The following is a 142,709-nucleotide window of genomic DNA, read 5'->3' as shown; positions in this document are numbered from 1 at the left end:
GATCGTCGAGGCTCTAGATACCAATTGTTGGCTTTTGATCCTAGATCAATTCACCCAGGAAGTATGCACACGAAGTGTAAAGCTAGCTAGATGTGCCTTGATTGATTCTCAAGCTGAACACACAAGCACGTACACGTAGACGTATACGTGAACTGGACCTGAGCTAGCTAGCTTGATCGAACGATCGTCTCGGTTGATTCTAGAATATCATCATATCTGCATACATAATATCTTCTATAAATTATTTACCAGTGTAGGCTCCTGTTGTTAGATGGTGAACTTACGTTATTTTATGCCAAGTAGTTAAATTTATGTGCACCTTCTCAAGTGTTTACTTGTTTATGCTTTTATAGTATGGCTTGGTAGACCGAGGCCCTGTTGTGGAAAAAGATCCTGATATGTTTGACCATGCCGCTTTTTTCTTAATCCGATGACCTATTAATGTGTTTTGAGCATGTGACAATTGTTTCCTCAAATATACCTGGTCTATCTTAGATTAGTAGTAATCCTTCTCTATGTTTCTGCAATTTCAGTTGATGTTTGGCTTTTGAAATTTCCTTTGCATATCCTGTATCTGCACACCCCGCTTGTGGTCTGCTGTAATGGTCTAATGAACAGCCATATCATGATGTGATTGCATATGCTCATGCATTTGTTTTCTTATCGATGTTGTCCTGATGAGTTGGCTGGCTTACATGTAGTCTGCTGTAAAGGTCTACTTGTTTCAGATAGCATTGCTTTCTGGAATACATCATTGGAACTTGGTAACCTTCCCTGCTTATAGTCAGCATGACACAAGAAGAACATACTTGTGTGTGAGTTCATGCACAACGAAATGAGCACCTTAGCTGATGTTAAATTTGCTCTGTGGAATCAACAACATGCCGTTGTATATACACCTATGAGAGTGCCCATCCTAGTTAGTGTGGCACTACTATGCTTCACAGTATAATTCATAAGTGTTTTTTTCGTTTTCAGGTGTTATTAATATGGTGAGTGACTGAAGGGGAAGCATGAGGAGAAGAGCCGTCCAAAGGGCGGATGGAGCATGTAACTTGTACAGAAAGAACAAATTTTCTTTTAGATGATTTGAGTGTATGCTGATGTGTGGAAGTCAATCATTTGGGTTCCCAATTAGCCTATTGTGTGTGTTCAATATTTTGTTGTGCATTGATAAAAAAATCAGTGTCTGAGTGCGCAAGTTGAATTTTGAAAGATTCGGGTTTGCTGTTGTGATTAAAAGTAGAAGATTTATATTCGTATAACAGAACAGTTCCTCAAGCTAGAGGCTTCTGTAACATGTAACATCTGAACTCTGTTGTTGCTAATAAGTTTTCCAGCCATTGTAAAAGGCCATGTTACACGGTGTTTTGGGTTTCAATTCAGGGAGGTGACACCTTGATGAAATAGTTTGCATGTTTGGATGGCCATATCTTAGTAAATTGTGGGTTTGATCTCCAAATGTGCTTGAACATAATCATTTGGCTCTATGTTACCTAAATAAGATAACAAAATATGCGTGCTCAAGTATATATTTTCAAAGATAAATTATCCTTCATTTTTTATCTTAAAGGGTTTGAATTAGTACCCTAAGTGGTTGCTAAAACCTACTTCTACTAACAAAAGTCAAATATTTTCAAAACAGTTGGGGTTTGACATGTCCTTTGCACTTGCTCAAACATAAAGTTACCGAAAAAATGCAAATATTTTTAACGGGTGTCCATGGTTTCAGAGCCCCATTTGGCTCAAAGATAAATTTAAATGTGTATGTATGTACATCTCATTATAGACAACAAGTCTTTATTTTGTTTAATTAAATAAAGGAGGTAAATTTGTTCCCATATATGCTTGCCCACAACTAAACCAACTAAAACATGGATTTTTTTTTCAATGCACACATGGATTCAACGGGTCCCTGCACCATTTGGCGCAACAGGTCAACTACATAGGTACATTTTCAGATACATATCCGTCCATCTGAGCAAACAGAAAAGTTTTTCTTTTTTGCGCACAGAAACAATAAAATGTTAATAGCTTAAAAAAACAAAGGCCTCCTTAAATGGTTCCTACATGCTATTAGATATCCATATATTTTTTAGCACCAAAGTATGTATTCTTTTGATTTTTTTTAATGCATGCAGGAATATGTGTTTCTTTTTATACATAAGCATCTAAATTCTTAGCGTGCTCTGCCCAGTCAAAAAGATTACTAAAAGGATACACATAATTTCAACATGACATGGTTATATATATATATATATATATATATATATATATATATATATATATATATATATATATATATATATATATATATCTCATTGCGAACATGGGTTTAGTGTGCCTCTGCGCCATTTGGCGCAACGGGTCCACTAGTATCCATAAAGGACACATACGCCACCCACCGCTGAAGAGAGCATAGTTAATAGTATAGCCAGTTGATGGTTATATGAAACTGTCATGTCATCTATAGCCATCATCTATATGCACTCATACAATAATGTTGGCTATTGCATTAGTATTTTTTTCATCTCCTCTATTTATTTCTTCACAATTATTGTATTTGCATATGAATGTGTATATAACTAGGCTCTTGCATGAGAGCTCACTTCCCTTACTTTTTCACATCTCTCCTCCATATAGGCAAAAGTGACATGTAAGCGGGCTGTAACACTCCAGTAGTTAAGCTATGGCAATCACACACTCATGGTGCCATTTCATTGCAATCAATCTTCTAAACCTCACTTTGATCCAAGCCAAGTTCAAATTCAAATTCCAAAGACAAGTCAAAATAAAATTTCTTCAAACAGGAAAATAAAATGTTCATTGGGTTTCAAATATTCTCTAACTAATTTTCAAGTTTAAACAAATACTATTTGAATAACTAAAATGCTCTTAACCTAATTAAATTTGGTCCAGCAGCTTGTATTTAAACCCATTTATTTTAAAAAAAATATCTACACTAGTCAAAATATTTGTTTTTGGAACTTATTGTGTTATCCCAACACACTACCTAGTATTTTGTGCCAAATACCATGTGTAACAAAGTTCGTTGGGAGTGATAGGAAAATGCAAAACCGTTAGAAATAGGAAAGCAGAAAAAGACTATGTTAAAAGGCTAACACAGTTGACCCAACCAACAGTGGCCCAGCCCACCTCCCCTCATCCCTTACCTCCCGCTACAGGGGCAGAGTGGTGTGTGGCGCACATCCTAGGCACCACGGCCGTGGATGTCGTCCACGTCGCCCCCCTGGACCTATAACCTTGTCCACCGAAACCCTAGCCCCCCTCTCGCCCGATCCCCTCCCTTTTTGTCGTCGCCCCCTCCTCTCTCGTTCGAAATCAAGCCCACAATCTCGCGCCATCACCGCTGCCTCGCCCTCGTTGACGCGTCCACCGACCTCCCCGGCGTGCGGGGGCACGCCCTGGAGGTTCGCAGAGTTCGTTCGCGTGTGTTCAGGGCACCGGAGCAAGGCGGGAAGCTGCGTGGACGGCGTCGTCGACCTCTTCTTCCTCGGTTCCTCCACCCGTCACCGCTCTCCGGTCCACCCCGGCCTTCCCCGAGCACGTCTACAGCTCCGCGGTGAGCCCCTCCTTCGGATCCCCCTTTTCCCGCCCCGTTCCATCGCCACTAGCCGCCGCCCCGCGCTACGGCCGCCATGTCCGGATCGCCGGAGCTCCGGTCGCCGCGCCCCCTGGCTGTCCTTGCCGCGCCCCGTGCGCTCCGGGCTGTGCGTTCCTGCGCCCGCTGCTGCTCGGGTCGCGCCCTGCTCCTTCCCTCGTGCTCCTCTGCTTGCTGCCGCCTACAGTGCCGCCCTCTGCTACTAGTCACTGCTGCTACCTGTTGCGCGCTCGTACAGCCGCCCCGGCCGTTCGCTGCGCGTTGCTCCATCGCTGGCCCCGCTGCTGCCCCGTCCGCTTCCCCCTCGCTACCTCTCGACGCGACCAGGGCACGGCCGCACCTCGCTGGTGCGCGCGTGTGCGTGCCTGGCCGTGGTGGCCTGCTGGGTCGATGCCCTGCGTGGCAGACCCTCCTGTTAATGCTAATCTCAGCCCAAAACCCCCTCCAATTAGCCTAGTTTAACCAATCTGATATTGCTAACAATAAATAACAGTGGCCCGCCACAGCTAAATACCCTTCTTTTTAATTAAACATTAGTCAATGACAAATGGGGCCCACGTTTACTGTTTATTGTTTGACCAGTCAATGTTGACTTGGTCAACTGGGTCTTTGGCCCCATCTGTCAATAAAATGTGCATAATGCTGGGTACACAACTGTGTACCCGTAGCATTTATTGCTTAATTTGGAATAAATTATTAAATTCCCAAATTTTTAGAATATTTAAAAAACTTTGAAAATTAATATAACATAAACCGTAACTCGGATGAAAATACTTTATACATGAAAGTTGTTCAGAACGACGAGACAAATCCAAATACGCAGTCCGTTCGTTCTCCACGTGTCCCTAGCATAGCGAACCTGCAACCTTCCTCCTCCGGTCCCTTTGTCCAAAAACGCGAAACACCGGGAATACTTTTCCGGATATTTCCCCCCTTCGCCGGTATCGCCTACTACTGCGTTAGGTTATCCCTAGCACCGCGTATTGCCATGTTATGCTTTTGTGTTGCTTTGATTGCTCTATTATCTATTTGTGTTCTCCCTTCATTACTTCTTTCCGGTAGACCTCGAAACCGCCGCCGATACCCCCGTGATCGACTACATCGACGACGACCCCTCCTTCTTACCAGAGCAACCAGGCAAGCCCCCCTTGTTCATCTCGATATCGCCTACTCTTTTCCTCTACTGCTTGCATTAGAGTAGTGTAGTTGTTACTGCTTTCGGATGAACCTATTCTGCTGCATATCATGTCCTTGTTATTTCTGTTGTTACCTTTACCTGCAATCCTAAATGCTTAGTATAGGATGCTAGTTTATCATCAGTGACCTCACACTCTTGTCCGTCTGCCATGCTATACTACTGGGCCGTGATCACTCGGGAGGTGATCACGGGTATATACTATAATACTACATACTTATGTTGATGTTTCAAAGATGGGGGCTAAAGGGGCAGGTGGTTCCATCCAGGTAGTGATGGGCCTGGGTTCCCGACAGCCCCCTAATGGTTACTTTGTGGCGGAGCGACAGGGCAGGTTGCGACCACCCAGGAGGCAGGTGAGCCTGGTCCTTGGTCGGCGTCCGCGGATACTTCTAATAACACGCTTAACGAGATCTGGATATTTGATCTGAGTCTAGCCACTGGCCTATACACACTAACCAACTACGCAGGAACAATTATGGGCACTCGATGTCGTGGTATCATGCGAAGCCTTCTTGACGTCAGCGACTGAGCGGCGCGCGCCGGATTAGACTGGAACGCCTGCTCTTGTATTAGGGAGGCTAGGTCTCCTTATCGGCCGCGTACACAACGTGCAGGTGTGCAATGGGCGATGGGCCCAGACCCCTGCGCGCATAGGATTTAGACCGACTTGTTGATCTTCTGAGGCCGGGTATGACCCAGGAAAGTGTGCCCAACCAGAGGGATCGAGCATGTTGAGTAATATGGTGCACCCCTGCAGGGAAGTTTATCTATTCGAATAGGCGTGTCCCTCGGTAAAAGGACGACCCGGAGTTGTATTCTAACCTTATGACAACTAAAACTGGATACTTAATAAAACACACCTCTTACAAGTCCAGATACAACCCGGTGATCGCTTTCCCACAGGACGACGAGGGGAGGATCGCCGAGTAGAATTATGCTATGCGGTGTTCCTTGAGGCTGCTCTTGCTACTGTCTTCTACATGCTTCAAGATAGAGGCTGCCAGAAACGTAGTCTTTGATAGGATTAGCTATCCCCCTCTTATTCTGGCATTCTGCAGTTCAATCCACAAATACTATCCATTCCATTGATACCAATGCCTATGTAGTGTAGATCCTTATTTGCGAGTACTTTGGATGAGTACTCACGGTTGCTTTGCTACTTCTTTTTCCCCTTTTCCCGGTTATTGCGATCATGTGATGAAGTCCAGGAGTCAGAGGATCCCGAGGATGATTCTACGTGGAGTTCGGCTTCGATGAGTTGTTAGGAGGTCCCAGGCAGGAGGCCTCGCCTTTTTGATTGCTGCTACTTTTGTGCTAGCCTTCTTAAGGCAAACTTGTTTAACTAATGTTTGTACTTCGATATTTTTTCTTCCGCTTACTCTTGTGTATTCGAGCTTATGTATTCGAGCCCTCGAGGCCCCTGGCTTGTAATATAAAGCTTGTATTATTTTAATTTGTGTCTAGAGTTGTGTTGTGATATCTTCCCGTGAGTCCCTGATCTTGATCGTACACATTTGCATGCATGATTAGTGTACGGTCAAACCGGGGGCGTCACAAGTTGGTATCAGAACCGACTGCCTGTAGGAATCCCCCTTCCACACTCCTTGGCCGAAGTCGAGTCTAGATATTGCAGAACATTTACTAACATGGCTGTGTGACTTACGGGTTCACGTCGCTATTGGATGGTATTAGGATCATTTACTCCTCGATCTTTACTTTGGAATTCTGATCTCTCGTCTATTTGGGTTAAATGATTTTTACTAATTATAACTCTAGGTTCTCGTTACTACTTCCTCCCGGAGAACCCCTCACTCCAGATGATTGCTCCGTGCATCAGAAGATTCCGAAGATACTCTCCGATGTTCTCTTCAGACTTTGTGCCTGTTGCTTTTGCAATTCCCTATCACCGATATACCCCTATGGATAAATACATACACCTGTCGTTCTTGCTTTTATTTCCAATCGATCTTGTTATTACAAGATACCTCGAAATTTTCTCTATTTTCCGAGAATACTTTGTGCCTACTGCCTTGCAGTTCCTTGCCACCTGAATACTCCCGTGGATAATTTATCGCACTTATCGAGTATCCGCTCATCCCCAGTTCATTCATGTATTTCTTAGAAGTCTTTGGAATACCATTCAATCTTCCGAAAATCCTCAACAGCCTATTGCTCTTGAAATTCTTGATTGCTTGCATTATGATTAATCCCATAAGTCTAGTAATCTTACTGTCATCCTTTGTCATTATCATTTTGAGTCTGTTGATTCAATAGTTGCGAATGCTCACAATCCTCAATCAGATCCTAAAATTCATCCCTTCGGCTTAGGCGTCATTTTAAACATGAGTGATACCTCTTGAGCACTGCGTTGGTTTTTCCCTTGAAGAGGAAAGGGTGATGCAGTAAAGCAACGTAAGTATTTTCCTCAGTTTTTGAGAACCAAGGTATCAATCCAGTAGGAGACCACGCGCAAGTCACCTCGTACCTACACAAACAAATAAGAACCTCGAAACCAACGCGATAAAGGGGTTGTCAATCCCTTCACAGCCACTTTCAAGAGTGAGATCTGATAGAGATAATAATAATAAGATAAATATTTTTGGTATTTTTATGATATAGATTGAAAGTAAAGATTGCAAAATAAAATAGATTGGAAACTTATATGGTGGAGAATAGACCCGGGGGGCATAGGTTTCACAAGTAGCTTCTCTCAAGATAGCATAAGTATTACGGTGGGTGAACAAATTACTGTCGAGCAATTGATAGAAAAGCGAATAATTATGAGAATATCTAGGTATGATCATGTATATAGGTATCACGTCCGTGACAAGTAGACCGACTCCTGCCTGCATCTACTACTATTACTCCACACATCGACCGCTATCCAGCATGCATCTAGAGTATTAAGTTCAAAAGAATAGAGTAATGCCTTAAGCAAGATGACATAATGTAGAGGGATAAACTCATGCAATATGATATAAACCCCATCTTTTTATTCTCGATGGCAACAATACAATACGTGTTGTTTCCCTTTCTGTCATTGGGATCGAGCACCGCAAGATTAAAATAGGGTTTCGACAGTGTCCTTCGTATACGAAAACCTTGAGAAGTTCTTTTCCTAATACATAATGCCACTGTTAAATCCTATTCTCTGATTTAGCTAACCATGCTCTGCTTTTCGAGCTGGTGATAATTACTCGTGAAGTTTGTGGTATATGTTTCTACGATGCCCCGATGGGTTGAACCTATAGGCCTTCTCTAAACCGGGTGAACCCGAAAGTTTTCACGAGTCATACTCTTCTGGTGCTTCGCCAGATAAAATTTCAACACTACAACTTCTTCGAAAACGAGAAGCGAATGAAAGGTTATGCATTGCAGAAGTGGGAGTCGACCTTAAACCTTTGTGTTCATGCCCACGGACACGATGTGGAACTTAACATGAAAGCTTCTTGCAAGGATATTTAATCATTTGAATAATTCTCCCGGTGTCGTAAATTGGATCCCTTGTAGTTATGGTTCCGACCATGCTAACCTTATTCAATATATCTGAAAGGAAACCATTCCATTGCCTCGTCCATTTTGACAAGATTAAAGTATCTGCAATCGCAAGTCAATGCTTCAATTCAGTTTCTATTCTGATCTGCCTTCAAGTATTACCCTCCGGTATCTCGAGGATACCATGGAACTACATAACTTCTGAAGAGTTCTTCATCAACTACTATTCCTCACCGATTCCAATTTTCCTGGGTTCCGAGTTGTTAGTCACTCAGGGACACCGATAATTAAATTGAGTCTGCATCGCTATTAAACAACTCTTAGTAATCTTCTTTACTTATGAGTTTGTACCCGATCACGTCATTCCTAGCCTGATTGGCTATATCATTATCGTGCTGATTTTATCTGTGCTACCTAATCCATATTCCTAGAGCATAACTTTCGACGATGAGCTAAGCTTACATCTATTTCCTCGTCTTATCGTTCCATCTCGAACAGCAAGCTTGATTCTGAGTTGGTGTCGTATCCGTGGGTCCAATAATCTTTCGCTGCATCAGTCCTTTGTTAATCATTTGCGAGATTTGGCTCTCCTGATGATGAAGCTCATATGTAGCATAAAAGGCAGACGATTGTAAAATCGAGCCGCCTTGTGAGAAACATTTCAAAGATATGATCAAACTGTAGGAAGAACACGCCCGCGGGGAGTGTGTCGACGTAGCACCTGGCCTTAGGCACACGAACTGCATAAAGCGGGTATCCTGGAGCCTTCGAGGCGAGAAGACTTTTCTCTGTCGACAGCACATGGTCGTGTAGTCTTCTGAGATCCCCTGATATGCCCTCTAGCGGTTTCAGCGGATTTATCCCCATATATTCGGCTTGTGCGTCTTTGGCTAGGTGTATCCATGACGCAAAGGCTGAGATTTTAAACTTTGTTTGATTGTATCTGCAGGTGCATAAATAAAGACTATCAATTAAAGAAGACTTGAGGCACATGCATTGGTGCTCTCTCTCGCTGACGTTCTCCCTTTGAGTAAAGGTACCAAAATGTCTCGCTCATATCTTTGCGTTGTTCTTCTCTAGGATCTAATTGAGGCAATCATCTTCTTCCATCTCTTTTTGTCTCATCTCACATTTTACACCAACAGACAGTTGGACCCAGGTGCGAGCATCTTTATTTTTCACCGCTCCCTCTCAACTGCGAACTACTCCCTTCGTCCCATAATGCAAGACGTTTTTAGCCACTAATGTAGTGTTAAAAAACATCTTACATTATGGGACAGATGGAGTACTCAGCAACCAGTACACATCCCATTGTCCTGTCATCCTTCTCCAGCACTCGGTTTCGCTTTGGCACCACTACACAGTACACACACCACTTTATTTCTTTCCGCATCGTGGCTTGTCCATATTCTTTGCGCCACCCCGCAAGCAAAGTGGATTTCCTTATGCTTCAATTGCCCATGTTGTTTCTCCACTTTGGCTCCAGGCCCTCTCTGGACACTACTCGCTTCCTCGCAAATACACATCGGAGCTCTCGCCGGCACATCTGGTGATGGGGTCTTCCCGGCTGGAGAGACAAGCCATCCCGGTAACTACTTTCTATCACGCTGACTTGTTTTATGGGCTGAACTGGAGAGTTAGTTATTAGGTTAATTCGTCTAGTATAAGCTGACATGTTTTCAGAATGTCTAGATAACCTATTTGAGTGTTTTACCAACGCGTTGTTTGTGCGCATCCCTTCTGGCCTCTAGATTGATCACCGAAGTAGCTAGCCTTCTCATTGTGCACTCCATCTTAAGCTGAAATGTATTGAAGGAAAGGAATGGAACTACATTTAGAAATCAAACTATTCTGCCATTGAAGCCACGACTGGTGCCATGAAAACATCCTTGCTGGGGATTTAGTTGTTAGCCAGTGGCCGGCTAATAACATACTCCCTCCGTTTCAAAATGCAGAGTACTAGGTTTTATTAGGACACACATTTTATCAATAACTACATTATTAGTATATATTTTATGACATAAAGTTGATGTTATCAGATTTGTATTCCAAAATACATGTTTGTAGTTATGATTTTGTATAACAAAAAGTTACATACTAATAGTGTACATGTGTAATTATTGGTCAAAAACCTGTCCTAAATAAACTTAATTTGCAATTTAGAGACTTTATATAACTATGCAGTCTAACACTCCTCCCACACATCCACATTCCCGCACCATCAGATTTTAGCTTTGACGACTTCTATCCGTCCCATCCATTTCTCTGCGTAGCTCTTGCAATAGAGGGACTTAGGGCCTAGGAGAGCATATTAGGTTTATTTACATAGTACAAGAAAGGATTCGTGCAGTTCAGTTTGTGGAAGAGTATGCAGCACTACTTGAGAAATGTATTCTACATATAAGATCTTAACCATCTTATACTCTTTTATTTCTCAGATATACCAAATAGTATATAGTCTGTAGAAGCGTACGCGTGCGGCCCCATGATGATAGGCAGCCACATCGATGGCGGCCAGAAGGTGAATCAGTTGAGGTACTATGAGCTTCTTTTTTTAATATGCAAGTATATAAACGAGTGTATATAAGTTCCAAAAAATATTCGAATTTCATGAAAATGAGTGATTAACGGTGTGGCAGGTCAAGTGAAAATGGCATATACTTTATGTGGCAAATTTCATGAAAATCAAGTGTCAGAACTCTTCAAAGATTCTCAAAAAAAAAAAAAACTCCGTACTATATATAGAGGCTGAAGATTTGTTTGTTTGGTGACTGACTATTCATGTACAAGTCCTGTTTCTCTTTCCAATGATCAACCTCAAAGTTTCCGATAACATAGCAATCTATAGGCCAAAAATAAATCATGCACCTTACAAATGGTGAGACATAATAAATGAATGCAAGTTCGCATTATAGGTCTAACTTATAGTGAATAACATAAAAAAAACTCGTTCTTGGCTGAGATTTTGCATATTGGCATTCAGTTATAAATCTGCAAACAATCTTCTTCCATAGATTGTTTTTTTTGGTTAAGATGTAGGAACGCGCGGTACGTGGACATTATGATTATGCAGTTGTCTCTATTTTGTAACTAAAATTAGAAGTAATAGCTAATCACTTAATTTATATCCCCTGTTTGTCTAGCTTACTTTGTGTAATTTCCTCGTGCAGCTTTGTAATATATTTCCTAATCTAATTAAGGCGGTGTTTAAAGAAAATTATATACGATAATGACATTGTGAATGTCTCACTCCTTATGCAGCTTGGCCTACGCGCAGAAGCTGTGGAACGAGTGGGAGCTGCAATGCATGGTCCTTGGCAGCTTCGCCTTGCAGGCTTTCCTCCTCTTCGCAGCGCACATCCGGAAGCGCAACACGTCCACCATGCTCCGCATCCTACTTTGGCTCGCGTACCTCATGGCAGACTACGTCGCCGTCTTCGTCCTCGGCCACCTCACCCTCCAAACAAACGATCCACGCCACCAGCTAGTGCTCCTGTGGGCACCGGTCCTGCTGCTCCACCTGGGCGGGCAGGACACCATCACCGCCTTATCCATGGAGGACAATGAACTGTGGAAACGCCACCTCCTGGGCCTCGTCACCCAGGTGGTTCTGGCCGTCTACGTCGTGGCCAAGTCATGGCGCGACAAGCGGCTCCTGGCTCCTGTGGTGCTGATGTTCGTCTCGGGGACTGTCAAGTATGCCGAGAGGACATGGGCGCTCAAGATGGCCACCGCGGAGGCGATCAAGGACAGCCGCATGGGTGATCTGTACAAGGCGCTGAGGAAATTCGAAGACCCTAAAGCGAGACAAGCACCACAAACCTCGTCGGAGATTGCCAAGTACAATCAAGAGATTGTTGGCCGGAACAAATGGTGGCTCCAACAAGAGTACGCCGACCTCGTGCAAGCAGCCGGCGACAGCCTGCCCAACTGCATCAATGTCTTGAATGACATCCCTGTGGCGCCATGGGTGTTACCTTCTATATTTAACATGATTGAGGAAATATATCGGCGCGACAATGGAGGATCAACACAAGCAGGCGGAGGAGGAAAGGACTGGTTCTCATCCAGGGCGTACAAGCTGTGTGAGCTCCAGCTCTCTCTCATCTACGACCGCCTCTACACAAAGGTCGGCCTTCGGTACAACCAGTCCAGGCCAATCATCAGCATTGGCCTTCAGCTCCTCACACTTGGCACCACTTCGACGGCCCTGGTGCTCTTTGCGACGGCGAGGAAGCAGGGCAGCGTGTACAGCCGTGTGGACATCGTCGTCTCCTACATCCTGCTGGCTGGTGCCGTGGCGCTGGAGTTGTTGTCCATGCTAATGGTCACCCTGTCCTACCGGTCATACTGCTTCCTGCGCGACAGATTCGGGGTGAACAGGTTCACACGAATGATATTCTGTGTGATCAGGTTCGTGCGACCATACCACAAGCCACTGTGGTCCAACAAATGGGCACAATACAACCTGATAGCCGGATGTATCAAGGAAAAGCAAGCCGGTGTCGTCGCAAGGATGATGCGCCGGATTGGCCTCGCGGGGGACTCCAAGCTCTGCGCCATCCCCGACGAGACCAAGGAGCTTATCTGCAACGAGCTGGATGACCAGGTCCGGTGCGAGCGGTTCAGCCATGACCGAGGCACGGCAATCCTATCGCTGAGAGGGCACCATGCAAGGTCTGAGCTGTACGAAAGCATCGACAAGGTGGACTTCCCCAGAAGCGTCCTCACGTGGCACCTCATCACGGACATCTGCTTCTTCCTCACCGGCGGCGACGCCGGCCTTGCCAACCGCCACATGAGGCTCTGCCGGGAGGTCTCCAACTACCTGATGGACCTTGTCATGGTGCGGCGCGTGATGACCAGCAGCGAAGGCCACGTCGCGCACCTCAAGGCCAGGGAGGAGGTGAAGCTGATGCTCGAGCATCACAGTGACAAGAAGGTCAAAGTGGACGACGTCGAGGCCGTCAGGAAGATGCTGGACGCCGGCGTGAGCCATGCCACCGCCGCGTCATCAGGGTACGTGCCGTTCGCGCGGAACTCGACGGACACCATGCGGCCTGTGCTGCCCCGCGCGTGGGCGCTCGCGCAGACGCTGCTCCACCCCGCCGGGAGATCATCAGGCGGAGCACAGTGGGAGCTGATCGCGTCGGTGCTCATGGAGATGCTGTTCCACCTCGCCCCCCGGTGCGAGGCCGGGTTCCACGCCAAGAACCTCAGCGCCGGCGGGGAGTACATCACCCATGTCAGGTTCCTGCTCCATAACCGAGGCTTCGGCTGGAACTTCGTCCTTGCGCGCACCTGACGTGCATTGTTCCCGTTCCGTCTTTCGAATAAGAGCTTCCAGTTCCACAGCTGAGCCAGCTCCAGCTCTAGCTCCATCTCACATCGCACCTGAGCCAGCTTCAGCTCTAAGTCATGGTTTTGCTAGGTGGTCTGAGCTCCCTGCACTGTTTTTGTTCATGATTTTTTTTCGAGAATGAATTTGTTCATGATTTTCTCAAACTAATTTAATTTGGCTGTTCTATTCTTCCTGTGGTGAATCCAACAGCTCGCATGCAGCTTGCGTCTCCTATGAGAGAAAGCTAAGTTCCATGCGCGTGTTTAGTCGAGATAGATGCAGCCAAGCCCTGATGTGTCGTGTGTACAAACTCTGCATTGATGCGTGGAACACACCCAACAAACGAAGGATACTAGTAGCAGCACGTGACATAATCAGCGAACCTGCAGTAGCAGGTGGAACTGAAGGCAGCACCGATCACTGATTGGATGCAAGACCGTAAGCGTCCAGACCTGTACTGCAGGCGAAGGCCCAGAGCGCACTGGAACAAACATCCTCCCAGCAACTCCTTTTTTTTCTTCTCTCCTCATCTACTACCACTATGAAAGAAAGAGAGGGCGGAGAACCAGATCATCCTATCCATCGAAACCTGCAATCTGATGGTCTACATCCCTCCAACATACTAAACGTGTTTTACGCTTTAATTACCCACCATGCCATCTACTACCACTATAAAAGAAAGAGAGGGGCAGATCCAAACAATCTAACCCATTCATTTACGAGATCTAATGGCTCCTAATTCTCCCGTGTTTAACGCTACAAGCCACGCATTAACCCAATAACTGATCCATCGATCGCTAATTAAGCCAGGCGTTCGAAAAAGAAAACAAAAACTGCCAACGCAGGCACGCACGCCCCCTCCTGCTCCTCCTCCTCCCGTCGGCCTCCACAGCACGGCCCACGCACGCGTGCGGTTCGCAGCCCCCGTCCTCCCGCGACCCGCGCGGTTCGCCGCCGCCCCACCGTACTCCGTGCCCCACGTGGTTCGCCGCCGCCCCGCCGCGCGCGGTTCGCCCCCGCCGCCGCCCCCGTTGCCGCGAGCGTGAGCAGACGAGCAGGCCCCCCGCTGGTCCTCCTCTGCTGCCCCCGCCTCAGATGCACACTTCTCTGGAAGTGCAGGCAGCCAGCAGCGAAGGCGATCTGCTAGGCGTTTCATCTCCAACCTCACGCAGTAGGCACTACCGCTCGATTCCATCATCAAGGTCAGCAACATCGTCGTCGTGCTTCAGTGAGTATCCATGGAGCTTCTCCACGGTGATGGTGTGGAAGGCGCGGATGCCCTGTCCGTTGGGCTCGGTTCGGGCGTCATTGACATGTAAGTAAACCGTCCTCCGGGACAGTTTGTTTTCCTACCCTTCAAGTGTTCCAGGAATTACCTCACAGGAAGGAGGTTATTTGTATTGCAGGTATGAGATGAGGAAACGTAGAAGGGAAGGTGATTTCTGCGGGAGGAGAAAGAGGCGATCCGGCTAACAAGTCGTATATTTGGGGTAGTGTGTACGATCTTCACAGTTTCAAATACGGCTATTCCTGGCACCGCTATCTCTTGCGTGAATGTCCTCTTGGTTTCAATGTCGGTGCCTACATCAATGTTCTACCATGATGTTATCAGGTATTGCCCATTGGCTGGTTATGAACTACTATATCTGTTAGTAAATAGATGGCATATTAGATAGCGGGAAGTCTAAGTTTGGCTCATGACATACAAAAGAGCATTCAGATTGTTTCCTTTAGAAAAGAGGCCATTCAAATTTGTTAGGTAAAACTGTATCATCATTTTTTTCATGAAAATAATAGTTTTCTAATACCAGAATTTTTTGTCGTAATATTACTAACTCTGGGATCCTCTTTGTGTATTTGATTGGTCTCTGGTTAGATTCTGGGAGGCAAAATTTTGGTCTCTGTTACATAGATAATTTACTACAGTGAATGTGTAGAGATTAGATGGTACTCACACAAGAACAAGTAGAAATACTTTCAATGCTCATTTGATCTACTTTTTTGCCTTATAATTAACATGTTTCCTTTTTCTGATATTTTTGTTCTTCAGTTTAAGCTCCTACCATGGTCAGTCATAAAGCATCAATATTTAGCTACAACATCTGTTGATGTTTGCAGCCAAACCAAGATTAAATTATGAACAACTGATATTTATAGCGAAGGTATGGTCAAAGATTGTATTCTTGATCCGAGGAACCAATGAGGGCGGATGGCTGAAAACTCTGGATTGAATCCATGTTTTTTTACTGGAGTTTTAATCCACTCGATGGATAAACTAAGTGCATACGTGTATATATTATATATGCATTCTTTTAAATGGTAATTTTGATATTTATTTTTCCAAACTAAGCTTGTATTTTTCTAGAAACGATAAAGTTCTTCATAAACCCGTTGAAACATTCTCCAGCAAAGCTCGTGAGGAGCATATGAGTTCCCTTTTAATACAGAGGCTCGAACTTATTGTATTCTGAATACATTTCCATCTATTCATTTTTCCCATGTAAACACGCAGTTGTGCACCATGCTGCATCATTCAACTATTCTTTACTAGTAAGCTTGCACGTGCAATGCACGTCTCAAGTGCAATCAAAACATTTGTTTAATACTCCTATTTACATAGGTTTCCACTTAATAGTGTTTGTTCTGGTAGAAGAAAACCAAATCTCATCTGCAAATGAAGAAATTGCAAATAGATTAAAGATGAATGTGTTATGTAACATTGTAGCTTATACCAATAAATCAATTATTAGCTATTTTGTGTTCTTATTATCCATGTGCTTCTACCCTTGATGCCTATTAGACTTCGGCCTAGATCCATGAATGCACTCACAAAGATTTTGTATTATAAATCCCCTACTCATTTTTTTATCTATATCCATGAACGTATTCATAGAGATCTTTATATTATAAGTTCTGTTGTCGAAATAGACAAATCTGTATGGCTCGGACTTATCTCCACAAACAGACATGTCTTGCAATTGCAATCTCCACCTGTAATTCATGTTGAACACTCTTATCTCTTCGTTTTTGTGTTTGGAGATTTTAGTTCATAAGCTAAGTTCAGTAGAAGGAGATATAACCATTTAGCTATAAATCAGTGCACTTCTCGACCCTTATAAATCAGTGAGCTTTGAAGCAGATGAGTTAGCTTGGAATTCCTACATTTGAGAGAGAGAAAAAATAGGAGTAAGACTGAGCTGAGGGGATGCTTCTTTTAAGTAACTGAGCAAGGCAGATGGTGAAGCATGTAGATACTGAATAAGACAGAGCAATATGGAATGTGGGCATTTTTGGAGGCAAGGGAAGCAATAGCATCAATCAGTGCAGACAATACAAATTGTTCGATGAACTTTGCCTCCTTTGACGTCTCTCCTACTTCAGTTTTAGCGAAGTGCTCACTTCCAGCAAGGTCAACCAACCACATGTGGCTTTTACTACTTTACCTAGTCACCAAATGCTCACTCCTGACAGTCACCAAGCCACAAGTTCCATAGTGAAGGTTTTTCTCTATTCAAGTTCACCCATATGCAAAGGTGCATACATTGAGTCATTGATCTCACGACGGCAAGATCTTAGCAAATACAACCTGTGAACAAAATAATTAGAATACGACCAATTAAATTAAAAACCCTCTAACAATAGAAGCATATCAAAAATATATTCAGCAAAGAATGCATATGCTTATTATCATACTGAATGACTCTCCTATTCAAAATTTTAATATCACTAGTAGAAAAAGGGCCTATAGTCCCGGTTTGTAAGGGCCTTTAGTCCCAGTTCCTGAACCGGGACTAAAGTGTCGGTAGTAATGCCCCGACCCTTTAGTCCCAGTTCAATCCAGAACCGGGACTGATGGGCCTCCACGTGGGCAGTGCGCAGAGCCCAGGCAGGAGACCCTTTGGTCCCGGTTGGTGGCACCAACCGGGACCAATAGGCATCCACGCGTCAGCATTTCTGTGGCTGGGGTTTTTGTTTTTTTTTGAAGGGGGGGGGGTTTGGGGGTTTTGGGGGGTTAATTTAGGTGTTTCATATATTGTGTTAGCTAGCTATAATTAATAGAGAGAAGTGTCCTCTCTTATGTCCGTGCTTGGTTGACGCTACGTATTATACATACGTATAGAGAGGACTAGACACGCTAGCTAGCTAGTAAGCAAACGAAGGAAACAGAAGATCGTCATGAACATATATGCATACAGAGAGAAGTGATATCGACCACCTCTCCTTCTCCGAGAGATTGGTCGAACAACAAGTTCTCGTATATCTATCCGACACTACCGGCTACATATATACAATAATTATCTCTTACAAATATAATCATACGGACTCATGGTTCACATAGTATTCTCCGTCTTCAGCGATCACGTGGTCAAGAAAGAATGCCGCCAATTCCTCTTGAATTGCTCGCATGCGAGCTGGTGCTAGGAGTTCATCCCGCTTCCGAAACATCTAATTTGAAGAAGGGGGTCAATACATATATATATGAATGAATGAGACTCAACACAGATGATGGTAATAAAATAAAATTGTGAATGTTGTTATTTACGTACTTCATATTGTTCGTCAGAGTACCCGCCCCGCTCACAGATCGTGTGGCGGATGGACTCGCAGACGTAGTATCCACAGAAATCATTCCCTTGTTCCTGCCACAACCACTTTACAAGAAGTAGAGGTCAATCAAACTGATAAGCAAGAATGCTAAATGGTATTGATGAAACTAGCGCTTGAATCACTAGCTAGGAGATGCGCGGAACATGCTACTATAGTACTTACTTTCGGGTGTCTAAATTCCAGCTCCTTTGGCAGTCCCGGAACTTTTCTGGTGAATTTTCTCCAAACCCTGCCGGACAAAGAAAACAATTACTTGATATCAGGAAATGAACAAAGTTGCTGATATGGTGGATAATGATCGATTTAACTTACTTCTTGAGGATTTCAGTCATGTCCGCATACTCCTGGGGATCTTTTCGTTTAGAGTCCAAGACAGTTGCTACTCCCCGCTCAAGCCTAATCTCTAGGAGAATATAGTGGTACCTGCGCACGCATGCATAACTCATCAATTACATTACTATAACCTGGACTAATATATAAGGGAAACCGAATACGCACAAGACAGTAACACTCACTTGAAGTTGTAAGGAAAGAGTATTATATCTTTGTTTTCATTTTTTTGAATGATCGTAGCAAGTTGGCCTCGGTATCTTCAGGACGATGTTCAGCCTCAGTTGCATCTATGAGATATGTGTTAACGAACCCAATATCACCGATTTGTCTTTTCTTCAATTCGGCGATCTTCAATCTGCATAATATAGTGAGGATAATTATAAATACATGCAATGAAAGAGATGAGCTATACAGAGAGACTTAATGATAGAAGTAGTAGTACTTACAGACAGTAGCAGGTGACCATTGTTTTATCGAGGGCCAATTGACTGAAAAACTGATAGAACTCCTCAAATGGAATAGGCAACAGTTCAATTCCAACGAGGTCATGTTCCGGTTTAACTCTCGCAGACAAAGTATTCCTCCCCTCAGACTCTCTGCAGATTTTCAAGTACCAATCATGTAATCTTCGCATCATCGTTGTTAAAGATTTTTCATCTTTGACGAGAGGCTTCCCGTACTCGTATCTGTGTATCTGCACCTCCATGGGATCATAATGTACATCGTCGGGCAGGTAATCGTCAATATTGCAATAACCGGGCACCATCCTCGGATCGACGATGTCGCTAGGCACCTTGAGCGGGGGGCACGATTGCTTCGCTTGTTCGCCGAGCTGGGCAATTTGTTTCCCAGCTGCTCGTCGTTCTTTCAGCCTTTGATCACTGACTGTACTTCCCGACCGCTCCGCTTCGGCCCATGTCTTTGCAATAATGCGCTCATAGTTGCCTTTCGGCGGAGACTTGGGTGGTTTTGCCAGGGCAGCCAGAGTGCGCTTCACTTTCACCGGATCTACCTTCTCCTCCGGAGGTGGATGTCTCTTTGCTTTCAACCCTTGAAACCAGTCATCCACTTCGGTTCGCGCGATCTTCGCGTTCTCCTCCGGGGTCCTCTCGTATGGTAACTTCTCTGGAGTCTTCAGAGAAGGACCGAATCTGTATGTCCTCCCGCCTCTGGTTGTACTGCTAGACGCCGACCGAGCAGACGGAGCAGTTGTCTTCTTTACTTGCTTAAGAGGCGGAGGAGAAGGACTACGACGCGCCGGAGCAGCTGGAGCGGCGGCAGGTCTCTTCCTCCCTTGCTGACGAGGCGGAGAAGGAGGAGGCTGGCTGCTCGGGCGCGTCGGCGCAGGCGGAGAAGGAGGCGGAGTGCCGCCACGCGCCGGAGAAGGAGCCGGCCGAGGGCCCTGATCGTCACTCGCCGGAGGAGGAGGCGGTGGAGGAGGCGGAGTGCCCTGACTTGCCGGAGGAGGAGGAGGAGGCGGAGGCGTCCAGTTCGGAAGGTTGATGAGCTCCTTCCGCCATAGGCATGGAGTCTTCAGAGCAGACCCCAGCCGAGTCTCCCCTTCACCGGTAGGGTGGTCAAGCTGGAGGTCCTCAAATCCCTCCGTTATTTCATCCACCATCACCCTAGCATATCCTTCTGGAATCGGCCGGCAGTGAAAAGTTGCGCCGGGTTCAGTAGGATAAACAGAGCCAACAGCCGCCTTGACCTTCAAATTCATCCATTGCGTCATAAGGTGGCAATTTTGAGACTCCGTTATAGCATCCACGGGATAGCTGGCAGGAGCCGTCAAGGCATGCTCCGGCTGAAGCAGCTCGGTGGAAGCCACGCTGCTTCTGCGCTGAGATGGCGGGGTAGCTTCGGGGGAAGCTTCGGCAGTACGTTTGCTGCGATTTGCTTCTCGTTCCTCTATCGCGTCTACCCTTGCTTGCAGCGCCTGCATTTGGGTCTGCTGCACTTTTTTCCTCCTCTCATGGGATTTGTAACCGCCTGCGTCCGGAAACCCAACCTTCCACGGAATGGAGCCTGGCGTGCCTCGTGTCCGTCCAGGGTGCTCAGGATTCCCGAGGGCCATTGTGAGCTCGTCGTTCTCTCTATCTGGAAAGAACTTCCCTTGCTGCACTGCTTCGATATACTGCTTAAGCTTCCTGACTGGTATGTCCATTTGATCGTTCGTCCAAATGCACTTCCCTGTTACAGGGTCCAAGGTTCCGCCAGCCCCGAAGGACCAAGTCCGGCAACGGTATGGCCAGCTAATTGTCTCTGGTTCGATCCCTTTAGCAACCAGATCATTCTTAGTCTTGGCCCACTTAGGCCGGGCTACGAGGTAGCCACCTGACCCCGTGCGATGGTGAAGCATCTTCTTCGCAACATTTTGCTTGTTTGTCGCCGACATCTTCTTACTCTTTTCCGATGTCTTGTGGGCCACAAATGCGGGCCAGTGATCTCTGATCTTCTCATATCTACCCTTGAATTCTGGTGTCTCTTTTTTATCGACAAACCTATTCAGCTCTTTCTTCCACCTCCTGAATAGATCTGCCTGTTGGGGAACATAGTAATTTCAAAAAATTTCCTACGCACACGCAAGATCATGGTGATGCATAGCAACGAGAGGGGAGAGTGTTGTCTACGTACCCACGCAAACCGACTGCGGAAGCATTGACGCAACGTAGAGTAAGAAGTCGTACGTCTTCCCGATCCGACCGATCCAAGCACCGTTACTCCGGCACCTCCGAGTTCTTAGCACACGTACAACTCGATGACGCTCCCCGGGCTCCGATCCAGCAAAGCTTCGGGGATGAGTTCCGTCAGCACAACGGCATGGTGATGATGATGATGTTCTACCGACGCAGGGCTTCGCCTAAGCACTCCAACGATATGATCGAGGTGGAATATGGTGGCGGGGGGCACCGCACACGGCTAAGGAACGATCACGTGGATCAACTTGTGTGTCTAGGGGTGCCCCCTGCCTCCGTATATAAAGGAGCCAAGGGGAGGGGGGCCGGCCGGCCAAGGAGGGCGCGCCAAGGGAGTCCTACTCCCTCTGGGAGTAGGATTCCTCCCCCCAATCCTAGTTGGAGTAGGATTCGCTGAGGGGGAAAGAGAGAGAGGGGGGCCGGCCACCTCTCCTTGTCCTAATAGGACTAGGGGAGGGTGGAGGCGCGCGGCCCATCTTGGGCTGCCCCTTATCCTTTCCACTAAAGCCCATTAAGGCCCATACAGCTCCCGGGGGGGTTCCGGTAACCTCCCGGTACTCCTGTAAAATACCGATTTCACCCGGAACACTTCCGATATCCAAACATAGGATTCCAATATATCAATCTTTATGTCTCGACCATTTCGAGACTCCTCGTCATGTCCGTGATCACATCCGGGACTCTGAACTAACTTCGGTACATCAAAATGCATAAACTCATAATAACTGTCATCGTAACGTTAAGCGTGCGGACCCTACGGTTCGAGAATAATGCAGACATGACTAAGACACATCTCCGGTCAATAACCAATAGCGGGACCTGGATGCCCATATTGGCTCCTACATATTCTACGAAGATCTTTATCGGTCAGACCGCATAACAACATATGTTGTTCCCTTTGTCATCGGTATGTTACTTGCCCGAGATTCGATCGTCGGTATCCAATACCTAGTTCAATCTCATTACCGGCAAGTCTCTTTACTCGTTCCGTAATACATCATCTCGCAACTAACTCATTGGCTGCAATGCTTGCAAGGCTTATGTGATGTGCATTACCGAGAGGGTCCAGAGATACCTCTCCGACAATCGGAGTGACAAATCCTAATCTCGAAATACGCCAACCCAACATCTACCTTTGGATACACCTGTAGAGCTCCTTTATACTCAACCAGTTACGTTGTGACGTTTGGTAGCACACAAAGTGTTCCTCCGGTAAACGGGAGTTGCATAATCTCATAGTCATAGGAACATGTATAAGTCATGAAGAAAGCAATAGCAACATACTAAACGATCGGGTGCTAAGGTAATGGAATGGGTCATGTCAATCAGATCATTCAACTAATGATGTGACCTCGTTAATCAAATAACAACACTTTGTTCATGGTTAGGAAACATAACCATCTTTGATTAATGAGCTAGTCAAGTAGAGGCATACTAGTGACACTAAGTTTGTCTATGTATTCACACATGTATTATGTTTCCGGTTAATACAATTCTAGCATGAATAATAAACATTTATCATGATATAAGGAAATAAATAATAACTTTATTATTGCCTCTAGGGCATATTTCTTTCAGTCTCCCACTTGCACTAGAGTCAATAATCTAGATTACACAGTAATGATTCTAACACCCATGGAGCCTTGGTGCTGATCATGTTTTGCTCGTGGAAGAGGCTTAGTCAATGGGTCTGCAACATTCAGATCCGTATGTATCTTGCAAATCTCTATGTCTCCCACCTGGACTAGATCCCGGATGGAATTGAAACGTCTCTTGATGTGCTTGGTCCTCTTGTGAAATCTGGATTCCTTTGCCAAGGCAATTGCACCAGTATTGTCACAAAAGATTTTCATTGGACCCGATGCACTAGGTATGACACCTAGATCGGATATGAACTCCTTCATCCAGACTCCTTCGTTCGCTGCTTCTGAAGCAGCTATGTACTCCGCTTCACATGTAGATCCCGCTACGACGCTTTGTTTAGAACTGCACCAACTGACAGCTCCACCGTTTAATGTAAACACGTATCCGGTTTGCGATTTAGAATCGTCCGGATCAGTGTCAAAGCTTGCATCAACGTAACCTTTTACTGTGAACTCTTTGTCACCTCCATATACGAGAAACATATCCTTAGTCCTTTTCAGGTATTTCAGGATGTTCTTGACCGCTGTCCAGTGATCCACTCCTGGATTACTTTGGTACCTCCCTGCCAAACTTATAGCAAGGCACACATCAGGTCTGGTACACAGCATTGCATACATGATAGAGCCTATGGCTGAAGCATAGGGAACATCTTTCATTTTCTCTCTATCTTCTGCAGTGGTCGGGCATTGAGTCTGACTCAACTTCACACCTTGTAACACAGGCAAGAACCCTTTCTTCGCTTGATCCATTTTGAACTCTTTCAAAATCTTGTCAAGGTATGTGCTTTGTGAAAGTCCAATTAAGCGTCTTGATCTATCTCTATAGATCTTTATGCCTAATATGTAAGCAGCTTCACCGAGGTCTTTTATTGAAAAACTCTTATTCAAGTATCCCTTTATGCTATCCAGAAATTCTATATCATTTCCAATCAGTAATATGTCATCCACATATAATATCAGAAATGCTACAGAGCTCCCACTCACTTTCTTGTAAATACAGGCTTCACCGAAAGTCTGTATAAAACCAAATGCTTTGATCACACTATCAAAGCGTTTATTTCAACTCCGAGAGGCTTGCACCAGTCCATAAATGGATCGCTGGAGCTTGCACACTTTGTTAGCTCCCTCTGGATCGACAAAACCTTCTGGTTGCATCATATACAACTCTTCTTCCAGAAATCCATTCAGGAATGCAGTTTTGACATCCATCTGCCAAATTTCATAATCATAAAATGCGGCAATTGCTAACATGATTCGGACAGACTTAAGCATCGCTACGGGTGAGAAGGTCTCATCGTAGTCAACCCCTTGAACTTGTCGAAAACCTTTTGCGACAAGTCGAGCTTTGTAAACAGTAACATTACCATCAGCGTCAGTCTTCTTCTTGAAGATCCATTTATTTTCAATTGCTTGCCGATCATCGGGCAAGTCAACCAAAGTCCATACTTTGTTCTCATACATGGATCCCATCTCAGATTTCATGGCTTCAAGCCATTTTGTGGAATCTGGGCTCACCATCGCTTCTTCATAGTTCGTAGGTTCATCATGATCTAGCAGCATGATTTCCAGAACGGGATTACCATACCACTCTGGTGTGGATCTCGCTCTGGTTGATCTACGAGGTTCAGTAGTATCTTGTCCTGAAGTTTCATGATCATCATCATTAGCTTCCTCAGTAATTGGTATAGGTGTCGCAGAAACAGTTTTCTGTGATGTACTACTTTCCAATAAGGGAGCAGGTACAGTTACCTCGTCAAGTTCTACTTTCCTCCCACTCACTTCTTTCAAGAGAAACTCCTTCTCTAGAAAGGATCCATTCTTAGCAACAAATAACTTGCCTTCGGATCTGTGATAGAAGGTGTACCCAACAGTCTCCTTTGGGTGTCCTATGAAGACACATTTCTCCGATTTGGGTTCGAGCTTATCAGGTTGAAGCTTTTTCACATAAGCATCGCAGCCCCAAACTTTAAGAAACGACAACTTTGGTTTCTTGCCAAACCACAGTTCATAAGGCGTCGTCTCAACGGATTTTGATGGTGCCCTATTTAACGTGAATGCGGCCGTCTCTAAAGCATAACCCCAAAACGATAGCGGTAAATCTGTAAGAGACATCATAGATCGCACCATATCTAGTAAAGTACGATTACGACGTTCGGACACACCATTACGCTGTGGTGTTCCGGGTGGCGTGAGTTGCGAAACTATTTCATAATTTTTCAAATGTACACCAAACTCGTAACTCAAATATTCTCCTCCACGATCAGATAGTAGAAACTTTATTTTGTTGTTACGATGATTTTCAACTTCACTCTGAAATTCTTTGAACTTTTCAAATGTTTCAGACTTATGTTTCATTAAGTAGATATACTCATATCTGCTTAAGTCATCTGTGAAGGTGAGAAAATAACGATATCCACCACGAGCCTCAATATTCATCGGACCACATACATCTGTATGTATGATCTCCAACAAATCTGTTGCTCTCTCCATAGTACCGGAGAACGGTGTTTTAGTCATCTTGCCCATGAGGCACGGTTCGCAAGTACCAAGTGATTCATAATCAAGTGGTTCCAAAAGTCCATCAGTATGGAGTTTCTTCATGCGCTTTATACCGATATGACCTAAACGGCAGTGCCACAAATAAGTTGCACTGTCATTATCAACTCTGCATCTTTTGGCTTCAACATTATGAATATGTGTGTTACTACTATCGAGATTCATCAAAAATAGACCACTCCTCAAAGGTGCATGACCATAAAAGATATTACTCATATAAATAGAACAACCATTATTCTCTGATTTAAATGAATAACCGTCTCGCATCAAACAAGATCCAGATATAATGTTCATGCTCAACGCTGGCACCAAATAACAATTATTTAGGTCTAATATTAATCCCGAAGATAGATGTAGAGGTAGCGTGCCGATCGCGATCACATCGACTTTGGAACCGTTTCCCACGCGCATCGTCACCTCGTCCTTCGCCAGTGTTCGCTTAATCCGTAGTCCCTGTTTCGAGTTGCAAATATTAGCAACAGAACCAGTATCAAATACCCAGGTGCTACTGCGAGCTCTAGTAAGGTACACAACAATAACATGTATATCACATATACCTTTGTTCACCTTGCCATCCTTCTTATCCGCCAAATACTTGGGGCAGTTCCGCTTCCAGTGACCATTCTGCTTGCAGTAGAAGCACTCAGTTTCAGGCTTAGGTCCAGACTTGGGTTTCTTCTCCCGAGCAGCAACTTGCTTGCCGTTCTTCTTGAAATTCCCCTTCTTCTTCCCTTTGCCCTTTTTCTTAAAACTAGTGGTCTTGTTAACCATCAACACTTGATGCTCCTTCTTGATTTCTACCTCCGCAGCTTTCAGCATTGCGAAGAGCTCGGGAATAGTCTTGTTCATCCCTTGCATATTATAGTTCATCATGAAGCTCTTGTAGCTTGGTGGCAGTGATTGGAGAATTCTGTCAATGACGCAATCATCTGGAAGATTAACTCCCATCTGAATCAAGTGATTATTATACCCAGACATTTTGAGTATATGCTCACTGACAGAATTGTTCTCCTCCATCTTGAAGATATAGAACTTATTGGAGACTTCATATCTCTCAATCCGGGCATTTGCTTGAAATATTAACTTCAACTCCTGGAACATCTCATATGCTCCATGACGTTCAAAACGTTGTTGAAGTCCCGATTCTAAGCCGTAAAGCATGGCACACTGAACTATCGAGTAGTCATCAGCTTTGCTCTGCCAGACGTTCATAACATCTGGTGTTGCTCCAGCAGCAGGCCTGGCACCCAGCGGTGCTTTCAGACGTAATTCTTCTGAGCAGCAATGAGGATAATCCTCAAGTTACGGACCCAGTCCGTGTAATTGCTACCATCATCTTTCAACTTTGCTTTCTCAAGGAACGCATTAAAATTCAACGGAACAACAGCACGAGCCATCTATCTACAATCAACATAAACAAGCAAGATACTATCAGGTACTAAGTTCATGATAAGTTTAAGTTCAATTAATCAAATTACTTAAGAACTCCCAGTTAGATAGATATCCCTCTAATCCTCTAAGTGATCACGTGATCCAAATCAACTAAACCATAACCGATCATCATGTGAGATGGAGTAGTTTTCAATGGTGAACATCGTTTTATGTTGATCATATCTACTATATGATTCACGCTCGACCTTTCGGTCTCCGTGTTCCGAGGCCATATCTGCATATGCTAGGCTTGTCAAGTTTAACCTGAGTATTCTGCGTGTGCAAAAACTGGCTTGCACCCGTTGTAGATGGACGTAGAGCTTATCACACCCGATCATCACGTGGTGTCTGGGTACGACGAACTTTGGCAATGGTGCATACTCAGGGAGAACACTTCTTGATAATTTAGTGAGAGATCATCTTATAATGCTACCGTCAATCAAAGCAAGATAAGATGCATAAAAAGATAAACATCACATGCAATCAATATAAGTGATATGATATGGCCATCATCATCTTGTGCTTGTGATCTCCATCTCCGAAGCACCGTCATGATCACCATTGTCACCGGCGCGACACCTTGATCTCCATCGTAGCATCGTTGTCGTCTCGCCAATCTTATGCTTCCACGACTATCGCTACCGCTTAGTGATAAAGTAAAGCATTACATCGCGATTGCATTGCATACAATAAAGCGACAACCATATGGCTCCTGCCAGTTGCCGATAACTTGGTTAAAAAACATGATCATCTCATACAATAAAATTCATCATCATGCCTTGACCATATCACATCACAACATGCCCTACAAAAACAAGTTAGACGTCCTCTAATTTCTGGTTGCAAGTTTTACGTGGCTGCTACGGGCTTAAGCAAGAACCAATCTTACCTATGCATCAAAACCACAACGATAGTTTGTCAAATAGACTCCGTTTTAACCTTCGCAAGGACCGGGCGTAGTCACACTCGGTTCAACTAAAGTTGGAGAGACAATCGCCTGCAAGCCACCTATGTGCAAAGCACGTCGGGGGAACCGGTCTCGCGTAAGCGTACGCGTAATGTTGGTCCGGGTCGTCTCGTCCAACAATACCGTCAAACCAAAGTATGACATGCTGGTAGGCAGTATGACTTATATCGCCCACAACTCACTTGTGTTCTACTCGTGCATATAACATCAAACCATAAAACCTGGCTCTGATACCACTGTTGGGGAACGTAGTAATTTCAAAAAAAATTCCTACACACACGCAAGATCATGGTGATGCATAGCAACGAGAGGGGAGAGTGTTGTCTACGTACCCACGCAGACCGACTGCGGAAGCGTTGACGCAACGTAGAGGAAGAAGTCGTACGTCTTCCCGATCCGACCGATCCAAGCACCGTTACTCCGGCACCTCTGAGTTCTTAGCACACGTACAACTCGATGACGCTCCCCGGGCTCCGATCCAGCAAAGCTTCGGGGATGAGTTCCGTCAGCACAACGGCGTGGTGATGATGATGATGTTCTACCGACGCAAGGCTTCGCCTAAGCACTCCAACGATATGATCGAGGTGGAATATGGTGGCAGGGGGCACCGCACACGGCTAAGGAACGATCACGTGGATCAACTTGTGTGTCTAGGGGTGCCCCCTGCCTCCGTATATAAAGGAGCCAAGGGGAGGGGGGCCGGCCGGCCAAGGAGGGCGCGCCAAGGGAGTCCTACTCCCTCTGGGAGTAGGATTCCTCCCCCCAATCCTAGTTGGAGTAGGATTCGCTGAGGGGGAAAGAGAGAGAGGGGGGCCGGCCACCTCTCCTTGTCCTAATAGGACTAGGGGAGGGTGGAGGCGCGCGGCCCATCTTGGGCTGCCCCTTATCCTTTCCACTAAAGCCCATTAAGGCCCATACAGCTCCCGGGGGGGTTCCGGTAACCTCCCGGTACTCCTGTAAAATACCGATTTCACCCGGAACACTTCCGATATCCAAACATAGGCTTCCAATATATCAATCTTTATGTCTCGACCATTTCGAGACTCCTCGTCATGTCCGTGATCACATCCGGGACTCCGAACTAACTTCGGTACATCAAAATGCATAAACTCATAATAACTGTCATCGTAACGTTAAGCGTGCGGACCCTACGGTTCGAGAATAATGCAGACATGACTAAGACACATCTCCGGTCAATAACCAATAGCGGGACCTGGATGCCCATATTGGCTCCTACATATTCTACGAAGATCTTTATCGGTCAGACCGCATAACAACATACGTTGTTCCCTTTGTCATCGGTATGTTACTTGCCTGAGATTCGATCGTCGGTATCCAATACCTAGTTCAATCTCGTTACCGGCAAGTCTCTTTACTCGTTCCGTAATACATCATCTCGCAACTAACTCATTGGCTGCAATGCTTGCAAGGCTTATGTGATGTGCATTACCGAGAGGGCCTAGAGATACCTCTCCGACAATCGGAGTGACAAATCCTAATCTCGAAATACGCCAACCCAACATCTACCTTTGGATACACCTGTAGAGCTCCTTTATAATCACCCAGTTACGTTGTGACGTTTGGTAGCACACAAAGTGTTCCTCCGGTAAACGGGAGTTGCATAATCTCATAGTCATAGGAACATGTATAAGTCATGAAGAAAGCAATAGCAACATACTAAACGATCGGGTGCTAAGCTAATGGAATGGGTCATGTCACTCAGATCATTCAACTAATGATGTGACCTCATTAATCAAATAACAACACTTTGTTCATGGTTAGGAAACATAACCATCTTTGATTAACGAGCTAGTCAAGTAGAGGCATACTAGTGACACTAAGTTTGTCTATGTATTCACGCATGTATTATGTTTCCGGTTAATACAATTATAGCATGAATAATAAACATTTATCATGATATAAGGAAATAAATAATAACTTTATTATTGCCTCTAGGGCATATTTCCTTCACTGCTATCCTCTTAAGAGCAAAAGACTTGATTAATTGCTCTTTAACTGGCTTCTCCGGATCATCCTCTGGGGGTAGGGTGAAATTTGACTTCAGCTCAGGGTCTTCTGTAGCCGGCTTAAACCATTGCTGGATGCTTATCGGGATCTTGTCCCTAACCAGAACCCCGCACTGAGCAACAAATGCGCTCTTTGTCCGGAGGGGTTCAATCGGTTGGCCGTCGGGCGCGATTGCTATGATCTCTAACTTTTCATCCGAGCTCAACTTTTTCTTCGGGCCTCGTCTCTTTACCGAAGTTGTGCTCGATCCGGAGGGCTAGAAAAAAGAACAAAGACTTAATTAATATGTGTACATACCAAAACAATGAATGCATTAATCAGCTAGTCAGCACAGGCTTAACTAATATATATACCTGGCCGGACTCGGTTCGGTCACCGGAGCCGTCATCACGGTCTCCTTGCACCGGCATTGGGTCACCGGAGCCGTCCTCATGTTCTTCTTCTTGCACCGGCATTAGGTCACCGTAGCCAGCTTGTTCACCCTCTCCTTCCAGACCATCGGTGTCGTTGAGAAACAACGAGATGGCATCACTTCCTTCTGCGATTATGTCCCTCAACAACGCTTCTTTTGCTTCGTCTCGGGCGGTGTCCATAGTTTCTACAAATATTTACAACATGGCAATTATTATTCAAACATGACAGATGGATATATTAGTGCCAAACGTAGAACTAGCTACCTAATCATAGCAAGCTACTGGGAGGGGGTATATATCGACAACGACGACACTACATCTATGTCCCTCGACGATCCTCGTTCCCGATAAAAAAAAGAGGAAGAAGAAGAAAAAAAAGAGGAGAAGAAAGAATAGAGGAGTTCTCCTCTATTCTTTCTTCTCCTCTTTTTTTTCTTCTTCCTCTTCTTTTTTTATCCTCTTCTTCCTCTCATGTTCGAGAGGATCGCCGAGGGGTCGGGAGGTTGCGTAGTGTCAAAGGATTCAACAAAACCATGTCTTCATCATTAGGCGAAAGTAACATGTGCATGATGGTACGAAGCTCTTCAAAGTTGTTCTAGAACGGAGTCCCAGATAGGATAATTCGCTTTTTGGTACAAAGTTCAGCAAGAGCCTTCCGAATATCGCTATTTGGAAGGCCTTTGCTGAATTCATACCAAAAGGCGGATTATTCTATCCGGGACTCCATTCCAGAACAACTTTGCAGAACTTCGTACCAAAATGCCCTGGTTACTTCCGGCTAATGATGAAGGCATGGATTTCTTCAATACTTTGACACTAGGAAACCTTTCTCGACCCCTCGGCGATCCTCGACCCCTCGACCCCTCGACGACCCTGGAACCCTCGACCCCTAGACGACCCTGCTGGAACCCTCGACCCTCGACCCTATAGAAACCTCGAACCCTCGACCCTGAAACCCTCGACCCTTGACCCCTTAACGACCCTCGACCCTCTACCCTAGTTCCCGACCCTCGACCCCTCGGCGATCCTCGACACCCTCGTTCCCGATAAAAATTAAGATGAAGAAGAAGAAGAAGAAGAAGAAAATAGAGGAGAAGAAGAAAGGAATAGCTAGAGGAGAAGATCGAAGAAAAAAAGAAGAAAAAAAAGAGGAGAAGAAGAAAGGAATAGTGGAGAAGAAGAGAAAATAGAATATATTCTATTTTCTCTTCTTCTCCACTATTCCTTTCTTCTTCTCCTCTTCTTTTTCTTCTTTTTTCTTCTTCTTATTTATTTCTCCTCTTCTTTTCCTCTCCTCTTCTTCTTTCTTTCCTCTTCTTATTTTCTTCTTTCCTATCCTTCTTTTTCTAAAATTGTAACTTTTCCATATATAAAACTTTTCTAAAATTGTAACTTTCTATATAAAACTTTCCTATCGGGAGGGGGATAAGATCGAAGAAAAAAAGAAGAAAAAAAAGGAGAAGAAGAGGACAGGAAGAAAAGGAAGAGGAGAAGAAGAAAGGAATAAAGGAGAAGAAGAAAAAATAGAAAAAATTTCTATTTTTTCTTCTTCTCCTCTATTCCTTTCTTCTTCTTCTCATTTCTATTTTTTCTTCTTCTCCTCTATTCCTTTCTTCTTCTCCTCTTCCTTTTCTTCCTGTCCTCTTCTTCTCCTTTTTCCTCTTCTTATTTTCCTTTTTCCTCTCCTAAATATATAAAACTTTTCTAAAAATGAAAGTAACCTAAAATGTACTAAATCAGAGAACATATATAGATAATCCTTTTCTAAATATTTAAACCTAACTTTTGCATATATGAACATATATACACAGAGAACATAAAAACATATATACATTTTTATAAAAAAGAAAAATACAAAATACAAACATATATATGAAAAAAAAATCTAAAAAGAAGCAACATACACAATACATATATGCATAATATACACAAAGAGGCAATATACACAAGCATATATAATATATAAAAAAAACAGGGGAGGGGCGCCGGCCGGACCAACGGGCAGGGCGACGGCGACGGTGACGGGCGGGCCGCGGCGACGGTGACGGGCGGGGCGGGGCGACGGCGACGGGCGGGGCGGGGCGACGACGACGGGCGGGGCAGGGCAGGGGCGACGGGGAGGGGGCCGGAGATGGCGCACACAGCGACGAGGAGGAGGCCGGCGATGGCGCAAGCAGCGACGGGGACAAGGCCTGCGGCGGCGCGGGGCGACGGCGACGGGGAGCGGGCGATGACGAGCTCGATCGGGGCGGCGACGACGACGATGAACGGCCTGGGGGCGTCGGGGGCGAATGGGAGCGGTTGGCGAAATTTTCACAAGTGCTACCTTATATACCCAGAGCAATGGTCCCGGTTCGTGGCACGAACCGTGACCAATGCCCCCCTTTGGTCCCAGTTGGTGCCATGAACCGGGACCAAAGGCCAATTTTCAGCAGCCCAAAGGGCGGGAAGCGGCGGCCTTTGGTCCCGGTTGGTGCCACCAACCGGGACTAAAGGGGGGCATTGGTCCCGGTTGGTGCCACGAACCGTGACCAATGCCCCCTTTAGTCCCGGTTGGTGCCACCAACCGGGACCAATGGCCTTGTGCTGCCCCGCGCCCAAAAGTTTAGTCCCACATCGCTAGCTGAAGGGCGCCGGCACTTGTTTATAAGCGCTGGTGTGCCTCCCCATTCGAGCTCCTCTCTAATGCAGGTTTTCGGGCCTAAACTTGCTACTGCCTGTGGGCCTATTGGGCCTTCTGCGGGCCTGAATCCTGGCCCATGTAAGGTTTCTAGTCGTATTCAGGCCGTGGAGGCCCAGTAGGTGGCATTTTTTTGGTTTTTTCTTTTTTATTTCTACATTTTTTTGGTTTTTTATTTTTTTATTTCTACTTAAAACTAAATACTTACAGTTTTTTAGTGATTTCCTTTTGCTTTTAGGTCACAAAAATTATAAACTTTCTGTTAGTGCCATTAGTTTTAAATTTTGAATAGTTTAAATTTGAATTTTTAAAAATTTGTGTGAATCACTAGTTTATGAATAACTTTACTATAAAAATAGAATTTTTTTTCTATTTATTTTTTATTTATACTTACAACTAAATACTTATAGTTTTTTAGTGATTTCTTTTTGATTTTAGGTCACAAAAATTATAAACTTTTTGTTAGTGTCATTAGTTTTAAAATTTTGAATAGTTTAAATTTGTATTTTTTAAAATTTGTGTGAATCACTAGTTTATGAATAACTTTACTATAAAAATAGATTTTTTTTTTCTTTTTTGCTATTTATTTTTTATTTATACTTACAATTAAATACTTATAGTTTGATTTTAGGTCACAAAAATTATATTCTTTTTGCTATTGAAGAATATTATAGTTTTATTTTAGTTGATCATAACATAATATTTTAATTGATTGTTTTTATTTTCATAAAAGTTTTGTAGTTCATTCTGTTTGCTATTAATTCATTCTTTAAGCTAAATGACTCTGAAATTGGAAAGCATTTAAAAATGAACTCTGAAAAGGTTGAAAGTTGGCATGGTATCATCATTTCACCCACATAGCATGTTCCAAAAAGTAGATAGGGTTACGACAAAAACTTGATGCACTTCGTGTACAAAATGGACAATCACTTTCGAAGTATCAAAGTTTCGGACAATAACTGCGCCACATCATTGGCTAGGATGAATGGTTCGTCTGTGTACCCAAGATTGTTTAGATCCACTGTTGTCATACCGTACTGTGGGTCTACCTGTACCCCGCCTCCTGACATATTGATCCATTTGCCTCAACACATAAAACCTTGAACCATAAGACATGAAAGCATTTCAAATGAACTCTGAAAAAGTTGAAAGTTGGGATGGTATCATAATTTCACCCACATAGTATGTGCATGTACAAAACGGACAATGGTAGCATGTTCGTCTGTTACAAATTTGGCATGGTATCATCATAATAGTTGCGGGAGAAAGTCTTCACTTTTTCTTCGCTTGTGTCATTTGCTTATTGCGCCATAACCATGGATAATCTTCATTGTTTATCAGGATGCTTGGGTCAGCCTTGACATTGAAGGGAGGAATTTCATGAAACTTTTCATAATCTTCAGACATGTCTGTCTTGCCGTCCACTCCCAGGATGTCCCTTTTTCCTGAAAGAACTATGTGGCGCTTTGGCTCATCGTATGATGTATTCGCTTCCTTATCTTTTCTTTTTCTCAGTTTGGTAGACATGTCCTTCACATAGATAACCTGTGCCACATCATTGGCTAGGACGAACAGTTCGTCAGTGTACCCAAGATTCTTCAGATCCACTGTTGTCATTCCGTACTGTGGGTCTACCTGTACCCCGCCGCCTAACAGATTGACCCATTTGCACTTAAACAAAGGGACCTTAAAATCAGGTCTGTAGTCAAGTTCCCATATGTCCACTATGTAACCATAATATGTATCCTTTCCGCTCTCGGTTGCTGCATCAAAGCGGACACCGCTGTTTTGGTTGGTGCTCTTTTGATCTTGGGCGATCGTGTAAAATGTATTCCCATTTATCTCGTATCCTTTGTAAGTCAATACAGTCAAAGATGGTCCCCTAGACAACAAGTACAACTCATCAAAAATAGTGTTGTCACCTCTGAGACGTGTTTCCAACCAACTGCTGAAAGTCCTGATGTGTTCACATGTAATCCAGTCGTCGCACTGCTCCGGGTGTTTAGAGCGCAGACTGTTCTTGTGTTCATCGACATACGGGGTCACCAAGGTAGAGTTCTGTAGAACTGTGTAGTGTGCTTGAGACCAAGAATATCCGTCCCTGCATATTATTGAGTCTCTTCCAAGAGTGCCTTTTCCAGTCAGTCTCCCCTCATACCGCGATTTAGGGAGACCTATCTTGTTAAGGCCAGGAATGAAGTCAACACAAAACCCGATAACATCCTCTGTTTGATGGCCCATGGAGATGCTTCCTTCTGGCCTAGCGCGGTTACGGACATATTTCTTTAGGACTCCCATGAACCTCTCAAAGGGGAACATATTGTGTAGAAATATGGGCCCCAGGATGACAATCTCGTCGACTAGATGAACTAGGACGTGCGTCATGATATTGAAGAAGGATGGTGGGAACACCAGCTCGAAACTGACAAGACATTGCGCCACATCACTCCTTAGCCTTGGTACGATTTCTGGATCGATCACCTTCTGAGAGATTGCATTGAGGAATGCACATAGCTTCACAATGGCTAATCGGACGTTTTCCGGTAGAATCCCCCTCATGCAACCGGAAGCAGTTGCGTCATAATCACGTGGCAGTCATGAGACTTTAGGTTCTGAAACTTTTTCTCTGGCATATTTATTATTCCCTTTATATTCGACGAGAAGCCAGTCGTGACCTTCATACTGAGCAGGCATTCAAAGAAGATTTCTTTCTCTTCTTTCGTAAGAGCGTAGCTGGCAGGACCTTTATACTGCTTCGGAGGCATGCTGTCTTTTTCGTGCAAACGTTGCAGGTCCTCCCGTGCCTCAGGTGTATCTTTTGTCTTCCCATACACGCCCAAGAAGCCTAGCAGGTTCACGCAAAGGTTCTTCGTCACGTGCATCACATCGATTGAGGAGCGGACCTCTAGGTCTTTCCAGTAGGGTAGGTCCCAAAATATAGATTTCTTCTTCCACATGGGTGCGTGTCCCTCAGCGTCATTCGGAACAGCTAGTCCACCGGGACCCTTTCCAAAGATTACGTAGTGTAAATCATTGACCATAGTAAGCACATGATCACCGGTGCGCATGGCGGGCTTCTTCCGGTGATCTGCCTCGCCTTTGAAATGCTTGCCTTTCTTTCGTCATTGATGGTTGGTCGGAAGAAATCGACGATGGCCCAGGTACACATTCTTCCTGCATTTGTCCAAGTTTATACTTTCAGTGTCATCTAAACAGTGCGTGCATGCGTGGTATCCTTTGTTTGTCTGTCCTGAAAGGTTACTGAGAGCGGGCCAATCGTTGATGGTCACGAACAGCAACGCCTTAAGGTTAAATTCCTCCTGTCTGTGCTCATCCCACGTACGTACACCGTTTCCATTCCAAAGCTGTAAAAGTTCTTCAACTAATGGCCTTATGTACACATCAATGTCGTTGCCGGGTTGCTTAGGGCCTTGGATGAGAACTGGCATCATAATGAACTTCCGCTTCATGCACATCCAAGGAGGAAGGTTATACATACATAGAGTCACGGGCCAGGTGCTGTGATTGCTGCTCTGCTCCCCGAAAGGATTAATGCCATCCGCGCTTAAAGCAAACCATACATTCCTTGGGTCCTTTGCAAACTCATCCCAGTACTTTCTCTCGATTTTTCTCCACTGTGACCCGTCAGCGGCTGCTCTCAACTTCCCATCTTTTTTTCGGTTCTCACTGTGCCATCGCATCAACTTGGCATGCTCTTCGTTTTCGAACAGACGTTTCAACCGTGGTATTATAGGAGCATACCACATCACCTTCACAGGAACCCTCTTCCTGGGGGGGCTCGCCGTCAACATCACCAGGGTCATCTCGTCTGATCTTATACCGCAATGCACCGCATACCGGGCATGCGTTCAGATCCTTGTATGCACCGCGGTAGAGGATGCAGTCATTAGGGCATGCATGTATCTTCTCCACCTCCAATCCTAGAGGGCATACGACCTTCTTTGCTGCGTATGTACTGTCGGGCAATTCGTTATCCTTTGGAAGCTTCTTCTTCAATATTTTCAGTAGGTTCTCAAATCCTTTGTCAGCCACAGCATTCTCTGCCTTCCACTGCAGCAATTCCAGTACGGTACCGAGCTTTGTGTTGCCATCTTCGCAATTGGGGTATAACCCTTTTTTGTGATCCTCTAACATGCGATCGAACTTCAGCTTCTCCTTTTGACTAATGCATTGCGTCCTTGCATCGACAATGATCCGGCGGAGATCATCATCATCGGGCACATCGTCTGGTTCCTCTTGATCTTCAGCAGCTTCACCCGTGGCAGCATCATTGGGCACATCGTCTGGTTCCTCTTGATCTCCACCAGCTCCCCTCGTTGCAGCATCACCGTATTTAGGGGGCACATAGTTGTCATCGTACTCTTCTTCTTCGCCGTCTTCCATCATAACCCCTATTTCTCCGTGGCTCGTCCAAACATTATAGTGTGGCATGAAACCCTTGTAAAGCAGGTGGGAGTGAAGGATTTTTCGGTTAGAGTAAGACCTCGTATTCCCACATTCAGTGCATGGACAACACATAAAACCATTCTGCTTGTTTGCCTCAGCCGCATCGAGAAACTCATGCACGCCCTTAATGTACTCGCGGGTGTGTCTGTCACCGTACATCCATTGCCGGTTCATCTGCGTGCATTATATATAATTAAGTGTCCAAATTAATAGAAGTTCATCATCACATTAAAACCAAAGTGCATACATAGTTCTCATCTAACAACATATAGCTCTCCAGAGCATCTAATTAATTAAACCATACATTGAAACTATGTAAAACATTTCAATGCGAAAACAAATGCGATCATAATCGCAACCAAGGTAACAATTGATCCAATGGCATAATGATACCAAGCCTCGGTATGAATGGCATATTTTCTAATCTTTCTAATCTTCAAGCGCATTGCATCCATCTTGATCTTGTGATCATCGACGACATCCGCAACATGCAACTCCAATATCATCTTCTCCTCCTCATTTTTTTTATTTTTTCCTTCAACAAATTGTTTTCTTCTTCAACTAAATTTAACCTCTCGACAATAGGGTCGGTTGGCATTTCTGATTCACATACATCCTAGATAAATAAAATCTATGTCACGTTGGTCGGCATAATTTTCATAAACAATAAATGAACCAATAGTTATAAAGATAATATACATACCACATCCGAATCATAGACAGGACGAGGGCCGACGGGGGCGGATACCAAAACCATCGCACTATATAAGATGCAATAATAAATGTAAGAAAATGATACAAGTATCTATCTAAACATACAAGTAAGAATATTTTTCCTTTCAGAAAGAAGATAAGAACAAGAGGCTCACCACGGTGGTGTCGGTGATGAGATCGGCGCGGGTGATCGACGGCGGTGAAGACGGGGACGGGGCGTGACGGACCGCTAGATCTAGACAAATCTCGAGGAAAATGGAGTTTGGAGGTCGAGCTTCGAGAGGAGAAAGCTTAAGTAGTGTGGCTCGGGCATTCCACCGAACACCTCATGTGCATAGGAGGTGAGCTAGAGCACCACAAAGCTCTCTCCCCCTCGGCCAGAAAAAACAGAGCACTGTGCTCTGCTCTTGCGCGAGGGGGTATATATAGGCACCTCATTGGTCCCGGTTGGTGGCATGAACCGGGACTAAAGGGGAGCCTTTGGTCCCAGTTCAAGCCATCAACCGGGACCAATGGTGGTGGGCCAGGAGCGAGGCCCATTGGTCCCGGTTCGTCCCACCAACCGGGACCAAAAGGTCCAGATGAACCGGGACCAATGGCCCACGTGGCCCGGCCGGCCCCATGGGCTCACGAACCGGGACCAATGCCCACATTGGTCCCGGTTCTAGACTGAACCGGGACTAATGGGCTGACCCGGCCTGAACCAAAGCCCAGTTTTCTACTAGTGTATGTCAGGGTGTCTAGAAGCAAATACAAATTGAAAAATTATCATGAATGTGATATCGATACAATTCAGTTTGTAAGAACCTTTTGAAAATCCAAATTTTGATGCTCCATGTTATTTTATAGGGAAGAAATTGCCTGAGATTTTGGGACAAAAGTTAGATCAAAGAGCGGTGCTGACGGCCAGCTCCCGTGAGCTGCTCAACCTAGGTTGTTTGCTCAAAGATGCAAATGCAGATAGAGGCTATAGAGAGAGATGGGGTGCAGAAGCAAGGCTATTGTGTGAATATAGTGTACATGTTAGACTGAGAAAATATTTTTCAAAATAGCCACTTACCAAATCACCATCTAATGTTGACAACAAGTAAGCATCTGCAGCAGCTATCCCTTCATGCATTTATCTATTTGTAAGGACAAAACATGGATTGGATCATGGGTTTTGCAAAGTGAAATTCTAGCAAATCTGCAATCAGTATATACATATAAGTAAGAAATCAATGAAATTAACACTTCTAAAACATAAGAATAATGGTAGACATATAGGAACACATTTTAACATCTCGTACAAGCCTGTTGATTTATAAAGGATGATTAGTCGAGTATGTGTTGTTCTAAACAGTTATATTGTGTAGAGTGGTATTTTTTTTACAGAAGAAATGGACAATGTACGCCCGCCTACTCCTCCCTGGGGATCTACCAGCTCCACCAGATGCTCTTGCGCTGGCTGGTAAGCACGTCCCTGCTCTCACTGATCATCCTCACAATCTTCCTCTGCACCCATATCATCGACACGAGCATGTTGCGCTGAGTGTTGTCTTTCTTCGGTTTGATCTCCTGCACAGGGAAAGAATACCACAACTGATCAGTGTACACCAGGCCAGCATTCAAAAACAAAATGAAATGTGTTTTGACAAAAAGAACTTATCCAACAACTCCAGTGCATGCTGGCATACATACCCTGAGCTTTTGAAGTCATGCTTATATGAAGCCTCCTCCCTCCTCCGTCCCCAATTTTGCCATGAGGCCAATGATCCATCAAGCCACCTCACTGTAATCAGAAGCAGTACTTTCAGTTGCAAGAGAAGAACTATCTACAACATAGGAAAGGAATAATTGAACTTTATCAAAATAATAACAAGGAAGGCAACAAACAAAAGATATGGTTAAAAGCCAAATATGTCCAAGTAGGCAGCTCTGTCCTCTATGAAAAAACAAGTCAGACCTGGATATGTCCAATTTTAATATATCTAAGAGCCAAACAGACAAAATGAAACATCATTTTTTTCCTTGTTACTGTCAACGCTGCATATTCGTACATTTTCCACCATCATGTAGGCATCACTAATACGTAACACATGAGAGAGGATGATCCTCGAATCCGATCTGATCACCAACTGTAAAAAATAAATGACCAGATAAGCATCGCATTCATACAATTAATCCATCAAACTTTAATTAGTACGTAGGAGACATGTGGTCACCACAATCTTAGCATATACATGCGTGGATAAGTTATAAAAAGTTTCTTGTTATGTTATGTTAAATCAAGGAAATCAGAAAGAAACATTTCTGGATGAAGTAATAAAGAATAGTTGAATGATGCAGCATGGTGCACAACTGCGTGTTTACATGGGAAAAATGAATAGATGGAAATGTATTCAGAATACAATAAGTTCGAGCCTCTGTATTAAAAGGGAACTCATATGCTCCTCACGAGCTTTGCTGGAGAATGTTTCAATGGGTTTATGAAGAACTTTATCATTTCTAGAAAAATACAAGCTTAGTTTGGAAAAATAAATATCAAAATTACCATTTAAAAGAATGCATATATAATATATACACGTATGCACTTAGTTTATCCATCGACTGGATTAAAACTCCAGTAAAAAAACATGGATTCAATCCAGAGTTTTCAGCCATCCGCCCTCATCGGTTCCTCATATCAAGAATACAATCTTTGACCATGCCTTCGCTATAAATATCAGTTGTTCATAATTTAATCTTGGTTTGGCTGCAAACATCAACAGATGTTGTAGCTAAATATTGATGCTTTATGACTGACCATGGTAGGAGCTTAAACTGAAGAACAAAAATATCAGAAAAAGGAAACATGTTAATTATAAGGCAAAAAAGTAGATCAAATGAGCATTGAAAGTATTTCTACTTGTTCTTGTGTGAGTACCATCTAATCTCTACACATTCACTGTAGTAAATTATCTATGTAACAGAGACCAAAATTTTGCCTCCCAGAATCTAACCAGAGACCAATCAAATACACAAAGAGGATCCCAGAGTTAGTAATATTACGACAAAAAATTCTGGTATTAGAAAAGTATTATTTTCATGAAAAAAATGATGATACAGTTTTACCTAACAAATTTGAATGACCTCTTTTCTAAAGGAAACAATCTGAATGCTCTTTTGTATGTCATGAGCCAAACTTAGACTGCCCGCTATCTAATATGCCATCTATTTACTAACAGATATAGTAGTTCATAACCAGCCAATGGGAAATACCTGATAACATCATGGTAGAACATTGATGTAGGCACTGACATTGAAACCAAGAGGACATTCACGCAAGAGATAGCGGTGCCAGGAATAGCCGTATTTGAAACTGTGAAGATCCTACACACTACCCCAAATATACGACTTGTTAGCCGGATCGCCTCTTTCTCCTCCCGCAGAAATCACCTTCCCTTCTACGTTTCCTCATCTCATACCTGCAATACAAATAACCTCCTCCCTGTGAGGTAATTCCTGGAACACTTGAAGGGTAGGAAAACAAACTGTCCCGGAGGACGGTTTACTTACATGTCAATGACGCCCGAACCGAGCCCAACGGACAGGGCATCCGCGCCTTCCACACCATCACCGTGGAGAAGCTCCATGGATACTCACTGAAGCACGACGACGATGTTGCTGACCTTGATGATGGAATCGAGCGGTAGTGCCTACTGCGTGAGGTTGGAGATGAAACGCCTAGCAGATCGCCTTCGCTGCTGGCTGCCTGCACTTCCAGAGAAGTGTGCATCTGAGGCGGGGGCAGCAGAGGAGGACCAGCGGGGGGGCTGCTCGTCTGCTCACGCTCGCGGCAACGGGGGCGGCGGCGGGGGCGAACCGCGCGCGGCGGGGCGGCGGCGAACCACGTGGGGCACGGAGTACGGTGGGGCGGCGGCGAACCGCGCGGGTCGCGGGAGGACGGGGGCTGCGAACCGCACGCGTGCGTGGGCCGTGCTGTGGAGGCCGACGGGAGGAGGAGGAGCAGGAGGGGGCATGCGTGCCTGCGTTGGCAGTTTTTGTTTTCTTTTTCGAACGCCTGGCTTAATTAGCGATCGAGGATCAGTTATTGGGTTAATGCGTGGCTTGTAGCGTTAAACACGGGAGAATTAGGAGCCATTAGATCTCGTAAATGAATGGGTTAGATTGTTTGGATCTGCCCCTCTCTTTCTTTTATAGTGGTAGTAGATGGCATGTTGGGTAATTAAAGCGTAAAACACGTTTAGTATGCTGGAGGGATGTAGACCATCAGATTGCAGGTTTCGATGGATAGGATGATCTGGTTCTCCGTCCTCTCTTTCTTTTATAGTGGTAGTAGATTACTTTATCCAGAAATGTTTCTTTCTGGTTTCCTTGATTTAACATAACATAACAAGAAACTTTTTATAACTTATCTGCGCATGTATATGCTAAGATTGTGGTGACCGCATGTCTCCTACGTACTAATTAAAGTTTGATGGATTAATTGTATGAATGCGATGCTTATCTGGTCATTTATTTTTTACAGTTGGTGATCAGATCGGATTCGAGGATCATCCTCTCTCATGTGTTACGTATTAGTGATGCCTACATGACGGTGGAAAATGTACGAATATGCAGCGTTGATAGTAACAAGGAAAAAATGATGTTTCATTTTGTCTGTTTGGCTCTTAGATATATTAAAATTGGATATATCCAGGTCTGACTTGTTTTTTCATAGAGGACAGAGCTGCCTACTTGGACATATTTGGCTTTTAACCATATCTTTTGTTTGTTGCCTTCCTTGTTATTATTTTGATAAAGTTCAATTCTTCCTTTCCTATGTTGTAGATACTTCTTCTCTTGCAACTAAAAGTACTGCTTCTGATTACAGTGAGGCGGCTTGATGGATCATTGGCCTCATGGCAAAATTGGGGACAGAGGAGGGAGGAGGCTTCATATAAGCATGACTTCAAAAGCTCAGGGTATGTATGCCAGCATGCACTGGAGTTGTTGGATAAGTTCTTTTTGTCAAAACACATTTCATTTTGTTTTTTGAATGTTGGCTTGGTGTACACTGATCAGTTGTGGTATTCTTTCCCTGTGCAGGAGATCAAACCGAAGAAAGACAATACTCAGCGCAACATGCTCGTGTCGATGATATGGGTGCAGAGGAAGATTGTGAGGATGATCAGTGAGAGCAGGGACATGCTTACCAGCCAGCGCAAGAGCATCTGGTGGAGCTGGTAGATCCCCAGGGAGGAGTAGGCGGACGTACATTGTCCTTTTCTTCTGTAAAAAAATACCACTCAACACAATATAACTGTTTAGAACAACACATACTCGACTAATCATCCTTTATAAATCAACAGGCTTGTACGAGATGTTAAAATGTGTTCCTATATGTCTACCATTATTCTTATGTTTTAGAAGTGTTAATTTCATTGATTTCTTACTTATATGTATATACTGATTGCAGATTTGCTAGAATTTCACTTTGCAAAACCCATGATCCAATCCATGTTTTGTCCTTACAAATAGATAAATGCATGAAGGGATAGCTGCTGCAGATGCTTACTTGTTGTCAACATTAGATGGTGATTTGGTAAGTGGCTATTTTGAAAAATATTTTCTCAGTCTAACATGTACACTATATTCACACAATAGCCTTGCTTCTGCACCCCATCTCTCTCTATAGCCTCTATCTGCATTTGCATCTTTGAGCAAACAACCTAGGTTGAGCAGCTCACGGGAGCTGGCCGTCAGCACCGCTCTTTGATCTAACTTTTGTCCCAAAATCTCAGGCAATTTCTTCCCTATAAAATAACATGGAGCATCAAAATTTGGATTTTCAAAAGGTTCTTACAAACTGAATTGTATCGATACCACATTCATGATAATTTTTCAATTTGTATTTGCTTCTAGACACCCTGACATATTAAAATTTTGAATAGGAGAGTCATTCAGTATGATAATAAGCATATGCATTCTTTGCTGAATATATTTTTGATATGCTTCTATTGTTAGAGGGTTTTTAATTTAATTGGTCGTATTCTAATTGTTTTGTTCACAGGTTGTATTTGCTAAGATCTTGCCGTCGTGAGATCAATGACTCAATGTATGCACCTTTGCACATGGGTGAACTTGAATAGAGAAAAACCTTCACTATGGAACTTGTGGCTTGGTGACTGTCAGGAGTGAGCATTTGGTGACTGGGTAAAGTAGTAAAAGCCACATGTGGTTGGTTGACCTTGCTGGAAGTGAGCACTTTGCTAAAACTGAAGTAGGAGAGACGTCAAAGGAGGCAAAGTTCATCGAGCAATCTGTATTCTCTGCACTGATTGATGCTATTGCTTCCCTTGCCTCCAAAAATGCCCACATTCCATATTGCGCTGTCTTATTCAGTATCTACATGCTTCACCATCGGCCTTGCTCAGTTACTTAAAAGAAGCATCCCCTCAGCTCAGTCTTACTCCTATTTTTTTTTCTCTCTCAAATGTAGGAATTCCAAGCTAACTCATCTGCTTCAAAGCTCACTGATTTATAAGGGTCGAGAAGTGCACTGATTTATAGCTAAATGGTTATATCTCCTTCTACTGAACTTAGCTTATGAACTAAAATCTCCAAACACAAAAACGAAGAGATAAGAGTGTTCAACATGAATTACAGGTGGAGATTGCAATTGCAAGACATGTCTATTTGTGGAGCTAAGTCCGAGCCATACATATTTGTCTATTTCGACAACAGAACTTATAATATAAAGATCTCTATGAATACGTTCATGGATATAGATAAAAAAATGAGTAGGGGATTTATAATACAAAATCTTTGTGAGTGCATTCATGGATCTAGGCCGAAGTCTAATAGGCATCAAGGGTAGAAGCACATGGATAATAAGAACACAAAATAGCTAATAATTGATTTATTGGTATAAGCTACAATGTTACATAACACATTCATCTTTAATCTATTTGCAACTTCTTCATTTGCAGATGAGATTTGGTTTTCTTCTACCAGAACAAACACTATTAAGTGGAAACCTATGTAAATAGGAGTATTAAACAAATGTTTTGATTGCACTTGAGACGTGCATTGCACGTGCAAGCTTACTAGTAAAAAAAAGCAACTCCTCTTTCCTTCTCTCCTAAAAAAAGCAACTCCTTTTTTCTTTGGGAAGCATCTCCCAGTAAATTTGAAGGCACTTGAGCAGGCGATACTATTCAAGGACGCACGCAGGCTAAATGGGAAAATATTTCAACTCCAAGGGCTTATTTAGATCGGAAATCATGGCAATCCCACGATTTTCTGTACAGACTGTTCCACACAAACCTTATTTCTATCAAAATACACAAGGTCAAATGCCAAGCAATGGGCCACCAAACTAATGTACATCTATCTCTCTCAACAACAACAAAAAAACCTAATGTACATCTAGAGTTCCCGGGTATCATCGCTTACAAGTTTGTCTTTGGCTTGGATGGCGGGCTCACGCGGTTGGTCAAGGTCCGCATCGTCACAAACTCTTCTGCGGTAGAAGGGTGGATCCCGACCTGCAAAGCCAGCCAACGGGTACCATAATTAGAACCTGAAAAGACACCAAAATCTGGGCCTCTGTTGTAATGTGAAGGAAATCCCTTTCGACTTACGGTGTTGTCAAATATATATCGCTTTGGTAGCTCCAGCCTTGAGTGCAACAGCAATGCCCTGCATTTTTAGAGGCTCGAGTATAGAATACCACGAATGATTAACCGAAAAAGGGATCATTTAAAAGAAATGAACACAAGAACTCCATAAATGCTTATCTGCATAATTTCCGCTGCATCTGGTCCACACATGGCTCCACCGAGTATTTTATCGCTTTCAGCACCAACCACAAGCTTCATGACAAACTTCTCCTGGCATCTTTAAAGTAAAAGCAAAATCAGGCTTTCCTTACGAGAAAAATAACACTAGTAGAAAAAGGCCCATTTGTCCCGGTTCCAGAGGTCCATTTGTCCCGGTTCTGAAACCGGAACTAAAGGGTCGGGACTAAAGCTCAACACCTTTAGTCCCGGTTCGCTTACGAACCGGGACAGATGGTGTTCCACGTGACCGCTGCGGCAAGCTCAAGCAGGAGGGCCTTTGGTCCCGGTTGGTAACATCAAATCACATAACTCATAATACAAATCATCATCGAACGTTAAGCGTGCGGACCCTACGGGTTTGAGAACTATGTAAACATGACCGAGACACATCTCCGGTCAATAACCAATAGCAGAACCTGGATGCTCATATTGGTTCCTACATATTCTAGGAAGATCTTTATCGGTCAAACCGCACAATAACATATGTTGTTCCCTTTGTCATCGGTATGTTACTTGCCCGAGATTCAATCGTCGGTATCATCATACCTAGTTCAATCTCCTTACCGGCGAGTCACTTTACTCGTTCCGTAATGCATCATCCCGTGACTAACTCATTAGTCACATTGCTTGCAAGGCTCATAATGATGTGCATTACCGAGAGGGCCCAGAGATACCTCTCCGATACACGGGTGACAAATCCTAATCTCGATCTATGCCAACTCAACAAATAACATTGGAGACACCTGTAGAGCTTCTTTATATTCACCCAGTTACGTTGTGACGTTTGATAGGACACTAAGTGTTCCTCCGGTATCCGGGAGTTGCATAATCTCATAGTCATAGGAACATGTATAAGTCATGAAGAAAGCAATAGCAATAAACTAAACGATCATACTGCTAAGCTAACGGATGGGTCTAGTCCATCACATCATTCTCTAATGATGTGATCCCGTTCATCAAACGACAACACATGTCTATGGCTAGGAAACTTAACCATCTTTGATTAACGAGCTAGTCAAGTAGAGGCATACTAGGGACACTCTGTTCGTCTATGTATTCACACATGTACTAAGTTCCCGGTTAATACAATTCTAGCATAAATAATAAATATTTATCATGATATAAGAAAATATAAATAACAACTTTATTATTGCCTCTAGGGCATATTTCCTTCATAACCTTGATGAAAATCATAAATATCACCTAGCTAACTTGGGGATGATATCCCGAAAGAAGGAGTTTGGTGGCCTTGGTGTCCCAAACTTGAGGGAGTTTAATATGGCACTGTTAGCCTCATGGGCTAAGAGATATTACCAGAACAATAATAGGGACTGGGTGAAGTTAGTTGACCACAAATACAATACTGATAAACCCAATTTGCTCTGGTCAAAACAAGGTTTAGGCTCACCTTTCTGGAAGGGTTTTACTTGGGCTTTGGCTGCTGCAAGACCTTTTTATAGGTGGACTTTAGGCAACAACAAGCAAATTAGTTTTTGGCATGAAAATTGGGTCGGAGATATCTCCCTTATGACACAATTTTGGGACGTCTTTGAGATTTGTCAACAACAAAACTGTAAGGTCTCCAGGTTTGGGATGGGGAAACCCTGAAACTTTCCTTCAACCGATGTGTTGATGAAGATTTCCTTGCTAGATGGGATGCTCTAACCCAAGTGATTGCCAATAAGAAACCATATAGTGAGGAAGATCACCTTGTATGGACGCTTGAAGCGTCTGGGACATACAGTGTGAGCTCATTTTGTGAGATGATTAACTAGGGTGGGGGTTTCTACCCTTATATGGAATTTATTTTTTGGAAAATTCTGGTCCCACATAAGTACTTGGTGTTCTTATGGTTAGCCTATCATAATAAAATCCTCACCAGAGACAATTTGTGCAAGAGAAGACCTGTGAATGATGTGACTTGTCTTTTCTGTTGTGAGAATGAAACTGTTAATCATTTGTTCTTCGTTTCTGTGGTTGCAAATAACATTTGGAAAGATGTTGCTGATATATTTGGATTTCAAAAACCGGGTAGTATGGGGGAGCTCTTTGGCCTCTGGGATACCAATAATAAAAAAGTGTGATTGGCATTGCTTGTGTTGCTACCATTTGAAGCATTTGGACTATGCGTAACGATCTATGTTTTCAGGGCGTGCCGTGGACAAGCACCAGGGCAATTCTGGGGAGGGTGTGCTCCCTGCTACATCAATGGAAGATCCTATGTGGGGAGATCAGTCTGTGCTTCTACGACGTTGTCTCCTGCTCCTGGACCGTCGAAGAGGTGAAGTGCTGCGCATAGCTTGGACAAGGGACGAGGAGGCAAGCTAGAAGACAGGCTGGGAGGCTTCATACTGAAGGCGCACACTGGCTGATTCCTTTTCAGTAGTTCTGTGCCTTTAGTTTCCCTGTTGGCCTGTTTGAGCCATTGCTCGCTACGTCGAGATGTAAACCTTCTAAGCGATCCTGACTCTGCTACTCTAGGCTAGATCCGAGAACTATAAACTGTCGGCTTGGGCTGTGTGCCCCGTTTTAATAAAATGGAGTGGGGGGAAACCCCTTTTGATCAAAAAAAATTTTGTAAGAAACATCGAATAATACTTTTCAGTATGTGTCGTGAACAATAGATTTCAGTTTGAACATGTCCCAATTACAACGATTTGATCTTGTAGTAACTATAGGTTATTTTTGGCTTGGCAACTAGCTCTAGTTTTTCGAGCACACATGCACAATATTTCTCGTTGAGAAGGCACCTGAACCAGGTATTGTGTGCAGCACCAGAGCTAGGATTTTTCTGTAACTTTGGTGAATGCTGCTCCATTCATGACAAATTATGTACTATAACTGTATTGATTGTTCTTCCATGCATATTGTTTCGGTATAAAGTAAAGAAATGTACGACGACGGCTCTGAATCCAACAATGTTCAATAACATCATTGTTTAGTTCTAATCTCGATACACCACACAACAAGACCAATTTTGAAAACCCCTCCTTCAGTCTCCTTTAGGCTCACAGACACCTCACCGTCGCAGGATTCCCCATTGTAGAACTCGCCCAGCTCGACCTCCATCCAGTCATCGGTCCTTTTCCAAGAAACCATGACGTCATCTGTGAGACAATAGCTATGAGGCAGTCGTCTTTCCCAACTTGACTTCAAAATATGTTTGCGAGGTATGCCGTCATCCCCATCCTCCATGTAGGCTTGGAGGCAAACTTGCCGTTTTGAGCTAGTGCCTCCATAGCTAATGGATGCTTCTTGAAACGGGAAATCCATCATGGTGTACCCATCGGCTAGCTTGAACAGCATGTAAGCAGCGTACATGGAGTTTCGGCAGAGCATTCTGCTATGTATTTTGCCACGGATTTCCAATGACCAAACTCCCCGAAGTTGAGCTGCTTCACGGAAGCTGCCGCAAATTAATACGAGGGTATATATGGTTAGTGGTGACTAAAATAGGTTTTCCCCAAATACCCATTGAAACGACTTTGAACCTCGTGTTTCCTTGGATCTCATCATAACAGAGGTCGATCCATTCCCAGCATGATCGGGTCTCGCCCTTCGAAATATTGAGCGCCCTTGCCGAAAGCATGTAGCACTTGGCGCCTGTTGCCCTGTCCAGCCGCATGCTCTGCACCAAAAGAAAGAGAGCCGGTAGATGGATCGATCCATCACCCAATTTTGGAATTTGAATCAAGCTAAGAAGGAAGCAGCTAGCCCTCTGCTACGTAAATGGGTTGAGGGTGATACATATAGGATCTGTACGTACCACGAGCTTGCCTGGGAGGAGCGCCGGTTGGTCGGAGAGGCGTCGGAACAAGCCCTTCTTGTTCTCGGACGGCGGCGCGCGGCGGAGCACGCTTTTAGCGAGCCGTGGGAGGTCGCGGGGCAGGAAGCGGGACCAGACGGCATCGGAGTCCGCGGCGGCGAGGAAGGCCCGGGAGACGGCGGCACAGCGTCCGGCATCGGGTGGCGAGGTGAGGGAGACGATCGATGCGAGGAGCTCCGCGGGCAGGCGCGAGATTTCGCTGCCGTCTGCTTCCATGATGGCGTCTCTCGCGGTGATCTGGTTGGTAGATAGGAGGAGGAGACGGATAGGATCTGCGAACTGCTTCGTGTTTTTTTTGAGAGGCAAATTGCTTCGTGTTGGATGGACATAAATCGTCCTCTACACGTCTCGCTTTTGATCTCATGTGTGTCCGATCCGATCTGATCAATCTCAACCGATAGAACTCGGCCGGTGGACGACGACGCGCGGAGGCGTCCATGGAGACAGCCGCCTGCGATATCCTGCGGTTGCCGGAGGAGCTCATTGCGGCGATCGTCTCCCTCACATCGCCGCAGGACGCCTGCCGCGCAGCCGCCGTCTCCCGTGCCTTCCGTGTCTCTATGGACTCTGACGCCGTCTGGTCCCGCTTCCTACCCGGCGATCTCCCACGGGAGTACGGTTTTTGGTAGATTGAGCTACACGGCACCTCATATCACAGCCGTCCAAGCTGGTCTGAGGTTCATATGGATACGTGCAAAGATTTGAAATCAGCAAGTGCGCCAGGGCACTCAACGCTTGTAAGACGAGCTAGACCTACACGGCACCGCATAGCAGTGTGTTTGCAGTTGTGTCAGACGCATAAGGACTCCCACTTGTAGGCTACTGTACACTGCAAGGCGCAGTTTGTTGCAGACCACCAATTGAGCATTGGGGTACCTTTTTTCCTAAACAACTACTTCCTCTGTCCCAAAATATAAGAACGTTTTTCATACTACACTAATATGAAAAACACTCTTATATTTTGGGACGGAGGAAGTATCATTCTTATACTGGATACAAACCAAAAATACTATACTCTCGTATAATATGTGTGCAGAGGAGAGTGGTACAGGGCTATGCTTCTTACATCTCATATTGTAAGCAACACCGATCAGACCAATATGATTGACTAAGAGCATCAAACCACGACCGAACAACATTTACATGTGCATGCTTTTTTTGCGCGGATTTGCATGTGTATGTTGAAGAATATACAATCGTACAAAAACAAAAGAAGAGGAGTAAATATGTGCAATATATATTTTCGCATGTGGTTGTGATAGTACTACTGTTCATATGCAAAATAAGAAATTCCCCTTCTCACAACGGTGCACCAGGATGGACGAAGAACCCCAGAACTCTCTCTCTCTCTCTCTCTAAATCAATGGATGCACAGGGGAGAGCACCAGGACAAGACGTGCAGGATGAGACATGCACTAGCCAACAACTAGAAAGCAGAAAATACTAGCTAGCCTAGGAGAGCACTGTGTGCTCACGTGTGGGTCAAACACTCTGGTAATAGCACTGCTAACCTCTGCTCCAGCACTGCTAGCAGCACACATCTCGTAAAATAGGAACGGTTGAGATAATGGGCACCATGTAGCTCGTCCTATATTGCAACTTTCCGTCTCCCACGGTTCGTCGACACCACCGAGCGCTCCCTCGCGACGCTGCCGTCAAGTAAGGCACGGTTCCTGCGTCTCTCCGACGAGCCCACCCTCCTCCTAGGCAGAGTCACGGTACGTACATTTCTCGCCCTAGCTGCTTCGCTGCTTCTTCGACGTCGAACGGCTGGACAAGTTTACCGGCGGCAAGTGCTACATGCTATCGGCGAGGGTGCTGAATATTTCGTGGCAAGATGAGCCGCGCTACTGGAGATGGATACATGTCGACGTTCTGCACGACATGAAAACCGGCAAAAGGTCACACACCACCTCACGTACACCCTTTCATTCATGTACCTATCTTCTTATGGATGCTCGGTTAGTTAATCGATTGATGCAATTTTTTGCTTTTACTTGGCAAGTTAGTTGATCTGTTGTTTCAATCTTTGTTTTTTACTTCTTGACAAAAAGACCAACATACACTAACTAATTGTGCCATATGTTTTGCAGCAGAATCGCATCAGAAGCCGCTCAACTCCGATGTGTTGCCTGGTTGGAAATCCGCGGCAAGATCGACAGCAAGATGCTCTCCCTGAACTCCACCTACGCCGCTTACCTAGTATTCAAACTATCGGATCGAGGCTGCGGGCTTGACTTCCCATTCCAGGAGGTGTTGCTCAATGTTGGAGGAAGCGTGTCAACCCAACGAGCTTGCCTCCATGGCTACTATAACAATGGTGCTGGCGGTGTGGTGCCTCAAAATCATGTCGAGGACCGTACCAATTGGTTGGAAGTGTATCGTGCAGTTGCTATTGAAGACGACGTGGTTCTTCCGCACATAAGAGCAGATGGTTGGATGGAGCTGCAGCTAGCGGATGGATTCTACAATCATGGAGATGGCAGCGACGAGGTGCGCGTTGCGTTGACTGAGACAAAATACCTGTATCCCAAGGCAGGTCTCATCGTGCGAAGCATTGAGATCAGAATCAGACAACAAGATGTCGAGTCTTAAGAAAGGGACCAATTTTCATGGGCAGGTGTTGTCCATGTAATATGTAATATGAAACTATTAGTCTTAAGCAGGACCAATTTTCTTAACACCAGCCCTTCCCGCAGCAGGTGCCGTCCATGTAATATGAAACACTAGTCATATAATAATGCAATTTTGACACATATTGTATAGTTATTATGTGTATACATTTACACTCATCAAACATCCTAAAATAGCCGCAAAAGAAAAAAAAACTGAAAACCAATTAATAAAGAAAAACAGAAAACAAAAGCAACATCGCATAATAAAAGAAAACAGAGAAATAAAGGGAGAAAGGGGAAGGCTGGGTCACGCATGTAATAAGTTCGGCGAATCGATTGACCCAAAATATATGGTCAGTCAAGAGAAAACATCCCAAAGCAGCCAGAAAAAAGATATGAGCACGAATCTGAAGTAGAATTCAACGGTCCAAATTAATTTTCAGGCGACTTGCGTATAGCTAAAGTGTTATATATAAGGGGAAAATCGTGCATTGCAAGGTATCTAGGGGAGAATTATATTGGCTATGAAACTAAACCTTTTGCCTCTTGTGTAAACTAAACCTTTTGCCTCTTATGAAACCGGGATGGATCAAGCGCCATACATCCCAAACCGCGTAAACTGTATCGTGCTAACCGAAAGCGCAAAGTACTTGGCGCCTGTGTTTTGATTTTCGGTTTGAGCTTTTTTTTGCCCTAGGCCGAGATGGCCGAATTTCGGCCATTTTCAAAAATTTCGGCTGAAATTTGACCAAATTTTGACTGCAATTTGACCAAAATTTGCCAAATTTAAGCAATTTCGGCCTAAATATACTTTTCGCCCCAGGCCGAGATGGCCGAAATTCGGCCGAAATCCACTTTTTTCGACCGAAAATCAAAACACAGCTTGGCGCCGGTGGCCTTGTCTAATTGCATGCGCTGCAGGAGAAGGCCCGGTTAATTAGGCCATCGAGCAAAGAACAGATCGATCTGAACAATGGCAACGAAGAACCAGGAGAAGCCGCAAGAAGCTTCAGGGTTGAGTTGAGAAGCTTAACGAAGAACGATGACATACGATGAACTTGCTCGGGAGAAGGGCGGGTTGGTTGGCGAGGCATAAGAACAGCCCCCTTCTTGGTTGACGGCGGCTTGCGGGGGAGCTCCTTCTTTGCGAAGCGCGGGAGGTCGCGGGGCAGGAACCTGGACCAGACTGTGTCAGAGTCGGCGGCCGTGCGGAAGGCTCGGGAGACTGCGGCCGCGCGGAAGGCATCCGCCGGCGACGTGAGAGAGAGCACGTGCACGAGGAGCTCCTGCGGCAGGCGCTCGATCCCGCAGGCGGCCCGCTCCATGGTTTCCCGGCCCGCAGCAGACGCTCGATCCTGCACCTGCATGCTAGTTCAACTTCAAACTAGTTTCCGTACATATCAAGCAATGTAAACCTACAAATGAATATATAACTCCTATCCTATTAAACTTGGTTTACGTACCATGCACGTTGCACGGTTCCTTGGTACAGCTTCCGATCCATATATCCTCCTCACTTCATTACGTAGCATGCACGGTTTCCAGCGGCTAGCAAGTACCGCGCACCTCCATGCTCCAGCTGCCTTCTATATATACGTCTTGTTCAATTCCACATCACATTACACCATGGACGCGCCGGCCGCCTGCGGGATCGAGCGCCTGCCGGAGGACCTCCTGGTGGCTGGTGCATGTGATCTCGCTCACCTCGCCGGCGGACGCCTTCCGCGCCACCGCTGTGTCCAGGGCCTTCCACGCCGCCGCCGACTCAGACACCGTCTGGTCCCGCCTCCTGCCACACGACCTCCCGCAGTTCGCCAGGAGAGAGCTACCCCGCAAGCCGCCGTCGACCAAGAAGGAGATGTTCCGGCGCCTCTCCGCTGAACCAGCCCTCCTCCCGGCCAAGTACGTGGTACGTGCGTGCGTTACTCCTCGACTCGAATGCAACCCTTCACACATCGATTAGTTTGTCACCTGGCTTAAGTATTGCCCTGTGTTCCTACGTGCTGTACGTTGCAGCGCATGCAGCTGGACAAGGCCACCGGCGCCAAGTGCTTCACGCTGTCGGCCAGTGCGCTGCAAGCTAATGATTCTCATACGCCCTTGATACGTGTAGGTACAGTCCCAGGAGGCTTAAGAGGCAAAAGGTTCGAGCAGTTCCCAACTTTGTTTACTTCCCTAACAAATTTAGTAGTCAGTTTTAATCACGGTTTTGCCCAGTCTTCTATTTAAAACTTTCATTGTAATTAATTAGTTAGTGGCTTTTGCGCCTTTCTCCGTTACATGACCACCACAATTTAAGCACATGCATATATGTCTCTATGTACGTTTTGACAGGTTCTCACAAGCAGGGGAACTCGGTTATGGCATACTGGAGATACGTGCCAAGATACAGAGCAACATGCTCTCTCAAAACACAACCTATGTGGCATACATGGTGTTCAAGCTAGGGCCTAGATTTTGCGGGTTCGGTTTCCCGTTTCAAGAAGCTTCATTTGGCGTTGCTGGGAGCGAGTCGGTCCGGAAGGTTTGCCTGCAAGGCTATGTCGAGGACGGTGACAGGGCCGATGATCCACCTCGGAAACACATCATGCCAAGTTATTATCGTAATCGTGATGCGGTTCCTCCTGGAGATGACGTTGTTTTCCCTCGTAAGAAAGCCGGCGATTGGATGGAGGTGGAGCTTGGTGAGTACCATAATGAGGGAGGTGACGGTGAGGTCTCCATTAACTTGACTGAGACAACAAAACCCAAGAACGGCCTTATTGTCTGGGGCATTGTGATAAGAAGTAAGCAACAAAGGCCAGTAAGATGGTAGCATTTGGTTCCATATACCATGTGGGGGCTAGAAAGAGGAATTTATTGGATTAATTTTTGTTACATAGAATGAGGCTGAAACTCTTACTCAATAAGTGATATTTTGTTCCGAATGTAGTTAGATGTATTTGTTTTATGAAACCAGTAAGAGAACAGGAGATGTGGAAGCCTTTTCTGAGCTCCCTTATAAAGAGAGGAATAAAACTAATTCATTACGAAACAACACACAATGTTATATAGTACGTTCGTTCTGAGATGGAATGTTTCATGTGAGTCATTTATTTATAGCACCTTCATTAGCAGCGGCGGGGGAGTGAACTGTAATAATCTAGCTTGAGCAAGTTGGGCCAGAGCTACAAAACAAGCCATAATACCACAATCAAGTGATAAGCGTGCCGCTGCCGTCTCTGGTACCCTTCACGTATGATCTCACTCGTGTCGCCGGGGGACGCCTTCTTAGTCGCCGTCGTCTTCCCTGCCCTTCGTGCCATGGTCGAGTCCGATGACTTTTGGTCCACTTTCTGCACCGTGAACTTCCATGGCTCGCCAAAGGCGAGCTCCCCCTCTCGCCACTGCTGTCCAAGTAGGGTTGTTCATGCACATTTCCCGCCAACCTGCCCTCCTCCGGCACAAACGGTACTCATTCTTGAATCTTGAAGCTTCAGTTCAGTGAAATTTACTGTCGCATTATTTTGCTACAAGCCTGCAACATACATGCTGAGCCTGTAGTTAGATCGGGTTACCAGCAATAATGCTGTACTTACGGATGATTTGCTACGGAAGGACCCTACGGACTGACGTGGAGTCAAGTCGCAGCTCGTGCGAGGAATATGGGGACCAGCCGTTTCAATCTCCGCTAACCAAGTGAGGCCATGATGGCGTCCGTAAGCACAATCCGTAGAAAATGCGTGTAAGTGTAGCGTTGTTGTGTTACCAGTGCTGATTGCTTCACGATTCCAGCCCGCATGCTGCAGCCCCCCATGCAGGGCTACAAGAACTGGATCCCTGTTGGCTTAGTTTCTGATGGTTACGGTACAAGAGGCAAAATGTTCAATAATTTCAATTTCCAGCAATATATATTTTCATACTAAAAGCCTTAATTTTGTATAAAACTTACTCATCATGTATATCCCTACACGGCGTTTGACAGGTTCTCACATGTCGCTAAACTCGGCAACATATTAAATTTGGAGATCCACGGAAATGTGCAAAGTGAATTCTCTGCCAAAACACAACCTACGCAATATACATGTTTGTCAAGCGAGGAGCGTTCTTTGGGTTCGATTCCCCATTTCAAAAAGCATATGTTCGTGTTTCTGGAATGGAGTCAATCCGGCAAGTTTGTTTGCAAGGCTGCGTCAAGGATGGGGACAGGTCCGATGAGCCGCCTCAGGGCTTGTTCGCTTGAGATGGATTTGAAGGGTATTGAGAGGGACTGAATACCCTACAAGTCAAAATCCCTCCATATCCCCTCCAATCTCCCTGGGAGGAGGTTTAATAAAACAAGGTCTGAGAGGTACATCATGATGGTTTATTTTCCTCCTCGTCAGCCAGTTCCTCCAAGAGAGGACATTGTTTTGCCTCGTAAAATGGCCAACATTTGGATGGAGGTGGAACTAGGAGAGTTCCACAACGAGGAAGGAGACCATGGCAATGAGGTGTCCATCAGCTTGATGGAGAAGACGGGAGGCAACAAGGGTGGTCGTATAGTGTGGGGCATTGAGCTGAGAAGTAAGCGAAACAGGCAACAATGTAGTGTCATTTAAAATCCAGGAGCTGATGAAAGACTATCAAATTAGTTTTGGATGCATAGCCCAAAAAAGGATATGATTCTCTCTCTTTCATCCTCTGGTGTTTTGAAAGCAGTTAAATTTATTTCCGAGCTCCCTTTTCGAGCCCTTGCATATAGATGAAAAAAAGTTTGTTCATTACAATATACAACACATATAAACACATTATTGTACAGTACTCCATATCGAGCAAATCTTTGGTTAACCGTACATGCCATAATCATTGAACTTTAGAACCTTTAAGTTTAATTCTTTAGAAGTTGGCGTTTTTTTTTCTTTAGAGTTGGATGCGTTTTTGTCTACCAGATATGGAGGAGCTGAACTATGGTTCCAAAAACCTTGTCTCGATGCAGAAACATTTCATGCAACTGTCGCCATAAGAAAAGAAAAGGCATGTAAATGTGGGCCGGCCTGAATTTATAAGTGCATGTAATTGTGGGCCAGACAGAATATATAGGTGTAGCTGATTTCCTTCTAAAATAAAAGGCTGATTTTTCCTACTTCGCGAAGAAAGAAAAAACTGTCATCGCTCTACTGCCGAGTAGTACAGCCGATCAGCCCATCGTGCGCCTTGTGCACGCGGTTCCTTCGCCTATAAGGCTCCAACCCCCTGAAATAACACGCCGTTCCATCCAACAGGAAGCAATCCGCAGATCCATCCCATCATGGAAGCAGACGGCGACGAGATCTCGCGCCTGCCGGAGGAACTCCTCGCGTCGATCCTCTCCCGCACGTCGCCGCCGGACGCAGGACGCTGTGCCGCCGTCTCCCGCTCCTTCCTCGCCGCGGCGGACTCCGACGCCGTCTGGTCCTGCTTCCTGCCCCGCGACCTCCCACGGTTCGCTGAAGGTGTGCTCCCCCACGCGCCGCCGTCCAAGAAGGGCTTGTTCCGATACCTCTCCGACCAACCGGCGCTCCTCCCAGGCAAGCTCGTGGTACGTACGTAGTACAGATCCCATGTATATCACCCCAAGTCCCCAACCCAACCAGTACTGCTTATGAAAATCGGCTAATCCATCGATCCGCCGTTCTTATGTGCAGAGCATGCGGCTGGACCGGGCTACTGGCACCAAGTGCTACATGCTCTCGGCGAGGTCGCTGCATATTTCGTGGGGCGAGACAATAGATTACTGGGAATGGATCAAGCTCCGTTCTGATGAGATCCAAGCAAACAACAGGTTCGTAGTAATTGGCCCTATTAATTTAGTTCCTATCGTCTCTGGTCTGATGATATTCGTTCCATGTAGTGTCAGTACCAACCTTGGTTTCCACTTTGAGTGAGATTTCGATGAAATTCACTGAATTCTAGTAATTTCAGTAGACACTGAAATAATTATGTTTCGGCCAAATATTTCAGCAATTTCAGTACTGCACAGGAATTCAAATATTTTTCAAAATATTTTTAAAAAATTTATATTTGTTCATTGAATTCAAGTGAATATTTCGGTCATTTGGCTGAAATGCAAACTGAAATTCACTGAATTTCGGTTGGTGCTGAATTTTTTCTCAAACTAAAATTGAAAACCATGGTACTAACCATACCCATACTCTTGCATTTGCAACAGCTTCCGTGAAGCAGCTCAACTTCAGGGAGTTTGGTGGCTGTTAATCCGTGGCGAAATACATAGCACAATGCTCAGCCCAAACTCCAAGTATGCTGCTTACATGGTGTTCAAGCTAGCCGATGAGTTCATCAAGCTCGATTTCCCGTTTCAAGAGGCATCAATCACTGTTGGAGGGAATGATGACTCAACACGCCAAGTTTGCCTCCAAGCCTATATGGAGGACGGGGATGACGGGGTACCTCGCAAACATATCTTGAGGTGTAGTTGGGAAGACTATATGCCTCATACAAGTTGTGATGCAATTCCTCTCACAGATGAAGTTATGCTCCCTCGAAAAAGGGTTGATGGCTGGATGGAGGTCGAGCTAGGCGAGTTCTACAACGGTGAAAGCTGCGACAGCGATTTGTCTGTGTGCCTAAAGGAAACCGAAGGAGGGGTTTGGAAGACTGGTCTTATTGTGTGGGGTATTGAGATTAGAACTAAGCAATGATGTTGATGAGCTTGTTGGATTAAGAATGTCGTCTACATTCCTTTCTAAAAAACAATCTGTTTAAGTTGTTGCAAGTGAAACCTTAACTATCCATCTAAATTTTCGAAACAGTTCGTTGGTGAAAGTACATGACTGTTGCTATTTGTAACTCTATCTTCTTTATCTATTTTCATCTCGACCAATACATTGACTAGTATGTAAAGTCAAGGCTTTTATTTATGTCTTTTAGATGATGGGAAATTTTATTGATCTTGTATTAAAGAAGGTACAACATGTATCAGGAGATTTTCCTAGCATCCGCGGGAACACAACCAACAAAAGCAAAGTAAGCAAAGAACATCTACGATCGTTCTTCATTTGGTTCATTTAGTCGATTCTCAGCGAAATACCAACACCTGCAAACTAATCTATTTGAAGTACTGTATGTATCAAACATTCTCCAAGATTGTATAAAAAATGAGCTGAATTGCCTCGATTCGTACTCCACACGATTTGGTGATTGCATAAAATAAATTGGAACGCTAGGGTCAGATCCTTTGATGGTTAAACTCCTAGAAGATAACGAAGCGGAATGTCTACCGAGAGACAAGGCAACAGAGTGCAAAAATGGATGCCAAAATTCACTACAGCAGCACATGTTCATGAAACAAGGCAAATGCCATCAAAACAAGTTATCCACTCCACAACCACTTAAACTGAATTCTAGAAAACAATGACTACAGTACTTCCTTATTTGGAAACAAGGTAATAATAGTTGTGTGCTCTATGATTCACAACTGCAAACCTCTTTACTCAGTAATTTTTTAATCTTGACACGCCTTTATTTATAGTTATGTTACTCAATTGCTTCATTCCACTTTCTTTTATTTCACCTTTTTGCAACCAAAGAATATTCATACTTGATGATAGATGGGTCGATCAAAAATTCTAAGGCCTCCATTGGTTTAGAGGAATTTCATAGGAATTCTAGAGGATAGGATTCTTATTGGATTTTTTCCTTTAGAGCCCTTTGGTTCATAGGAATGGATTCATATTCCTACATAGGATTGGTTCCTATCCTCCACATTTCATAGGAAAATAAAAAAGAGCCTAGACTCAATGGAAAAATTCCTTTGGTGTCAACCAAATGACATCTTGTTTCCTATTCCTACTTATAGGATTTGAGATACATGTTATCTCATTTCCTACAAGATTCCTATTACTATGATAATCCTATCCTATGAACCAAAGGAGGCCTAACTGTCTCAATGATGACCAACTGTTGGATGAACGCGCCTTTTGCTTTTCAAACGATAATTATTACTTTTTTTAAAAGGAGGATGACCCCCGGCCTCTGCATCTGGGAGATGCATGCGGCCACTTTATTGATTATTCTCGAGGACCTTACAAAGTATTACAACAATAAGCCTGAATCCGTCATCTTGGTAACATTTGCCGCTACTCCTATCGAAATGATGAAGGCGTGCTAGCTAGGCCACTACCCAGACCACTCATCTAAGCCCAACATCAAAATGATGAAGGGGTGCTAGCTGGGCCACTATCCAGACCACTCACCTAAGCCTAACATCAAAAGCCGGAAGCCCCAGCCGAGCCACATACCGGGTCTGGGGTACAAACCGGTCCGACGCACTCGTGTGTCGTCGCCGCCATCTTCCACAGGTCCGTCTTCAGAGCAAATATTGAGGCTTCTACCTTGTCTGGCCACTTAGCCATCAACGTCACCACGACACCAGACAGCTTCGTCCTCCTGCGCGAGTCCATCGCCACACATCGGACGCCGAATCTCCACTGCGCCACGCCGCCGAGATACGTCGCCATCAATGAGTAGGATGAAGCACCGCTTCGCCGAGTCCGGCGGGGCTGCTGAAGACCAAGCACCGTGGAAGAAGGACTCCGAGGCTGAGCACATAGGCGGCAGAGCGCCAACGCACCGCCACCAGACGAACTCCGACCACGCCACCAACCGCCGCCAAGCAACCAAAGCATCACATCCACCCCAAGCTCACCACGAACGACACCCCCAAGAGGGTGACGATGCTCGGAGCGCCGCTGTTGCTCGATCCAGAAGGATTTGGACTTTCGCCCGGCATACGAGCTGGGTGGAAGGAAGATGGGAAGGAGGCAACCTGGACGGCGCCTACAAGAAGGGTACGGCGCCCTCGAGCGTCGCCGCCATCGTGGCCGCACTGCTGGCCTCGAATTTCTCCGGAGCCACCTCCCACCTCCAGCCGCCAAAAAGGTACAACTCCGGTGACAAAAGGCCGCCAAAAGCATGACCATCAAAGGCAGCCCTGGTTGAAGTAGACGGAGGCCTTCAGATCTGGATCGGGCGCCGCCGAGACGCCCGCACAACAGCCGCCACATGTCGCCGCCTCGCCGCCCCCGCGGCCGAGGAAGAACGGCCAGCACCAACGAGCACCGGTCACCGCAGACCCGGCGCCGATCCACCAGCCGAGGCCGCCATAATTATTACTTAGCATGTCATGTTGCTTAGTAATAAACTTAACCGTATTTAGTGTTTTCATTTTCCTCAATTACCAAGTGTAGCATCTACCCTTTTATCTAATACTCCCTCCGTCTCATAATGTAATCAAAAAATGTCTTACATTATGGGACGGATGGAGTACATTCCATTATACTTAAATATGTTCTTGACACCCCAGATGTCACTATACCACAACACTTAATTGGGGGCAGTTAACTGCCGGGAGAAATACAATAACAAAGGCAAATTATCTGCCGGGGATTTTACTACTGCCGGTAGAAGTACTTAGTGGCAAAGAAACTGCCGGGAGAACTGTAGGTACGAGGGCGCGCGAACTGCCGGCAAGGATTTCCGACCGTGAGGACACTTTATCTGCCGCGAGAACTAAGCACACGGCCCACTATCTGCCGGGAGCGTCTGTTTGGCGCGAGCCCGAAATAATTGGGCCTAAATGCTCCGGTAGTGCGTGTGGACCGCTAAAAAAGCAATTATAATCGTCGGCCCAACCAGATCTTCCCCAAATTGAACCCTAGTCCACAATCCACATAGCCTCCTGCTCCTCCGCCGCCCCCCTTCTCCTCTGCTGCCTCCGTCCGCCGACCTAGGCGACCCCATCGCTGTCGATGGCGCCCGGTGCGGCGAGGTCGACGCCGCCTCCCTCTCCCGCTCCAGACCCCACGGAGGGAAGGGAGCCTCCTTCATCGTGCTGCGAGCGTGGCGACGACAAGCACTAGAGGGAGCCGTGCTTTTTGCCTCCTCTGCCGTCTCAGGGTCGTCGTGCCACCACCAGGCTGTGGCGCTCCTACTCTCCGCCGCCCTCTACGCTGACGAGCAAGGGCGGGATCCCCATCACGGCATCCTCCACTCCGATGGCAGGAGCGGTGCTCCTCACTGTGCTGGTACACCATGCTGCTCAGATCCGTCACGGTGGACTCGATACAGGTGTGCATTTCCTTACCAAAGGTGCGCACCTCTATTTTTCTGCTCTATTGGGAAGCTTACACCGAGCACACTACACGTGTATCCTCCTCTTTCCTGTAGCCTTCCTCCAGATGTTTTTGGTTTCTTACGATATTGTTGGCTGCTCAGATGGGACGAGGCTGTTAGACTTTTTGGTATGAGTGAGTTCCCCTAACTTGTTGGGTCGATTTTTTGTTACTGCTACCCCAGTCCCCAGATAGCCAGCGACCATGGCCTCTGGACTTTAGTCTGTTCGTGAGCCTGGAGAGCTGACACTCCTCTTTTTTGTGCCTACCTTTGGCCACATTGTTTCTTAGCAAACATTCATAATCTAACATTATATGTATGATTTTCTGTTTTGCCTCTGCAGGGCAAGAAGGAAGTAGAATGAGGCGCACTCTTAGGAATCCTCTGTCCTAAGAAAGAACATGGAAAGCGCACTCTTGGGAAAAAGAAGGAAACTACAATCTAGCAAATGAATAAAGAAACAGAAGCTTGCTCACAAAATTTCGCATAAGTGGTAACATTTCTCTTCACACGTATAATCTGATTTTCAACACTTCAATTAGAAACTGCAGGATTGGAGAGGGGTGGAGAGCATTGGCTAATACAAGTGATTTTTTTTTCAAGAATACGCACAAGCATGTGTATTATATATTAATAGAAGAGAGGGGTGGAGAGCCCCATCCACGTTTTTACATCCATGGCCTTAGGCTCAAGGTTCACCACACGGATTACTCACAAACTACCCGCCCCGCCTATACAACCTAGCGAACAGCCCCGAGACCTCTCCACGCAAGAGTCCTGCTACATGCCATGCTAATACAAGTGATTTATTTGGGAAGAACACAAGTGACCTTTACCTTAGTTATGCCAGCTCTATTTTCTTTCAGAAAATCCTTTTTATGGATTGATGGTGGGACTTGGGAGCCACATATACATGCGTGGAGGCTTCTCTTTGCATAATTTTGTTCTAGATGCATATACTTTTTTCCTCTTAACTGGGGGCTGTTTCAAAAAGGAAGCACCTCATGTGTAAAAATTGGCTGACCTGCCTTTTATTATTTACCATTTTCTATACAGCCTGAATGTACTGGAAGGAACAACATTTGTGAGTTTATAATCAGCTGTAGTAATCTTGTTATAGACATATACACACTGAAAGTCTGAAAACATGCTAGTAAAAGCTACTTGTTTGAAAGCAGCACTATGGTTTATATTCAGTCAGAATGTAACTGCCACGCCTTTGATTGCTAGATGAACCATGCTCTCAATCAGACAATGGAGTGGGACTGCAATGCCATTGAATTGAGTGTAAATATTCAATTCTTTTATTTAAATTGTCAGTGAGAGGGAGAGATAGAGAGTTTGTTTCTGTAACACCACTTAGTTTGTTGAAATACTTTCCTAGAGCGATGTAAGTTCACATAGGTGCCATAATCCTTGCTTAAACTTTCATACTCTAGAATACAAAATAATATTTGTATGCTTTTGCAGTTCGCACTATTAGCATTATTTCCTGGATAAAAAATTCTCCTAGAACCAAACACGACTAATATATCTCTGACGTGTTCGATATAGATTTGTTTATACATATCTTGAACTGTACTGGAAGGTATCAATGTTTGTGAATTCGTACTCAGCAGCAATAATATTGGTATAGATACACATGGGAAGTTTGAAAACATGCAGTAGAAATACATGGCAACTGCCATATGTAGTTGTATGCTACTTGCTTTGAAAACATCACTATGGTTTGCTTCTTTGCTTGCAAAATGATTATTATGCCAGTATGTATTTTCTACTCCCTTCGTCCCATAATGTAAGACGTTTTTTGACACTACACCAGTGTAAAAAAACGTCCTATATTATGGGACGGAGGGAGTATGTGATATTATGTCCATTTTTGTGTGCTACAGTATAGATGTATGTCCATTTTTGTGTGCTACAATATAGATGGCGCCAAGCTTCTGGCATTCTCTGTGACAAGAGAGTGCCACAAAAGCTAAAAGGCAAGTTCTACAGGACGGCGGTTCGACCCGCAATGTTGTATGGCGCGGAGTGTTGGCCGACTAAAAGGCGACATGTTCAACAGTTAGGTGTGGCGGAGATGCGTATGTTGAGATGGATGTGTGGCCACATGAGGAAGGATCGAGTCCAGAATGATGATATAAGAGATAGAGTTGGGGTAGCACCAATTGAGGAGAAGCTTGTCCAACATCGTCTGAGATGGTTTGGGCATATTCAACGCAGGCCTCCAGAAGCTCCAGTGCATAGCGGACGGCTAAAGCGTGCAGAGAATGTCAAGAGAGGGCGGGGTAGACCGAATTTGACATGGGAGGAGTCCGTTAAGAGAGACATGAGGGATTGGAGTATCACCAAAGAGCTAGCTATGGACAGGGGTCCGTGGAAGCTTGCTATCCATGTGCCAGAGCCATGAGTTGGTTGCGAGATCTTATGGGTTTCACCTCTAGCCTACCCCAACTTGTTTGGGACTAAAGGCTTTGTTGTTGTTGTTGTATTACCTTATAGCAGTTGTACCATCCTATCTGTTCAGGTTGGCATCATCACTAGAAGATCTTCACAGTAACAACACAATCAAGTGAGGGGAGGTTAGTCTGATCTTCAGAGCATTGCAAGTTTGGTGACTCTTCTGCTGGAGACATGTGGCCCTCTTCGAGTAATGCAGATTCACAGGATTGTGCTGAGTCTGGTATTCAAAAGACATCCCATGAATATGGTAATGTACTAATGTCATCCAACAAACGGCTGAGCAGAAAATGTGATAATGCCATTGTCTTATTGGACATGGTTGTAGCCACGAGTCAAGCTCAAACAGTTGGTGTAACTTAGTTGTAAATTATGTTTATTGATGTGGTTGGATGCTACTGAACAAATGTATGTATGTTGAAATGTTGAAATTTTAGTATGAAAGTGTTTGAGGTCTGCTATTGAATCACGAGTGAAATTTTGTACAAGGCCTGAACATTATTAAATTGGGGATATGTTGGCAAGAATAGTCTAGACTATTGGTGAAACAAAACGTGATGGCAGATTATCTGCCGGGTACACTTGTGTATGCTGGCAATGGAACTGCCGGCATGTATATTGTTAAGGTCAGATAAACTGCCGGGAAAATTTATCTGCCGGGAGAAGTTATTCCCGGCAGCCGTTCTCGTGGCAGTTCTATCTGTTGGGAGAAATCGACTCCCGGCAGTTTACATGCCCTATTAAGTGTGTTCTCCCGGCAGTTTACATGCCCTTGCGTTCGTGTTGTGGTGTAGTGTGTGTTGCATGTTTTCTGCCAACAGGAGAGTGACATATTTGTGAAGACTTTTATTTCTCATTTACTTTCAGCCACTGAAGAAACCAAGGTAAAGAAAGACAAACAAGGAAAAGGCTACCTGCTGGTTGTGGGTGCTGAGCCGATGGACAGTGTGAAGAAGAAGGTGCAATCTTGGCAGCGATGCATGAAGCATTTTTTTCTTTGCATGTTGATCACTACTGCACTGTTCAGGTCCTTAATCAAGGGGGTAGCAAATTCTGTGCGTTTTCTTCTTTGTATAAATTTCGACTTGTTTGATGTTTGTTACTCTTTTGTCCTAATTAATCATCTAAGTTCCTAATGAAGGTAGCTTTGTGTGTGTGTGTGATCATGCTTCCTTTATTTCTATCGCTAACTTTCAGTTATCTCAATATGTTCCAATATCAAAGCCAGGCGATGTTTGCCTGTGAAAATAGTGTAATAAACAGATATTATCTGTGTTGCAAATAATTTTGTATACTGAATGAACAGTTCAGCCCAGTCACGTATGTTTGTCAGAAACAAATGTGGGTGAGTGTGTGTGTGTGTTCTTATACTTGCAGTGACTGATCGACAGTGATTGTGGGCAACAAGCAAGGAATGCTCACCATGGTGGTGGTGGTGAATTTTTTTGGAAAAGAGGATAACCCCGGCTTCTGCCTCAGAATAATGCATGTAACCATTTTATTAAGTAAAATAAGTCCAACAAAGTACGAGGTCAAAAGGAGCCCAAGATAATTAAATAAAAGCCGCCACAACCGGCGAGAAAAGAACAGGCTACGATGACTTAAACACTTGGCCTATTAGTAGTCCGTCATCCAAATGGGTTGAAGATAGCCCACGTTGCCATCTCCCACCTGTTGCTCCCCGTAACCAAAAGCTCCCTAGAGTCCGCATAAGTGAGTAGCAAACACGTACATTTCCAAGTAGTGGCTCTGTAAATAACCTGCAAAAAGATGGTAAACAATTTCGGTTAAAAATCATATCATTTCTACAGTTTCATAGAGCCCAAAGTATTGCACATATCCCTATCTGAATATGTCGAGCTAAGTTTGATTCGATTCCATTTAATCATGTCCCAAGTAACATGTTGATACTGGGTGGAGGATTAACATTAAGGGCTATATACAAAGTAGGCCAGAGGACTTTGGCTAACGGACAATCGAGAAAGAGGTATTTTATAGTCTCATCCTGATCACAAAAACAACATTGAGTACTGCCTACCTGTCTACACTTTACCAAATTATCCTTAGTTAAGATCACTTCCTTATGGAAAAACCACATATAAATTTTAATTTGAAACGGAACTTTAATCTTTCAAGAACATTGAGTACTGCCTACCCGTCTGCAAGAAGTCAAGAACATTTTGTAGATTAGAAGTCAAGAACATTTTGTAGGCTCTTCAATCAGACCGACGGAACATTTTGTAGATTGAAGAGCTTAGAAGTCAAGAATATTCCTTATGTTCTTGACTTTTAAGCTCTCTATCCCTGTAGATTGAAGAGCCTTGAATCAATTCAGCCATCTAGATAGGATCAACAACATTTGACCATCTAGCTCCGTCAGTCTAATTCATCTTCTTTTCTTGGATCTATGAACTAGAGCAATCTACTGGTATGTGTTGCATGTTTTCTACTAACTGGAGGGTAAACATATTTGTGAAGACTTTCATTTCCCATTTACTTCAGCCTGTCATAATTTTTTAACTGAAAAAATATTTTTGTTAGTTGGATGAGAGCTGACCCTATACTACCAGTAGATAGACTAGGGTGCAAACTGTCTTAATCTGTGCAAATAACAATGCAAACCAACCTTGCATTCTTTGGAGAACAAACTGACATTATGTTTGCAATTTTTAACCATAGTTTTAATAGCGCGCTATGCCTTTTAGCGGGGAAAACCTTTTCTAAAGATTATAGCGTGCTATAGCGGAACTATAACGTGTTATTTAAAATATTTGTTCATGTGTTTGGACTAAAGTCCCTTAACAAAGGGCCTCTTCTAACTTCTAAGCGCTATAGCGAAGCTGTAGCGCGCTATTTAAAACCATGTTTTTAACAAAAACAATGAATCTTAATAAGCATTATATATTGATGTTACATGGTTTTCTGCACCTTACGACCGTCAGCCAGGCATGGCCTTACAAAATGTGTGCATTATCTGGCCAGCGATATTTCCATTTGCTACCTGAACTGACAACAAGCACTATAGTAACGTGATGTTTATGTCCATTCCAGATTCTCGAATACGTTCTTGACCTCGCGCAATTGATCGTGTCAAAACCAGAAAATGTGGCACAGATATGAAAGCTGATTTCGTACTGATTGTCGCCTGAAAATTGTGTCGTGGGTAGTAATGAACTGACATTATCTTCATAGTATCTTTTTAGTTGAGCTCGAAGAGGTAACTAAAGCCCCTGCTGGCCTCCCTGTCTCCGCCACTGCTCCCGGCGACACCAGCCGATGCCACCTCGTATGGGAAATTGAACTCATAGAATGCATATGCCAGCTTGAACACCAAGTATATGACATATGTTTGTGTTTGCCTTGGTCCGGATCTCCAACTCATTGACACGATAGAACTGAGCGGTTTCAGAGAAGAACCTGCAAGTCAATCGCAATTCACAAATCATAAGTAGTAGTACCGAACAATGTAGCAATCTGCAGGGCGGTGCCGCCTGAGCAATGCATGTAGCTCAACTATCTGGGGATCATCAATATGCGCTATCTGTGGCTCGAGAGGAACAAACGTGTGTTCGACAATGTTGCGTCTCTTCCGGCAGGCTGTGGTTAGTAGATTTTTTTTATAGAAAAGGTAGAATACCCCGGCCTCTGCATCTGGACGATGCATACGGCTAATTTATTAATTATTAACACATGACCTTATAAAGTCGTACAACAGTAAGATCAAAGCCACCATCTTCGTAACCTCTGTCGCTACTCCTATCTAACTGATGAAGGGGCGCTGATGGTCTGGGCCTAATACCAAACAGACCTCGCAGCCAAACCTAACATCTAAGACCCGAGGTCCCAACCAGGACGCCTGCCGGGTATGGGCACCCACCAGTCCGGCGTGCTCCTCAATCAGGACGCCTGCCGGGTATAAGGCCGCCACAGCCACCTGCCACATATCCATCTTCAGAGTTGTACTGTTGCATCGGCCTTACCCGGTCTCGCTGCCGCCGACGCCACCACGACGCCAGACAGCGTCGACCTCCTGCGTGTGTCCGTCACCACACATCTGACGCCAAGTCTCCGCTGTTCCATGCCGCCAAAAGCCACCGCCAAGAATATGTAGAACGAAACACCGCTTCACCGAAAGGGAGGCAGCATACCCTCACCCCTCACCTGCAGACTCTATGGAATTCGGCTGGACCGGGTGGGACCTAGGGGAGATAGAGGTTACTACTATCATTTGTATGTGGAGGGTTGGCTGATGCTGTTAGGTATGCCCGGCTGCTGCGGCAGCAGCCCAGTGCCCTTTCTTGTTTGTCTGTAAAACACTATCTTAATATAAGTGACACACATAACTTATGTGTTTTCTTGAAAAAAAAACAATGTAGCAATCGATCTTACTTTGTAGGAGGCAAAAGCACTAAATTCGCCATGACAAAGTTAAGTAATACTCCCTCCATTCTGAAAAACTTGTTTTAGATTTGTCTTGATCCGGATGTATCTCAACATGTTTTAGACTTAGATACATTCGTGTCTAGATAAACCTAAAAGGCAGTGACACACAAGGAAAAGGTAACACCCCCCCCCCCCCCCCCCGCGCAGCCTCCCTGGCGACTCGAGGGGAACCCTAGCAGCGCTGCCGGCCGCGCCCCAGATCCGCCTCCCTCGCGTCGCCGCCGCCGGAGGGGATGCCGGCGAAGTCCGGGCGTGCCCAAGGAGGGTGGCGGTGGGGCGTTCCTGCCTCATACGGCGTCTTCAGGCGGGGCCTGGCCTCCCGTCTGCGAGGGGCGGTTCCGCGGCGGACCTCTTCTGCGTGCGGCGGCGCCACCCCTCTCCTGTCTCCGGCCGCGTCTCCTCCCTGGCTACTCGCGCGAGCTCGACAGTTCTGGCCATGGGGGTCGCGGCGGAGGGATTCGGCGGGCGCGACGCGCTGGCCGTGCGTGGCCGTGTGTTGGGCGCCCCCTTCTTCGTCCCGTGCGCACGGGCCAGCCGTGGCCATGCGCGGGGCCCCCCGCTGATGAGTACTTCGTCGATGGTGCTGTAGGTGACCCTTTTCTGGATCCACGCGGGGCTGTAGCTATTCTGCTCGGTGGTGGTGTGGATTCTCTCATCTTCGACGCGGCGGCCTGCACACGGTCGATTTCGCCTTCGCTGTTACGATCCCGATTGGCTTGGAACCTGCGTTTTCCAGGGACCAGCCTGTCGGCGCTCCTCCTGTAGCGGCTATGGCCCAGTGCTCTTGAAGCTCTGCTCTTTCCGGCTTCATGGGTCCGCCGGTGTTTTGGCTGCTCCTGCTTCGCTGATCCAGATCTACGTTCTCCGGATCCTGGCTCGTCAACTTGCCGGCTGTCGTCGTATGCCGTGTGTTGGTTCCTCTACGTCTCGTTGTTGCCTGTCCAACCTCTATTGCCACCCCTTGCCTTGCCCCTCCTCCGCCAGGTCCATTGCTCGCGCATCCGGTGGCATAGCTCCCCTTCTGGCGATGGCCATCCCAACTTATGACTTGTCCCCATATTGGATCCAGTTCCGATGGCTTTGGGATTGTTTGGACATTGGCCAGGGCGAAATCCCAGCTTGATGCTGGCAGCGGCGACACCTGTGGGTGGCGTATCCTTCTTGGAGGCGCTGCCAAGGCCTATTCTCCGAGCCCCTGTTTGAGCGCCGGGGGAAACCCCAGATCCAGTTCCATGGATCGGACGACGGCGGCGTCACAACGTCATTCCTTTTCATGAAGACGTCGTCTTGCTTGCTCATGCCATGTCTGGTACTCGATTCCGAGTGTTGGGGCATAGTCTCAGTTAGGGTTGTCTCTTGTTGGATTGGGTAGTTTAGCGTTGTGTTGTAGCTCCTCTTTGGGCTGAGCATCCCATGTCACTCTGCTTCGGGTACCATGTTTACGTCCCTTTTGATTGTGCCATGTGTTGTACTGTTGAGTATATTGTGTAGGTGTATATTGTGTATTGAGCCCACCTCCTGTTTTCTTTGTATAGTCGAGGTTGTGGCCCCTCTCTGTACTCATATATACGTGCCTGGTGCACCGATCAATGTATTGTATTTGCACAGCCTATACTTCATATTCTACATGGTATCTATCGCAGGTCGGTCGACCTAACCCTAGTCGCTGCCGCACGTCCTCCACGCCGCCGCCGTCGCCGCCGTGCGCCCTCCGCGCCGTCGCCACTGCCGCCGGTCGCCGCTGCCCCGCCGCCGTCGCCGCCGTGCGCCCTCCGCGCCGCCGCCACCGCCGCCGGTCGCCGCTGCCCCGCCCACCTCACGCCGCCGCCGCCGCTGCCACCCGCCGCAGTTGCCGCCGCGCGCCTTCCGCGCCGCCGCCGCCTCCGCCGGTCGCCGGTCGCCGCTGCACTCTGCTCCCCGCTTCCGCAACCTCCTCCTTCCAACCCTAACCCTTGCCACCGCCGCGCCTTCCTCGCGCCGCCGCCGTAGCTCTTCATGGCCGCCCTTCCCCACCCCCGCTCCTGCCCTCTCTCCCTCTAGCCGCCGCGGCCCCTCAGCCGCGCCGCTGCCGCTCCTCTTACCGTCGCCACCCCGGCCGCTGCCGCGCCCCCTCCAGCCGCCGACGGCTCCCTGGCCGCCGCCGCGCCTCCTTCCCCAGCCACCGCCGTCGCCGCTGCAATGTCTTCTGCTGCGTCGTCTCCCTTCGGCCCCATGTACACGGGCGCGCCGTCTCGCTTCACCAACATGCAGCCGGCGCCGCCAATGGCCGATGGCCACGCTCCGCCCGCCCTGGTTCAGCCCCTCGGCGGCTACACTATGCCGCCGGCTTTCCCGGCGGGCCATCTGGCCAACTTCGACGTGCTGCAGCAGCCGACTGGTGCTGGCTCTGCCCGCCCCGCCGATGGCCGGCGGCCTTGCTCCGCCCACCCCGGTTCAGCCCTACGCCGGCTTTGCCTCACTGTCGGTCTCCCTGCCATGGGGCCCTACTCCTTTGGCTGCCCTGCACTCGGCCTCATCACCGAACCCCTTCGGCACCGGCGACGCTTGGTACATGGACTCGGGCGCGACCGCCCACATGACATCTCATCCCGGTACCTTAAGCTCCTTCACTCCGGTTTGTACTCCTACTCGTATCACCATTTGTAACGGTTCCTCTCTACCTATCACACATGTTGGTCGTACTTTGTTTCCTTTCACCATGTCTAATGTCCTTGTTTCTCCTGATTTAGTTACGCGGGGGGCTGCGCTACTGCTAGGGCGCTACAGCTAACTTTTAGCAGTAGCGCTGGTGGTACCCGCGCTACTGCTACTTCTAGTAGTAATAGCACGGTTGCCGCCCGCGCTACTACTACTTAGTTGTAGCGCGGGTCAGAGCCCCACGCTACTACTAACTAATTCAGAATTAAAAAAATTAATTGCAGCAATGGCGGCTGCTTCTGCTCGGCGTCATCGTCCTCTCCATTCATGGCTGCTACTGGTCCTGGAGGGGATGAAGTTGTTCGTGGTGATGGTGCTTCCCCACCCAACTTGTGCCCGCAGCTCTCGTTTACTGCTGCTACAAAAGAAGAGAAATTTATTAGAAAGAGGAAGAGAGAGATAGAGAGAGCAGTAGGAGGAGGAACTCACCGGTGGCCGACGGAGTTGGTGCCGACGCCCAAAACCCTAGATGAATCTCGGTGACCTGCTGCTGCTTGTCGTCGGACCCTTGACCCGGTGAGGAGGTGCAAGTGGTTGCATCCATGGCGGATCTGGCCGCCGCCATGTGGATGACGCTCTGCTGGTTTCTCTCTCCTTCCAACAGCGGAGAAGAAGCAGGATGAAGGGGTAGGGGAGGGGTTTGCGAGAGGAGGTCGCTAGATTTGGAGTAGCGCCGAGGTGCGAGGCCGGCAGTGGTGGTGGGCGAGGAAGGGAATGGCGAGTGGGAGGAGAAGGGGAATCAGAAGAGTGTGGGTTTGGATTTGGGCCTCCGCACGCTATGTGTACATATGTCTTCGTGGGTCGATAGTAGTAGCGCAGTTTTATAGCCCTCGCTACTACTATGGCAATGTCCCAGGTGGGCACACTAGAGACCACTTAGTAGTAGCGAGGGTTATAAACCCGCGCTACTACTATCAACTTAGTAGTAGCGCGGGTTTATACCCCTCGCTACTACTATGGCATGTTCCGGGGGGCACAGCAGAGACCACTTAGTAGTAGCGAGGGTTATAAACCCGCGCTACTACTATCAACTTAGTAGTAGCGAGGGCTATAAACCCACGCTACTAGTAAGTAGCAGCAGCGAGGGGTATAAACTCACGCTACTAGTAAGCGTCTGTCTATAAGCTTTTCCCTAGTAGTGGAACCTTGTCTCTGTTCGTCGTCTTGCTCGTGAGAATCCCATTACCGTTGAATTTGATGATGTTAGTTTTTCCGTGAAGGACGCCCGTACTCGGATGGTCCTTCACCGTTGTGATAGTCCTGACGAGCTCTATCCGTTGCACTCCTCCGCCACCGCCTCCACCACCCCAGTCGCCCTCGCTGCAGGTGTCGACCTTTGGCATGCTCGTTTGGGACACCCGACCCCACCACTTTGCGTCAAATTCTTTAGAGTTTTTCATTCTCATCCACTAAGATCGACGACCATACTTGTGAGGCTTGTCGTCTTGGCAAGCACGTTCGTCTTCCCTTTAGCGCTTCTACCACTATTTCCACTTTTCTGTTTCCGTTATTGCATAGTGATGTTTGGACATCCCCGGTTGCGAGCAACACGGGCTACCTATACTATTTGGTGATCTTAGATGATTTCTCTTATTATGTGTGGACATTTCCTCTTCGTCGCAAGTCCGACGCCCTTGCCACACTCAACGCCTTTTATTCCTATGTCACCACACAGTTCGGTTGTCCTATCCTTGCATTACAAACTGACAACGGAAAAGAGTTTGACAACATCGCTGTTCGTAACTTTCTAGCCTCTCATGGCACTATCTTCCACCTCACTTGTCCCTACATGTCCCAACAAAATGGCCGTGCCGAGCGTATCCTACGCACTCTTAACGACTGCGTCCGCACGTTGCTCTTTCACTCTAACGTGCCTCCCCGGTTTTGGTCGGGTGCTCTCGCCACCGCCACCTTCCTCATCAACATCCGTCCGTGTCGCCCACGCTGGAACTATGCCCCTCACCATCTCCTGTTTGGTGCGCCCCCATCTTATGATGGCCTTCACATCTTTGGTTGTCTCTGCTATCCTAGCATCGCCGCCGCTGCGCCTCATAAGCTTGGACCTCGCTCCATCGCTTGCATCTTCCTCAGCTACCCACCTAACACCAAAGGATACCGCTGCTACGATCAGGTCTCACATTGTGTATTCACCTCCCAACACATTTACTTTGATGAGAAGGTGTTTCCATTTCAGAGGGTACCTCCCGTCGCCCCGTCGCCGCCGGCCACCAGCAGCCCTCTAGCGACCCCGTCAGGTGGACGGCCCCGCTCGGTTCTTGGACCGCCTCCGGGATTCGGCGGTCCTCGCGCCGTGGGACGAGCTGCGCCTCGTGCCCCCATGTCGCCCTCACCGACTCCGTCAGGGGCCTCGGCATCGCCCGTCTCGCTGGTATCTTCACCGGCCTCTCCGCCGGCATCTTCACGGTCCGCCGCGTCGCCGGTATCTTCACCGGCCACCTCGGGGGCCGCCCCGTCGCCGGCTGCCACGCCGGGTGCCTTGCCGGCGGCTTCGCCGGCCGTCTTGCCAGCCGTCTCGCCCTCTGCCTCGCCGGACGTCCCGGCGCTGCCGTCTCGCCCCGTCACACGGGCCCGAGCTGGCGTTCACCGTCCGAGTCTGCGGTACTCGAGCGACGAGTACCTCCTCGCCTCCTCCACCACGGAGCCGTCCCCTATTCCCGCCGCTCGCGCAGCCCTTCATGATCCCCACTGGCTTGCCGCGATGCAGGAAGAGTTCGATGCTCTCCAGCGGAACCGCACCTGGACACTGGTTCCCGGGCCTCTTTGCGCCAATGTCATCAGCGGCAAGTGGGTCTTTCGCCACAAGACCCGCTCGGATGGTACACTTGAGTGCTACAAGGCTCGCTGGGTGGTTCGTGATTTTCGACAGCGCGCTGGAGTTGACTTCACTGAGACGTTTGCACCGGTTGTCAAACCGGGCACGATTCGCACCGTCCTCCAGCTTGCGGTGTCCCGAGGCTGGCCAGTTCATCAGATGGATGTCTCCAACGCCTTCCTCCACGACCATCTTGAGGAGCAGGTTTATTGTGAGCAGCCCACCGGTTTCGTCGACGCATCTCTTCCTGGCCATGTGTGTTTGCTGTCCCGGTCTCTATACGGGCTCAAGCAAGCACCTCGCGCTTGGTACCAGCAGATCGCCGGGTTTTTTGAGACACTGGGCTTCAGCGTCACTCGCTCGGACGCCTCACTGTTTGTCTATCGCCATGGTGACACGACTGCATATTTGCTCCTCTACGTCGACGACATCATCCTGACGGCCTCCTCCGCAGCTCTTCTTCAGCAGATTACTCTCCGGCTGCGTGACGAGTTCGCCATCAAAGACTTGGGTGCTCTACATTATTTTCTTGGCATTGAGGTCGTTCACCGACCGGATGGCTTCTTTCTTCATCAGCAGAAGTATGCGCACGAGCTCCTTGATCGTGCTGGCATGCTCAACTGTCACCCTGTTGCTACTCCTGTTGACACGAAGGCCAAGGTTTCTGCTCTTGAGGGCTCGCCAGTGTCGGATGCTCCCTTCTACCGGTCCATTGTCGGTGCTCTTCAGTATCTGACTCTCACCCGACCGGATCTATAGTATGCAGTTCAGCAGGTGTGTCTCCACATGCACATCCCTCGTGACTCCCATTGGACTCTCGTGAAGTGGATCCTCCGTTACATTCGCGGCACGATGACTCTTGGGCTCGCCCTCACGGCGTCCGCTTCTCTAGAGATGGTGGCCTACTCCGACGCAGACTGGGCTGGCTGCCCCAACACTCGTCGGTCCACCTCCGCCTACTGCGTTTACCTCGGTCCTTCACTCGTCTCGTGGTCGTCCAAGCGAAAACCCACAGTATCGCGCTCCAGCGCGGAGGCTGAGTACCGAGTTGTGGCTAACGTTGTTGCCGAGTGCACCTGGCTACGACAGTTACTTCAGGAGCTGCATCACGATATCTCCCAGGCTACGGTTGTCTACTGCGACAACGTCTCTGCGGTGTACCTCTCCGCCAAATCCGTTCATCATCGCCGGACTAAGCACATTGAGCTGGACATTCACTTTGTGCTCGAGCAAGTGGCCCTTGGACGTATTCGGGTCCTTCATGTTCCGACTGCACAACAGTTCGCCGATGTGATGACGAAGGGCCTGCCGACTTCCACCTTCGAGGAGTGTCATTCCAGTCTCTGCGTCACTGGCACCGCTTCGACTGCGCGGGGGGGGGGGGGGGGGTGTTGAGTATATTGTGTACGTGTATATTGTGTATTGAGCCCACCTCCTGTTTCCTTTGTATAGTCGAGGTTGTGGCCCCTCTCTGTACTCATATATACGCGTCTGGTGCACCGGTCAATGTATTGTGTTTGCATAGCCTATACTTCATATTCTACATGTACCCCTTCTGTATTTTCGTTTCAACTTCTTCTATCAATGAAAGATACGCAAGCTTTGCGTATTCGTGAAAAAAAAAGATAAACCTAAAACAAGCTTTTTAGGACCGAGCTAATATAAGGTTAGAGACGGTTTAAACCTTTTGTTTCGTTTGCTGCAGTTCGAAAGTGAACCTACAGGTGCCAGGTTACTGCACCCAGGAATCTGCAGCACACTCGCCGAAAGCATGAAGCGCTGGGCGCCGGTAGCCCTGTCCAGTTGCATGCTCTGCATCAAGTAATTCAACAGAAAACGACATTCAATTAAGCCTATTAATTAAACTGCAAGAAGGTATCGCATGCATGAACGATAAAGAAAATTAAGCGGCATGCTTAACTAGCCAGCTGGGTTGAGAACTTGAGAGCGTACCGCCAACTTGTGTAGGAGGAGAGCTGGCTGGTCGGAGAGGCGCCGGAACAGCTCCTTCTTGCTCGACGGCGACGTGCGGGGGAGCTCGACTTTGGCGAACCGTGGGAGGTTATGGGACAGGAACAAGGACCACACGACGTCGGAGTCCGCCGCGGAGCGGAAGGCCCGAGAGACGGCGGCCGCGCGGCAGGCGTCCGGTGGCGACGTGAGCGAGACCACGCGCACGAGGAGCTCCTCCGGCAGTCGCTCCATCTCGCAGGCGGCTGGCGTTTTCTTGTTATGCGTGCGGCTCTGTCCTTCCGATGATCTGGAACTCGTGGCCATATATAGGATCCGACGGCGACTGGGCTAGGAGGAGGTGGCGCGGTGCGGTGGCGCTCATGGCGGGGTTTCGGTCGGGGTCGTCTTCGATCTCAATCGGGATCTTCATTGGGGGCGTCGCACGGTGGTGGGACCGGATCGGCGGCGGCGTCACCGGTTCGGCATAGAGCTTCGTTCCAGCCAACCACGAGATCGGGACGCTCTGGCTTCTGGTGAAAATCACGCCTGACTGTGGTCATGGCGGACGATGACGGCGTCTCGGACGTCGTTCCCTTCTCGAGGCATCGTCGTTGCAGGTCACGTCAACCTGATCGGAAGGTTCCGGTGGAAACCCTAGATCTGGATCTACCGGATCGGAAGATGGCGACATTTCAATGTCGTTCTCCCTCCTGGCGGCATCGTTTTGGAGCAAGTGTTGGCTGGAGGAGACTAAAGAAGGAGCGGTGTGGTATCTGACACGTCGACAACGGCGGGTCTCAGTGGCATGGAGCAGCGGGGTCTCGCCAGTGGGCGTATGATGATGGACGAGCGCAGGATGGTGGCGTTGTCTGGCGTCGTGGTGGCGTCGACGACAGTTAGACTGGCAAGGTACATGCACAGTATAGCACTAAAGATGGATTGGTGGCAGGTGGCTGCAACGGCCTCATACCCGGCAGACGTCCAGGTTGAGGAGTGCACCGGACTGGTGGGTGCCTCATACCCGGCAGGCGTTCTGGTTGGGACCTCGGGTCTTAGATGTTAGGTTTGGTGCAAGGTCTGTTTTGATATTAAGCCTAGACTATCAGCATCCCTTTATTAACTGGATAGAAGTAGCGATAGATGTTGTCTAGACGGTGGTTTTAATCTTATTTTTATATAACTTTGTACGGTCTTGTATGAATAATTAATAAAATGACTGCATGTATCGTCTAGATACAGACCGGGGGTCCTCCTTCATTTCTAAAAAATATATATAGGGACGTACATCAGACCGAGACCATGGCAGAGTCGGAAAGCAGAATAGAAGCGCCAAACGGCCCAAACCTACATGGCGGGAGAGAGGGAGAGAGACGCGTCCGGGAAGCTAAATAGAAGCACCAAAGTGACCTCTATTGTGCACCTCACGTACTGAATAGAACAATTCGACATAACCTAAATCTTCCAGGTCAATCCTACAAATAGAAAGGGAGCACCTAGATTTCTATAAGAGTGAATTCCAGTTTTTACTCTTTATTTTCATATTTTTGACACTAATTACCTCATTTAGCGGGATTTCATCCATTTTACCCCATTTAGCAAAAGTTCTGCCACAATTTACTCTGTTTACAATTTTGTGAGCATTTTGATGGGCAGGTCTCAATTGTCAGGTCCACCTGGCATGTCAAACCGGTCCTCGCAGCTTCTCCCGACCAGGCTGACTAGGTCGCTTGCGTCCAACGCACAACGCCTGAGTCGGGGCACACCACTCTGGCCTCCAACTAATATTCACGGCATGCATCGCTTGCCTTCCTTCGAATCACACATACGATCCTGCAGCAAACAAGAAAGTAAAAGATTTTCAACAATATTCAAAATGTTAAAAAATATATAATGTACCTTTGTCACAGAAGGGTGATATGCATACACGTGATCTTCTAATAAGCATTTTAATTCTGTCTGAATCAAACACCTCACCGGCCAATGCATGAGTCAGGAAAATTTCAGAATACACAAATTGCTATATATGATGGAGATGGTCAATATCACGTGGAATGGGGTACGACTGAGAGCACTTATTTGTTCACTAACCTCATTGATTTGTTAGACTAGCGGTCGCCAAAGACCCGCCATCAACTGAGCACAACCTGATGGGGTCACGTACATGGACGCGCCCACGCCGATGTCGGCGAGCTTGATGGAGCCAGATTCCATAGGGTCGTTTCGTGCCTTGATGTCGTGGCCAGACACCAGCGAGATTTACGGAGCCGGATTCCATGGTGTCGTTTCTTCCCTTGATGTCGCGGCCATACAACGTGGCTCGAGCCTCGAGGAGGTATGAAATTGCGCCGCTGCCGCCGCTGGCTGACAATCCTAACCCTAGGTTCGAGTGAGCCTGACGAGTACATGTGGTCGGAAGCCTGGACGGGCGATGCAATCGATTGGGAGTGACTGTGGATAGTGACTGACTCGAGCATTGTGCATTGGACACTGACGCGAGCGACCACCATCGGGCCGGTCCGGTCGGGATAAGCTACAAGGACCGGTTCAGGAGAGAGAGAAATAGACGGGGAAAAACCGCCGATGTGGCATGCCAGCTGGCCCTGACAATTGGGACCTGTCGGTCTGAACACTCGCAAAATTTTAAACAGGGTAAACCGTGGCAGAAATTTCGCTAAATGGGGTAAAATAGATGAAATTTTGCTAAATCGGGTAATTAGTGTAGAATGTCAAAATATGAGGTAAGAACGGGAATTCACTCTTTCTATAATTACCTCCCAATTGATAGCATTCCAGAGCGCTAGCGGCTACCAATAATTTTTTCATTGGTTATAAACAATGTTTTAAATAGCAGGCTATGGCATTTAGCGATGATCCTTAAAAATAGCTATAGCTTGGCTATGGCGGGTTATAGCGAAGCTATAACGGCAAATTGTACATGAAATCATTTAACGGCAACAACCTCAAACATAGCAGGACTATAGCCGGCTATTTAAAACTATGGTTATAAATCAGCATAGCCCACCAGCCTGATTCATCTCATTGTTATTAGTCAGTAGGATTGCCGCCAATACATCAATTATACACAGGTAAACAAAGAGGAGCAACAGCTCACTGACGGCCACCGTGGCCTGTGAAGCTCTGACGAGGTCGGCGCCTCAATCTTCCTGCTAAGCATCACCCTAGACGACGACTGACACTCGCGGGTAACAGCGGACAAGGAAGAATTCATCTTGAGAGATTGCAAAAACAAAAAATCATGGACAAAAAAAGAAAAAAAATGTCTGAGCCCAGGTTCGAACTGGGGACCTTTAGTGTGTGAGACTAACGTGATAACCAACTACACCACCCAGACGACTTGTTTTATTCCTGTCGACTAGTTTATCTAAAGTTGGTACTCCCTTCGTCTCAAAATTCTTATCTTAGATTTGTCTAAATTCGGATGTATCAAGTCGCATTTTAATATCAGATACATCCGTATCTAGATAAATGTAAGACAGGAATTTTGGGACGGAGAGAGTAGATATTACCTGAAGAAAACGTATGAAGACGTTCAACTGGATTATATATGGGCCTCGTTTAGTGCTGTTAGGGCCGCTGGTTAGGCGCCTTGCAGACTGCTATCACCTGTAATGTGATTTCCCTCAGACTTTGTATGAACGCTGTCCTATAAGGTAGCTCTTGAGCTAGCTAGCTTAGCAAAATTCAGTATCCCTTCTGTTCGGTTGGATGAACCCCCCGATGGCATTGTCTCTGCTTGTTCATGATGTAACTTTGATCACCAATGAATAAAAGGGGTGTTTTGGTGTAAAAAAATAGACGACAAAACTCCGACTTGAAAAAAAAACGATGGCAAAACTCAAGAATGGCCTTATTATATTGTTTAGGGCATTCATGATAGGTAAGCAACAAATGCAAGTAAGATTGTATATATATTTTTATTTCAAAATTTGGGCAAAAAACTGAAATGTTGCCCGACGTTGGGCGCACTGGTAGGTGGGACACAAGTATACTTTTGGTGTCCGTCGGGCGATCTAAACGGACAAGACACATAGGAGTATATATTATGTGTCCATTTAGGTCGATCTATGGGAGTTGCCCTTAGTCCTTACAACAAATATCTCTATTTTTATAAAAAATAGAGTTGGTGATGATGGTGTGCCTGTCATCCTGCAATATAGGCCGTCTGATTTATATCTGACGGATAGGAAGAAAACTATGGCGATTTTGTAAAAACATACCCACACATCTCTCCACATTTACAAATAAGGTCTTCCCTTGTTCATCATTTTCTCTCACAAAAAACTACTCATACAAATGCATCTTGATGTCACATGCAACGTACGAGAATCTTGCTAGTAGATGACAAAACTACAGGTTTATAGATTTGTTGACATTTTTACAACGATGATGTATAACACATCAATGTAACATACACCGCGCGGAACAAAAACACGTTTTATTATTTCAAAGACAAACAAACGTAACATACACGTGAACAAATCAACTACACGGCATGCTACATCAATTTATTCAGTAACGAACACACTGAACAGATGATTCTTTTCTTCCGAAACGGATGGAGAGTTGCCGACGACAGAGGCTCCCTACTTGAACCTGGCCTTGACGGCGTCGATGTCTTCGTTATCAACCCGGAAGGCCTTGGCCAGCACGTCGGTTGGCACTGGTGGTGTGGCAGCGAAGAGTGTGGTGGCGATGGCTTGTGTGCCCTGGAGCTGGCTGTTGAAGGCGGCGATGACGGAGGCGGGGCCATGTCCCCTGTTCTGCTGGAAGTGCACGAGGCCACGCGGGAAGACGAACACCTCTCCGACGGTGACGAACCTAGTGAAGAGCTTGTTGGCGGTGGTGATGAAGCCCACCTCGAGGGTTCCCTTGGTGACGAAGATGATCTCGGTGGCGCGCGGGTGGGTGTGCGGCGGGTTCTGCCCTCCGACCGCGTAGTCGATGCGGGCCATGGACACACCGAGCGTGTTCACCCCGGGGAATGACTGCACGTTCGCCGCGGTGACGATGGAACCAGCCGGGTTGTTGGTGTTGCCGGCCTTCTTGAGTCCGGCGAAGAAGAAGTCGTCCGCCGTGATGTTGGCCTTGCACGGGAAGCCGTTGATCTTGATCGCTGCCACAAAGCATTTGGACGAACACACCGCGTCAGCAACAACCAGGACACCAGGATGCAAAGAAGAAGTACACATAATTTCGCAGGATGACTCACGGGATGCCAGGTCGGCGACGCAGACGTCCTGAAGCATGTCGGGGTCGCCGGCGAGGGAGGGGGCGGCGAGCACGAAGAGGACGGTGCAGGCCGCTAGGACGGAAAGCTGAAGCCTCGCCATGGTTGATTGCTCAATGCTTGCTTGCTACGAGCTTGGTGGTATAGCTTGGGTCTGGAAATAGCAGAGGTAGGAGGTGGTACTTGTAGGCAAGGTGATTCGTGTGTGGAACTATGGATGGCATCGCCATCTCAAGGTCAAACAGGGGTAGGCTGCGACGAGGCGACAGGGTCGGATGGCGAGGGAGAAGCAAGCATACGATTCCATTAATTTGGAGCCAATGGAGATATACTAGTTGTTTACCCGCTGCATGGAGGCTTCCTGCTGCTACTCTGAATCAGATCCATGGTCCAATCCATTCGGTGTCACGCTATGAGACACGAGGAAACAACAACCCCATTTTTGCGGGTCTCTTGCCACGAACAATGCACGATTGCACATGCATGGCGACGGGTGTATCGAGTAGTTGCACATGCTAGTTCCGGGTCCCTCCCTCCCGATTTATTAGGCCCCTTATATTTAGGTCGAAGTTTGACTATCTATTTGACTAATATAAAATATAAAATATATGCTACAAAAAGTATATTTTTGGATTTGTATTTGAAAGAGGTTTCCGGTAGTATAGCATTCGTGACATATAGTTTACATTTGTTTAGTTAAATCTTTGATCAAATTTCAGCCCAAAATAAAAGAAGGTCTAATAAATCCGGACAGCGGTAATACCGTTAGACCTCATGGTGATTGACCAATACATACATACCCCTGCCTAATTGATGGCAAGCTGTCCCAGCCAGTAATCAATTCCACTTGCATCAAAGAGGAGCCATTCTGGTCAATAACTCCATCCAGATTTTATTCCGGAAGAGGAGAGGAGAAGGATGCCTTCTGACTTTTTTTGCTTGCGAGGCTGAGCTGGAACAGCTCTCGTAGTACTTACTTAATTGTCAGGACTACTTACATAATTGTTAGTGGAAATCATGGTGCCCAACCCCATGCCCTATCGGAGACTTTTGTTTCTTTTGGGAATAATTTTTCCGTGGGCTAAACAGAGCACTCAGCCACTCACCATATTTTCAAATATAGCGGACAAAGCAGCGAGGGCGAGGCGAGACTTATGCCAAAGAATCTGATGTTGTTCATGGTAGTTAGAGCATCTACAACCGAAACCCGCGAACACGCGCGGACTGTGACCGGACAGATCTTAAATTTTACCATTTGCAACCATATACCTTATTTTCAAAATAGTTATTACATGGAGGGCTATGCACGACGATCACGTCCGTCTTGGGCCGACGAGGCTGTCAAAACACACCAAAAATTGCTCATACTTAAAATGCAGACATGCAGTAACATCAGAGGTGAGTGTTACGTTGATCTCCTCCGTGTGGGTCCAACGGCCCATCGGGCCCTTAGATCCGCGCCGTGGTCGGGGGCGCCCAGCCCAGTATGGTTGGCGGGCCCCTGTCACACTGCGTCATATAAAGAGGTGGGGGCCGGCGGCTCGCATGATGAGGTTCGTCGCAAGCCGCACACCAACCGACAATCCCTTCCGATCTAGGGTTTCCGCAGTAGTGACGGGAAGCACCGCCACCACCTCGCCCACTCTTCGCCATCACCGACCGCTACTTCACTATGACCGTCTCTGGCTCGAGCTCGTCAGCTAAAGGAGAAGGAGGCTTTCACTTGATGAGTTGCCTAAAAGATGTTCCGACACTCAGAGGTGACAATTACACTGAGTGGAGGAAGAAAGTAGAACTGACATTTGTCTGTGCTGAGCAGGACTGGGTTGTGGACACTCCACAGCCGGTCAAGCCTAAAGAGCCAGTTAGAGCGGCAACTGATGATGATGCTGCATGGGATAAAAAGAAGGGGGGGGTTATGCTACTTTGGAGATGTCATACTCCATAGAAAATCAGAAGTGGGTCAATGCAAACGAAAAGTGCATGGCATGCATAAAGAATACAATTGAGAGCACCATTGTGGGCTCCATTGCAGAGTGCACTTCCGTAGGGGAGTTGCTTACAAAGATAAAGAGCCAGTTCAGTGGCTCTTCAAAGATATATGCCACCCAGGTGTTAAAGTAACTGGTGACAGAACACTACACAGATAGTAGTCATGGAATAAGAGAGCACATCCTCAAGATGAGCAATATGGTAGCAAAGCTCAAGCCCATGGATGAGGATCTGGAGATCAAACCAAAGCTCCTAGTTCATCTAGTCATGGCTTCACTGCCAAAGGAGTTTGAAACTTTTGTTGTGAACTACAATATGTCACCTGGAACATGGGTCATTGAAAAGACAATAGCAATGTTGTCCAAGAAGAGGATAGACTCAAAGCCTCACATGGTGGTTCACTCAACTATGTGAAGGATCAGAAGAAAAAGAATTACAAGCAGAACAGCAAAAGTTCCCCCTCAAAGCCACATGGTAAAGCTCCCTGTCAGCATCAACAGAAGCCTTTCCCAGTGAACAAAGACATGTGTCTCCACTGTAAGAAGATTGGGCATTACAAGGTCGACTGCCCTGATTGGCTAAAGTCAATCGTGGCAAAAAGAGGTAATAATATAGTTTCATTTGTAAATGAATCCTTGTATACATCGTTTTCAAAATCCACTTGGTGGATTGACTCAGGAGCAACTGTTCATGTTGCAAATTATTTACAGGGATTCCATTCGACGCGGACTATGCTAGGAAGCGAAAGACGCATTGAAGTGGCAAACGGAGTTGAAGCAGAAGTTGAAGCTGTCGGTGATATCTCCTTGGAGTTAGCTGATGGATTCAATCTTCTACTTAGAGATGTTTTATTTGTTCGATCATGTTATAGAAACTTAATAAGTGTTTCTTGTTTGGACAAAGATAATTATGAATGTTATTTTGGACATGGCAAGTGTGCTATATGGTTAAATAATGCTTATGTGGGTGATGTTGTACTACACGATGAGCTTTATTTCTTATCACTTCATGAAAAAGTTTATTCTGTATGCAATGTGAAAGAACATGTTTCCGCGTCGAATAAAGAACGAAAGAAAAGAAAGAGAACATTCGACTCATCGAAATTATGGCACTGTCGCTTGGGCCATATTTCCAAGGGGAGAATAGAAAGATTAGTCAAAAGTGAAATTCTTTCTCCGTTAGAATTCTCAGACTTAGAACACTGCATAGATTGCATTAAAGGAAAGTATATAAAACAAATCAAAAAGGGTGCAATCCATAGCACAGGCATACTAGAAATCAACCACACTGACATTTGCGGACCATTTCCGGTGAAAAGTGTGGATGGATATGACTCGTTCGTAACATTCACAGATGGTTACTCTCGCTATGGTTATATATATCCAATCAAAGAACGATCGAAAGCGTTGGATAAATTTAAAATATTCAAAGATGAGGTTGAAACTTAGCATTATAAAAGAATAAAGATAGTAAGGTCCGACCGTGAGGGGGAGTACTACGGTCAGTACACTCCATATGGCCAAGTTCCTGGACCTTTTGCAAAGTTCTTGCAGGAGACTGGCATAGTAGCCCAGTATTCAATGCCGGGCGAGCCTCAGCAAAATGGAGTAGCTGAAAGGCGCAACCGTACACTTATGGATATGGTGCGTAGTATGTCTCCAACGTATCTATAATTTCTTATTGTTCCATGCTATTATATTATCTGTTTTGGATGTTTAATGGGCTTTAATATGCTCTTTTATAATATTTTTGGGACTAACCTATTAACCGGAGGCCCAGTGCCGGTTTTTGTTTTTTTGCCTATTTCAGTGTTTCATAGAAAAGGAATATCAAACGGAATGAAACCTTCGCGAGGATCTTTCTTGGAACAAACGCAAACTAGGAGACTTGGAGTAGAAGTCTGAAACTCCGTGAAGCTTCCATGAGATAGGAGGGCACGCCCACGGGGGTAGGCACGCCCCACCCTCGTGTGCCCCACGGAGCTTCATTGACGTACTTCTTTCGCCTATATATACTCTTATACCCTAAAAACATCAGGGGAGCCACGAAACCACTTTTCCACCGTTGCAACCTTCTGTACCCGTGAGATCCCATCTGGGGCCTTTTCCGGCAATCTGCCAGAGGGGGATTCGATCACGGAGGGCTTCTACATCAACACCATAGCCTCTCCGATGATGTGTGAGTAGTTTACCCCAGACCTTCGGATCCATAGTTATTAGCTAGATGGCTTCTTCTCTCTCTTTGGTTCTCAATACAAAGTTCTCCTCGATGTTCTTGGAGATCTATTCGATGTAATACCTTTTTGCGATGTGTTTGCCGAGATCCGATGAATTGTGGATTTATGATCAAGTTTATCTATGAATAATATTTGGTTCTTCTCCGAATTCTTATATGCATGATTTGATATCTTTGCAAGTCTCTTTGAATTATCGGTTTAGTTTGGCCTACTAGATTGATCTTTCTTGCAATAGGAGAAGTGCTTAGCTTTGGGTTCAATCTTCCGGTGTCCTTTTCCGGTGACAGTAGGGGAAGTAAGGCACGTATTGTATTGTTGCCATCGAGGATACAAAGATGGGGTTTATATCATATTGCTTGAGTTTATCCCTCTACATCATGTCATCTCACCTAAAGAGTACTTTGTTCTTATGAACTTAATACTCTAGATGCATGCTGGATAGTGGTAGATGTGTGGAGTAATAGTAGTAGATGCAGAATCGTTTCGGTCTACTTAACACGGACATGATGCCTATGTTCATAACCATTGCCTATATATTCTCATAACTATGCGCTCTTCTATCAATTGCTCGGCAGTAATTTGTTCACCCACCGTAATACTTGCTATCATGAGAGAAGCCACTAGTGAAACCTATGCCCCCCCAGGTCTATTTCTTATTATATTGCATCTCTTTTATTATTGCATCTCGTTTACTATTTTGCAATCTTTACTTTCCAATCTATACAAACAAAATACCAAAAATATTTATCTTACTATCTTTATCAGATCTCACTTTCGCAAGTGATCATGAAGGGATTGACAACCCTTTATCGTGTTGGTTGCGAGGTTCTTGGTTGTTTGTGCAGGTACTAGGTGACTTGTGTGTTATCTCCTACTGGATTGATACCTGCTTGGCCATGCCGCCAAATCCGATCCAAAATCGAGCAAAATCTTATTCATCCACATTATTTTACTAATTTTTATTCGTAGGACAAGGAAAAACCAACGCATGCTCAAGAGGTAGCAGTGCGCAGCATGATGAGTTATTCCAACTTGCCATTGGGATTATGGATGGAGGCGATTAAAACCGCCATTCACATTCTCAATAGAGTACCAAGCAAGTCAGTGCGCAAACCACCGTACGAGCTATGGACAGGAAGGGTGCCCTCCCTACAACAATTCAGGGTGTGGGGTGCCCTGCTGAGGCCACAATGTTTAATCCAAACATTGCAAAGTTAGACAGTGAGTTGCCACTTCATTGGCTATCCAGACAGATCAAAGGGTTTTTGTTTCTACTGCTCAGACAGATATACAAAGTTTGTAAAAACAAGACATGCAATCTTCTTAGAGGACGAAATGATGAGGGGGGGCTTGGTAGCTCGGAAAATTGATCTTGAGGAGAAGAGGGTGCATGCACCTAATCCGATGATTCAGGAGCCATTTTTCTCACTACCACTTGCAGCTCCACTGATGACAACTATGGGGGTAGACCCGGAACATGTCCGTCAGGAGCCGACTGAACCCGTTGTTGATCATGAAAGGGAGGTGCAACAACAAATTTTAGAAGAAGGGCCAGACGTTGAGGCACAGAATGTGCCAGAAACTGAGGCCCTTAGAAGGTCTACAAGACACAAAAAGTCAGCTATTTCTATTGATTATAAAGTTTATAACACGAAAATAGTTCATACAGAAAATATCCCACCTCATATGAAGAAGCCATGAGAATCCCTCATTCATCGAAGTGGATGAGGGCAATGGAAGAAAAGATGAAATCGATGAGTTCCAAATATGTTTGGGACTTAGAGGAAATTCCTAAAGGAGCCAAGACAGTAGGCTGCAAATGGGTGTATAAAACTAAGTATGACTCTAAAGGGGATGTAGAAAAGTATAAAGCAAGACTTGTGGCAAAAGAATTTACACAAAGAGAAGGGATAGATTACAATGAGAAATTTTCTCCAGTCTCATGTAAGGATTCCTTCAGAATCATAATGGCATTAGTTGCTCATTTTCATTTAGAGTTATATCAAATGGATGTAAAGACGACATTTCTCAACGGGGATTTAGAAAAAATGTCTATATGAAACAATCCAAGGGTTTTATCATGGAAGGCAAGGAAAATATGGGATGCCGCCTGAAGAAATCCATTTATGGATTAAAGCAAGCCTCTAGAAAGTGGTATCTAAAGTTCAATCAAACGATTAAAAGTTTTGGATTCAAAGAAAATATTGAGGATAACTGCATTTATGCAAAGTTTAAAAATGTGGATGATATCCTGCTTGCTAGTAGTGATGTTAGTCTACTACAAGAAACAAAGAAGTTCTTATCCTCAAATTTTAACATAACGGATCTTTGTGAAGCATCATATGTTTTGGGCATAGAAATTCACCGAGATAGGAACAATGGAGTCTTAGAACTATCGCAGAAAGCATATTTAGAAAAGGTTCTTAAAAAGTATAATATGCATGCGAGTAAAGCCACACCTGCTCCAATAGTCAAGGGCGATAGTTTTGGGAAATTCCAATGTCCCAAGAACCGGTACGAGATCGATCAAATGAAAGCAGTAGCATATGCTTCGGCAGTTGGCAGCTTACAGTATGCACAAGTGTGCATTCGCCCTGACTTAGCCTTTATCATCGGGGTACTCGGTAAATATCAAGAGAATCCAGGCATAGAGCACTGGAAGATGGTAAAGAAAACATTACGTTATGCGCAAGACACGAAGGACTACATGCTAATATACAGGAGAAGTGATTCCCTAGAGATAAAAGGGTATTCAGACGCAGATTTTGCGGGGGACAAAGATGATAGAAAATCCACGTCAGGGTACGTATTCACTCTCGCTGGGGGAGCTATTTCGTGGAAAAGCTCCAAACAGTCGATACTTGCATCATCCATGATGTATGCAGAATTCATAGCATGCTTCGAAGCCACGGGGCAGACGATATGGCTAAAAAAATTTGTACCCGACTTGAAAGTAGTAGATTGTATTCACAAACCACTAAAGATGTACTGTGACAACTAGCCCGCAGTATTCTATGCTCACAACAACAAATCGAGTAATGCTGCCAAAACAATAGAGATTAGGTATTATGTTGTGAAAGATAAAATCCAGGATCAAACTATAAGTCTCAAGCATATAAGGGCAAAAGATATGCTTGCGGATCCGCTAAAGAAAGGCTTACGATCCAATGTGTTCAAGGAACACTTAGCCGACATGGGTTTAAGGGAAAGCCTTATGATTCCTGGATAGGCCCAAAAAGGAACAAAATTTGTTTCTGAACAAAACATATGTTGTAGCTGTATGATTCTATCGGCAATTAAGCTGTGACGATGAAACATGCTCTATGTACCAACATGTGACGAAACAAATAAACTAGAAAGTATAAGGTTAAAAGTAAAGTTGAGATCAAGGGGGAGAATGTTAGGTTGATCTCCTCCGTGTGGGTCCAACGGTCCATCGGGCCCTTAGATCCGCGCCCTGATCGGGGGCGCCCAACCCACTATGTTTGGCGGGCCCCTGTCACATTGCGCCATATAAAGAGGTGGGGACCGGCGGCTCGCAAGATGAGGTTCGTCGCAAGCCGCACACCCCACCGACAATCCCTTCCGATCTAGGGTTTCCGCAGTAGTGACGGGAAGCACCGCCACCACCTCGCCCACTCTCCGCCATCACCAGCCGCTACTTCACCATGGCCAGCTCTGGCTCGAGCTCGTCAGCCAAAGGAGAAGGTAGGACCGTCGGGATCCCTAACCCTAACCGATCCAGTGATCTAACACCGAGGACACTTCTACACGGTCTGATCTTGGCAGGTCAGGTCGGCTATAGTTCTATGGAAGTTGAATCAGATTGTCTCCTTTTCTTTTTGAGTATTGAATCAGACTGTCTCGAGGCGGTGGAAGTGATGAAGCAAGTAGGTAATTCTATAGGCCCCGCTGCAGCCATCTTCGAAGAGTGCATGTTCTTATCTCACAACTTCAGTTTTGTTTCTTTCATTCATTGCCCTAGGGAAGCTAATAGCGCTGATGACAGCCTTCCTAATTTTGTGATGGATCCCTGAACTATTATTTGGAATGGGGAGTCACCTTCTTTTTTGGCTAATGTATTACTAGCAAACGATGTATTCGTTATGCATAGTTTAGTATAAACACCATAAAGGATTTATTCAAAAAAGACAACAAAACGTCAGTTAAAAAAGAGACACGTAACTCAAGAATGGCCCATGTTTAGGGCATTCATAAGAGGTAAGCAACAAAGGCAAATAAAGATTGTAGTATTTCGTACCATACCATGTGAGATCCAGAAAGAAAGACTTTTTTGAAAGGAAAAGACTTTATTCCTCAAATAATGGACATGTATTTTACAATAAGGAGAAGAGCGAATGGGCTAAGCCGGTTACGGGAAGGACGCATGTCGAGAGATGGCAAAATAAAATTAGACATCTACGACAATTTCTGAGAGGTTGGGCCAGAAATGAGAGTGAGATTTACAAACAGGAAAAGGAGCGTCTTACTCAACTGATTGAGGCACTAGACTTAAAGGCTGAAGTCACTCTCCTTTCTGTTAAGGAGCATCGAACCAAGTCCGAGGCTGAGCAAGGTCTACGTGCTCTCCTGAGAGAGGAGGAGCTTAAGTGGGCGTTGCGTGCGAAAACGCTAAAGGTTGTCCAAGGGGACGACAATACGCAATTTTTCCACATGGTTGCAAATGGTAAACATAAGAAGAAGAAAATCATACAGCTTGAACAGGATGAGGGGACAATAGTGGGACATGAAAATCTGAAATCGTATATCTCTAATTATTATAAAAACTTTTTGGACCCCCGAATATATCCATGGTGTCTCTTGATGAGTCTGTGATTGATGATATACCTCAATTACAGGCAGCAGAGAACGATGTTCTCTCTACACCGTTTACTGAAAAAGAGGTTCATCAGGCCATAACCCAAATGAAGCTGAATAAAGCACCGGGACCAGATGGGTTTCCGGCTGAATTCTATAAGAAATGTTGGCATATTATTAAAGATGATTTTATGCCTATGTTTCAAGATTTTTTTGACGGCCATTTGGAGTTGTTCCACCTCAACTTTGGTACGATAATGTTGCTACCTAAGAAAAATGAGATTGTTCGGATCGAACAATTCCGGCCCATTTGTCTGCTAAATGTGAGTTTCAAGATTTTCACAAAGGTGGGCACCAATAGACTGACACAAATTGCTCACTCAGTGGTTCAACCAAGCCAGACAGCGTTTATGCCGGGACGCCATATACTCGAACGGGTGGTCGTCCAACATGAAACGCTTCATGAGATTCACTCGAAGAAACTGGATGGGGTTATCTTCAAAGTGGATTTCGAGAAGGCCTATGATAAAGTAAAATGGCCTTTTTCAGCAGGAAATGCGCATGAAGGGTTTTAGTGAAACCTGGAGGAACTAAGTGGATACTCAAGTCCAGAAGGATAGTGTTGGAATTAAGGTGAACGATGATATCGATCACTATTTTCAGACGCATAAGGGGTTGAGACAAGGGGATTCCATGTCACCTCTTCTGTTCAATATTGTGGTCGATATGTTGGCCGTCATTATTGGCAAGGCCAAGCAGCGCGGCCATGTAGAGGTTCTAGTTCCTCATCTAGTTGATGGAGGGGTGTCCATTCTACAATATGTTGATGACACTATTCTATTCATGGAGCATGACATGGCTAAAGCACGTAACATGAAACTTATCTTGTGTCTATTAGAACAATTGTCTGGCTTATAAATTAATTTTCATAAGAGAGAGGTGTTTTGTTTTGGGAAGGCCAAAGACGAAGAACACACTTACAGAAAATTGTTCGGATGTGAATTTGGTGCTTTACCATTTAGTTACTTGGTAATCCGGATTCATCACCGTAAGTTATCCAACAAATAATGAAAATGTATTGAAGAACAAATTGAAAAAAAAACTCAGCTGCTGGAAGGGCAAGCTGATGTCATATGGAGGTCAGCTAGTTTTGATCAACTCCGTACTGACTAGTATGTCGATGTTTCTACTTTCGTTTTTCGAAATTCCGAAAGGTGTCCGAAGGCGACTTGATTTCTTTAGATCCCATTTCTTTTGGCAGTCTGATGAGGCCAAGAGGAAATACCGTCTCACGCGATGGGATATCCTTTGCCGACCTAAAGACCAAGGGGGTCTCGGTATTGAGAACTTAGAAATTAATAATAAATGCCTTATGAGCAAATGGTTGTACAGGTTAGAGACAAAGACAGAGGGCATGCGGTCTCAAATCCTGCGCAATAAGTATTTGCACTCGAAAACACTAGCCCGGGTTACCATGAGACCGACTGACTCGCCGTTCTGGAAGGGACTTATGAGTATGAAGGACATGTTCTTTCATAGGGTCAAATTCTTGATAGGCAACGGTATGTCAATAAGATTTTGGGAGAATACATGGTTAGGAGTGACACCTCTGGCCATACAATATCCAACCCTCTATAATATTATGTAACGTAAGAAGGATTACGTAGGCATCATCCTTCAAACTATTCCCTTGAACATCCAGTTCATATGTGCGTTAGTAGGTGAGAGATGGATCACCTGGATGCACCTCGTTCGGAGATTGATAGATGTTCAACTCTCCTACCTACCGAACTGAACACAATGGAAGTTAACTAAAAATGGGATGTTTACGGTGAAATCTTTTTATACGGATTTGATTAATTCTGGCCCCCTCTCAAGGTCACTACACATATGAAAGGTTAAGTGTGATAGCCTGGCTTATTAGGGATGATAGACTACTCATATCATTAAGGAATTCCTTCTTTTCCGGGAGTCCATTCGGACAGAACTCCAAAGTTAAGCGTGCTCAGCTTGGAGTAGTGTCAGGATGGGTGACCGACTGGGAAGTTGCCCCCGGGTGCGCACGAGTGAGGACAAAGTATGCAGAAAAGACTAGTATTGATCTATGGGGCCAGTCTAGATCCCGCCAGGAGTAACGACCACCGGCGGGTGTGTCCGTGGCGTTACAAGTTGGTATCAGAGCCTTCCCCGACCTTAGGAGCCCCCACTGATTGATCGTTTATTAGCAGCCGTTGTTGAGTCTAGAAAAATGTTTTGAGTCATTTAGGAATTATATATCGGAGAGTTTAGGAATTCTTTTTACTCCCCAGTCTCTTCATCGCTCTAGTAAGGCATCCTGATGTAGAGTTTTGACTCTTCTCTTCTCAAATTTTACTAAATTTTTTTAGGATCACGCGGGTATCTTAGAATCGTTCCGATGGATTTGTGACGAGAACAATGTTCTTGGTGCCTCCTGTCATTTAGGGGTTGTGGCAGTGTCCCGGGGAGTTGAGCTCCGAGGTGTTGTCGTCATAATTTTATCATTGCAGTTCTGGAATACGTGAGTTTAGTACGCCGACATCGAAAATCTCTTTTATGCAGTTGTTGGTGAGATAACCTCGATGCCACCCAGTACTGGGGCGGGAGTTCGGGAGTATTGCCATAACTTGTATAACGGCTGCTTTTCGAAGGTTGAGGTAGATGGTTTCCGAAGTTCTCTCGGTTATGTGTTGAAGGATGGATACAGCTGGATGTAGGATTTGCTAGATTTGGGTGAGATATTATGCTTCCCCTGTATCCCCAACACCCGATTGCATAACCGAAAAGGTTCGGGAGTTTCATAGGTGTGAATTCTTGTAGCTCTAGCTCTTCTTCCATGGATATTTGGTTTGAGATTGGGATTTCTTACCGAGTATTCGTTCTTGTTCTGTACCTTGTTGATTTATTCCTCTACCTAAATTCTAAGTGGCTTCTCAATTTATGGATATGTGACCATTTCAAGTGGAATGCATTCGTTCTTATGTTCGGATGTGAAGACTATATGTTGCAATTTCAACCTGCTTGATTCAGCTTCATTTTATCTGTCAATGTGCTAACGGATGTCACCCTCTTCAGGATGGCTCCCGCTAAGAGTAGCAATCAGAATCAGAATCAGGATCCGCCACCACCTCCCCCTCCTCCGGAGGCATGGCAAGCTGTGATGGCTGCTACCAATGCAAACACGCAGTTGATCATGCAAATTCTTCAAGAACGCAATCAAGCGAACTAAGGCAACCAAGGCAACAATCAGAATCACTTTGCTACACTCAACCAGTTCCTTGCTAACCAGCCAAAGACCTTCAGCAATTGTGTTGAGGCAACTGATGCCGACGATTGGCTCGTGGACTTATGCAAGCATTTCGAGTGTAGTAACGTCAGGCCTGAGGACTTTGTCAAGTTCGCTTCCTTCCAACTCAAAGACCAAGCTGCAGAATGGTTCCAGCAGTACAAAGATTCCAGAGGGGGCCGTGTGATTACCTGGGATGAATTCCGTCAAGACTTCAAAGCTCATCATATTCCTCAGAGCGTGGTTGAAAGCAAGCGTGAGAAATTCCGCAACCTGAAGCAAGGCTCTTTGTCTGTCTATGACTACAACAAGTTGTTTCAGAAGCTCGCCCGCTTTGCTAAGCAGGACGTCCCTGACGAGAAGAGCATGATATATCAGTTCAGGTGTAACGCCCTCGATGCGGCTATATCTCCCACGTGTTGAAGCACGACTTAGAGGCATAACCGCATTGAAAGCAATGTCGCAAGTGAGGTAATCTTCACACAACCCATGTAATACATAAGGAAAAAGGGATACATAGTTGGCTTACAATCGCCACTTCACACAATACATGAATAAAGCATTACAACATCCAAATACAATCAAGGTCCGACTACGGAACCAAAATAAAAGAAGAACCCCAAATGCGACAAAGGTCCCCGATCGACCCCAACTGGGCTCCACTACTGATCAATTAGAAAAAAACAACATAAAGGACAAGATCTTCAACGAGCTACTCCTTGAGCTTCGTTGCGTCATCTGCACGGACTCATTGGCACCTGCAAGCTGGTTTTGGAAGTATCTGTGAGCCACGGGGACTCAGCAATCTCGCACCCTCGCGATCAAGACTATTTAAGCTTATGGGTAAGGTAAAGGTAAGAGGTGGAGCTGCAGCAAGCGACTAGCATATATGGTGGCTAACATATTCGCAAAAGAGAGCGAGAAGAGAACGCAAAGCACGTTCGAGAAATCTATGATCAAGAAGTGATCCTAAAACAACCTACGTCAAGCATAACTCCAACAACCGTGTTCACTTCCCAGACTCCGCCAGAAAGAGACCATCACGGTTACACACGCGGTTGACTCATTTTAGTTAAGTTAAGGTTCAAGTTATCTACAACCGGACATTAACAAATTCCCATCTGCCCATAACCGCGGGCACGGCTTTCGAAAGTTCAAATCCCTGCAGGGGTGTCCCAACTTAGCCCATGACAAGCTCTCACGGTCAACGAAGGAATAGACCTCCTCCCGAGACATTCCGATCAGACTCGGTATCCCGGTTCTACAAGACATCCTCGACAATGGTAAAACAAGTCCAGCAAGACCGCCCGATGCGCCGACATCCTGATAGGAGCTGCACATATCTCGTTCTCAGGGCAACACCGGATGAGCGCTCCGTACAACTAAAACCAGCCCTCAAGTTTCCCCGAGGTGGTGCTGCAAAGGACTCTAGTTCGGACCAACTCTTAGACAAGCACTGGCCCGGGGGGGGGGGGTTAAAATAAAGATGACCCTCGGGATGCGCGACTCCCAAGGGAAAAGGCTAGGTGGCGAATGGTAAAACCAAGGTTGTGCCTTGCTGGAGGAGTTTTATTCAAAACGAACTGTCAAGGGGTTCCCATTATAACCCAACCGCGTAAGGAACACAAAATCCGGGAACATAACACCGATATGACGGAAACTAGGGCGGCAAGAGTGGAACAAAACACCAGGCATAAGGCCGAGCCTTCCACCCTTTACCAAGTATATAGATGCATTAATTAAATAAGATATATAGTGATATCCCAACAAGTAAACATGTTCCAACAAGGAACAACATCTCCATGTTCCAACAAGGAACAAACTTCAATCTTCACCTGCAACTAACAACGCTATAAGAGGGGCTGAGCAAAGCGGTAACATAGCCAATCAACGGTTTGCTAGGACAAGGTGGGTTAGAGGCTTGGTTCAACAATATGGGAGGCATGATAAGCAAGTGGTAGGTATCGCAACATAGGCATAGCAAAAGAGCGAGCAACTAAGCAAGCAAAGATAGAAGTGATTTTGAGGGTATGATCATCTTGCCTGAAATCCCGCAAGGAAGAAGAACGAGTCCATGAAGAAGACAAACGGACGTAGACGAACGGGTCCTCACAAACGCGATGTTATCGGAACCAACCCGGAGAAGCAAACACCGGAAAGAAGCACACAACATAGTAAACAACCAACACATGAACATGATATGATATGCGAGATGCGGTATGCGATGCATATGCATGATGTGGCAAGGAATGCATGAACCTGGCCTCAACTTGGAAAACCAAGCGTGCCACTAGAAAGATGAGATGAAATCACTTGAAAACGATATAAAGAACGCCGGAATCGGAGTTACGGTTTGGAAATGGCAAGCGATTCAAATATGACCACGATCTGCGATTTACAGCAAGTAGCCATCTAAATGCAACAAGATGAACATGCTACAGCACTCAAACACGACAATAAAATACATGGCAGGGATCCATTCAAGAAGCTTAACAAAAGTCTAGCACTGAGCTACGGTCAAATCATCCATTAACAGGTTCAAACAAGCATGGCAAAAATGCATATGGTAAACAGATTTCAGACTTAGTGAAATTAACACAAGCCTGAAATTTCAGATCAGATAGCACTCTTAGGAGCATGAAAACTATATGCTACAGGACCTGATCATGGCAAAGTAAAGCATGGCATGGAGCTACTCAAAGAGTTTAACAAAAGTCCCTTAGTGACCTTGAGCCAAAAGGGATCATAAAATACATTTGCAAGCATGTGAACATGGCAAAAATATAATCAGGTTACAGACTTAGTGAAAAACTGGAGCATGCAAATCAGATATCAAGTAGGCATGTTTACGAGCTCGATGCACTCACTACAGAGCATGTCATGACAAGAGAAGCATACACCCATCAAGAATGCACAAAATACAAGTTAGACATGGCAAGAACAATAACATAGCATGCACGGATCAACTACAATATCCTCGACAAAATCGCTAACAAGTAGACAATCTGCCCAGATTCACGAAATAGCAAAAGTAGAGCTCGATTGACTCAAGCTAGGGTGATCCATAATTGAAAAAAAGGACATGGATGGATAGAACACTACAAGTTTAACAAAACATCCTTACTGATCATCCTTAAAAGAGGCACGGATCACTAGGAAACAACATGAACATATGGCATAATGAGATAAACAGGTCGAGGACTTAGTGGAAATGCTAAGTCCCTGAAAACAGCATTACCAAGTGCACCACTTTGCAAGCTTGTGCTAGTCACCACACACATCACAAAAATACATGGGTTGCACCTCTGAAAAGATGGCAAAACCCTTAACAAAACATATGTAGAGCTCATGGGCATAACATGCACACAATAATCATGGCAAAAAATGACAAATATCTAAATGGAGAACCAGATCTGACAATTATCTCAAGTAGCACTCTTCTAACAGCATTTCGGGCATCAAGATGAACTCAAATGAAAATGATGCAATGAGATGAAATGATGTGCTCTCTGAGGCGAACATTTTGATATGCTATATGCCGAAAACGGAGCTACGGATGCAAAGTTACGGCACGATGAACATGGGCATATGAATCTGGGAATTTCGGGGACTTAGTGAAAAAAACATGGGCGCAGGATAGCTATCGTGCGCACGAGCGGGGAATAGTGGTGGCTCACCATGGGCTTCGACCCAGACGTGGAGAGGAGGCAAGCGGGCCGACGGAGATGGGCCTCAGCGAGATCGCGGCCTGCGAGGCCCACGCGGAGGGTCAATGGGGGCGCGCTCGTCTCCCTCGATCCCGATTGGATCCCAAGAGGCAAGGGCGGCGGCGCCCGATGGTGATGCCGGCGAGGGACGGCGGAGACCTGCCAGATCCGGGCGCGGGGAGCGGAGGCCGAGGCTGCGGGACCCGTTCCCGAGGTCAACGGGGCTCGGCGACGCCGGCTTCGAAGATCGGGAGCTCGGCTCCATGGATTTTCATGGCGGCGAGGGTTGGTGCAGTAGAAGCGAAGGCGCGAGGAACGGAGGCCGGCGAGGGGGACGGACTCCGACGAGGCACGGGTGGCCGGCGAGAGCTTGAGCGGCGGCGACGGAGCGCTCGGGCTCCCAGCGCGCAGCGGTGAACCCGGCTCGGCCCGGCGCGGGCCGGATCTGGGCATGGCGGGCCCGCACGGTGGGGAAGTGGGCGCGGGGACGCGTGGCGGCGCCCGGTTGGGCGAGGGCGGTGGCCGGCTGAGGTGTCGGCCCCTGTTTGGTCCGGGCGACGTTGCGGCAGTGGCGGACATGTCCAGCGGCGGGACGGACAAGTCCGGCGGCGCGGGGAGGAGTGGATCTAGGGTTCATCCGCGAAATGATCCGAAATTTCGGGGAGGGGTGCTCTTTTATAGGTAGAGGGAGCTAGGAGAGTCCAAATGAGGTGCGGTATTCGGCCACGCGATCGTGATCGAACGACCGAGATTATGGAGAGGGTTTTGGTGGGTTTTGGGCCAAATTGGAGGGGTGTTGGGCTGCAACACACACGAGGCCTTTACGGTCCCTCGGTTAACCATTGGAGCATCAAACGAAGTCCAAATGGTACGAAACTTGACAGACGGTCTACCGGTAGTAAAACAAGGCCGCTTGGCACGTCTCGGTCCAATCCGGAAATGTTTAATCCCCACACATGAAAGAAAGGTAGAAATGACCACCGGAGGAGAACGGAACGCCGGAATGCAAAACGAATAACGGGGAAAATGCTCGGATGCATGAGACGAACATGTATGCAAATGAAATGCACATGATGACATGATATGCAAAGCATGACACGCAAGCAATGACAAGGCAAACAACAGCGAATAACTGGAGGACACCTGGCACATCGGTCTCGGGGCGTTACATCAGGGGTGGTCTCAGAGAAGAAATCCAGCTAGCTCTTGTTCTCTTTGAGACCTTGAGGTACGATGAGTTCTACAACATGGCATTGAAGCAAGAGGCTGCTCAACTGAGGTGTGATGCTTCCAAGAAGCGAGTCAGAGATGCTACTCCTTCTTCCTCTACTCAAGTGGCCAAGCAGCAGAAGTATTGGCTTCCTCCTCCTTCGTTCTGTCAGCCGTATCAGAAGAGCAAAGGTGGCAGTGGATCTTCCCACCCACCCAACCCTAGCTTTCAGAACAAGACTTCGTCTCAAGCTCCAAGATTGAGTGCTCCGTATCACCGTCCGCTTTCAGAGGTCACGTGCAACAAGTGCCAACAGAAGGGTCACTATGCCAACAAGTGCTTCAACCAGAGGCATCTCCCTCCTCCTCCTCCTGTGAGATCGGCAAGTACAGCTGTGGTCAAGCATAACCCCAAGCACGCCAAGGTTAACTTGATGAATGCAGCTCAGGCAGAAGACTCGTCAGATGTCATCATGGGTAACCTTCCTGTTAACGATATTCCTGCAAGAGTTCTTTTTGACACTGGTGCATCGCATTGTTTCATGTCAAAGCCATTTTTTACCAAGCATGAATTCGTTTCTTCTCATTTGGGCAAACAAATGGATATCGTTTCTCCTGGCAAACGCTTGAGTGCAAGTCTGGAGGTTCCAGATGTTACTACCACCTTGGGCGACTACAAGTTCCTTATTTCCCCAATGGTTCTTGGTAACTCGGATATTGATCTTATTCTCGGAATGGATTGGCTTTCTAAGCACAAGGCTCAGCTTGATTGTGCTGCCAGGCAGATTCAGTTGACTCATTCGTCTGAGGATGTTATTGTCTTTGCCGCTCGTGATGATACGATCCGTCTGTTTTCTCTCAATGAGAAGGGTGAACTGGATGCCATCTCTCAAATTCCAGTCGTTTGCGAATATCAAGACGTCTTTCCAGAAGAGCTTCCAGGAATGCCTCCACACCGTCAACTTCGAAGACATTGAGCTCCAAGAAGATCTCTCTTATCGTGAGCACCCAGTTGCTATTCTTAAAGAGACTGAACGCAAGACTCGCAATAAGTCAATCAAATTCCTCAAAGTCAAGTGGTCACACCTTTCCGACCGTGAAGCCACCTGGGAACGCGAGGATCACCTCCGTTCTGAGTACCCGGCGCTCTTCCAGTCCTAGATCTCGGGACGAGATCCTGTCGTAGTGGTGGAGTGTTGTAACACCCCGGATATGATTTACCTAATATGTAATCCAACTCTTGCCGTTTCCGCCGTTAAGTTATTTTATTTTCTCGGGTTCGGGTTTTTGTCTCCGTGTGTTGTTGTTGTTGTCATGCATCTCATATCATGTCATCATGTGCATTGCATTTGCAGACGTGTTCGTCTCATGCATCCGAGCATTTTCCCACTTGTCCATTTTGCATTCCGGCGCTCCGTTCTCCTCCGGTGGTCATTTCTACCTTTCTTTCGTGTGTGGGGATTAAACATTTCTGGATTGGACCGACACTTGCCAAGCGGCCTTGGTTTACTACCGGTAGACCGCCTGTCAAGTTTCGTACCATTTGGACTTCGTTTGATGCTCCAATGGTTAACCGAGGGACTAAAAAGGCCTCGTGTGTGTTGCAGCCCAACACCCTTCCAATTTGGCTCAAAACCCACCAAAACCCTCTCCATCATCTAGAGTGTTCGATCACGATCGCGTGGCCGAAAACCGCACCTCATTTGGACACTCCTAGCTCCCTCTATGCCTATAAATACACCACCCTTCCGAAATTTCGGTTCTTCTCCCCCCCAAAACCCTAAAGATCCAGATTCGCCGCCATCGGACATGTCCGCCGCGCCGGACATTTCGTCCGCCGCCACCCACGGCCACTGACGGGGCACCACGTGGTACCGCCCGGCCTCCTCTGCCGCCAGCCCGTGAGGCCCGGGAAGGGCCCTCCCTGGCCCGCGCGCCCGTCGCCGCCTGTCCTCCGCACCGCCTCCCATCGTCCCCGCGGCCGGCGCAGCTCCTCCCGGCCGGCCGCCGTGCCGCCATTGCCGGTTGCCACCACCCGCCGGCCGTGCCGCAACTCGCCACCGACGCCGCCCCTCGCCGCCGCGGCCAGCGCCGGCGACGCCCGCAGCCGCCCAGGCTCAGGCCTCCTCCTCCACTCCGGTAAGCCGGCGAGCTCCTCCCCGCTCCGGCCGACTCTTCCTCCGGCGACCTCGAGTTCTCCGGCGATCCTCGGGAAGCATGCGTGAACAGTAACCGGATCCAGATCCAGATCCAAAACTCGGTTGACTTTCCTGCCGAAACCCTAATTTTATTGCCATGTTCATCGTGTCGTAACTTTGCATTCGTAGATCCGTTTTGGGCGTGTGGCATATAAAAATGTTCGTCTCAGAGAGTATATCGTTTCATCTCATTGCATCATTTCATTTGAGCTCATCTTGATGCCGGAAATGCTGTTGGAAGAGTGCTATTTGAGTTAATTACCAGATCTGCTGCTCCAATTAGTTATTTGTCATTTTTGCCATGATTATTATGTGCATGATATGCCCCTGAGCTCTACATGTGTTTTGTTATATGCTTTGTCATCTTTCCAGAGGTGCTATCCATGTATTTTTGTGATGTGTGTGGTGACTAGCACAAGCTTGCAAAGTGGTGCATTCGTTAATGCTGATTTCAGGGACTTAGCAATTCCACTAAGTCCTTGATCTATTTCTATCAATATGCCATATGTTCATATTGTTTCCTAGTGATCCGTGCCTCTTTTGAGGATGATCAGTAAGGGTGATTTGTTAATCTTGTAGTGCTCTATCCATCCATGTCTTTGTTTCCATTTATGGAGCACCCTAGCTTGAGTCAATCGAGCTCTACTTTTGCTATTTCGTGAATCTGGGCAGATTGTCTACTTGTTAGCGATTTTGCCGAGGATGTTGTAGTTGATCCGTGCATGCTATGTTATTGTTCTTGTGATGTATAGCTTTTATAATGTGTATTATTGATGGGTGCATGCTTAGATTGTCATGCCTTGCTCTGTAGTGAGTGCATCGAGCTCGTGAACATGCCTACTTGATATCTGATTTGCATGCTCCAGTTTTTCACTAAGTCTGTGATCTGATTATGTTGTTGCCATGTTCACATGCTTCGAATTGTATTTTCTGATCCCTTTTGGCTCAAGGTCACTAAGAGACTTTTGTTAAGCTCTTTGAGTAGCTCCATGCCATGCTTTACTTTGCCATGTTCAGGTCTTGTAGCATATAGTTTTCATGCTCCAAAGTGTGCTATCTGATCTGAAATTCCAGACAAGTGTTAATTTCACTAAGTCTGAAATCTGTTTATCAATTGCACTTTTGCATACTTGTTTGAACCTGTTAATGAATGAATTGGCCGTAGCTCAGTGTTCATCGTTTGTTAAGCTTCATGAATGGATCCCTGCCATGTATTTTTTTGCCATGTTTGGGTGCTGTAGCATGTTTAGCTTGTTGCATTTAGATGGCTACTTGCTGTATATCGCAGACCGGTGCCATATTTGAATTGCTTGCCATTTCCAAACCGTGTCTCCGATTCTGGCGTTCTTTATATCGTTTTCAAGCGAAATCACCTCACCTTCCCGGTGGTAGACTTGGATTTCCATGTAGAGGCCAGGTTCATTCACTCCTTGTCAAATCTTGCATATGCATCACATATCGCATCCCGCATAGCATACCATGTTTGCATCATGTTGTTTGAGCTTTGCACGTGGTTGATTGTGTCCTTTTTACTTGTTTGTCTTGTTTGGGTAGAGCCGGGAGACAAGTTCGCTAACGAGGAGCCCGTTGAGTTTGCTTTCGAGGATCCAGTCAACTCTGACAACTTTGCAGGCAAGATGATCATACCCTCGAAATCACTTCTATCTTTGCTTTGCTAGATGCTCGCTCTTTTGCTATGACTATGCTACGATGCCTACCACTTGCTTATCATGCCGCCCAAATTGCCATGTCAAACCTCTAACCCACCATGTCCTAGCAAACCGTTGATTGGCTATGTTACCGCTTTGCTCAACCCCTCTTATAGCGTTGCTAGTTGCAGGTGAAGATCGGAGACCGTTCCTTGTTGGAACATTATTTTCTTGTTGGGATATCATTATATTATCTTGTTATCTTAATGCATCTATATACTTGGTAAAGGGTGGAAGGCTCGGCCTCTCGCCTAGTGTTTTGTTCCACTCTTGCCGCCCTAGTTTCCGTCATATCGGTGTTATGTTCCCGGATTTTGCGTTCCTTACGCGGTTGGGTGATAATGGGAACCCCTTGACAGTTCGCCTTGAATAAAGCTTTTCCAGCAATGCCCAACCTTGGTTTTACCATTTGCCACCTAGCCTCTTTTTCCCTTGGGTTTCCGGAGCCCAAGGGTCATCTTATTTAACCCCCCCGGGCCAGTGCTCCTCTGAGTGTTGGTCCACCTCGTCAGCCGCCGGTGGCCACCAGGGGCAACTCTGGGCTGGCCTACCGGAAGTTTGGACAATCTAAGTGTGCTCTGAGAACGAGATATGTGCAGCTCCTATCGGGATTTGTCGGCACATTCGGGCGGTGTTGCTGGATTTGTTTTAACTTGTCGAAGTGTCTTGTAGAACCGGGATACTGAGTCTGATCGGAATGTCTCGGGAGAAGGTATATCCTTCGTTGACCGTGAGAGCTTGTCATGGGCTAAGTTGGGACTCCCCTGCAGGGATTTGAACTTTCGAAAGCCGTGCCCGCGGTTATGGGCATATGAGAATTTGTTAATGTCCGGTTGTAGATAACTTGAACCTTAATTTAACTAAAAATGAATCAACTGTGTGTGTTACCGTGATGGTCTCTTCTCGGCGGAGTCCGGGAAGTGAACACGGTGTTGGAGTAATGTTTGCCGCAGGTTGTTCTCTAGTTATTCGATCCCGCTTTGCCTTCTCTTCTCGCTCTCATTTGCGAATAGGTTAGCCACCATATATGCTAGTCACTTGCTACAGCTCCACTTATTACCTTGCCTTACCTATAAGCTTAAATAGTCTTGATCGCGAGGGTGCGAGATTGCTGATTCCCTGTGGCTCACAGATTACTTCCAAACCAGATGCAGGGCCTGATGACTCCGTTCCAGATGACGCGCTTGAGCTCAAGTGGGAGTTCTACGAGGACTCATGCCGTTACTATGTGTCTTTCCCTAATGATAAGTAGTGGTGCCCAGTTGGGGCGATCGGGACCGTGTCGCATGTTGGGTTGATCTTTTATTTTGGCACCGTAGTCGGGCCATGAGTGTTTGGATGATGTAATGCTATTTATGTACTTTGTTTGACGTGGCGAGTGTAAGCCAAATATGTTCCTTCCCCTTTTATTATTTATATTACATGGGATGTTGTGAAGATTGCCTAACTTGTGACATTGCTTTCAATGCGGTTATGCCTCTAAGTCATGCTTCGACACGTAGGAGATATAGCCGCATCGAGGGCGTTACAAGTTGGTAATCAGAGCCGACCCTCGTGGTTACACGGATGGTTGCGGACAGGTGCGTGGTCATGTTGTTCATGACATTTGTGACCCGTCGTGGCACCCGGCATGGCACATGTACTGGACTGAAAGCACAGACGTTTGTGCCAAGAGGGAACGTTCCTGTGGCCCGACGAGGACGTCGGTTCCTCTGAGTGGGGGTGTCTGTGATAGCCTGGCTTATTAGGGATGATAGACTAGTCATATCATTAAGGAATTCCTTCTTTTCCGGGAGCCCATTCGGACAGAACTCCAAAGTTAAGCGTGCTCATCTTGGAGTAGTGTCAGGATGGGTGACCGACCGGGAAGTTGCCCCTGGGTGCGCACGAGTGAGGACAAAGTGTGCAGAAAAGACTAGTATTGATCTGTGGGGCCAGTCTAGATCCCGCCAGGAGTAACGACCACCGGCGGGTGTGTCCGGGGCATTACATTAAGGTTCCTTTGTGTATTAAAATTTTCATGTGGTTTGTCCACAAGCAAGTGATACTCACAAATGACAACTTAATTAAGAGGCGATGGGTAGGCAATTCACGGTGTTGTTTCTGTGCACACGATGAAACAATACAACATGTATTTCTTCAATGCCCACTTGCCAAGTTAGGGCATCTCCAGCCGTTGGGCCCCCAGGGGGCGTCAAAAAGCGCCACCTGGGGGTGAGCCGGCGCAAAAAATGGCCCTGGGGGCGAGTCGGTCCCCAGCCATCGGCCCTCAGGGCCGCCCCCAGGCGCGTATTGAAAAAAGGACCGTTCGGCGAAGTTATGATAAAAACTAGTTAAATTTCGGCCAATCATGGCAAATTTCGGCGAAATTCGCGCATTTTCATTACATTAACCTAATATAAAAAAAGAAAGGGTTTGAAGTCGTCGCCGCCGTCGCCGCCATCGTCGTCGTCGGCCTTCTCCTCCTTGACGCGGGCGCCCCTGCTGGACCCCTGCCCGGCGTCGCCATGGCGGACTGGTGGCGGCGCATCGTCGTCGTCGTCGCTGTCGCATAAGACGACGACCCTGCCTTCATCGCGACCGCGTCGGCGCTCCTCGAAGTGGCGTAGGGCGGCGCACTGGCGCTCCTTCTCCTTCTCCCGGCGCACCTTCTCCATCGCAATGGAGTCCTGGCGCGCCCATTCTAGGGCCGTGTCGTCGTCCTCGAACTCCGCCTTCACCGGCGCCAGCCCCGGCTCCGTCTTCACCGGCGCCAGACCCGGCTCCGTCTTTGGCTTGATGAAGCGCGGAGGAGCCGACGAGGGGGAGGCGCGCCGGCTGCCCTCGTTGATGATGATGCCGGCGCTGCGAGTGCGCCGGCCGAGCGGCGTCTCCGCCGCGGGCTCGGCCTTGACGCCGAGCAGGGCCAGAGTGCCGGAGGAGTGCGACGAGGATCGGGAGGAGGAAGAGGAGGAGGAGGACCCGAACCTCCTGGGCGCCCACGGCCCGGCGCGTCGGTGCTGCGCCGGAGCGGCCACCCTCGCCGGGGGGTACGCCAGCGGCGGGTCGTTGCCGCCCTCGAGGTACGTGAGCACGCCCTCGAGTGTGCGGCCGGGGACGCCCCACCACAGGTGGCGCCCCTCGCTGTTCTGCCGGCCGCCGACCACCGGCACGCTGTTGGTGGACGCCAAGCGCTGCTTCTGGCGGCGCTCGAAATACGCCGCCCATGCCGCGTGGTTGTCGGCGGCTTACTGGGGGAGGGAGAGTTGCGCGTCGGTGAGGGAGGCGCGCACGACCTCGACTTCCTCGGCGAAGTACTTCGGCTTCGCCGCGGCGTCGGGCAACGGGGGAATGGGAACTCCCCCGGCGCTGAGTCTCCACCCCGTCGGCCCGGCGCGCATGTCCGGCGGCGCCGGGATGTTCGCTTGGAACAGGAGCCAGGACTCCTGTTCGCGGAGCGAACGGCGGCCGAAGCTGTTGGCCGCCGCCTCGTCTCCGGGGAAGCGTTCTGCCATGGCGATGGCGGGGCTGGGCGGGCTCAGGAGAGGTAGAGGGAGGGGCTGGGCGGCGGCGCTCGGGAGAGGTAGGGAGAGGGAGGGGCTGGACGGCGGCGAGGGGCGGGGCTGGTGTGGGCACAGGCGAGTGGAGGCCACCGGCTTTTATAGCCGCGCCGCGCCCGTGTGTACGCGTGCGAGGGAGGGGAGGCGTCGGCGCGCCGTCCCGTGACGCGCCGCCGGTGAGGAATCAATGGCAAGGCTGACCGGCGGCAGCCTTGCCATTGATTCCCCGCGGGAACCGAGGCCGTTGGGGGAAGACGAGGCGCCGAGTCGCTGACGCGGCTGGCCCGCGGCTTTTTCGCGCCAAAACAGCTTGCCCCGGCACCCCCGGGCGCCCCCCAGTGCGTCGGGTTCGGCCTGGGTCCGCCGGCGCTGTTTTCAGCCCAAGCCGGCGAAAATCGGGCTCCTGGGGGCGCGATTGGGCCGTTTTTTCGGCGCCGGCGCGAAAAAATCGCCTGGGGAGGCCTTCCTGGGGGCGCGGCTAGAGATGCCCTTACATTGGAGAACAATTCATATAGCTTTCAATATCAACCCTCCAGTAGATATTGCGTCTTTGTTTGGGACGTGGTTAGCTGGGGTTGAACAGACTACTATAGCTCGTATTCGGATTGGAATATGTGCGCTATTATGGGCTATATGGAACTGCAGGAATGATATGATTTTTAACAGACAGCACAATTTAACTTTTTTGCAGGTTATCTTCAGAGCTACAGCTTTCCGTACATGGTCCTTACTCACTCCTATGGACTCCAGGAAGCCTTTGGTTACTGGGTGCAACCAATGGAAGATGGAAGCTCGGCTTATCTTCAACCGATTCGGATGGCGCTCGCATAACAGGATAGGAGTCTAGGGAGCTTATCCATCTTATTACCGTATCGTTTGTTATTGTACGCCTGTACTTTTTGTCGTTTCTTTACTTTGTTTCGCTCCATTTGCGAGCTGTAAGACATTTTTGACGTTACCTTCTGGATTATTAATAAGAGGGCCACATGCATCATCATGATGCAGAGACCGGGGGCATGCCTCTATTTCCAAAAAAGGTCTTTTACAATAATGTGAGAAATAAAGTCGGGAATGGAAGCTTCCCAGAATTCAGAACATCTATTACTAAAAGAGTGTTTTGCTAGAGCATCAGCCACCTCATTAGCTTCCCGAAAACAGTGATCGCATGTGAGAGCCAGAAAGAAAGACTTCTTTTATCGTAATAACTTTATTCCTCAGATAATAGCAAGGTCATTTACATAGTTGTGAAGAATAAAATCAGGGACGAAAGTCTCCCAAACCTTAGAAGTACTATTGCTAAAACAATGCTTGCTAATCCATCTGCTAGCATATTTGCCTCTCTGCTACAGAACTCATAGCTAATACGTGCAAACTCCGTTGCCAAGAGGGAGCACTCTGCCACCACAGGAACATCCACTCCCATATAAGCATCCGGGTCAAATATAGCTTCCAAAGCGTTCATACAATCTGACTCAATGATGAGATTTGTGCACCCCAGATTCGCTGCCAAGTATAGTCCAGAACGGATGGCCATTAGCTCAGCTGATCCCGCGCTTGAGACATGAGGTAATGCTAATGTTGCCGCTCCCAGAAATTTGCCCTGATCTTCACGGGTGACAACTCTACAAGCTCCACCGAGGTTCTCCTCATGAAATGATGCATCAACATTCACCTTTATAACTCCCCTACTTGGCTTCTTCCACACTTGATCATTCTTGTGGATGGGCTGGTTTGGAGTATTTACACGGACAAAATTGGTAGCAAGTACCCGAATTGAGATTGCTGATTGCTCTGGAGTTGGGACAGTCTCCCCCTTCGCAACTTGCCTCCTTTGCCACCATATAAACCACATGGCCACCAGGATGAGCTCGGCAGTGGGAATATCATGTGTAGTCATATGCAGGCGGATCAGAATGTCCAAAGTGATAGACCCGGAACGGTCCTGCACAACTGCTCTGTCGATCTCCTCAGTTAACCCTAGTGATGACCACACTTGTGTTGCTCTATCACATGTGAAAAGACAATGTTGAATGTCTTCCAAACCAACTTTGCATATCGGGCATTGCGGGATCAAGGGTATGTGTCTGCCCGTGAGTACACCGTAGCATGGAAGTACTCCCTTAAGTACTTTCCAACCAAAATGATTGATCTTTCCCGGTAAACGAAGATGCCATAGTTCCTTCCAAACCCCGCTAAGTTGAGCACTCCCCGGACTGTTCGAATTTGCATAGTGGCGACCGGACTAGTGGTCAAATTCTAAGTGATATGCCGAGCGTACTGAGAAGGTTCCAGACTTTGTATAGTGTCATGCCACAAAATCTTCTAGTGCTTCAACATGTAGTGGAATTTGTAGTATTCTGCGTACATCAACTGGTGAGAACACGCTCTGAATTAGTGCCTCGTCCCACTGACCCGTATGAGGGTCAATTATCTCTTGCACTTTTGACAACATGATTCCACCTCTAGGGGTGATAATCTTCCTTGTTGGACTTGATGGGAGCCATGGATCATCCCAAATGTTAATCTGTGAACCAGTGCCCACTCGCCAAATACATCCCCTCTTGAAAGTGTGTATCCCAACAACCAAAGTTTGCCATGTAAACGAGGAGTCTTTCTTTGAACCATCTCTCAGAACATTACCATCAGGATAGTATTTTGCACATAGAACACATGCACACAAAAAGTCAGGATTCTGGATCAGTCGCCAGCACTGCTTTGCTAACATAGCAAGGTTAAAGTTATGAAGGTCTGTAAATCCCATACCTCCCTTCTTCTTCAGAACACACATGCAAACCAATGCATTTTCCTTTTCTCCTCTCCATCACCCCACCAGAAGCTCGATATTTCATCAGTGATTGACTTGCATATCCCTTTTGGTAACTTAAAAACAGACATAGCATAAGATGGAATTGCCTGAGCTACTGCCTTTAAAAGGATTTCTTTACCTTGGACTGATAAAATTTTTTCCTTCCACTCCTTCAATCTCTGACAAACTCTATCAACAAGATGTTGAAAACAGTCACTACGATCAACACCGACAATAGTTGGTAGCCTCAAATACTTGTCAGATAAAGCTTCTGTTAGTATATTCAACATTCCACATAAATTCTCCCTTTCATTTACTCTAGTATTAGGACTGAAGAAGATACTGGATTTTGGAGTACTTACACGCTGCCCTGAACTCTCACAATATGTATCTAGGACCCTCTTCAATGTACTTGCATTCTGTACCGTAGCTCTCATGAAGATCAAAGAATCATCCGCAAACAAAAGGTGAGATATCGAGGGGGCATTCCTTGACACCTTTATTCCTTCAATACCACCAACTTCTTCTGCATGAGGCAACATGCTTGATAATCCTTCAGAACAGATCAAAAAGAGATAAGGAGATAGGGGATCACTCTGTCTTAGGCCCCTAGTTGGTGTAAATTCGTCTGTCTCTATATTACAAGTTCATTGTACTACAAGTTCTGTTCCCAAAAGCTATATGCCAACGTTCCAATTTTAATCTTGCTACTCAAACGCTTCGAGAGCCACTTCTCCCGGTTTTCCCTCTCTCACTTATCAGTTGGCTTTCTTCTTTACGTGGGTGGTTTTTTCTCCGGTGTCTCCTGGTTTTTCCTCTCCCGCTTATCAGTTGATTTTTTTTCTCATACGACAAAGCTCTCCTGTATTTGGGTGGTTCGTCCTTATGAAAAATGTAGCCTGCAAAACTACTGCCAAGTTATAGATTTGTTGACTTGTTGAAAACAATAATATAATAACACATCAAGACATCAAGGCGCACTACTAAAATGTAACATAGACAACGCGAAACAGAAGCAAGTTTTATTATCTCAAAGATAAACAAATGTAACATACACAACAACAAATCAACTACACGCTACAGCTCACTTGATGACTTGATTACCATTTATTCAGTAACAAACAGACGATTATTTTCTTCCGAAATGGATGCAGAGTTGCCAGAGGGCAGAGGCTCCCTAGTTGAACCTGGCCTTGACGGCGTCGATGTCTTCGTTATCAACCCTGAAGGCCTTGGCCAGCACGTCGGTTGGCACTGGTGGTGTGGCAGCCAAGAGCGTGGTGGCGATGGCTTGGGTGCCCTGAAGCTGGCTGTTGAAGGCGGCGATGACGGAGGCAGAGCAGTTGCCTCTGTTCTGCTGGAAGTGCACGAGCCCTCGCTGGAAGACGAACACCTCTCCGACGGTGACGACCTTAGTGAAGAGCTTGTTGGCGGTGGTGATGAAACCCACCTCCAGGGTTCCCTCGGTGACGAAGATGATCTCGGTGGCGCGCGGGTGGGTGTGCGGCGGGTTCTGCCCTCCCACGGCGTAGTCGATGCGCGCCATGGACACGCCGAGCGTGTTCACCCCGGGGAATGACAGCACGTTAGCCGCGGTGACGACCGAACCAGCCGGGTTGTTGGTGTTGCCGGCCTTCTTGAGTCCGGCGAAGAAGAAGTCGTCGGCCGTGATGTTCGCCTTGCATGGGAACCCGTTGATCTTGATCGCTGCCGCCATTCATGGGTCAGCAAGATCCAGCGCAGCACACAAGATGCAATGCAACAAGGAAGTTGACAAAGACGAGTGAATAATTCAGCAGGAGAATAACTCACGGGATGCCAGGTCGGCGACGCAGACGTCCTGGAGCATGTCGGGGTCGCCGGCGATGGATGGTGCGACGAGCGCGAGGAGGACGGCGCAGGCCGCCACGACGGAAAGCTGAAGCCTCGCCATGGCCGATTGGTCAATGCTTGCTTGCTTGCTATCAGCTTGGTGGTGGTGTAGCTATGGAGCGCTTCTTGGGTGTGGAAATGAGCGAAGGTAGGAGCCGGTACTTGTAGGCAAGGTGATTCGTGCATCGCCATCGCAAGGTCAAAGGGGTTTGGCTGCGACGAGGCGACTGGGTCGGATGGGGACGGAAGCAAGCAAGAGCCTGCGCATCCGGTTCCATGAATTTGGAGCCAACCAAATGGGGATGTAGAAGTTGTTTATGCAGGCTTGCTGCTACACATGCGTTTTCGAATCAGATCCACGTACGATCCATCCATTACCGGCACGAGGCTAGCTGTGTATGCGTATCCTCTTGGAAACAACGACCCCATTTTCGCGGGGAACAATATATGCGCGATAGCACATGCTAGACGGATGGCTCGAGTAGTTGCACATGCTAGTTCGTACCGTTAGACCACCTCATGGTAACCAAGTTGAGTTTCTGTCTCTGCGGTGGTTGCCAAGGAGCCGGATCTCCTGACATACGCCCCCTGCCGTTGGGCCGCTGACATGTGGGTTTAAGTCCACACGTCAGTGCATGGGCCGTATGTCAGACGAGCCGCGTCCAGTTGCCAAAACAAAAATGATAATGTATGCCAGATTGATGGGGAGCTGTTTCCGCCACTAATCAATTCCACTTGCATTAGAGAGAGCCATTCTGGTCAATAACTTCATCCTGATTTTTTCCAGAAGAGGAGAGGGGAAGGATGGCTTCTGAATTGCTTGCGAGGCTGAGCTGGAACAGCTCTCCTATAGGGGCGATTAGATGTACTATAGAACTACGTAGTACTAATGATGCTGGAAATCACGTTGCCCAGCACCATGCCCCATCAGAGACTTTTGTTTCTTATGGGAATATTTTTCTCCCACCGAGCACTCAGCCACTGATCATATTCAATTAGGGCGAGGGCGAGGGCGAGAGGGTAGACTTATGCCAAAGCATCAGATGCGGTTCCTGATGGTTAGAGCATCTCGAGCCATTGACCCTTCAAGAGACATAAAAATCATTGTCGGAGGGCGAGCCGGCGGTAGAATCGGGGCGGGGACGGTTGGGTATCTAGCCGTCGCCCCCAGGTCGCCCACAGTCGCCGATATCGACCGATTCGCGGACGTTTTTCAGTTCAGATAAATAAATAAATGGCCCAATATCGACGAGAAATGGTCCATATTCGACGTGGTTCGGCGTTGAATTCTCAACATAAATAATTTTTTATCACATAGTTCATCATAGAAAATCAAATGATTCAACCAAATAGTGCAACAATAAATAGTTCAATACAAATTATATAGTTCAACAAATAAAAACTCATCACACGTCGAGCTAGGCGTCGCCCTTATCCTCCATAGGTGCTCCACCAGATCCTGCTGCAGTTGATGATGCACTTGTGGGTCTCAGATCTCCTGACGCATACTGAGGTAGGCAGTCCAGGTTGCCGGTAGCTTGTAATCAACTTCGGCTAGAGGACCCTGCCTGTAGTATGGTTCAATGTCAAACACTGGCTCTTCCTGCTCGCTCTCGATGATCATGTTGTGCAAGATGACACAGCAAGTCATGATCTCCCACATTTGATCTTTCGACCAGGTTTGAGCAGGGTACCGGACAACAGCAAATCGAGATTGGAGCACACCAAATGCCCGCTCGACATCCTTCCTGCAAGCCTCCTGCACCTTAGCAAAGTGGGACTTCTTGCCTCCTAGCACAGCGTTCGAGATAGTCTTCACAAATGTAGACCATCTTGGATAGATGCCATCAGCTAGGTAGTACCCCTCATTGTAGTGCCGCCCGTTGACCTCGAAGTTAACCGGAGGAGAATGACTTTCAACAAGTGAGGGAGTCCTGGATTAGGGGGTCTCCGGACAGCCGGACTATATCCTTTGGCCGGACTGTTGGACTATGAAGATACAAGATTGAAGACTTCGTCTCGTGTCCGGATGGGACTCTACTTGGCGTGGAAGGCAAGCTAGGCAATACATATATGTATATCTCCTTCTTTATAACCGACCTTGTGTAACCCTAGCCCTCTCCGGTGTCTATATAAACCGGAGGGTTTTAGTCCGTAGGACAACATACAATCATACCATAGGCTAGCTTCTAGGGTTTAACCTCTCTGATCTCGTGGTAGATCTACTCTTGTACTACCCATATCATCAATATTAATCAAGCAGGATGTAGGGTTTTACCTCCATCAAGAGGGCCCGAACCTGGGTAAAACATCGTCTTCCTTGCCTCATGTTACCATCCGCCTTAGACGCACAGTTCGGGACCCCCTACTCGAGATCCGCCGGTTTTGACACCGACATTGGTGCTTTCATTGAGAGTTCCTCTGTGCCGTCGCCAGAAGGAAGGATGTCTCGTCTCGTCTTTAAAGATGGTACTACTGTTGGGGGAGCTTTGGCTGTCGGCCAAACTCTCTGGCTAGGCAGGTTCATCATGACCGCCTGTTCGGCCGCCGCGCCGACGATGAATTCTCGGGTCATCGAAAACAGCCTCCACATCAAATCGACACTCGCCGAACAGATGGATCCAATGGAGCTCTCCTCCTTAAACAATCTCTTGGATCGCACCGCCGCCTTGGGAGTCGCTACGGACTATGATCGGATTGGGCTTAAACCCGATCAAAGGGAGATTAACTCTCCACCCGTCACCCATCATATTGCAGTGGTGGCGGAACAATGCGGCGACCTTTCCTCTATCCCGAGGACCAAATATGTCCGGATTCCCGATCTCTCCGAGCCGGATGCCCGTTCGCGGGAGGACAACACCCAATCCCTGAACTTAGAGTCAGGCAGCGGGCCAGGATTATCGGGTCACACCCCAGAACCGGAACTTTCAAAATTGGAAATTCCTCGGCCCCTGGATCCCAGATCAGGTGAGGGTTCGGATTCAATTCCACCCACCCACCCAAACATAAGCGATCTTTCCCACATCAGGCAAGAGCTCCAGGAAACAGTACATCACTATTGGGCCAGATTCCTCCTTGCGATGAACAAGGTTAAGGACTGTCGCGAGGAAGACGCAATCCTATTTTTCTGCAATAATTGCACGGACAAGGGAATCCTTATTGCCATAAATCACCGTGAGATAACACGCTTCGCTGACTTGGCGTCCATAGTACGAAAGTACTGTGCGATGGAAAGTGCCTGGAAAACCGAAGTAAACTTTTGGGATAATCCGGCCCTGAATACAAACCCAGTCCGAAACAAAAGGGTGCATTATCACAATACACCCGGGTCAACTACCAAAAAACAAAAACCCTCTACAGGTTATGGAACCGTACTGGAAGGATGGCTCAACGGACCCTACAAAATTCATAGTACAACAGATACAATACCAACGCACAGCCTTAGAGCATGTTGGATACTCCGGCAGGTGGCAAAAAGTGGTGAGGATATTCTTATCCCACATACCACGGAGCACCATCCAGTGGATAACAATATGGTGTTAACAGTGTTCGAGGCCTTTGCGTCAAGTAACAGGCGCAAGCGAACACTCCGCAGCATGGCCGAAATCTGCCACGTAGTAGCAAAAAATCCATGGAGTGACACGGCTATTACCTTCAATGCCAGTGATGAACCCAAATTCCGAGCAGCCCGAGCACCAGCCGCACTGGTCCTCAGTCCAATCGTGGATGGCTTTCGACTCACCAAAGTACTCATGGACGGCGGCAGCGGACTAAACCTCATCTATGAGGAAACCCTTCAAAAGAGGGAAATAGACTGGAACCGCATCGAGCAAAGTAGCACAACCTTTAGAGGAATTATCCCCAGTCGGGAAGCACGATGTGCTGGTAAAATCACACTAGATGTGGTATTCGGCATGCCGGATAATTACAGGTCCGAAGAAATTACATTCCAAGTGGCCCCGTTCAGCAGTGGTTATCACGCTCTTTTAGGACGGGAGGCATTCACAATCTTCCAAGCCGTACCCCATTACGGGTACATGAAGCTCAAAATGCCCGGGCCCAACGGAATCATCACTCTCGCCAGCGATTCGGACACAGCACTCCGCGCCGAAAACAAAACAGCCGCATTGACCCTCGAGGCACTATCCGAAGCCCTCTCGGTCGAGGAATTAACTACGCTACGCTCCACAGTGGACAGGGACGACGTGATACTCGACAAGAGATCCAAGTCCACCTCTTTTAAACCAGCGGATGATATAGTAAAATTCCAAATCCACCCAACGGACCCTACAAAAATAGCCTCCATCGGGGCACAGCTAAGCCCCGCTGTGGACGCCGCACTACGAGAGTTCCTGCGCGATAACTGGGGCATATTCGCCTAGCATCCCTCAGACATGCCAGGAATCCCACGCAGGCTGGCTGAGCATAGCCTCAATATCCTAAAGGGATTCAAGCCGGTCAAGCAAGCTCTTCGGCATTTCTTCGAACCTAAGAGACAGGCCATGGGAGAGGAACTAGCCAAGTTATTAGAGGCCGGATTCATCAAAGAAATAAAACACCCGGACTGGCTAGCAAACCTAGTGATGGTACCAAAGAAGGACAAATCCTGGCGCCTTTGTGTCGACTTCAAAGACCTCAATAAAGCTTGCCCAAAGGATCCCTTCCCCCTCCCACGCATCGATCAAATCATTGATGCTACTGCAGGACACGAGTCATTGCGTTTCCTCGACGCATACTCCGGTTACCACCAAATCAAGATGGCGGAGTCCAACCAAGCCGCAACGGCATTCATCACGCCATACGGTCCCTTCTGTTTTAACACAATGCCTTTTGGGCTCAAAAACGCCGGCGCAACATATCAGCGCATGATTCAGACATGTCTGGAGAAACAAATTGGCAAAACAGTAGAGACATACGTAGACGATGTGGTCATCAAAACCAAACACGTTGACTCTTTGATAGACGACTTGAGGCTCATATTTGACAACCTCCGAACATATGACATCAAGCTCAATTTGGAAAAATGCGTTTTCGGCGTACCAGCCGGAAAGCTCCTGGGATTCATTGTCTCCAGTACAGGTATTGAAGCTAATCCGACCAAAATCCGAGCGTTGTCACAGTTGGCTACCCCAACAGACCTCAAACTAGTCCAGAAGCTAACTGGATGTGTGGCGGCTCTAAGCCGCTTTATCTCCCGCTTGGGAGAAAAGGCTTTACCCCTTTATCGCCTCCTTCGGCTCACCGAACACTTCGAGTGGACGGACACGGCCACAGCCGGATTGGAAGAAATAAAGGCCATTCTGGCAACCAACCCGATCCTGGCCGCACCAAACACTGGCGAACCAATGATGTTGCACATTGCAGCAACTCATCAAGTTGTAAGCGCGATGCTCGTTGTCGAACGGGAAGCGGACGGACACAAATTCCCTCTTCAAAAGCCGGTATACTATGTATCCACTGTCCTCACTCCATGCAAATCACGGTACCCGCATTACCAAGAAATAACATCTGCAGTATTTATGGCATCGCGGAAACTGCGACACTACTTTCAAGAGTGTTCGATTACAGTAGCCTCGGAAGTGCCACTTAATGATATTATCAACAACCGCGACGCTACGGGCCAGATTGCCAAATGGGCCATTGAGCTCCTCCCATTCGACATAACATACAAACCTCGCCGAGCCATTAAATCGCAAGTACTGGCGGACTTCGTCGCCGAATGGACGGAGGCCGAACTCCCTAAAGAGTACGGCACATACTCCAATTGGATCATGCACTTCGACGGTTCTAAAATGCTGGCCAGTCTAGGGGCTGGCATCATCCTGACGTCCCCAACCGGAGATACCATTCAGTACATACTGCAAATATTGTATACAGATTCCAACAATGCAGCCGAATACGAAACTCTGTTGCATGGTCTTCGGATGGCAGTCTCCATCGGCATTTAACGCCTGGAGGTGCATGGGGATTCAAACCTCGCAATATCCCAAATAAACGGAGATTTCGACGCCAAGGATCCGAAAATGGCAGCCTATCGACATGCCGTCCTAAAAATGTCAGCTCGGTTCGAGGGACTCGAATTTCACCATGTGGCTCGGGAAAACAATCAGGCGGCGGATATCCTCGCCCGCATCGGCGCAAAACGCGACACGGTCCCCCCAACATATTTCTGGAGCGGCTCTTCAAGCCATCAATAGCATGGGAAGGGGACACTGGTAACAACAATCCGGACCCGGCCAAAATACCCGATACCGAACTCTCTGACACAAACGGAGGCTCCGCCACCGAAATAACACCTTCAGCCCATGAAATAATGGCCATTATTGCCCCGTGGACAGAACCATTCCTGGCTTACCTAACTAGACAGGAACTTCCGGAGGACCAAAATGAGGCACATTGCATAGTGCGGCGATCCAAGGCCTACAGGGTCCATGAGGGAGAATTGTACAAGAAAAGCACTACCGGAGTCCTTCAAAGGTGCATCTCTGAAGAGGAAGGGCGGAATCTTTTGGCAGAAATTCACGCCGGACTCGGCGGTCATCACGCTGCAGCCCGGGCTCTTTAAGCAAGGCCTTCCGTACAGGATTCTATTTGCCAACCGCCCGAGCAGATGCATAGGACTTGGTCCAACGTTGCGCCGGTTGCCAGCTCTTTGCAAATCAAAGCGACATGCCACCCACCGTCCTCCAAACAATCCCCATTACATGGCCCTTTGTGGTCTGGGGGCTTGACATGGTTGGACCCCTTAAAGGGGGAACCCACAAGAAAAAAAATACTTATTGGTCATGGTGGATAAATTCACCAAATGGATAGAGGCCAAACCGGTTAAAACAGCTGAATCCGACCGGTGATAGATTTCATATCCGGGGTTGTACACCGTTATGGCGTCCCCTACAGCATCATCACTGATAATGGCACGAAGGTAAAACTCTGGTGCAGCAAAATGGGCATCAAGCTCGATTATGCCTCAGTCTATCACCCACAAACCAACGGTCAAGTCGAGCGAGCAAACGGTCTTATAATGAGCGGCATTAAACCTAGATTAGTGCCTTCCTTAACGGAGTCTAACACACACTGGGTAGAGGAGCTCGACTCCGTACTCTGGGGGCTACGGACCACGCCGAATCGTAGTACCGGATATACACCCTTCTTTATGGTGTATGGCGCGGAGGCAATCTTGCCCTGTGACATAATTCATGACTCACCTAGAGTGCACATGTACGAAGAAAGAGAAGCCGAGCTTGATCGGCAGGACAGTCTGGACACCTTGGAGGAGGAGCGCGACGTAGCCAAAGCCCGTTCCGCATTTTATCAGCAACACGCTCGCAGATACCAAAGCAGAGAAGTACCGGGCAAAACTTATAACATTGCCGAACTAGTTCTACGCCTGCCGGATAAGAAAAAGAACAATCTCGAGCCTAAATGGGAAGGTCCCTTCATTATTGACCAAGTTCTGACCGGTGGAGCGTACCGACTGCGGGATGCATCGACTAGTCGACTCGAGCCGAACCCATGGAACGCGGCCAGACTCCGAAGATTCTACGCCTAGCACCGGACTCTATGTTAGTCCCCTCCCTTTGTCCATTTTTTCACAAATACATTATTTGTCTTGTTTTCCTTTCTTTCTTTCTTTTCTTATTTCTCTAGGCCTTCAAGGGTCACCCTGTGCCCTGGTTGCACATTACAGATGCGCTAGCCGCACTCTTCATACCTGGGGGCTTCCTTCACAGAAGCTTAAATTATTTATCCGGGCTTCATGCCCAACACATGTGTTCTACTTCCGCATGTACCTTTTTTTCACCATTATATGCATCGATATGACTTAAGTTTTGGCCAAGCTGGGTTGCCTGGCTCTTGTATTTATGCCCTATGTTCCCGTTAATTCGGCTAGGGCATAAGGGGAGCACCTCTGTGATTGTTACTGCCGGGTCAGCCGGATGTGTACCTCAGACTGGGTGAAGCCGAAAGCTAGCGTTCTTAAGGGAATATTCGGTCGGTGAACAAAAGATGATTTTTATTTATTGTCCATATTTGCCCCCAGATGCTTTTTTGCGTTTCTTATCGCAGTCTGGACATGCACTTTAGGGCATGCTTACCCAGGGAAAGGAACCCTTAACGGAACTATTATCCCTGTAAGATGTTTCTTACTACCCATGTAATATAACATAACTAGTTGGGCACTTGTCTGATAAAGCACTAATGAGCCCTACGCCTGGTCTCCATGCATACCCCGGTTCTTATATAACTGAGTGGGTATTCGGATTCACTCCGGACTATCGGGCCCGGAGGTTGAAGCGAAAAGGTCCGCAACGACAAATGATCTACAATCTGGTTAGAAGGCATTATACATGTCACTTTAATTACATAGTCATACAGACTGACTAAACTCCTCTTCTATACCATCCAACAGGCATTCTAGCTTACAATCCTGTTGGAAATACTTTGCGGCTAATTCTACTTGCCCATAAACTAAGCTAACGGGGATCTCTTTTCCGTCAGGCCCCACAGGTCCGACCTCGGCCATGTGATTTGGGTCTGCCTTGGTATACCGAGTCTTCACCATGGCCCAGGCCTCTCTGGCATCCTGTCGGCAGGCCAATATCTTCCATAATCGAAGGCACCGTCGTGCTCCCTTGAGCTTCTCCGTAAGCTCTGCAACGCCCTTTGGCAAGGAGACAGATGGCCACAAAGCCTGGGCAACACCTCGCATCACCTGCCGAACTTGTTCGTGCAGATACGACAACTCGGACAGAAGATCACCCGCAGACCCGGGCATTTCCTCCGCGGGACGACCCATCAGCATACCTACAGACATAACGCTGTTACTCGACTTCTTCGCCGAACTCCTTTAGCAGGATTTGTTCAAGCACTTACTAAAAATGCCGCGCCGAAGCCGCTTATTCTCCTTCTCGGAGTCCGCAAGATGGCCCCGAACGTCTTTTAGTTCAACGCTCAGCTTAACATTGGCATCTTGGAGACTGTTTTTCTCCAGCATAACCTTACTCCGCACGCGTTTGCCAGCCTCTAGCTGTCGCATAACATGCTGGTCCCCCGGATTTTCTCTGGACTCATCTGCAAAATCAGTTGTTAGATCTGCAGACACGCCGCACACTATATGGTAACCACCATTATTTAAAGTAAATGTTACCAGCGGGAGGCTTTTTCTGTTCCTGCAATGCGGCAAGAACGGCCCCCAGTTGGGTCTTGCATTCCTCCAGCTCCTGGGACAGCCTAGTATTCTTCTTTGTAAGAACCTGCACATTATAGGTGATCCTTAAATCAGTTCTGCTAACTAGTTCAAGTCTCAGGGGCTACTGATACATATAAATCGTCAGATTTACTCACCCGTACATCCTTTACATACTGATCTGTGGCTCTGGCTAGACCATCTTGAGCAGCACGGAGGTACGCCTCTCCAGAATTGAAGGCGTCGAACGCCTCTGGTGAGAAACAAGCGTCGTGGAGTACGGCCCGGCGGCGCCTATGATTCATGGCGCTTTCCATTTCTGAGTTTGTAGCGGACAATCTATCCGCATCCTCTGTCGGGGGATTATCTGGTGCCTGCCCCATATCGCCTTCCGCCGCTATGTCCGGTCCTGGCGCCCGACTGGTGGAAGCTTGATTGGCAGCATCGCCGGACATATTCCGGCGAGCGTTCTTTCTGTTAAAGAAACGCGGGCGTCATTACATTTTGAGAAAGACGACAACCACAGAGTGGGGTTTTTCCTATACCTTTGCGCCGACGTCTCCGTCCTCACCGCCTTCCTTTTTGGCCTACCCGGCCTCGGCACCTCTTGTTGGCGAATTGCCGCTGGTTCGGCAGGGCGTCCCGAATGCCTTCCCTGTAAAAGATGCCATGTGTATATGGTGGGTGAAGTGCCTAAAAGGGGATCCTAGTTTTGGAGTTGGGACTTTTTGATTTTTCTTACCTCTGATGCAGGGAGCAGTCCAGGATAGTCGGCCGTAATGGCCACCGGGGCATCGTCACAGCTTAACTGATAGAACTGCCGGTCTATCAGTTCCACGGAGATAACTGGATCTTCTTCGAGTCCGGAATCAGTGGCCCGGTCAGGGTCCTCTGGTTGTGTAGAAGGGATGCTGACCTCCTTTATGGCTTTTCGCAGTTCCTGCCGCAAGGTGGTAAGGTGAATACTTACGACTAAGAATGCGGGAAAAATGGGAGCAGGGAAATATAACTTACCCAGCTTGGAGGATTGTACATAGAGAATCCATCCCGTGGCTTGATGCGGGTGAACTCCTCTTCCTCGCCCTTGAACAGTTCGGACAGAATCTTCGCTAGAGTGGCAGCATTGTCCGGACCCTTACGCCCGCAGCGGGTGGCGTCATCCGCCCCGTTATAACACCACAAGGGGTGCCCACGATATTGGAGTGGCTGCACTCCCCGCATTATGCAAATCGACATAACTTCGATTATTGTCAATCCGGATCGAGCTAGTGCTTTGATCCGGTTCATCAGATAGAGGACTTCTCCGTTGTCTTCCGCCTGGGGGCTCCGTGGGTGCCAAGTTTGGCGCTTCTTCAGAGGAGCATTGTTGAACTCGGGTAGACCCCGCCGAACAGGGTCCAGAAGGGGAACGTCCTCCATATAAAACCATTCTGAAGGCCAGTCTTCGGACGGCTTCTTCGGGGTACCGGACAGGTATCCGGTATCGGCGATGCGCCATATTTCGGCTCCGCCCACTTGATAAAGTGATTCCCTCTGTGTGCGAGGGACAAGGGAGAATAACCTTTTCCACAGCTCGAAGTGAGCCTCGCAGCCCAGGAAAAACTCGCAGAGAGCAACATAGTCGGCGATGTGTAGGATGGAGGCAGGGGTGAGATTGTGTAGTTGGAGGCCGTAGAACTCCAGGAGCCCGCGGAGGAATGGATGAATTGGAAATCCGAGTCCCCTTAGTAAGTAAGGAACAAGGCAAACCCGTTACCCCATGGAGGGACAGGGAAAGTTCTCCGCTTTCTCCCCGCCATTGTAGGTGGCGTGCCTGGCTCAAATGGGCACCATGTACGCCGGAGGGAGAAATCCCTTAGTCTGCAGCTCGACTAATCGACTGTGTGGGACTGAACACCTCTCCCAATCACCGGGCTTAGGGCTACGGGGCCGGGAGGAGGAGATGCAGAGGTCGGCCATGCTGGAATGGATCTTTCCGAAGCACGCTCTGATGAATTCTCGTTGGGGGAGGATCATATGGATTGGATCTAAGAATCCCCATTCTTTTAATAGACAATTTATTTATCTGGCTAGGGGGCGAATGTAAAAACGCCCTGGCGCCTCGTACTCATTCGACGAGTGGGAGATAGCCCTTACTGGGCACAGAAGCCAAGAGGTTCAACATTTATGGAGCCGGACACTGCTTACGAACACTTGAAAGTTGGAGAAGAACCCGTCTTGGAATGCCGAAGACAACACTGCGCGCCGGACTCATCGTCATTGAAGCCTGGTTCGGGGGCTACTGAGGGAGTCCTGGATTAGGGGGTCACCGGACAGCCGGACTATATCCTTTGGCCAGACCGTTGGACTATGAAGATACAAGATTGAAGATTTCGTCTCGTGTCCGGATGGGACTCTACTTGGCGTGGAAGGCAAGCTAGGCAATACGGATATGTATATCTCCTCCTTTGTAACCGACCTTGTGTAACCCTAGCCCTCTTCGGTGTCTATATAAACCGGAGGGTTTTAGTCCGTAGGACAACATACAATCATACCATAGGCTAGCTTCTAGGGTTTAGCCTCTCTGATCTCGCGGTAGATCTACTCTTGTACTTGTTGGGGATCGTAGCAGAAAACAAAAAAAATTCCTACGTTTCACCAAGATCAATCTATGGATTCAACTAGCAACGAGAGGAGAGTGCATCTACATACCCTTGTAGATCGCGAGCGGAAGCGTTCAAGAGAACGGGGATGATGGAGTCGTACTCGCCGTGATCCAAATCACCGATGACCAAGTGCCGAACGGATGGCACCTCCGCGTTCAACACACGTACAGAGCAGATGACGTCTCCTCGTACTTGATCCAGCAAGGGGGAAGGAGAGGTTGATGAAGATCCAGCAGCACGACGGCGTGGTGGTGGATGCAGCAGTGATCGCAGCAGGGCTTCGCCGAGCTTCTGCGAGAGGGAGAGGTGTAGCAAGGGAGAGGGAGGCGCCAAGGCTTGAGGTGCGGCTGCCCTCCCTCCCCCCTTTATATAGGCCCCCTAGGGGGGTGCGCCGGCCCTAGGAGATGGGATCTCCTAGGGGGGGCGGCGGCCAAGGGGTGGAGTACCCCCCAAGGCAAGTGGAGGCGCCCCCTCCCCTAGGGTTCCCAACCCTAGGCGCATGGGGGCCCAAGGGGGGCGCACCAGCCCACTATGGGCTGGTTCTCCTCCCCACTTCAGCCCATGGGGCCCTCCGGTGTGGGTGGCCCCACCCGGTGGACCCCCGGGACCCATCCGGTGGTCCCGGTACAATACCGGTGACCCCGAAACTTTCCCAATGGCCGAAACTACACTTCCTATATATAATTCTTCACCTCAGGACAATTCCGGAACTCCTCGTGACGTCCAGGATCTCATCCGGGACTCCGAACTACTTTCAGATTACTGCAAACTCATATCTATACAACCCTAGCATCACCGAATCTTAAGTGTGTAGACCCTACGGACTCGGGAGACAAGCAGACATGACCGAGACGACTCTCTGGTCAATAACCAACAGTGGGATCTGGATACCCATGTTGGCTCCCACATGCTCCTCGATGATCTCATCGGATGAACCACGATGTCGAGGATCTAATCAATCCCGTACTCAATTCCCTTTGTCAATCGGTACGTTACTTGCCCGAGACTCGATCCTCGGTATCCCAATACCTTGTTCAGTCTCGTTACCGGCAAGTCACTTTACTCGTACCGTAATGCATGATCCCGTGATCAACCACTTGATCACATTGAGCTCATTATGATGATGCATTACCGAGTGGGCCCAGAGATACCTCTCCGTCATACGGAGTGACAAATCCCAGTCTCGATTCGTGCCAACCCAACAGACACTTTTGGAGATACCTGTAATGTACCTTTATAGTCACCCAGTTACGTTGTGACGTTTGGCACACCCAAGGCACTCCTACGGTATCCGGGAGTTGCACAATCTCATGGTCTAAGGAAATGATACTTGACATCCAGAAAAGCTACAACAAACGAACTACACAATCTTTGTGCTATGCTTAGGTTTGGGTCTTGTCCATAACATCATTCTCCTAATGATGTGATCCCGTTATCAATGACATCCCCATGTCCACAGCCAGGAAACCATGACTATTTGTTGATCAACGAGCTAGTCAACTAGAGGCTCACTAGGGACACATTGTGGTCTATGTATTCACACATGTATTACGATTTCCGGATAATACAATTATAGCATGAATAATAGACAATTATCATGAAGAAGGAAATATAATAATCATTTTATTATTGCCTCTAGGGCATATTTCCAACAGTCTCCCACTTGCACTAGAGTCAATCATCTAGTTACATTGTGATGAATCGAACACCCATGGAATTCTGGTGTTGATCATGTTTTGCTCTAGGGAGAGGTTTAGTCAACAGATCTGCTACATTCAGGTCCGTATGTACTTTATAAATCTCTATGTCTCCATTTTGAACACTTTCACGAATGGAGTTGAAGCGACGCTTGATATGCCTGGTCTTCCTGTGAAACCTGGGCTCCTTGGCAAGGGCAATAGCTCAAGTGTTTTCACAGAAGAGAGTCATCGGGCCCGACGCATTGGGTATGACTCCTAGGTCGGTAATGAACTCCTTCACCCAGACTGCTTCGTGTGCTGCCTCCGAGGCTGCCATGTATTCCGCTTCACATGTAGATCCCGCCACAACGCTTTGCTTGCAACTGCACCAGCTTACTGCCCTACCATTCAAAATATACACGTATCTGGTTTGTGACTTAGAGTCATCCAGATCTGTGTCGAAGCTAGCATCGATGTAACCCTTTACGACGAGCTCTTGGTCACCTCCATAAACGAGAGACATTTCCTTAGTCCTTTTCAGGTACTTCGGGATATTTTTGACCGCTGTCTAGTGTTCCATGCCGGGATTACTTTGGTACCTTCCTACCAAACTCACGGCAAGGTTTACATCAGGTTTGGTACTCAGCATAGCATACATGGTAGACCCTATGGCCGAGGCATAGGGGACGACACTCATCTTTGCTCTATCTTCTGCCGTGGTCGGGCATTGAGCCAAGCTCAATCTCGTACCTTGCAATACAGGCAAGAACCCCTTCTTTGACTGATCCATTTTGAACTTCTTCAATATCTTGTCAAGGTACGTACTCTGTGAAAGACCAATGAGGCGTCTCGATCTATCTCTATAGATCTTGATGCCTAATATATAAGCAGCTTCTCCAAGGTCCTTCATTGAAAAACACTTGTTCAAGTAGGCCTTTATGCTTTCCAAGAATTCTATATCATTTCCCATCAACAGTATGTCATCCACATACAATATGAGAAATGCTACAGAGCTCCCACTCACTTTCTTGTAAATGCAGGCTTCTCCATAAGTCTGCATAAACCCAAACGCTTTGATCATCTCATCAAAGCGAATGTTCCAACTCCGAGATGCTTGCACCAGCCCATAAATCGAGCGTTGGAGCTTGCACACCTTGTCAGCATTCTTAGGATCGACAAAACCTTCCGGCTGCATCATATACAATTCTTCCGTAAGGAAACCATTAAGGAATGCCGTTTTGACGTCCATTTTCCATATCTCATAATCATAGAATGCGGCAATTGCTAACATGATTCGGACGGACTTCAGCTTCGCTACGGGTGAGAAAGTCTCATCGTAGTCAACCCCTTGAACTTGTCGATAACCCTTAGCGACAAGCCGAGCTTTATAGATGGTCACATTACCATCCGCGTCTGTCTTCTTCTTAAAGATCCATTTATTTTCTATGGCTCGCCGATCAACGGGCAAGTCAGTCAAAGTCCATACTTCGTTTTCATACATGGATCCTATCTCGGATTTCATGGCTTCCAGCCATTTGTCGGAATCCGGGCCCGCCATCACTTCTTCATAGTTCTAAGGTTCACCGTTGTCTAACAACATGATTTCCAAGACAGGGTTGCGTACCAGTCTGGTGCGGAATGTGTCCTTGTGGACCTATGAAGTTCAGTAGCAACTTGATCTGAAGTTTCATGATCATCATCAACAACTTCCTCTCTAGTCGGTGCAGGCACCTCAGGGACATTTTCTTGAGCTGCGCCACTTACCGGTTCAAGAGGTAATACTTCATCAAGTTCTACCTTCCTCCCAGTTATTTCTTTCGAGAGAAACTCTTTCTCTAGAAAGGACCCATTCTTGGCAACAAAGATCTTGCCTTCGGATCTGAGGTAGAAGGTATACCCAACAATTTCTTTAGGGTATCCTATGAAGACGCATTTTTCTGACTTGGGTTCGAGCTTTTCAGGTTGAAGTTTCTTGACATAAGCATCGCATCCCCAAACTTTTAGAAACGACAGCTTAGGTTTCTTCCCAAACCACAATTCATACGGTGTCGTCTCAACGGATTTCGACGGAACCCTATTTAAAGTGAATGCGGCAGTCTCTAAAGCATAGCCCCAAAATGATAGCGGTAAATCGGTAAGAGACATCATAGATCGCACCATATCTAATAGAGTGCGATTACGATGTTCGGACACACCATTATGCTGAGGTGTTCCAGGCAGCGTGAGTTGTGAAACTATTCCACATTTTCTTAAGTGTGTGCCAAATTCGTGACTCAAGTATTCTCCCCCACGATCTGATCGCAAGAACTTGATTTTCCTGTCACGTTGATTCTCAACCTCACTCTGAAATTCCTTGAACTTTTCAAAGGTCTCAGACTTGTGTTTCATTAAGTAGACATACCCATATCTACTCAAGTCATCAGTGAGGGTGAGAACATAATGATAGCCACCGCGAGCCTCAACACTCATTGGACCGCACACATCAGTATGTATGATTGACAATAAGTTGGTTGCTCGCTCCATTATTCCTGAGAATGGAGTCTTGGTCATTTTACCCATGAGGCATGGTTCGCACGTGTCAAATGATTCGTAATCAAGAGACTCTAAAAGTCTATCTGCATGGAGCTTCTTCATGCGTTTGACACCTATGTGACCAAGGCGGCAGTGCCACAAGTATGTGGGACTATCATTATCAATCTTACATCTTTTGGTATTCACACTATGAATATGTGTAGCATTACGCTCGAGATTCATTAAGAATAAACCATTCACCATCGGAGCATGTCCATAAAACATATCTCTCATATAAATAGAACAACCATTATTCTCAGATTTAAATGAGTAGCCATCTCGTATTAAACGAGATCCTGATACAATGTTCATGCTCAAAGCTGGCACTAAATAACAATTATTGAGGTTTAAAACTAATCCCGTAGGTAAATGTAGAGGTAGCGTGCCGACGGCGATCACATCGACCTTGGAACCATTCCCGACGCGCATCGTCACCTCGTCCTTCGCCAGTCTCCGCTTATTCCGCAGCTCCTGCTTTGAGTTACAAATGTGAGCAACCGCACCGGTATCAAATACCCAGGAGCTACTACAAGTACTGGTAAGGTACACATCAATTACATGTATATCACATATACCTTTTGTGATGTCGGCCTTCTTGTCCGCTAAGTATTTGGGGCAGTTCCGCTTCCAGTGACCACTTCCCTTGCAATAAAAGCACTCAGTCTCGGGCTTGGGTCCATTCTTTGGCTTCTTCCTGGCAGCTTGCTTACCGGGCGCGACAACTCCCTTGCCGTCCTTCTTGAAGTTCTTCTTACCCTTGCCTTTCTTGAACTTAGTGGTTTTATTCACCATCAACACTTGATGTTCCTTTTTGACTTCTACCTCTGCTGATTTCAGCATTGCAAATACTTCAGGAATGGTCTTTTCCATCCCCTGCATATTGAAGTTCATCACAAAGCTCTTGTAGCTTGGTGGAAGCAACTGAAGGATTCTGTCAATGACCGCGTCATCCGGGAGATTAACTCCCAGCTGAGTCAAGCGGTTATGCAACCCAGACATTTTGAGTATGTGCTCACTGACAGAACTATTTTCCTCCATCTTACAGCTGAAGAACTTGTCGGAGACTTCATATCTCTCGACCCGGGCATGAGCTTGGAAAACCATTTTCAGCTCTTCGAACATCTCATATGCTCCGTGTCGCTCAAAACGCTTTTGGAGCCCCGGTTCTAAGCTGTAAAGCACGCCGCATTGAACGAGGGAGTAATCATCAGCACGTGTCTGCCAAGCGTTCATAACGTCTTGGTTCTGTGGGACGGGTGCGTCACCTAGCGGTGCTTCTAGGACATAATCTTTCTTGGCAGCTATGAGGATGATCCTCAGGTTCCGGACCCAGTCCATATAGTTGCTACCATCGTCTTTCAGCTTGGTTTTCTCTAGGAACGCGTTGAAGTTGAGGACAACGTTGGCCATTTGATCTACAAGACATATTGTAAAGATTTTAGACTAAGTTCATGATAATTAAGTTCATCTAATAAAATTATTCAATGAACTCCCACTTAGATAGACATCCCTCCAGTCATCTAAGTATAACATGATCCGAGTTGACTAGGCCGTGTCCGATCATCACGTGAGACGGACTAGTCAACATCGGTGAACATCTTCATGTTGATCGTATCTTCTATACGACTCATGCTCGACCTTTCGGTCTTCTGTGTTCCGAGGCCATGTCTGTACATGCTAGACTCGTCAAGTCAACCTAAGTGTATTGCGTGTGTAAATCTGTCTTACACCCGTTGTATGTGAACGTTGGAATCTATCACACCCGATCATCACGTGGTGCTTCGAAACAACGAACTGTCGCAATGGAGCACAGTTAGGGGAAACACTTTCTTGAAATTATTATGAGGGATCATCTTATTTACTACCGTCGTTCTAAGTAAACAAGATGCAAAAAAATGATAAACATCACATGCAATCAAATAATAGTGACATGATATGGCCAATATCATATAGCTCCTTTGATCTCCATCTTGGGGCTCCATGATCATCTTGTCACCGGCATGACACCATGATCTCCATCATCATTATCTCCATCATCGTGTCTCCATGAAGTTGCTCGCCAACTATTACTTCTACTACTATGGCTAACGCTTTAGTAATAAAGTGAAGTAATTACATGACGTTTATGTTGACACGCAGGTCATAAATAAAGACAACTCCTATGGCTCCTGCCGGTTGTCATACTCATCGACATGCAAGTCGTGATCCCTATTATAAGAACATGATCAATCTCAGACATCACATATATCATTCATCATTCATCATTCATCACAACTTTTGGCCATATCACATCACAAAACACTTGCTGCAAAAACAAGTTAGACGTCCTCTAATTGTTTTGGAAGTTTTTACGTGGCTGCTATAGGTTTCTAGCAAGAACGTTTCTTACCTACACCAAAACCACAACGTGAATTGCCAATTTCTATTTACCCTTCATAAGGACCCTGTTCATCGAATCCGATCCGACTAAAGTGGGAGAGACAGACACCCGCCAGCCACCTTATGCAACTAGTGCATGTCAATCGGTGGAACCGGTCTCACGTAAGCGTACGTGTAAGGTTGGTCCAGGCCGCTTCATCCCACGATGCCGCTGAATCAAGATAAGACTAGTAACGGCAAGCAAATTGACAATATCGATGCCCACAACTACTTTGTGTTCTACTCGTGCATAGTAACTACGCATAGACCTAGCTCTGATACCACTGTTGGGGATCGTAGCAGAAAACAAAAAAATTTCCTACGTTTCACCAAGATCAATCTATGGAGTCAACTAGCAACGAGAGGAGAGTGCATATACATACCCTTGTAAATCCCGAGCGGAAGCGTTCAAGAGAACGGGGATGATGGAGTCGTACTCGCCGTGATCCAAATCACCGATGACCAAGTGCCGAACGGACGGCACCTCCGCGTTCAACACACGTACGGAGCGGATGACGTCTCCTCCTTCTTGATCCAGCAAGGGGGAAGGAGAGGTTGATGTAGATCCAGCAGCACGACGGCGTGGTGGTGGATGCAGCAGTGATCGCAGCAGGGCTTCGCCGAGCTTCTGCGAGAGGGAGAGGTGTAGCAGGGGAGAGGGAGGCGCCAAGGCTTGAGGTGCGGCTGCCCTCCCTTCCCCCTTTATATAGGCCCCCTAGGGGGGTGCGCCGGCCCTAGGAGATGGGATCTCCTAGGGGGGCAGCGGCCAAGGGGTGGAGTACCCCCCAAGGCAAGTGGAGGCGCCCCCTCCCCTAGGGTTCCCAACCCTAGGCGCATGGGGGGCCCAAGGGGAGGGCGCACCAGCCCACTATGGGCTGGTTCTCCTCCCCACTTCAGCCCATGGGGCCCTCCGGGATGGGTGGCCCCACCCGGTGGACCCCCGGGACCCATTCGGTGGTCCCGGTACAATACCGGTGACCCCGAAACTTTCCCGATGGCCGAAACTACACTTCCTATATATAATTCTTCACCTCCGGACAATTCCGGAACTCCTCGTGACGTCCAGGATTTCATCCGGGACTCCGAACTACTTTCGGATTACTGCAAACTCATATCTATACAACCCTAGCGTCACCGAACCTTAAGTGTGTTGACCCTACAGGTTCGGGAGACAAGCAGACATGACCGAGACGACTCTCTGGTCAATAACCAACAGCGGGATCTGGATACCCATGTTGGCTCCCACATGCTCCTTGATGATCTCATCGGATGAACCACGATGTCGAGGACCTAATCAATCCCGTACTCAATTCCCTTTGTCAATCGGTACGTTACTTGCCCGAGACTCGATCCTCGGTATCCCAATACCTTGTTCAGTCTCGTTACCGGCAAGTCACTTTACTCATACCGTAATGCATGATCCCGTGATCAACCACTTGATCACATTGAGCTCATTATGATGATGCATTACCGAGTGGGCCCAGAGATACCTCTCCGTCATACGGAGTGACAAATCCCAGTCTCGATTCGTGCCAACCCAACAGATACTTTCGGAGATACCTGTAATGTACCTTTATAGTCACCTAGTTACGTTGTGACGTTTGGCACACCCAAGGCACTCCTACGGTATCCGGGAGTTGCACAATCTCATGGTCTAAGGAAATGATACTTGACATCCAGAAAAGCTACAACAAACGAACTACACGCTCTTTGTGCTATGCTTAGGTTTGGGTCTTGTCCAGCACATCATTCTCCTAATGATGTGATCCCGTTATCAATGACATCCCCATGTCCATAGCCAGGAAACCATGACTATCTGTTGATCAACGAGCTAGTCAACTAGAGGCTCACTAGGGACACATTGTGGTCTATGTATTCACACATGTATTACGATTTCTGGATAATACAATTATAGCATGAATAATAGACAATTATCATGAACAAGGAAATATAATAATCATTTTATTATTTCCTCTAGGGCATATTTCCAACAGTACTACCATATCATCAATATTAATCAAGCAGGACGTAGGGTTTTACCTCCATCAAGAGGGCCCGAACCTGGGTAAAACATCGTGTTCCTTGCCTCCTGTTACCATCCGCCTTAGACGCACAGTTCAGGACCCCCTACCCGAGATCCGCCGGTTTTGACACCGACAACAAGCCTGGCAAAGACAGGGGAACACTGCAGCACATTGATGTCATTGTGAGTTCCTGGCATACCAAAGAAGGAGTGCCAAATCCAGAGGTCCTGTGTTGCCACCGGCTCAAGTACCAGACTGCAACCGCGTTTGACGCCTTTGTACGTCCCCTGCCAAGCAAACGGGCAGTTCTTCCATTTCCAATGCATGCAGTCGATGCTTCCAAGCATCCCAGGAAATCCTCTTGCTGCATTCTGTGCTAGGATCTGAACAGTGTCTTCCGCATTGGGTGTTCGCAAGTATTGCGGTCCAAACACTTCCATGACTGCCCGACAGAACTTGTAGAAACACTCAATAGTGGTGGACTCAGCCATGCACCCATAGTCGTCGAGTGAATCACCGGGAGCTCCGTATGCAAGCATCCTCATTGTTGTCATGCACTTCCGGATTGAGGTGAATCTAAGTTTGCCGGTGCAATCCTTCTTGCACTTGAAGTAGCTATCGAACTCCCTGATAGAATTCACAATCTTGAGGGAAAGCTTTCGGCTCATCCGATAACGGCGCCTAAATGTTTTGTCGCCGTGCAGTGGAGCATCGGCGAAGTAGTCGGAGTAGAGCATGCAATAGCCCTCGAGACGATGCCGGTTCTTTGCTTTCATCCGCCCCGGCGCCGAGCCACCTCGCCACAGCTTTTCATTGCTCGCCAGCAGGTCGGCTTCAGCGCGACGAGTGCTTCCTCGTCGTCTGAGTCCATTGCCGAGACAGGCAAATCGCCGAACACCTTGTGGGCGCGTACCCGCCGCTACACCGCCCTGCGCGGCCGGCTCGCCGGAAAAAGTCGCCCGAACGGTGGTGGAGAGGCAGCCTCGGCGAAACCTCTGCTCTTTTTCCAGCTGGGAATGGCCTATCGAGCGGTGGGCGGCGTCAGGATCAGTCAGCTGGCGTCCGAGCGCGCGAGGGTGGGAGGCGAATATGGAATAAAGACTTGACTTTTCGCCTGAAGGTGTGGGCCGGGCGTGCTTTTCCCTAGCGCCGGAGCCCCGAGCGCCTCCCAGTGCACCGGGTTCGGCATGCGATCGTCGGGCCCAAAAACGGGCTGAGCCGGCGGATTTCGGCATGACGGGGGCGCGACTGGAGCTTTTTTTCGACGCTGGCGCTAAAAAAGTCGCCTGGGGAGCCTGTTGAGGACATGGCTGGAGATGCTCTTAGTGGTCAGAGAGTAAATTGGTAGCTGCCCGGCCATCACTATCACTGACAGCACACGTATCCCGTCCGTGCTCGCGGATGAAAGAGGATGTCGGGGTTGTTCTCTACCTTGTCCCGAATGCTTGCCGTTTTTCTTTTCCGGTGAATACGCAAAGTCTGTGTGTCTTTTTGTTAATTTAGTGAAGCCATAAGCAAATCTAAAATTTATGCAACCATTTTAAAAATGCATGCTCAACTTTTTAAAGATGTGAACACTTATTAAAATTATATGAGCTTTTGAAGAATGTGTGAAAACTTTTAAAATTACATATAATTTTTTAATACATAAATTCATTTCTTGGTTACTCAAAAACATTAAATGCAAGTTATTTTAATCAATTTAAAAATGTTCATGGGTTTCGAAACCCTCTTGAACTTTCAAAAAGTTCACGGATGTTATAATAAGTCCATGCGTTTAAAGAATATTCAAAAAAGTGGAAATATTCACGAATTTGAAAATGTTCAAAGTATTCATAAAAAAATCACTCATGCATTTACAAAACTATTCATATATTTTTTTGTAAAATTTTATGCGGTGTTTTTTTAAATAAAGCAATAAAATGATTAAAATGAAGGAAAACCCAATATTAGAAGGGAAAAAGAAAAATAATATAATAAAAACCAAAGAATTCCGGCTGACATGGTACAAACCGACAGAAAAATAACTAATAAAACCATGAAAACAGCGAACAATCCAAATAAAACAGTTTTAGCAGTGTGGTGTGAGACGAGACAAATAACGATAATATCACAAGGATCATAGTACAAACCATGTACAAACCGATCCGACAAAACTGGAAAGATAGCAAAACGTTAGCCTTTGCACAAAGAAACAACAACCAAGAAGTGAAATTACAATCAAGACCGAAGAAAACCTTTGGACTTCCCGCAGGTCTGACACAAGGTTAGAATCCGAGCTCTTCCAGAGTGGTATCTCACTGATGGCTCGCCCCCCCCCCCCCCCCCCGAAAGGGGGCCTTCTTCGCCTTCCACCTAAGCTGCGCAGGAAAGGCCCAAAGCCAACCCCCCTAGATGTCCAGTCAACTGCTGCGCCTCAACGCATTTCGGGGAGAACCAGCTAGCTCTGGGTTCGGGTGGTACCCTTCGAATTTTTCCATTTGTATTTCTACTTGAATCAGAGAGAAGAAGCATTTCTCGGTTTATCGAAAGGGAAGGGAGAGGTAGACTGTCCCTTTCGTTTCATTTTTATTTTCTGCAGGGTAGGGATAGGCCTAGCGCCTTCTTTTTTGATCTGGGAGACTTCTTACTTAAATTAGTCTCAGTGTTCTTCGAGTGGATCTCTTAATTGTTGAGAGGGTTGCCCAACAAAGAGCCAGCTATATTAGGGTAATTATGTTAGAATTAAGCCGGATAGCTTCTAATTTCATTTTTCAAAAAGATAAAGAACCTATATTATAATTATAATATAATATGAGTTCTGTGATTAATCATTTTCTATGTCAGTGGTCAGAATAAATAGAATAATGATCAATGGAAAAAGGAAAAAAATCCTTTAGCTGGATAAGGGGCGGATGTAGCCAAGTGGATCAAGGCAGTGGATTGTGAATCCACCATGCGCGGGTTCAAGTCCATGGCCAATACCACAATTGGTCCTATACATATGACCTGCGATTTCGATAAACCGAGAAATGCTTCTTCTCTCTGATTCAAGTAGAAATACAAATGGAAAAATTCGAAGGATATTCAGAAAAACATAAATCTCGTCAACAAAAGCCGGAGGAAGGAGAGGATGAGGCCAAGTCATCATGCCCCTTATGCCCTGGGCGACACACGTGCTACAATGGGTGGGACAAAGGGTCGCTATCTTGCGAGGGTGAGCTAACTCCAAAAACCCGTCCTCAGTTCGGATTGCAGGCTGCAACTCGCCTGCATGAAGCAGGAATCGCTAGTAATCGCCGGTCAGCCATACGGCGGTGAATCCGTTCCCGGGCCTTGTACACACCGCCCGTCACACTATAGGAGCTGGCCATGTTTGAAGTAATTACCCTTAACCGTAAGGAGGGGATTTCCAGAGGAGTTGCAAACGGATCTGCCGGTTCACCAATCATTCGTCGATATTGAAGTTCCCCAAGTTGTGCTTCCCGATACTGTATTTGAAGCAGTTCTTCGAATTCCTTATGATATGCAATTGAAACAAGTTCTTGCAGACGAAGCCAAAGCTTATGGACTTGTCGATATTGCAAGGAGTAGTACAGGAATATTGACATGTTGTCCATCGACTACGCCTTTCGGCCTGATCTTAGGCCCTGACTCACCCTCCAAGGGTCAGAGAAGGGTAATCACTCGTTCTTAAAACCAGCATTCTTAAGATCAAAGAGTCGGGCGGAAAAAGGGGAGAGCTCCCCGTTCCTGGTTCTCCTGTAACTGGATTCCCCGGAACCACAAGATCCCTCTTCTCCCACTTCCAGTTATTATGTCAATGGGATTTGGCCTTATTCTTATTCCGACAGCAACAAAAAATCGTAAATGTTTACAGAATGTGACATTGGATCTATAAATTTTTCTTTTCAACATAAAATCTTTCGATCTGGTAAAAATGAAATTAGTACTATAATGAGTCATATGTATTGTAGACACCAGACGAAGCAATGGTTTATCCAAACTTCAAAAATAAAAATCTATTTTTTAATCTGTTTATGAGAAAGCGTGAAGAGAGCCAAGAGCCGGAATGGCGTCAGGTACACCTGTCACAATTTTGACTGCCCAATAGCCAATTTGCAAGACTTGTATCATTTGATGATGCCATGTGAATCGCTAGAAACATGTGAATGAAATTTGTTTTTTCTGTAAGGAAATTAATGCACGGGCGAACGGAAAAAAAATACTTTTCCTTGCTCTTGAGAATTTTTTTTCTATTTATCCCCTCAATATCGCAAGTTTCTTACCTCCAAACAAAATATTTACTTGTTACTAATAAAAAATCAAAAAGTTTAGCGCATAATAAAATCCTGTTAAAAAATATTTGTTCGTTGACAATTTAAAACAAACCTTCCAAGTACTGGCTCGCCCCCCCCCCCCCCCCCCGGAAGGGGGCCTTCTTCGCCTTCCACCTAAGCTGCGCAGGAAAGGCCCAAAGCCAATCCCAGGGAACAGTAAAGCTTCATAGGGTCTTTTTGTCCAGGTGCAGGTAGTCCGCTCTTCAGTAATATCATCATGACTTTCGAAATCATGTGCGGTAGCAATACCAAACCATATACGACGAGTAGTGGGGTCCTGAGCTAAGCCTTGGCTAAACCTGGGAAATCTTAATTCCATAATGCCTTTCAAATCCTCCTAGCCACTATCCTACCGCAATAATTCTCGCTAAGAAGAATGCCCATGTCGTGGCAATTCCACCCAGAAGGTAATAGGTTACTCCTACAGCGCGTCCTTGTATAATGCTCAAGGCTCTAGGCTGAGTAGCAGGAGCAACTTTTAATTTGTTATGAGCCCAAACGATAGATTCAATGAGTTCTTGCCAATAACCACAGCCGCTGAATAAAAACATTAAACTGAAGGCCCAGACAAAATGAGCACCTAAGAAAAAAACACCATATGCAGATAATGAAGAACCATAAGACCCGTCCTCAGTTCATTCCAGTACCAAAGGTTCGGACTATCTGATATAGAACACTCATATCGATAAAATGGTTTGAACTATTTACTAGAAAAAAAGGGGGCACCCTGCCCTTTTTTAACCAATGCCGAATCGACGAGCTATGTATAAAAAAGAGAGAAATTTTGGATTTGAAGAAAAAAATAAAAAAAGAATTCTATTAATTTTCATTTTCCATTTATTTAGTTAGTTTTTCTTAATGAAATTGAAATTATTAACTAGAGGGCAAATAAAAATAAAGAAACAACTTTGCTGACCATGATATATTTTTATCTAGGCGGAAGAGTCGTCTTAATATTTATCTAGTCTTATATAGGTTTCGGTATATTGAAATATAAACATAAAAAGGAAGATAGAGGATAGGCTCATTACTTAAAAAAAGATATGTAAATAGCTATAGAAAAAAAGGAGCGTGAGAGCCAAATGAATCGAAAGATTCATGTTTGATTCGCGGCGGATTTCTAATAGTCGGTGCTGCTGCACATGCAGCAATTTTTATGGTAAGAGACTATGATCCAACTACTCGATACAACGATCTATTAGATCGCGTCCTTAGACACCGCGATGCAATCATATCCCACCTTCGAAATTAAAACTGAATTAAACTACAGGATAAACAGAGTAAAATCAACTAAAGTACCCCAAAATTGAAATTTCTTAGATGGACGCCAAGTGATTGATATTATACCTCCCGGACCAGAACTTCTTGTTTCAGAGGGGGAATCCATAAAAGGCAGATTCAAAATCTTTTTTCTTCGGACTTTCCCAAACACAAAATACCTCCTGGAATCCGTACTGAACATTCCCCCTATAATAGTACAGGCTCCCACCCGATAAGCCCCAATTTACTGCTTCTTCTCCGCTAATAAAACCTACTCCTTCAACTCACTCTAAAAAAATTGGAGCAACACTTCTCAAAATATCAAAACAAAAGGTGCTGAGTTGGAATCCCATTCTAAGGATTCTTGTGGTTCCGGGGAATCCAGTTACAGGAGAACCAGGAACGGGGAGCTCTCCCCTTTTTCCTCCCGACTCTTTGATCTTAAGAATTTTTCGCTATTTACGATATCATATTCTTGTTACTAGATGTTCTATAGGAATAAGAAGAAATCGCAACTCCTTTGTGCTACACATAAAATTGGATTTCGCCATCCCACCCAATGAAGTGTTAGGATTCTTTTTTAATTTGGAAAAGGGATGTAGCGCAGCTTGGTAGCGCGTTTGTTTTGGGTACAAAATGTCACAGGTTTAAATCCTGTCATCCCTACCTATTACTTCTTTCTTCTTTATAGGCAGTAGCGACGAGATCAATTAAAGCAAAGTGGGTATAACTTCACCAGAGCGTTTCCAAGGGCGAATCCACTTTGAATTTGATAAATGTATTGCTTGTGAAGTCTCCGGTTGGGCAGTAAGGGTCGGAGAAGGGCAATCACTCGTGTGACCGGCAATGAGAAAAATAAATGCAATAGCTAAATGATGGTGAGCCATATAGGTCAGCCACAAACTTTGTGTTTGTGGATGGAATCCCCCAAGAAGAGTTAGAATGGCAGTTCCCTCTCCTTGAGAAGTTGTCTTTTGGGCAAACAAAATTGGAAGGAAGAAAATTTCTTTTTTATTTTTATTTAAGAACTACTTGAATTTTTTAGTCTGGTTGCGAGGTCTTAATAGTGAGTATGAATCATAGTTCCATTTTTTTGATCCACTCTATCTAGAAGGGGGTGAGATTCCCCTTTATTTTTTTTGCGTTTCTTAATTTTGTATTCCCGAAAAGTCGAAAGCTAAGCGATACACAGTAATTTGCTATAGAGAATTTCTAGATAATATAAGATATTATATTATTGCTGGAAAAATTGTTATTTGATTTGATACATTGTGATCCTTAATGTTGATGAATTAAGAAAAACGGAAAGAGAGGGATTCGAACCCTCGGTAAACAAAAGGTTTTCGTTACTCAAGCCGACATTCTCGCTTCCGCTTCGTCGACCCCCGCTTTCGCGGTTGCTTCCCTCTAAGGTTTTCGTTAGTCCATTCTTTTAAGATAAAGGAGCATAAGCCTTTTTACGATGATCCCTGTTAAGCATCCATGGCTGAATGGTTAAAGAGCCCAACTCATAATTGGTAAATTTGCGGGTTCAATTCCTGCTGGATGCACACGAATGGGAATGTTCGAGAAACTTAGACTACTAAATAGAAAAGATTTGAAAATCATGGCATGGGTCTCCTTTTTTCTTTCTTTAGAGTTTAAACAGCTTGTTGGACAGTACTCAACAAAATTGCCACAAAATATACAAACTTCGAAATCGTTCCAAAGCGAAAGGTTTCCGTGATATGATATAGGCAAGAAATAAGAAATAACGGTTGCAAAAAAACCCTTTTTTTCTTTCAAAAGTCTATAGGGGTAAATCCATTAAAAAGGACAAATTTTAGCAGAAGGGCCTGCTACAGTTGGGGGCGAACTTGCTTAGGTCTTTTTTAGATATTTTTTGATTCATTCAACCGTGAAGTACCATAGGTATCTAGGAAATAGTTACTTCCAAGTGAATCTTCCCTAGATACCTAAAATCCATTTTATTATGATCCATTTCGCAAGAAATAGGCCAATTCGGCAGCTTTTTGTTCAATTTCTCGTGGAGTAAAAAAATTATCATCAGTCTGAGTCAAGGGAATGATCCCCTGGCCCCGGATTTCCAGTGATGGATATAAGCACAATTGAAATTCCTGGGGAGTTATACATTTGTGGTTTTTCTGGCGGACCTGCCGCGCAAGATCTTTGGTCTTCCCCTGGAACCGATGAAAAAAAGTGGATCGCTTCTTATGTACTCGCTCAGAATGATTCTTTGATGTCCTGAATAGAAGAAGCGGGCCCGCGGGTCTGACACAAGGTTAGAATCTGAGCTCTTCCAGAGTGGTATCTCACTGATGGCTCGGGCCCCCTGGAAGGGGGCTCTAGTTTTGCATACAACTACATTGATTTTAGTAAAGGGCGCTTTAGATGCACGCGGTTCCAAATTAATGCCAGATAAAAAGGATTTTGGAACGAAAAACTACTGCTTATTGGAAATTATTTCTTATTTTAAATCAGACTTGATTTTCGTGATCGACCCAGTCGCTCACTAATTGATCTTCACGGTGCTTTCTCTATCAATTTGAGAAACTTTATCCATAGAGTAGTAGTATAGGCCATACTTTCTTCGTTTTTTGATTCTCGTGAAGTGTCCTTCCTTCCTACAACTGATAGGGAAAAATCGTTGTTTTTACGATCCCTATGTAGAAAGCCCTTTTTTCTAGTATTTACTAGAAAATTTGATCCTCTTTTTTCTGTCTAAAAAGGGCCAATATACATACACTATTGGACCTTTTGAGTAAGACTAAAGAAGATCTTCTGAAAAAAATCCTTTTGATCTAAGTGGAAGTATACAGGATTTTTTACTAGAAATTGTGCTCGCTATAAAATAAACGTTTTAATTTGGGTTTTCCCGCAACTAAAGAAAAATAAAATGGAGGAATGAAAGGAAAATCCTGCCGAGGCAATCGTATTTGTTTTGCATGGATTTTCCTTCCTTTTCCTACATTTCGCTCAAAGGGTTGAAGGGAGATAGTGCATCAAGTTATTCGCAAGGGCCAACTTGATCCTCTTCCCAGGGATCATCGCCCCATCTTCTTGCGCCAAAGATCTTACCATTTCCGAAGGAACTGGGGCTACATTTCTTTTCAATTTCCATTCAAGTCAAAGTGGATTGGCCCACACTAGCACTTCCGCGTAATAACTCCACTAAAGGCGATCCTATTACCGGAATGGCGTCAGGTACATGACACAATCATTTCGATTCATTTTCAGTTAGGTCTTGCTGCGGAGGAAACCTTGAGTTTTCGGGGCATTGGATTCTCACCAATGTTTTCATTACTCAAGCCGACATTCTCGCTTCCGCTTTGTCGACCCCCGTGTAACACCCTCGATGCGACTATAGCTCCCACGTGTCGAGGCATGACTTAGAGACATAATCGCATTGAAGGCATATGTCGCAAGTTAGGCAATCTTCACAAACTCCCCATGTAATATAATAATAAAAGGGGAGATAACCTAGTTGGCTTACACTCGCCACGTCAATCAAGTACAAAAATAACATTACATCATCCAAACATTCATGGCCCGACTACGGCGCCAAAATAAAAGAGAACCCAACATGCGACAACGGTCCCGTTCACCCCCAACTGGGCACCACTACTGATCATCGGGAAAGGAAACATAGTAACGTTGAGAGTCTTCGTCGAACTCCCACTTGAGCTCATACGCGTCTGCTGGAGCGGAATCATCAGGCCTTGCATCTGGTGTAATAGTAATCTGTGAGCCACAGGGACTCAGCAATCTCGCACCCTCGCGATCAAGACTATTTAAGCTTAAAGGTATGGCAAGGTAAAAATATGTGTGGAGCTGCAGCAAGCGACTAGCAAGTATGGTGGCTAACTTATTCGCAAAAGAGAGCGAGAAGAGGAGGCAAAGCGCGAGCGAGAATCTAGAGAGCAACCTGCGCAAACATTACTCCAACACCGTGCCCACTTCCCGGACTCCGCCGAGAAGAGGCCATCACGGTAACATGCTCAGTTGATTCATTTTAATTAATTAAGGTTCAAGTTATCTACAACCGGACATTAACAAATTCCCATCTGCCCATAACCGCGGGCACGGCTTTCGAAAGTTCAATCCCTGCAGGGGAGTCCCAACTTAGCCCATGACAAGCTCTCACGGTCAACGAAGGAATAGACCTCCTCCCAAGACGTTCCGATCAGACTCGGTATCTCGGTAATTCAAGACAATTCCACAATGGTAAAACAAGTCCAGCAACACCGCTCGCTGTGCCGACAAATCCCGATAGGAGCTGCACATATCTCGTTCTCAGGGCACACCGGATAAGCTAAGCGTATGGGAGCCAACGTAACCCAAGTTGCCAAGGGACGGCCCCGCACGGTGCTCTAGGTTGGACCAACACTCAGAGGAGCACTGGCCCGGGGGGTTAAAATAAGATGACCCTTGAGTCCGCGAAACCCAAGGGAAAAGGCTAGGTGGCAAATGGTAAAACCAAGGTTGGGCATTGCTGGAGGAGTTTTATTCAAGGCGGACTGTCAAGGGGTTCCCATTATAACCCAACCGCGTAAGGAACGCAAAATCCGGGAACATAACACCGATATGACGGAAACTAGGGCGGCAAGAGTGGAACAAAACACTAGGCGAGAGGTCGAGCCTTCCATCCTTTACCAAGTATATAGATGCATTAAGATAACAAAGTAATATAATGATATCCCAACAAGTAAATAAATGTTCCAACAAGGAACGGCCTCCAATCTTCACCTGCAACTGGCAACGCTATAAGAGGGGCTGAGCAAAGAGGTAACATAGCCAATCAACGGTTTGCTAGGACATGGTGGGTTAGAGGTTTGACATGGAAATTTGGGAGGCTTGCAAGCAAGTGGTAGGAATCGTAGCAATGGCATAGTAAAAGAGAGAGCAAACTAGCATAGCAAAGATAGTAGTGATTTCGAGGGTATGATCATCTTGCCTGCACAGTTGTCAGAGTTGACTGGATCCTCAAAAGCAAACTCAACGGGCTCCTCG

General features: G+C 46.6%; 8 protein-coding genes, 1 long non-coding RNA gene, 1 other non-coding gene and 3 pseudogenes across 15 annotated transcripts; 6 read left to right on the top strand and 7 right to left on the bottom strand.

The window, feature by feature from the left end:
- Window positions 1-3,205: 3,205 nt before the first annotated feature.
- LOC125512978 (uncharacterized) lies at window positions 3,206-13,829 on the top strand. Its single transcript, XM_048678031.2, has 5 exons — window positions 3,206-3,583; window positions 9,265-9,351; window positions 9,802-9,903; window positions 10,754-10,850; window positions 11,577-13,829. Exons 4-5 carry the CDS (start codon window positions 10,801-10,803, stop codon window positions 13,618-13,620), a joined length of 2,094 nt encoding a protein of 697 aa, XP_048533988.2. The 5' UTR covers window positions 3,206-3,583; window positions 9,265-9,351; window positions 9,802-9,903; window positions 10,754-10,800; the 3' UTR covers window positions 13,621-13,829.
- Window positions 13,830-45,512: 31,683 nt separating this feature from the next.
- On the bottom strand, window positions 45,513-55,521 carry LOC125512977 (glutathione reductase, cytosolic-like; annotated as a pseudogene).
- On the bottom strand, window positions 48,929-53,763 carry LOC147966614 (F-box protein PP2-B11-like). 2 transcript variants are annotated; one of them, XM_087527320.1, is made up of 4 exons: window positions 53,539-53,763; window positions 49,764-49,817; window positions 49,489-49,625; window positions 48,929-49,403 (listed from the first exon to the last, which is right to left on the bottom strand). In XM_087527320.1, the coding sequence occupies exons 1-4, from the start codon at window positions 53,761-53,763 to the stop codon at window positions 48,929-48,931; spliced, it is 891 nt and encodes a 296-aa protein (XP_087383446.1). The 2 variants fall into 2 exon arrangements, with proteins under 2 accessions (XP_087383446.1, XP_087383445.1); XM_087527319.1 differs by lacking the exon at window positions 53,539-53,763 and having other exon boundaries at window positions 49,764-50,097.
- LOC147966615 (F-box protein PP2-B1-like) lies at window positions 51,600-52,418 on the top strand. The gene is made up of 2 exons (XM_087527698.1): window positions 51,600-51,724; window positions 51,917-52,418. The coding sequence occupies exons 1-2, from the start codon at window positions 51,624-51,626 to the stop codon at window positions 52,416-52,418; spliced, it is 603 nt and encodes a 200-aa protein (XP_087383824.1). The 5' UTR covers window positions 51,600-51,623.
- On the top strand, window positions 54,120-55,355 carry LOC125517013 (F-box protein PP2-B7-like). Its single transcript, XM_087527322.1, has 3 exons — window positions 54,120-54,347; window positions 54,455-54,582; window positions 54,773-55,355. The coding sequence occupies exons 1-3, from the start codon at window positions 54,297-54,299 to the stop codon at window positions 55,251-55,253; spliced, it is 660 nt and encodes a 219-aa protein (XP_087383448.1). The 5' UTR covers window positions 54,120-54,296; the 3' UTR covers window positions 55,254-55,355.
- Window positions 55,522-57,657: 2,136 nt separating the features above from the next.
- On the top strand, window positions 57,658-59,245 carry LOC125512975 (F-box protein PP2-B11-like). 2 transcript variants are annotated; one of them, XM_087528992.1, is made up of 4 exons: window positions 57,658-57,977; window positions 58,084-58,220; window positions 58,608-58,842; window positions 58,922-59,245. In XM_087528992.1, the coding sequence occupies exons 1-4, from the start codon at window positions 57,708-57,710 to the stop codon at window positions 58,973-58,975; spliced, it is 696 nt and encodes a 231-aa protein (XP_087385118.1). In that variant the 5' UTR covers window positions 57,658-57,707; the 3' UTR covers window positions 58,976-59,245. The 2 variants fall into 2 exon arrangements, with proteins under 2 accessions (XP_087385118.1, XP_048533986.2); XM_048678029.2 differs by having other exon boundaries at window positions 58,608-59,245.
- Window positions 59,246-61,911: 2,666 nt separating this feature from the next.
- On the top strand, window positions 61,912-65,488 carry LOC147966613 (uncharacterized). 4 transcript variants are annotated; one of them, XR_015609004.1, is made up of 3 exons: window positions 61,912-62,703; window positions 62,913-63,062; window positions 65,100-65,488. It is a non-coding gene; the product is annotated as an uncharacterized LOC147966613 (long non-coding RNA). The 4 variants fall into 4 exon arrangements; XR_015609003.1 differs by having other exon boundaries at window positions 61,913-62,697; XR_015609005.1 differs by having other exon boundaries at window positions 61,927-62,545.
- An 11,057-nt stretch (window positions 65,489-76,545) lies between these two features.
- LOC147966612 (F-box protein SKIP3-like) lies at window positions 76,546-77,282 on the bottom strand. Its single transcript, XM_087530889.1, has 3 exons — window positions 76,959-77,282; window positions 76,728-76,817; window positions 76,546-76,605 (listed from the first exon to the last, which is right to left on the bottom strand). The coding sequence occupies exons 1-3, from the start codon at window positions 77,280-77,282 to the stop codon at window positions 76,546-76,548; spliced, it is 474 nt and encodes a 157-aa protein (XP_087387015.1).
- A 2,954-nt stretch (window positions 77,283-80,236) lies between these two features.
- On the bottom strand, window positions 80,237-80,310 carry TRNAV-CAC (transfer RNA valine (anticodon CAC)). Its single transcript has one exon. It is a non-coding gene; the product is annotated as a tRNA-Val (tRNA).
- Window positions 80,311-81,399: 1,089 nt separating this feature from the next.
- LOC125515352 (germin-like protein 1-1) lies at window positions 81,400-82,395 on the bottom strand. The gene is made up of 2 exons (XM_048680802.2): window positions 82,189-82,395; window positions 81,400-82,092 (listed from the first exon to the last, which is right to left on the bottom strand). Exons 1-2 carry the CDS (start codon window positions 82,307-82,309, stop codon window positions 81,563-81,565), a joined length of 651 nt encoding a protein of 216 aa, XP_048536759.1. The 5' UTR covers window positions 82,310-82,395; the 3' UTR covers window positions 81,400-81,562.
- Window positions 82,396-83,878: 1,483 nt separating this feature from the next.
- LOC147966611 (uncharacterized) lies at window positions 83,879-84,955 on the top strand (annotated as a pseudogene).
- A 16,297-nt stretch (window positions 84,956-101,252) lies between these two features.
- On the bottom strand, window positions 101,253-108,452 carry LOC147966610 (uncharacterized; annotated as a pseudogene).
- Window positions 108,453-110,731: 2,279 nt separating this feature from the next.
- On the bottom strand, window positions 110,732-111,747 carry LOC125515351 (germin-like protein 1-1). Its single transcript, XM_048680801.2, has 2 exons — window positions 111,537-111,747; window positions 110,732-111,431 (listed from the first exon to the last, which is right to left on the bottom strand). The coding sequence occupies exons 1-2, from the start codon at window positions 111,655-111,657 to the stop codon at window positions 110,902-110,904; spliced, it is 651 nt and encodes a 216-aa protein (XP_048536758.2). The 5' UTR covers window positions 111,658-111,747; the 3' UTR covers window positions 110,732-110,901.
- Between the last annotated feature and the right edge of the window lie 30,962 nt (window positions 111,748-142,709).

This window comes from Triticum urartu, chromosome 6A, assembly GCF_056163025.1.
Source record: "Triticum urartu cultivar PI428250 chromosome 6A, HENAU_Tu73, whole genome shotgun sequence".
Taxonomy (NCBI): Eukaryota; Viridiplantae; Streptophyta; class Magnoliopsida; order Poales; family Poaceae; genus Triticum; species Triticum urartu.
The sequence above is the reverse complement of the archived record's forward strand: the minus strand, read 5'-3'. Positions and strand labels throughout refer to the sequence as shown.

Bases quoted from the DNA above. Each gene is read 5' to 3' on its own strand.
- LOC125517013 (XM_087527322.1), top strand. From the start codon at position 54,297: ATGTTCCGGCGCCTCTCCGCTGAACCAGCCCTCCTCCCGGCCAAGTAC. The intron at 54,348-54,454 runs GTACGTGCGTGC...TGTACGTTGCAG, and splicing joins TCCTCCCGGCCAAGTACGTG to CGCATGCAGCTGGACAAGGC. The intron at 54,583-54,772 runs GTTCGAGCAGTT...ACGTTTTGACAG, and splicing joins GGAGGCTTAAGAGGCAAAAG to GTTCTCACAAGCAGGGGAAC.
- LOC125512978 (XM_048678031.2), top strand. From the start codon at position 10,801: ATGATGATAGGCAGCCACATCGATGGCGGCCAGAAGGTGAATCAGTTG. The intron at 10,851-11,576 runs GTACTATGAGCT...CTCCTTATGCAG, and splicing joins CAGAAGGTGAATCAGTTGAG to CTTGGCCTACGCGCAGAAGC.
- LOC147966612 (XM_087530889.1), bottom strand. From the start codon at position 77,282: ATGGCCACGAGTTCCAGATCATCGGAAGGACAGAGCCGCACGCATAAC. The intron at 76,818-76,958 runs GTACGCTCTCAA...TACTTGATGCAG, and splicing joins TCCTCCTACACAAGTTGGCG to AGCATGCAACTGGACAGGGC. The intron at 76,606-76,727 runs GTAGGTTCACTT...GAATACGCAAAG, and splicing joins GGTGCAGTAACCTGGCACCT to CTTGCGTATCTTTCATTGAT.
- LOC147966615 (XM_087527698.1), top strand. From the start codon at position 51,624: ATGCTATCGGCGAGGGTGCTGAATATTTCGTGGCAAGATGAGCCGCGC. The intron at 51,725-51,916 runs GTCACACACCAC...TATGTTTTGCAG, and splicing joins GACATGAAAACCGGCAAAAG to CAGAATCGCATCAGAAGCCG.
- LOC125515352 (XM_048680802.2), bottom strand. From the start codon at position 82,309: ATGGCGAGGCTTCAGCTTTCCGTCCTAGCGGCCTGCACCGTCCTCTTC. The intron at 82,093-82,188 runs GTGAGTCATCCT...GCTTTGTGGCAG, and splicing joins CGTCGCCGACCTGGCATCCC to CGATCAAGATCAACGGCTTC.
- LOC147966614 (XM_087527320.1), bottom strand. From the start codon at position 53,763: ATGGAGCGGGCCGCCTGCGGGATCGAGCGCCTGCCGCAGGAGCTCCTC. The intron at 49,626-49,763 runs GTACGTACAGAT...CTTTTGGTGCAG, and splicing joins TCCTCCCAGGCAAGCTCGTG to AGCATGCGGCTGGACAGGGC. The intron at 49,404-49,488 runs GTTCAAAGTCGT...AATTTGCGGCAG, and splicing joins GAGATCCAAGGAAACACGAG to CTTCCGTGAAGCAGCTCAAC.
- LOC125515351 (XM_048680801.2), bottom strand. From the start codon at position 111,657: ATGGCGAGGCTTCAGCTTTCCGTCGTGGCGGCCTGCGCCGTCCTCCTC. The intron at 111,432-111,536 runs GTGAGTTATTCT...GAATGGCGGCAG, and splicing joins CGTCGCCGACCTGGCATCCC to CGATCAAGATCAACGGGTTC.
- LOC125512975 (XM_048678029.2), top strand. From the start codon at position 57,708: ATGGAAGCAGACGGCGACGAGATCTCGCGCCTGCCGGAGGAACTCCTC. The intron at 57,978-58,083 runs GTACGTACGTAG...TCTTATGTGCAG, and splicing joins TCCTCCCAGGCAAGCTCGTG to AGCATGCGGCTGGACCGGGC. The intron at 58,221-58,607 runs GTTCGTAGTAAT...CATTTGCAACAG, and splicing joins GAGATCCAAGCAAACAACAG to CTTCCGTGAAGCAGCTCAAC.